At 37.8% G+C, this 144,179-nt stretch overlaps 1 protein-coding gene, 1 non-coding gene and 1 pseudogene across 2 annotated transcripts; 2 read left to right on the top strand and 1 right to left on the bottom strand.

The window, feature by feature from the left end:
• Window positions 1-23,898: 23,898 nt before the first annotated feature.
• On the bottom strand, window positions 23,899-27,262 carry LOC143640816 (coiled-coil domain-containing protein 34-like). Its single transcript, XM_077108390.1, has 3 exons — window positions 27,131-27,262; window positions 26,443-26,584; window positions 23,899-24,014 (listed from the first exon to the last, which is right to left on the bottom strand). Exons 1-3 carry the CDS (start codon window positions 27,260-27,262, stop codon window positions 23,899-23,901), a joined length of 390 nt encoding a protein of 129 aa, XP_076964505.1.
• A 9,591-nt stretch (window positions 27,263-36,853) lies between these two features.
• On the top strand, window positions 36,854-122,761 carry LOC143640820 (short transient receptor potential channel 7-like; annotated as a pseudogene).
• Window positions 122,762-127,338: 4,577 nt separating this feature from the next.
• Window positions 127,339-127,441, top strand: LOC143640828 (U6 spliceosomal RNA). Its single transcript, XR_013155156.1, has one exon. It is a non-coding gene; the product is annotated as a U6 spliceosomal RNA (small nuclear RNA).
• The last annotated feature ends 16,738 nt before the right edge of the window (window positions 127,442-144,179 follow it).

The following is a 144,179-nucleotide window of genomic DNA, read 5'->3' as shown; positions in this document are numbered from 1 at the left end:
GTTAACAAATCAATTACCCAAAGAAAGGGGTTGGGATTTGAAAGAAGTCACATTTGAGTGGCACCTGCTCATGGCCAATCATGTTCACTAACTTGCTACTCAGCTCCTGCATAACCCCACAACCCTCATGGTTTGCAATATTCGTGGCGGGGGGGGGGGAGGAGATTGCACCCCTGGTCCCAATTTGAAATAAGTTATCATCAGACCTCAGTCTACCAGGGAGATTTCTCTGCCGTATTCTACAGCATCCCAGGAGCATAGGGACCCTGGCCAAAGACATAACCCACATTCGCTTCATTCGATTATTTAGGATGAAAGATTCCACCTTTGCGATCAAGTTTACATTCAATGCAATAACTGCAATAACTCTCTCTGCTCTCTCCCCCAACCTCCCAAATCCAGATTTCTGTCTATGTGCATGCTCCTAAGTGAAAAGAAAATTTAACAGAAATTTTAGTCACTTTTTGTACTCTTGATCCTCAATTTTATTTGAGATCCAAGTGGTGGTGAATGGAGCATGCCTTATCCAAAATGCACGAGGCCAAAAGAGTTTTGGATGTTTTAGAGGGCAGATGGGGTGACAGGGATTGAACCCAGGGGCACTTGACCCCTGAGCCCTATCCCCACCCCTACTTTGCATTTTATTTAGAGACAGGGTCTCACTGAGTTGCTTAGGGCCTCCCTTTGGCTGAGGCTGACTTTGAACTCTTGATCCTCCTGCCTCAGCCTCCCAAGCTGCTAGGATGACAGGTATGTGTCACCATGTCTGGCTAATCATTTTGAATTTTGAATATTTTTCAGCTTTTAGAATTTTTTCATATGCATCATTAGATATCTAGGGATCGGGACCCAAGACTAAAAACAAAAGTTCCTTATGTTTTGTTTGCATCTTATTCACATAGCCTAAATGTAATTCTGCACACATATTTTATACACCTGTGACCTGTCTCATGAGGTCAAGTGTGAAATTTTTCCTTTGTAGCAGGAAGTTGAAGCTTAAAAACTTCCCAATTTTGGAGCATCACCAATTTAAGATTTGGGTATTAGAGATACTCAACCTATAATAAATTTTAATTCTGTCCTTCCAATGCAGGGAATTGTTTTTCAATCCAAATTAAGTGTATCTTAGGCACTAGCAGAAACAAATTAATGGTTTGAGATGTGTTTCTGGCTAGGTGCAGTGGCACATGCCGGTAATTCTAGCATCTTGAGAGGGTGAGGCAGGAGGATCAAGAGTTCAAAGCCAGCCTCAGCCAAAGTGAGGCCCTAAGCAACTCAGGGAGACCCTGTCTCTAAATAAGATAAAAAATAGGGCTGAGGATGGGGCTCAGTGGTTGAGTGCCCCGGAGTTCAATCCCTGGTAAATAATAATAATAATAATAATAATAATAATAATAATAACAACAACAATAATAATAACAGCAAATTATAGCTGTGGTCCAAAATGGACATCGGAAATGTTCTTCCAATACTACATTACAGAGAAGAATAGTTGGTTTTTATTTCTCTGGGAAATGGTCTGCAACCTCAATTTATCTTATCGGCAAAGGTGATCCATGCAAAATTCAGTCTGGCATTTGGTTGTGGGCTGTGTAGTCAAACTTCACATTTCTTTCATTCTCTTAGGAGCCATGAACCCTTAGATTTTTTTTTTGGGGGGGGAGGATTCATTGAATAGGAAGAATATCCACTGCGGAGCCCAAACTCAGAGAATGTCTGAATTCTTCACTTTCGTCTCATCAGCAAGACGCCACAGAGAGCCTCCTGTCTAATTTCCTTATTTAACATCACAGACACCGAGAGGAAGATGAAAGGCACAAATGCAGTGTTTCTAGGAAAAAAAAAGCATCACAAATTGGTCTTTTATTATATGAATACAACCAGTATGCTGCACTCCATGAGGCACTTGTGGATTCAAAATAGGAACTCCTTTATTATCTGAACTCCCACAAATGCCACCCATGCAGCCCTTCCAGGAACACCACACACAGGAAAATTCCTCCTCCAGCACTTCCCCAACCAATGTGAACTCTCCAGGAATCCCCACAGGAGAACTCTAAAGTAGCAGGCTGAGGCAGACAGCAGGGGTTCTGATATACAATTGAATACACAGCTTAACATAACCATCATCATCTCAATGGCTCGCTGGCCGCACCTCTCAACCAATCCCTTCTGGCACAAATGCCATGAGTCATTCCAACTCGGCTGTGGCTCTCAGCACCTGTGATTGACAGAAGCAGATCTCCATGTAATCTCTTGGGTGACCTGAGCCTTTGTTCTTCAGAGATGAGGGACCCCTTGATCCATGCCATATCGCCTGGTGCCAATGGAACTGGGGACCAGGGTTTGACCACAGGCATATTTTAAATCATTTCCTTTCCTGAGAGGGAGACAGACAAGCCATGTGTGTTTTTCCCCTAGTCCCCACGCTGGCTCAAAAGGTGAGTGTCCTTCCCCCTCCATTGGTTCAGCCTGCAGGTTGCTTAGCAAAGAGGCTTCAAAGATTGGAAGACTTCAATCTTCCTAGGACACAGACAGAGAAGCTCCTCTTGCAGTAGCTCTTCATGGGAGGGTCTCTGCTCCTGGATGTCTCTTCCAAATGTGTACCCCTGAGAGGTCCCCTGCACCCACTGTCCCCCAAACAGACAAGCAGGTAGGCTAGTTGGCAGCCTGTCACTCTCTGTGATTGCATGTCCTGTTTGGAGTGGCCAGGAGACTTCTTCCCACCAGAGGAATCCGGTGAAGATATTGGACTTGGGTGCTCTGAACAGAGGAGTGACCCACAGGACCATGCAGTTTGTGCTCTGAGCAATCTCCTCTTAGGGATTTTTATATATTTACATATGAATATGTGCAAAATTATATGAAAGTAATAAAATATAAATATGTTATACAATTAAATACATTAATTATACAATCATGTATTATTGTAATAGAATTTTATATAAATAACAAAATGAGATTAACACAATTGCATATATTAATAATGCAATTAGATATTGCATTTGATGTTTTTGGCACTGGGGAGTAAATCCAGGGGTGCTTAACCACCTAGACATACCCCAGGCCCTTTTCTGTATTTATTTCATTTGGAGATAAGCTCTCATTGAGTTGCTTAGCACCTGGCCAAGATGTTGAGGCTGGCTTTGAGTTCCCGATCCTCCTGCCTCAGGCTCCCAAGATGCTGGGATTACAGGCATGCTCCAACGCATCTGGCTATATATATATTATCTTAATGGTGTAATTGTATATATAAAGAATAAAATGATATATTAATGCAATTTCATATATTAATAATGTAATTAGGTGTTATCTTAATAGACTTTTGCATAAATAATAAAGTGTAATATTAGTACCATCACATACATTAAAAATATCATAGATCATCTTAACAATGCAATTATATATTGTATTAATATGATTAAATACAATATTAATAATACAATTGCATAATATTAAAACCCAATTATCTGCCATAAAACAATAAAATATCCAGTGTTCAGATATACAGTCATATATAATTGCATATGAGGTTATCATATTAATCATATGTGATAATCATGCAAAAATTCTTTATAATATTAACAACTTAATCAAGGAAGATATTTTCTTTGTGGTATTTATTTTTATGCACTTTCTTTCTGAGGTAGAAACCGAAGCACTTCATGGAAGCAAGCTCACTCCACCCAGAACCCACATCCCTGAACCATTTCCAAGGCACCCACAAGGTCACACTGGGGCAGATATGGATTCTCCTGAGAATCATGCAGTTACTCACTTGGGGTGTTCAGATGGAAGAATCGGATTCCTTCTTCCTTCTTTCTCCTTTCTATACTTCCCTCACCCCAATTTCCTCGTCTCCCCGCTAAATATCCTCTGAAGGTATCCCTGAGAGATGAAGGAAAGGAGGACATAGATACATATTAGGGCATTTTTGTAAGATTTTTTTTTTTTTTTGCAGGAGGGTACCAGGGATGGAGCTCAGGGGCACTTCACCACTAAGCCCCGTCCCCAGCCCTATCTTGCATTTTATTGAGAGACAGGGTCTCCCTGAGTTGCTTTTGGCCTCACTTTGGCTGAGGCTGGCTTTGAACTCGCCATCCTCCTGCCTCAGCCTCCTGAGCCACTGGGATTATAGGACTGCACCACCACGCCTGGCCAGAATGTCGTTTTAATGCTGAATAGAATTCCATTCTGTAGCTATAGTACATTTTCCTTATTGGGTTATTTGTTGTTATTCTTGATATCAACATTATTCAAAGCTATACTATCACAGAAAACAAAGCCACATAGAACATGTGCTGAGTCTCTCTGCATTAGCATCTTTGGGATCCATCTAGTGACATGGACATGGTATCATTCAACCCACAAAGAGATCAGTTGACACCCGTGTAGCAAATTCCTCATCTTCTCATTATTGCCCCAGTCACGTAAATCCCATTTTTTTTTTTTGCTAATATAAGAAGACCATAGTATAAAGGACCACTTGCATGTTCCAGCTCAACTGACATGTATGTCATCTCCTACAAGAAAACCAAAGGTGGTCTTCTCCTTCCTCTGGCAGAGGTGACTTTTAATGGCTCAGGGTGCCCATAAGCCATATCTACAGCTGACCACGTGCATGTGTGCAAACGATCTAGTACAAGAAAACAGCATGTATGCCACACGAGGATAAATTGCATGGATTTACAATCATGCATGATTTTATCTATAATTACATATGTGCACATATAATCATTGATAACCCCATTTGTTCCAATGATTCAAAGCGGAAGGTCAGTCTAAGACTAACTATAACAAAAAAGGATTTCCTGGTAAAAACATGTTCTTTCCGCCTTCCATAAGCCAAAGCCAATGTATAAACCAGAAGCCATTGGTGTATACATCAGGGAACAGAGTCTCACCTCTTGTGGGTCTGGAGGGTATTTTCTAAAGCCATTAAAGATACTTTGTATCACTTTATGTAGGTCCTATAAATAGCTGTCCCAATAAGAAGATGGGACAATGATTTGCTCATTCATTCTCATCTCCCCACATCTGGAGGCAATATTTTGGGAGGGAGGAGAGCGCGTGGTCTGGATTCTGCCTGAATTCCATGTTCTCAGCTGCTTAACTTTGGATAATTGACTGACCTTCTTCATTGATTCCTCATAAGATTTTAGGATAGGAATATCAATAAGATCCATTAGTGATATCAACATCCTATGCATATTTATCTGTTTCTATTTTTTTCATGCCTATACATCCATATTTCAATGAGAAACACCTTTTAGCAAAGAAATAAAACAAAACAAAACAAAACCCATCAATCAAACACCAATTCCATGCCACGGGTTCCATGAAGCAACCAGAGCCGACCAGTAGGTGGCGCCCTCTGCTCTGTGTCCAGAGAGCAACCTTCTGAGGCGGGAAATGAGGCAATTGCAGGATAGCAAGATGGTGTGCCTGGGAAGAGTGTCACCAAGGGCCACCCTAGCGGCCAGATGTCCGGTGCCCATCTTCCTGCACACTCACCCCTGGCCCTTGCAGCACAGGAGAGTGCGCTGTGGAGTTGCATGGCCCAGGAGCACCCTGTGCTTGTGAAGAATCCCTCCCAGTTCCCTAGGCATTGCCTCCATCCCATCTTGGATCTTTTCCACCATCAGTGAAGAAGTGGAGATTTGGAGAAAGACGTGCCTGGGTCCGCCCCCTTTAATTCACTACAAATCGTCCCGAGTATCACACTGGGAGCTGGCAACGAGTCAGCCTGGGGTAATGGCCACTCTGCAGAACTGAAGGTGGAGATTTTGTTTTTCTTTTCTTTCTTTTTTTTTCTTTTTTTTTTTTGTATTTGCAGGACTGGGCTTTGAACCGTGGACCTCGGGCCTGCAAGAAAGGGCTTTATCAGGAGCTAACCCCAACTGCCCTATTGAGTTAGTCATCCTTACTGAACCCACTTGTAGAAAAAGATGATGATGACTTTGAAATGATGGGACGTGGTGTATACAAAGGTATCTATACATATAGTTTTTATACATATAGTTTATAATATGTAAATATATAAATAGATAAATTGACAAATACATAAATAGATAAATATATAAATAGTATTTTATACATATAGTTTTTATACATATAGTTTATAATATATAAATATATAAATAGATAATACATAAAATACATTCTATATTAAATATATGAGTATATATGATTTATAGATATGTTTACCTATTACATATCTATATATTTAATATAGAATGTATTACATATTACATATCTATATATTTGATATATAATATTTTATATATTCAGTATCTCTATATAAATGTATTTCTATATTTTATGAATTTATATGACATATAAAAAATACAATATATGATATTTATATAATATATAAAATCCATCAATGATAAATTTATCTAATATTTAAAATATATTATATATTTAAATATATAAATATATTTGTATATTTATATTTTTATATAAATATATTAAATATATAATATATTTAATATACTAAATATATTTAAATATATACTTTTATTTATATATATATATATATATATATATATATATATATATATATATATTTAATATATTGTGTATCTACACATAAAATATGGGAACATTTATATTTTGATATATACACATTACATATGATTATATATGATGTATAAAAGTATTATGATTATAATTTATACATGTAGTATATAAATATGTATTACATATAATATGATAATATGATACATTACATAAAAATATATACAAAATTTAATGATATATTTTAATATATTATATAATAAGTGCTATTATATATGAATACATGTTCATATATAAATATTACATATTGCTCAACTATAGCAATATAATATATAATATTGCACATTGCATATAATATATATTATATTGCTGTAGTTGAGAAGTAAATATAATGCATATTATTATGTCATATGCATCCTATAAATACACATATATATCATATATGTATGATACATATTTTTTTTCTTAACTACAACAGTTACAAGCAATTGAGAACCAAAATAGGGTTTTAGTTGTTTTGCATCACAGTGAAAACTCTGATGTCAAAGTAATTTCTTTTCTCCTTTTATTAAAGATTCCACTTGAAAATTTATTATGTCTTATAATATATTGTTTTCCACTAAAGGAAAAAAAAAATTCGCCTTTCATTAGAATGTACTATAATCCTTTTTGATTCATTCTTTTAAAGCTAAGAGAGCAAATTCCACTACCAAATGATTTCTTAGAATTCTTTTAACTTCAGTGCAATCGAGGGACGTGGGTTCAAGTATTTTTGTTTTGTTTTGTGTTTTTGGGAGGGAGGTTTAGGTACCAGGGATTGAACTCAGGGACCCTTGACAACTGAGTCCCATCCCCAGCCCTGTTTTGCATTTTATTTAGAGACAGGGTCTCCCTGAGTTGCTTAGGGCCTCACTTTGGTTGAGGCTGGCTTTGAACTTGTGATCCTCCTGCATCAGCCTCCTGAGCCACTGGTATTGTCGGCATGTACCATTATTACTGGCTCTTTTTCTTTCTTTTCTTCTTTTTGTCATTCATATGAGTGCAGAAATGAAAGGGTGATTATTTCTGCCATATGCTGATTCTCAGAATGTGACCACCCTCGCCCCAATCAAGTTTTTAAAAGAATCAAGCTTTTAACTCATTTGTGCTTAAACGTGAGCCTGAGTTTCCTCAATTCACCTTTTGCAATAAGGGGAAAAGTCTGGCCTCTCCGGCCTTCTGAATACCTCCTCATGTAGCTAAATGCTCGGAATGACACTTGTGGTCACTACAGATGGAGCCACCTGAAGAATAAATTAGAACACTCTCCTTTGCTCTTTAACAGGTGGAACTGAAAAAAGCCACTTGCTGCCATTCAGTTCTTTATTGTGCCCAAGGCGTCGCAAGCTTGGAGCTTGTTATTGCAGAAACCAATGAGGAAGGGAAGTCAGGTGATTGATGTTTTATTGAGCACTACACCAATCGAGTCAGCTTTGATTAAAAGTGTGAAATTCAGAGTATTACTCCAGTGTGTATAAATGCCACTTTTTTTTTATCCATTCATCTATTGAAGGGCATCTACCTAGGTTCCACAGTCTAGCTATTGTGAATTGTGCTGCTATGAACATCGATGTAGCAGTATCCCTGTAGTATGCTCTTTTTAGGTCTTTAGGGAAATTAGGAACAATGTAAAGGGCGATATTTTGGTTTCGTGAGTCACTAATTCAAATATTTGCACATATTCCATTTTTCTGTACTAACACATTTTTAAAAAATTTAAGAAGTTGAATCTGTTCAGTAGGCCTTTACAATCTAAAAAGGGAGGTAAGACACAACCATACAGAAGTTAAGTCATGTTACTTAGAGTAAATGATTAAATGGTAAGTAATAAGAAATCAGAGGGGGTACTAGGAGTATGGGAGCAGAGATGGGGAGGTAAGGCAGACCTTTAGACCAAGTTACAAAAAAGCTGGAGGAGTCATTTTGTATTTGAGTGATTATACTTTTGGACTGCCACTGATTAGTATAAAGGGGACAAAGCTCTATCTCTAGTTTTAGATCTGAAACTGTACAACTTTTTAAATTCAAAAATTTAAACAAAGCTCATCTGTTCTCAGTATTTATCAGAAAATTACCACTTCTAGGGAGGAAAAAAACCAAATCTATTGTAGAGTTAAAATATAGTTATAGTAAATTTAAGAAAAAACTTAATTATTAAGTTTTATACTGAACAAAATTGCAGGAATTGTAGGGAAACAGTTATTCCCATTCCCATTATGTAGGTGTGTTGGTCAGCTTTTCATCCCCGAGATCAAAATACCTGACAAGAACAACTTGAAGGAGTAAATATTTGATTTTGGCTCATGGTTTCTGAGGTTCAGTCCATGGTCCACAGCTCCAAGGCAGAAACATCAGGTGGAAGAGTATATTGGAGAAAAACTGCTCAGCTCAAGAAGGTGGCAGAAGTGGAGAAGTGGGGGAGGAGGAAGGGGCCAGGGCCAGATACAGTTTTTTAATCTTTTTTATTTTTTGCTTATAAAACCCTTCCCTGAACCTTGCTGCATGGGGGGATCATGATTTCACCACAAAAGCTTTTGGGGTACATTCCACATCCAAACCATAATGGCATACCAGATAATGTAAATGCATAAGCTTACAGGGGCAGGATGATAAAGTAATTATCACTGCCTGGATGGGAGGCAATAGGCAGTGTTAAGAACTGTGTGTCTGTGTTTGTGTAGGGGGCTGGGGATGGAACCTCTGGCACTGTGCACATTAGGTCAGCACTCTACCAGTGAACTATATCACCAGCCCTGTGTTTTTAAAATAGAAGATCCAATGACATAAACAATAGGCTGTTTTTTCCCCCACTGACACCATGAAATTACAGTTTCTTTTCATGCATTTAGTGTGAAATCAAGCATTGTTCTCTGTGAATAATATTCTATTGGAAATATTTCAAACACTTGTTCTTTTTGGCAAAAGCATTATGCGGGATGAAACATAGTCACACATGTACATTCGTAACCTGTTTTAGTCTTGATAAATTATTCAGTTTGGTTTTAGTTTCTATTTAAGACCTAAAAATAAAGTTCTTTCTTTAGTTAAATTCCATTTATATCTATGTATAAATGGTCTTCTACCAAATGACAACCTATCATGTTAAAGTAGAAGAATACCAAAATATCCAGTATTTACTAGAATCAACAAAGCCTAACTTTTAAATTTATGGATTTTGAGGCAGCACTTTTTAACTTTTTATATGAAAATAAATTTGGTCTTACAACAGGTGAGCACATACTATTATTGAGAGTTTCCCTGCACCTTTCACCCATATTCCTCTTAGTTATTACCGTGGTGCATTAACACATAACCATGTATTAACATTTATATAACCAAGGCACATTTATCAAAACTAACAAACTAACATGGCACAACACTGTTAACTCAACTGCAGACTTCATTTGAATTTCTGCAGTCTTTCCATGGATGGCCGATACTATCCTGGGCTACTATACTGCTTTTATCTTCCTCCTAAGTCTCCTTTGATCTGCAATGGTTTCTTAGTCCTTACTTCTGGATCCTTTGTACTATCTAGATGAAACATTGTTTCCCAAAGTTATTTAGGTTAAGTCCTTTCTTCCATGTCCCTTCCAGAGAGGTTATTTTTGTAATATATTTTGATCCATTTGTTAGTCTGCTTTCCATACTGGTTAATTTTTAAAATTTGCATGCAAGAAAAATTACTTTTGGGGTATACAGTTCTATGTGTTTTGAAAAATGCAGAGTCATGTAATTCAGCAGCATGGCACCAGACTAGCCCATCACTCCCAAGACCCCTTATAAAATGGGGCATCATTTTTATGCAAACACTTTACTCTTTAAAAATCAAATATAAAATTGACTATAATAATTATTTCTAGACTAATATTCTTTCACATTCACTACATTTAGTTTTTTCACAAAATATCATATTCTACTTAAAGGAATCTCCATTTATCAAATTCTAAAATTCTCTCTTGAAGAGATATCAAGACTTAATCACTAATGACACATATAGATAAAATAAATACACTTAGAATCCCAAAACAATTTCCCAACACATCTGATTTCTCTCTTGAAACAGTTATTGCAAAAATATTTTTATGCTAATTCAGAGAAAATAAAATCATAAAATACTTACAAAAACAACTTCATAATATAAATCACAGTCAAAGATAATATTTTTTTATTGCCAGTTCTCTGAATCTCTCACATCACTGCTCTTTCCTTGAACTAAGATTGACAAAAGTTGATTGTCACTCTGTTCCCCTTTCCTTTAAAAATTTAATCAACTATTTCTGGAAGCCAGAATGTTTTCATTGCTTTCCTAAATTCTTATATTCAAAAAGGGAATAAATGAAGGTGAGTCATTTAAAAGGAGGGGTGCCAAAAGCCAGACATGGATGAAATAAATTATTTTCTGGTTAAAATTCTAAAGGAGACCTCTTAGGAAGCCAAGGCTTGTAGAACCACAGTAGCTAGAAGCCTAAGTTAGTGACTTGGTTAGTCAATAGGTAGAAATCCAGAAAATGCTCAATTGGCAGGCTGGAAAGACTAGCAGGCACCAAGGGATACTTCTTCTCAGTCCATTGCTCCTTAGAATGGTAAGGAAAAAAAGGATTTCTCCTAAAGCCTCCATGAGTTTAAACTTACTAAGGGTTGAACAGAGATAATAATTCTTAATCCTCAAGCATATCACCTGTCCTCAGAACCCAAGCATTGTTTGTGATCTGATGGTGGAACCATACTTGTAATGTGGAAGTCCATTTAAAAGCTTGAGTGGAGATGGTTTAGGGGTAGTGGTAGAGAGAACCATGAGAAATTATAAGTAAAATTGCACATGTATGTGTACTCAGGTGCATTTTCCTAAGGATAGATAGTCTTTAGATTTTATGAGATTTTTCAAAAAGTTATGTGTCTCAAAAAGGCCAAGAACTACTTGGGTTTAGATTATGGCTAAAGGGATTGGAGCCTTCATAAATTTATCCAGTTTGACTCCTGAGGATGTTGGTTCCTTTTTTGTGGATGCTGCTTCCCAGAGTAGGTGTCACCAGAGAGAAACTTCACAAGATCCCTTGCCACCTGGAATACTAGTTCCATCACATCTTTGCTTTCAAAACACTCTTTTTTCTGTTTTTTATACATTATGCTGGCTCTCCTTCTACAAATATTTTGTCTACTTAACTCCTGAATGTCTGCTTTTTGAAGGCAGATGTTGCCCTAATGATTGGTCTTCAGTCCTTTGTTCTTCCTATATATACTTTATTTTTGGAGTTTCACCTACCTTTTTTTTTAATTAAATTCTCCAGCATATAGTGTAATTTCATATTTTTAAAACATGTTGCAATGTTTCCATTTGGATAGATGGCAGCCTCCCCAAATTCAACAAGTATAAAACACACTTTTGTGATTAAACAAAATGAATTACTTTTGTTTTAGGTCTGTCCAACCTAAAACAGCTAATCTTATAGAAATTCATAGTAGGTTGGAGGTTACCAGAGGCCAGAGAGAGTAGGGGAGAAGAAAGGATGGGGATATTAAGTGCCATTTGATAAAAGAAAGATATTCTCATGAGCTACTGTATAGTAGTGTGACTATACAATAATGTACTATACATTTTAAAAAGCTAGAAGATTTAAATGTTTTCACCATAAAGGAATAGTAAATATTTGAAGAAATAGATATGCTTACCTCCATTTGAACATGACACAAAGAGTGTGTGTGTGTATGTGTGTGTGTGTGTGTGTGTGTGTACAAAAACATCACATGGTACGCCATAAATATATATGGTTTTATGTAGCAGTTAAAGTTTCTTTAAAAATATATATATTTTTTAATATTGACGTATTTTGATGTTAGCTTCTGTTAAGAATAATTCTCTGAATTTCTTGAAGTCAAAAAACTAAATTAAATCAAAGTATTATAAAATTTTAAAATCTAGAGGACATAGGTAACAATTATAGACCTATTAAAACAATTAATTATAGTATAACACAGCAAGATTAGTAAGAAAAATACATAGGAACCTTGATAATAAAAAAAGAGTCCCAACCCAGTAGAGTAAGGAGTCAGAGTAATCTCCAAGGAGATAATCCCCACATTGAGAGATTTGATGATTGCTTTCAAAACTTCAGTTTTTTTTAAGAGAGAGCACTAGAGTGGGGTGGGTTGTGGCTCAGTGGTAGAGCACTAGCCTAGCATGTGTGAGACCTTGGGTTCAGTTCTCAGCTCCACATATAAATTAAATAAAAGGACATTTACAACAGAGAGAGAGAGAGAGAGAGAGAGAGAGAGAGAGAGAGCGGGCGCACTGGAGAAGATAAAATGGTGAGGCATTCTAAAAAGACAGGAGAAAACTAAGCATAGGCACACAATTTAGAAATAATTGGTCTCTTCTGGAAATTTTCAGAAGTTTGGAGTATGAGAAGTTAAAGTAACAAAATAGAGCTTGGTGAAAGATGAGATTAGAGAAAGAGGGATACTTCATAAAGTGGTTTTGTATACCATATTAATGGTCAAGCCCTTTGGTAGAAGAATATGTCTCAGAATGGAGAAAAGGGGACAGGGGAAAAAAGAAATGGTGGAGAGAACAAAGACTTTCTTTCCCAAGATTCTAAACACTGTACCACGGAGTATACATCCAAGTAGGCTGAAAATCACCATGTATAATACTCATCGAAGGACCTGCCTGTGTTATACTGGTAAATGTTGTGGAGCCAGGAGGTAAAAAAAGATTGAAGATGTTGGAAAAGATAAAGGCAGAAGCATTTGACATGGTCATATTTGTATTGCTGGGAGATCACCAGGTTTGCCTTGCAGAGGATAACTGAAAAGGAAGTAATTCAAGTGACCTTTGACTAGTGTCATAGTAGTGGGTACGGAGAGAAGTCATATTTGAAAAATTTTAAGACAGTGGTTTCTAAACTTGTCTGCACATACTACTTAAACTGGCATTCAAACATCTTAACATTCTGATTCTAACTTACTTTTGTAGTCCTACTTTCTATTCATACCCAGTATGACACCAATTTTTTTGATGATTTCCCAAATATATTTTATACTTCCTTATCCTCTGAGCCCTGAATACTCTACCTATACCCTGCAAGCCTACCATGTGCCTTTTTCTGCCAAGCCAAAATCTACCATCTTTCAAAATCTAGGCCTTGCACCTGAGGGCTTCCTTGGCCACTCTTTAAGAAACTTTTGGGGTTGGGGTTGTGGCTCAGCAATGAAAGCCCTCATCTAGCTGGGTTTGATTCTCAGCACCACATAAAAATAAACAAACAAATACATAAATAAATAAATAAATAAATAAAGGTATTGTGTCTAACTACAACTATAAATAGATAAATAAATAAAATAAAGTAATTTCTTCACTTTTTGAAACCATATAGTACTGAAACATTAAAGCCCTTCAGTATCTAGCATTCCCAAAGATGCTCTTAAGTACATTCCTATGAGGAATCTGGAGAGAAAAACTGTACAACTTTTTTTGGCACACTTTCATGGCTGGAATTAAAAAGAAGAGAAAAAGGAAGCCTGGCAGTGACATTAAAGTTTGGGGGTGTGATGCCTGGAGTCGTCTGTCCTGATGGGTTGAAGTATTTATCAGTGACATCACTTAGAATTGCCAGCACATGGTGATAAAAAAAGACCAGAATATTTTAGTCAGCTTTATTATTTTCAAATTCTTTAGACAGAAATTGTTCCTTTATTTCCTGATCCCAGAGTGGACTCAGCCTCAGTTTGCAATCACAAGTGCTTTTGAAATACTGTCAAGTATCTCAATAATTTTGTGAACCAATAGCTGAGAAAATATTAATTACATAGAACATAAGACTGTAACATAGGCTATGGGAATCAATAAAAGTGTAGTGGCCATTAAAATGGAAGTCTCATATCTACTGCAGAAGCAGTATTTTATCTGAGGCCACCCTGCCAGTGGCCTACTTCTTGCTTGTGGTTCAGCACAGAAGGGATTCTAAAGCAGGCCCATAACTGCAAGTGGACACCTCTGCAATTTGGGTTGGAAAACTCATCAGACTGGTGGAACTTTTCTTAGAACTGCATTGTAATAAGACTTTTACTACCAAACTGTAATCCTTCTCTTCTCTCCTCCACAGGGACCAGACTTGCATCATGGTCTCTTGGCATTCATTGGCTTCATTCCCATTTACCCCCAGGCCATGACCCAAATAACCTCTTAAATGATTAATATTATTTTAGTGTCTGTTTCTTAGAGTATCGAATCAGACATAATAAAGTGATAACTTTTGAGAATTTTTTTCTAATTCATTCTTATGAAATGTGAGGAATAATTTCCCATCATTTCCACCAAAGACAACTTACATAAGTTTCCAAGAGACATATTAACCAAGCATCAAATTTAATGGGGTAAAACAACCTAGCCAGAGAAAACCAAAATGTTCCTGAATTACTTTATGAAATTCAAATGGAAGAGTACTACAAAATAAAAACAAGAAAACTGGTTATACTAAATGTTCTATCTACATCATTAAAAGATAGTCAATCCTTAAAGCATCACCTATTTTCAGATAGATAGCTGATCATGCAACTTCCAAAGACCCAATGTCTTACAAAACAACAGCAAAATGACACTAAAATTGAGTGAAGAAAATGTCAAATACTTGACAGTATTTCAAAAGCACTTGTGATTGCAAACTGAGGCTGGGTCCACTCTGGGATCAGGAAACAATGGCAAATTCTCTGTAACTGCACAAAATATTGGGAAAATTGTACATGGGTATGTCTGGTGAGCATTTTACTGAGAGATACTTTCTCTGATTCACCTTTTAGATTTAGCTGTGTGGGCACTTTGCATCTCATCCTATATCAAGGGAGGAAAGCCTTTGGCTGAAGGAGTGGGAGCTGTAGACACATAGGTGTTAGGTGGTTGTTTTGGTAAATTTATTCAAACTAAGAAGGGCGTATACTACTTCCGTTATTAATAAGTACAGTCAAATGACATAATAAGCAATTCCATGTGCCAAACATTGTATTAGGTACTTTACATGATTAATCTTTGCATCCACCTATGGACTAAGCTTTATTGGGCCCATTTTTTAGAAGAATTAACTGAGGCTTAAGGGGTTTAAGACTTGTCTAAGTCCCCACAAAACATGTACTCAAACTCTGGTGAGTCGCTACTGCTCTCCTGAGTCCTACTACCTCCCAGCAGGAGCTGGGCATGGCCCATAGGAAGACTCCCTGAAGGAAGCTGTTTTTATTTCACACATACCCTTCTACAAAGGAAATGATGCTGCTCTCACTGTCCTTAGTAGAGATTAGTAACCAACATCTGCACCCTAAAATTACAAAAATTAATCACTCAGAATAATAAAGTGTTAGCATACAAAAGAGGTTTTGAGATCATCCAGGTTAGGGTCTTTATTGAACAGATAAAACTGGTGAGCATTTTACTGAGAGACACTTTCTCTGATTCACCTTTTAGATTTATCTGTGTGGGCACTTTGCATCTCAGCATACACCAAGGGAGGAAAGCCTTTTGCTGAGGGAGTGGGAGATGTAGACAGGTAGGGGTTAGGTGGTTGTTTTGGTAAATTTAATCAAACTAAGAAAACATTCCACTCCTACACCACCCTTTGTTGCCACTAAAAAGGAACAATGAGAGATTCCATCTCCCTCTGGCCCTCAGGTGTTTCCCAGGGCCATAAAAGATAGGCTGGAGAGGCTTATCCTTTTTCTAAGTTCTGTGCTGATTCTATAAGCTAGAAGAACATGAAGGAGAAAAGGGAAACAGGGTGGGTGGAAGGGCTCTGCAGTTTCTAGGCAAAAAGGGTCATGTTCCTTGCCAACTTTTGCCCCTGTTCATATAGCACAGCTTTCTTATGGTTGACAGATAATTGAATGTATTTTTAGTTTTAAGAGAAAATCCATGACACTGCTGTCCTTTCTGAAAAAAAAAATATTTTCTATCAGGCATACTGCCATTATTAACAGTAGGTAGGTAAAGTAGCTTGGAGGGGCATGTTTTTCTCAAGCCAACATTTGATTTAATTTAGGATATTAATGGGCAATAGTAAGAACACAAATATTGTTTTCTGTTTGAATAAAGAAAATTTAGTTTTTACTTATAAGGTGTAATTGTTGTAAACTACTCCATACTTTTGTTATTCACCTGGGCCATGGGTATCATAGTAAGCAAGTCAATGAGAGTGTAAACACTGAATTGCCAATTAGTTCACTGAAAATTTGTTTTTCAAATAAATAACCCATTTTTGTCACCTCAGACTTTGAGGTCACAGAAATATACTATTTATATTTACAAAATATACTATTTTTAACCTCAAAAGCCTCAAAGTATAATTTCCCATGAAATGCTTAAGATTTTCTTTACAAATGACTAAGAATTTTCAAATTTCCTTTATAATTTTGTATTAATATGTCAATGTGTACAAACCCTCTGAAAATCCCTTTGTTCTTCAAAAGCTAACATATCATCTATGGAGTTCTGAGTCTATTACTAATTCTTCAAAGTTCTGTTTAGTTGGGTGGCTCATCCTGAGTCTGTTTAATCACTCTGAGTGCCACTTACTCATAGGGCGAGTATAAGATTAATTGTTGTTATCTCTGCTGGCATGTAATAAGCTCTTACAGTTTCCAGATTAGGACAGTCTTGTTCACCCAGAATCTAGCACCATGTTAGGGATTCAGTAAATAGTAGAAGTTCTCACTCACTCATTCTCCCTGAACCTTAGCTTTACTTGATGCTACAGAACACCTTTCTGAAAGTACCCACTCTCACTATAGGAGAACTCTCTTCATGTTCTCCTCCCATCACTTTTGGTACTCTTCAATGCTTCTTTCCCTCTGCCTTACTTCTATGCTCCTTCCTCACATTCCATCCTAGTCCGTCATCTTCTTGCCAGCACACTGTGGACGCTTGATAGTAACATGTTGAGTGAATAAATGAAATAATGTCATGCTTCAGACTTCTTGGGATATGCTTCAATAATGATATTAATCTGATTAGGTCTAAATATCCATCACTAAGTGAAGTTTCTCAACTCTGGCAACAAACCTCTATCTCCACAAGCATATCTATAGTAATATGTTCAAAATGAAACTTAAGAAGTCCAATTAAACATAGCAGATTAATCACACACAAGTATCTCCTTTCTGTCACATTCCTTAGGATAATAGCTAAGAAATTTTCTGAAGAAAAAATATACAAATTTACAAAGACAAAGATTACAGAAGAGAATACAGTAGTTAACTAAAAATTCCACCAAATGTTTGTAAGAAAGCAGATAAAGGTGAAATGTCTGAATTAGAAGTCAGTATGAACGCAGTATTTTTTTCTCATCTTTAAGGACATTATAATAATTTATGTTTTTTCTTCTTTTTAATTAGTTGTTTCCACTGAGTGCCTTTTTCCTATCTTTTCTCATTAACCATCTAAACTTTTCTAAGAATTGATTTCTAAAGGAAAGAAGAAAGGAAGAGTAGGAGGAGAAGGAGAAGGAGGAGAAGAACAACTAATTTGGCCTATTGAACCAAGGAGAGGACAGTTTATGTACTGGCAAGTCTGAAACCCAGATAAACTGACAGTATATAATTTATAATAAACTCTGAGAGACAGAACCACAGTTCATTATGTGTTATGGACTGTCAGTTTATCTCATTTCAGGCCCTGGAACCAGGCTTATGTCCCCTTAGAAAATTAGAAGCTGCTTCTCTAAGAAACTTTACATCCCCAGGGAGAATGACTTCTAACACGTTGGAGGTACCAGAAACAACAAAAATATCCACCACTGACAAGCCCTACCTATGCCCATATGGCTTCTATTCAGCTCTTTAAAGACCTGTTCCTAAATACCAACAGACAGGGATTCGTATTGTGAATATAAAGTCACACAGAGATTAATAAACAATTGAGGGAAACTTCTGAATATGATAAAATGAAAGGGAAAAAGGTATCCAGAGCAAAAAGAGCCAATTAAAATAGAAGAAAAATTGTAATTAATGTCTTTAGAAATGAGAAGATGTTATATCCATAAATAAGTATAGGATGCTATGAAAAAGAAATAAACAAAAAAATGCTTGGAATTTAAAAATAAGGTACCATAAAAATTTATCTAAGAATTTGAAGATAATATTAAAGAAATCTCTCAGAAAATAGTCCCCTCACTAGGTAGAGAGTCATGGTGGTAGGAGTAAGATAAAAGAAAAGCAACATTTAAAATACAGAATTAAATCAGAAATACCGACAACTGCCAAACAGGATTCTAAGGGGGAAATGAACAAAAAATATTATAGGAGAAAATTACCAAAGAAAAAAAATAATATCCTCCTGAGAGAAGCACTAAGAGATAGTGAGAAGTGAAACAAAATACTATTTTCCTAACAAAAAAAATTTAGTACTATTTGACTTAAAAAAAAAAAAAAAAAAAAAAAAAAAAAAAAAAAAAAGCTGGGCACGGTGGTGCACACCTGTAATCCCTACAACTGAGGAGGCCCAGACAGGAGAATCAAGAGTTCAAAGCCAGCTTCAACAACACCAAGGCTCTAAGCAACTCAGTGAGACCCTGTCTCTAAATAAAATATAAAATAGGGCTGGGGATGTGGCTCATTGGACGAGCTCTCCCGAGAGTTCAGTCCCTAGTACCCTCCCCCCAAAAGACCTTCAGTTTCCTCCCCCCAAATCTGTCCTTCATTTTGGTGTTCTCTTTCTCTGCCAATATTATTACCAATTATTTTACCAATTTGTTCTAAAACAGCCCTCCAAGTTCTGCTACTGATGGATCTTTCAAACATATCTCTCCAACCCTATTGACCTTGTCTGATCCTCACTCACCTCTCCCTGAAATAGTTCCACAGTCTTACTACTGGTGGCTCTGCCTTTGGTCTCTACCCATCCGAAACATCCTACTACAGGCATGCTTTTGAAAGTTGTTCATGCCTGTAGTAACCTCCTGAAAATACTGTTTTCCCTCTGAAACTTTGAGGCTTGATACTGGTAGAAAGGTGTCTTCCACCCCTATCTTGTTTCCAATATTATTTCCAAACAACTTCATCCCCCCTTCTTCCTTCAAAACTGCCAGATATTCTGAAGATTATTTCATCTGACCATACAAGCCCATACTGTTCCTCTTGACTGTCATTTGGGTAAGACATGACCTCACTTCACTGAAATTCTAGTACCTGGCTTACTGTCTTCCTCTTTCCACTACTTGTGCCACATTCTCAGCAATTTTAGTACCCATCTTTAAAAATAATAATTCTCTTCCTCATACTGGGGCCTCCCAAATACTTAATTTCCTCAACACTCTCTCTCTCTCTCTCTCTCTCTCTCTCTATATATATATATATATATATATATATATATATATATATATATTCTACCTGGACCACCCACTGCCATGGTTATACTCTGGATACAGTCACTGCTACTCTCTACCACAAGCTCCTGCCTCTCCAGTCTCCTTCCAGTTCATCCAACCTTTGTGACATCTTAACAAACACTTTTCTATTAAAGATCTCCTCCTCTATTTCACCCCTCTTTACCCATCCTTTGTGAAACATCATGTTCCAGAACTATAATCACTCCCTGAAAACTCTTTAACTCCTTTGTTCCTCTTTCTCTCCATCCTACTGTATACTTGTCTAATCATGAATAAACCTTACTCTGGGCCTAAATCCACATAGCTAAACTCCTCTTCATAAATGGAGAAAAGCATGATAGAACAATACTAATTGGTTTTACCCTATAACCAAAAATATCAAATGGAAAGCACCATTGCCAATTGGCTCTTCTGATTTCTCTGAAAATTCTGTTTTTCTCTCTCCAAAATGCTTATTACTCTATTGCCTTTTCCTCCAACTTATAATATAACCTATTCAATTTTTCTGCAGATGATCTTGCCTTTACTTCATACCTACATCAACTTCCTATAATACTCTCAATCCAGCTACTTTTCAATCTATGAAAAATGTGCTCTCTATTAAAATAGAAGAAATTTCCTTACTTCTATATAGGCCACCATTTTTGCTATTTAAGAACTGCATTTCTCAAATCATCCTCTAATTCTCAAATCATTTCTCTAATCTCTCCTAAATCTTCAAGTCACCTTTCAACTATAGCATTACCATCAGCAGAAACACATTTAATATTACTTATCTAATACAAAACAATATGACCTTGACCTTACATTTCCTTCCAGCTCACATCCCATTTAGCTTCTCCTTTCACTATAAAACTTTTGCAAAAAGTGGCTTTAACTTGTGGGCTCTGCTTTCTTACCTCCAATTCTCTATGAAGTCTACTTCATTATAGTTTCATTCCAGTTTTTCTTCATATATATTATATAGGAAAGGAAATAAATTTGATTGTTAAGCTTGAAACTTAACCTCTTGCTCTCTGATGCATGTTCCATGATTTACTATCAATAAATGCAATATAATTTCTCTGTATCTCAGTTTCCTCAAGTATAAAATGAAAATAATGAAAGTAACTATCTCATAAGATTGTTTTGAGGATTAAATAGCACATATGAAAGCATAAGAATACCAGGACTGTTGAAATAATTCAATACATGTTCACTATTGTGTTAACAAAAAACTTCTTTCATCTTACCAAATCCAATAATGAAGGCTCTTCCTTGTCTTAGTTCTCAAGAGGCAGTCGACAGACTTCATAACTCACTTCTATTCATGGCTCCTGTGACATCACACTCTATTGGGTTTCTTCTACTCTACTGGCTGCTGATTCAGGATTTGGTGACTGTTTAACATCTAAAAATTAGAATATTCAGCCCACCCTTCTTACTATCTAAACTCTTCGTAGGTATTCTGATCAAGTTTCATGTTTTTAAATACCATCTATGTGCTGATGTTGCTCAAATTCATATCTCCAATCCTGGCTTTCTTCTGTGCATCAGATACATATATTTAACTACCATCTCCACTAGGGTATTAAGTTGGTACTGAAAACCTAACAAATCAAGAACTGAATTCTTAAAGACCTCCCTCATTCTTCATCTTAGCCCATAAATCTGCTCTATTAATCTTTCTATTTCTGTCATAATTATCATTATTTACATAGTTATCAGGCCAAATAACTAGAAGTCATATCTGATTCTTCCTCCTTCTCAATCTGATATCCAAATAATAGCAGGCCTGTTTGCTTCATCTCAAAAATATAACTCAAATACATCTCTACTTCTTATTACTGCTGCCATATTAATCCAAGTTATCATGATCTCTTTGCTAGATGATAAAAAAATCTTCTAAACATTTCCCTCCTCCATTCTCCCCTCCTCCCAATTAAGTAATTTTCTTCAGAGCATCCAATGTAATCTCAAAGAATAAACCACACGTTATCAATTCCCTGTTTAAAATCTTCAGAAGCAATTACAATTAAATCCAGGCAGAGTGGTAGTCAGCTATAATTCCAGCAACAAGGGAGGCTGAGGCAGGAGATCACAAGTTTGAGGCTAGCCTCTGCAATTTAATGACGCCCTAAGCAACTTAGTGAAACAATGTCTCAAAATAAAAAAAAAAAATAAAAAGGGCTGTGGATGTGACTTAGTAGTAAAGCACCTGAAGGTTCAATCCTACTGAAAAAAGAGAAAGAATAAAATTCAAACTACTGATATCTATTGAACTCAGGATATACACTAAAATGATTAATGACTGAATGAAAATTCTTGCTAGAATAGTTATATTTAACAGTTAATCTCAGCTGTGAAATAGAATGTTTATTATAACAACTACATGTGAAACCCTCAGAAATTCAGATGCTTCAGATACACATCTCTCTCTCTCTCTCTCTCTCTCTCTCACACACACACACACACACACACACACGCACACACACACACACACACACGCACACACACACACACACACACACACAGAGTTATATAAATCTAAAATTGCTTTTATAGAGAAAATGCACATATATTTTTTAACAGAAAAATATTGCTACCCTGAAAAATTCTACGTTTTCTCTATAAAGGCAAATTTACTCAAATAGAATGATTATCTGGAAGTATCACTATTTCAGGAGTTCTAAGAAATATGTTCAAGGTCACAAGGGCCAGAAACATAGCTCAGCATAGCTCAGTGAGTGTGAAGCTCTAGGTTCAATCCTTAGTACTGCATAAAAACAAACAAACAAACTAAACCTAAATCTCACCAACATTTTGACTAAACAAACCGTACTGATTGCTAACAAATTGTTCTATGCTTAGAAGTGCATTTTTCTAAAGGTGTGATTACATGAATACGCTTAAAAAATTCTGCTGTCCTTGCATTGTTCAACATACTACCTGATCACTAGAAACTTGGCTGGTGACTAATCTGGCAAAAATATGGAATATATTCTAAATATAAATCACTTTCAAATAAATAAATTTTCATTTCTTTCTCAGGCCCTAAAAAAGATAACAGGCTTTTCCTAAAAAGCATATTTAATAAAATTTAATACAAATTGTGTGCTATTTTAGTAATCATTTCAACTTTTATCCTTAAAATGTGTTTATTAATAAGATCTGTGATTTCAACCTCAGCAACATAAAACTTAACAATTAACATTTCAATATTAAAAAATAATGCAATGACAATCCTAATTTCAAAGCTAACAAAAAAGTACAATTAATGCATAAGTATTTTTACAAAATAAAGCGCAATATTACTAAGGTCTCAAGACACATCAAACTAAGATGCAGAGCATGAAACAATGTATTTAGATTTTCATTTGAAAGTCCAAACTCTTATTTCTGTAACAAAATAAACTTTTACTCAGTTATTTTTAAAATATCTAAATGGGAAAAGTATACTAAAAGCCATAAACAAAGACTGTTTTTGATTATTCTTGGTTTCTAACCCATTTAGAAAAGCATGCAGTTTAGAAATGCATATTTGGACAAATTAATCTTAATTTTATGTTCTTAAACATAAACATCAGCAAACAATATAGAGTATGAAATAATACAAGAAAAAATTTTGGTTTTATGAGGATTACAGTGTGGTTTTAATACAAGCTAAACAAAATTGTTAGATTTATCATGCAAAACAATATGCCAAGATAAATCTTAAAAGAAAAACCAAAACGTAAAAAATACCTTTCTCAGTTAATCCTTCAGACTCCATATAAAATACAAAAATTAGTATGTCAATAATCACATCAAGTACTAACTTGCTGATTGGAAGGTAAAAAATCTTTTTGGTTTCAAAATTAAGTAGCTTTAGGTAAAAGCATAGTATTTTCCACATATACTATCTTTCCATTTTGCACAGAGTTCCAAGGCAAAGATTGCTTCTGGCTTTATGAATTACCAGAGATGACTTGTGTGGCTCTCTTATCACAGGTGTTTAATTCTTCTTTCCTGATAGATGGTTAGCTTCTTTGGGAGGTGGCATATGAATTGATTTCCATGGAATTGGATTACAAAAGGCTGGTTCTGGATAGGAAGTTCCACTGTAAAAACCTACAATCATTGAAAAATCAGAACAAAACAAAACAACTAAACTTCTTGAGAAAAATTACTTATTTGAAAATTCCTAGAAAATGTTAAACTGTCAAAAAAGCGAACTATCACTGACACACCAAGCTAATCTGAATACTTTTAAAAAACTAGCACTTCAAATATAGCAATGTAGTAAAAGATAATTATGAGAAGCCAAACAATATTGTTAAAACATATACAAAAAATAATGCTGAGAACACAAATAGTATTGTTAAAATCTATGCAAATAATAATACCTGCAAAGTTTTTACTATGGAATTAATTTCAGAACCATAAAATTGAATAAAACCTTTATTTTCTTAACCCTATCTAGGAAATGAGTTATTTGTGAACTAGATTCCCCTTGTCAGAGACTAAAATTTACAGAAATAATTATTTTGCTCATACAGCTAAAGTGAATCAAGATTTTTGTTTAGAACCAGGGAATTTTGATTTACTGTTATTCAAGTTAATATGATTTCACAGAATCAGTGCAATTTTATTACTAATTAGAGAGCATCTTTTGATGAACATACTATTTAAAACTTGTAATTCCTGACAATAATAACTATGTGAAGGAAGAACATTCTGTGAATTATCTTTAAATCCTTTGGTCATTATAGGCACACAAATTCCTTTATTTCATAATTCATAAAAATGATAGGATAAAAAATAAAGACTTAAGGGATGTACAGCATGCAGACAAATATGTTGCCTATTAGAATGAAGGGAAGGGATGGGGATAGGAAAAGAAAAGAGTGAAATGAATTCAAAATAATTTTTATATAAAGTATATAAATACACCATCATGTACATCCATAAGAATGGTATGTCCCATATTTGTATAGTTATATCAAAATGAATTCTTCAGTCATGTATAACTAAAGAGAACCAATAAAATAAAAAAGAATTAAACTCATTTAGAAAGCAAAGTAATTTAATAAAATAGTTCATCGATTTAGCAATTAATATCTAGTCAAAATGTATATTCCCATCTAAAATCTTAGCTTTACTATCTAATCATTAGGTTAAAATCACTGCTTATTGACCATTTTTTAAGCAAGGAAGAAAGAGATGGAGGCAGGGTGGCAGGGAGGAAGGTGGGGATAGGAGGAGGAGGATAAGGAGGAGGAAAAGCCATCCTCAGTAGCTAAAATGGATTAATGGATATAATGAATGACCCCTATGACATATAAGAGAGGCCTAATCCTGACAGCAGGAATGTGTCTTTCAGACCCTGGCAGCCCACTTTGACTGCATAATATGTCAACTCACACTTCACCAAGATGGTCAAAACAAAGTCTGGAATATGTTCCATTGTGTGAACAAAACAGAATGGGAGTATTTTTAATAATAAATCATTTATTATTGCGAAGACAGCCGTCATCAAGGTATGAGCTTTCAACATAAAGCACAAAGAAAAACATGCAATGCCATTTATCATCAGATCAAGCCTAAAGGCCAATCGGTTCTGTTTGATCATGTGCTATCTATATCCCACCCTGTAAAAAGAATGTGCCAAAGACACTGGAAGCTCTGCCTTAGAGAAGGTTAGAAAAAGGGTAGGCAAGATGAACCATTAAAAACATCCTGAGTAAGGCTTTTTGATCCAAGAATGTAAGAGCACTACCAGGGATGCTAGCAATTGAACCCAGGGCAATATGCATGCTAAAGACATGCTCCGTGACTGAACTACAACTTCATCCCTGAGAATTTCATTTATTTCCTAATGTTAGAAATCATTGCTTAAGCTATGGTTTACAGAAACAAAAGCCAGCAGACAAGACAGATATAAACTGAGCCAGGTTATAAACATGCCAGAGAGCTGGCCACAATTCCTGTTTGCTAGATCACAGGATAGCTTCTCAGTTTCCATTCTCAGGATGAGAAGGTTCAGAGAGGAAACGATAACTTTTATCAGGAAGTTGAGGGGAAAGTAACAATTTGAGGCTTCAAATTTTAATTGGACCCTTTTACGATAATGCTCCTACAAAAAACTTGATAAGGTCCACAAAAGAAAAAAATGATGCTAATAAAAAGTCTGAATGCTATGTAACACAAATGACATTAATAAAAATCAATGTGGCACATTGAATTTATATTTTTCCCCTCTAAGTAGATAATACTTTTCAGAGATTGACCATCCTCTTCAAAAAAAAAAAAAAAAAAAAAAGAAAGAAAAGAAATCATTGCTTAAAAGTGTAAGTTTGAAGTTTTACAACTATTACTTTTATATACCATTTATGGAGAATGAATAAATTCCTACCAACATAGTATAATTTTCTAAAAGATAGTAATTTGAAAGAAAAATAAATTTTATGAGTTTCTATTTCTGTGAAAAAGAAACAAAATGTATAAAATTTGCTTCTGCAAACCATACTTATGTAAGACACATAACATAAAAACTAACTTGTAAGTTTTCCATTTGCATAACCATAGCTCTTTACAGCTGGACGAGGTTTACTTTTTGCATTTTCCAACCATTCCTTAAACTTTTTATAGGCTATTTCCTTTTTCTCTTGTAATTCAGCTTGCTGTTGTTTTTCTTTTTCCTTAAAATGACAAGACCAAAGCATTTCCAAGGATATTCTATAAGTAAACATTCCATTCAAATTCTACTGAGTCTTTTCTCCCAGTTGCTTCCTCTCTCAATGGTTTACTGGCCACAATATTGAATAATATTTCTATAATTTGAGAGTAAAATTGAACATGATCAGGGATGTGATATTAATGTGTCTTCCTCTAAACAATAAGATAAAAAAACAAGAAAAAGAAAGCAATCTGCCTTCCTTTTAAAGTAATTTATTATACAGTAATATGACTAGATAAAAGTATATTGAAAAATATTTAAAACAACTAACAACAATTTTGAATATGACTAAAAAATATATAGGCTTATTGAAATTACTCAATGTAAGGAAACCAAAAATACATATTCATTTAGAAGCTTAAAGACAGCATAATCTAAGTAAGGATATTTTCATATCTTTATGCTATGATACAGTCAATTTTCTAATCATATACTTTTTTCTAAAATACAGTTGCCACCTATGAACACCAAAAACACATATTCTAACTGGCTACTTTAATAAAAATACCTTTTCTTTCTTCTTCTTCTCACATTCTTCAGCAATTTTTTTTAACCATTCTTGATATTTTTCTTTTGCTTTTTCTTGCAAATGTTCTTTCCCTAGTTCTTTCGTTGCTTTCTCCTCCATTTCTTTATTCATTTTTTGTTCTCTTTCTTTCCTTTTCTTAAATAAAAATAGAAATTTTAATTGAAATACCTGTAATCATTCTCACATAAGGAAGGATTTTTATGTGCAATAATTTTTTAAACTTCTATTATTCTTAAAATAAGTGGTGTAACAGTGGTTGGCACAATGTTGTTTATGAGAATATATAACATACTGCAATTACCTGTTCAATGTCAATAACAGGTAGTTACTGCTTGGCTGTAAGTTTCATTAGGACACTGACAAAGATCTTGCTCACCAATGTATACCTGATACTGGGATAGTGCTGAGTAAATAATAGGTGCTCCATAAATATTCTTTAAATAAATTAGTGAATAAATATTACTATCTGTTAGACTGCTGAATTCTAGTATTTTTAATGGATATTTACCCTCATGTATGTAAACATTTCCTAGATAGACAACTTGTCAATACAAATACTTCGATAAGTATTCACCAAAAGTGAGTTATAGAGTTCAAATGAATAATGCCTGCTGAAGATTGCATATAAGGACATAATTGGGCAAATCTTTAGGTATACTGTTTTATATAGATCAGAGGCTTGCAAACAAGGCTAAATGTCAAATTCAGCCCACAGGCCATCTGTATTTGTAAACAACATTTTATATAAGTATGGCCAACTCATTTCTCTTATATATTTGCATATGGTTTCTTTTATTCTACAATAGCAAAGTTGAATAGTTCAAACAGAGATTGCATGGGCAGAAAACCTGAGATGTTTAAGATCTGGCCCTTTTCAGAAAAAAAAAATTGACATAGACTATAACTCAATGCTTTTCTTCTCCTTACTCAAATGATAACTTACCAACTGTAGTTAAATTCTAAATAAATAATGGCATAGATAGTTCTCTTTATCAAAGTTTTAGAAATTAATCTGAAAGGTATAAAAGAAATATGCAATACAAATATACAAATATATATATATATATATATATATATATATATATATATATATATATATATATATATATATGTCAGTTTTCATGGAGCAAAGAAAGATGATCAAAAAAGAGAATTTCCTTCCCTGAAAGTATCTTGTAAAATACTGTAATATAAATTAACACCCAATTAACAAACATCAGTTACATACAATATATGTCCTGTTCAGTGCTGAGCAGCAAAAGCAAGTCTTGAAAATCAGGGCTTGCACCATTCATCAAGTTGGTATATTTCTTTCTTGCTGTGCAGCCATTAGCTGTGAAAAGGAATCTTTTCATAACAAAACCTCAATAGCCAATGGAACAATAATGGGTTTTAATTACTCCTCACTGGCAGAAAACCTACAAACTGAAAATGGTCTTCGAATATATCTCCCTTAATCTGTGTGATTTATGACTCTCCTGCCTAACCTCACCAACAAGAAATCATCCAGTCCCTACAATGATTTCAATGACAGAAACTAACACTTTATTTGTATCTATACCTCACACTATTCTATGTACTTTATTATACTTATGGACCATCAGTTAATTCTTACAATCGCAGTATGAGGTAGGTACTATTATTATCCTATTTACAAAGGAGGAAAGGAAGGCACAAGAGGGTGAGTAATTTGTCTAAGATCACACAGTAAGTAGTAGATCACTATAGACCACAAAGACTTTAAAATGGAAGAATGCTAAAAAGAATGTTATGCCAAAAAATTTAAACCAAAGTGATATGTCAAAACTCCTTAAAACATACTACTTCTCAAAATTAATTCAAGAAGAAATAGTATCTGGATAACCATTTATTATAAAATAATTCAAAATTTACCACAAAGTACTCTAGCTTCTGATAGCTTCATTGGTAGTTTGCAATGCACATTTAAGGAAGAAATAATACCAAATGACTACACAAATTAATTTTATGTTACAAGATAATATCAGAAACAAGGCAAAATCACTGCTCTATAGTCCCAAATATGAAATAATTAGAAATACATGTAACAAATGATGCATAATACCATCATTAAAACTACATAAAACTGATAAAAAATAAGACAAATAAATGGAAAGAAAAAGCATATTCAAAGAATTTAAATTTGATATTACTAAGAGTCATTTTCTCCAAAACGATCTACACATTTAACAAAATCCCAATAGTGCCAGGCACTATTCAAGCAGGCGTAATTAGCAAATCTCATAATCAGATGCTGAATTACATATAGAAAGGTGCAAAGAAACTAAAATAAGTTTGGAAAAGAAGACAAAAGTTGATTTATATTATCTATTTTTTAAAAAGTATAAGTTCAAGGATTATAGAGATGTAGTAACAAGTTATTACTGCTGACACAGGATATAAATCAATAGAAGAGAATAGAATTCAGAAATAGATCTGTGTGTGTGTGTGTGTGTGTGTGTGTGTGTGTGTATGGTCAATTGATTTTAAACAAAGTGCCAAGGTAATTTGATAGGGAAAGGATTATCTATTCAGTTAACAGTGGAACAATTAAATATATGTATGCAAATGAATGAATCCCAACATTTAACTCAACCAGATATTAAAATGAACTCAAAATAAACATACAGGTAAAGCTAAAGTTATAACTTCTAGAAGAAAACAATAAATAATTTATACTCTTGAACTACACAATGTTTCTTAAATAAAGACATACAAACCATAACCATAAAAGAAAAAACTGAAATATGGAATATTGTCAAAATTTAAAACTTGTGCTCTTTAAGTTGGGCACAGAGGTGCGTGTCTATAATCCCAGTGAATAGGGAGGCTGAAGCAGGAGGATCAAAAGTTCAAGGCCAGCCTCAGCAACTTAGGGAGGCCCTACATAATTTAGCAAGATTGTGTCTCAAAAAAAAAAAAAAAAAGGATGGGGATATATCTAAGTGGTAAAGTCTACATGGGTTAAATCCCCAGGGAAGGAAGAATGAAAGGATGCTCTTTAAGATATATTATTGAAAAAAATAAAATGGGCCATGAGTAATGGCACACACCTGTAATCCCAATGACTCAGCAGACTGAGGCAGGAGGATCTCAATTTCAAAGTCAGCCTCAGCAACTTAGCAAGGCCCTCCTAAGCCACTTCGTAAGATCCTTTCTCAAAACAAACAAATAAAAAGTGGCTGGAGATGTGACTCAGTAGGTAAATATCCCTGGATTTTGTCCTTGGCAAAAAAGAAAATTAAATGGGAGGAAATATTTTCAATGCATTTATCTGACATTGGACTTGCGGTCTGAATATATAAAGAATTCTAGGGCTGGGGATTAGCTAATTGGTAGGTGCTAGACTAGCCTGATTGAAGCCCTGAGTTCAATCCCCAGCACCACATTAAAAAAAGAAAAGAAAAAGTGAAGAGAAATGTACAAATTCACCCAGTGTCACATATACCTATATTCCCAGCTACTTGGAAGGCTCAGACAAGAGGATCACCTGACAAGCCCAGGAATTTGAGGCCAACCAGTGTAACAAAGTGATATCACCAAGATCCCCATCTCAAAAAAAAAAAAAAGAAAGAAAAGAAAGAATAATTTCTACATGTCTTTTGATGTAGGAGAGGAGGCTTGTTGAGGACTGGACACAGAGCCTGCTAAGCATGCTCTCTGCCACTAAGTTTTACTCAACCGTGAATTCTTACAAATTCTTAGATCTTGATAAGAAGTCATATAACCCCTTCAAAAAATGGACAAAACACTTAAACCGATACAAAACAAATCCAAAAGAAGCTAACAACATATGTAGTTCAGTTGTAGAGTGCTTGCCTACCATGGTCAATAAGTATAATAAACTGAATTGTGTCCCTTTAACTCCTATGTTGAAGGCCTATCTCCCAGTGTGAGGAAATAAAACCTTCCAAGAGTTAATCAAACTTAAATGAGGTCTTCATCCAATAAGACTGATGTCCTTTAAAGAGGAAAATACACTAAAGATATGTGTGCACAGAGAAAAACCAGAAGACAAGCCATCTGCAGGCAAGAGGCCTAAAGAGAATCCAAACCTGCAGACACCTTCATCTTGATTTCCAGTCTCTGGGACATGAGAAAATTTTCGGTTGTTTATACCACCCAAGTCTGTGGTATTTGGTTGTAGCAACCCTGAAAAACTAATACAATGAGCTTATAAAAAGATGCGAAACAGCATTAGATCTCAGGGTAATGAAAATTAAAACAATGGTATATACTATACACACACTGGAAGAACTAAAATGAAAGACTGACAATATAAGGTTTGCCAAAGATGTAAAATATTTGGAACTTTCCTAAATAGTCATGGGAACATAAATTGGTATAAGCACCTTAGAAAATACTTTGGCAATTTCTTGTAAACACATTCTTACCACATAGCCCAGCAATTCAGCTCCTAAACATTTACCCAAAACAAATGAAAACAAATGTCCACAAAAGCCTTGTATATAAATGGTCACAGAATTTTATTCATAATATCTCCTAATGGAAAACAATCCACTGACCATCAACAATTCAATGGATTAACAATTTGTGCTATTCCATTGGAGACTACTAATCAATAAAAATGAATCAACAATATATGAAATATCAGGATATATTTAAAAACAAAAGAAGTCCAATACAAAGAAGTCCAACACATTCTTTCATTCTGCTTTTAAGAAACTATAGAAAGCACAATCTTATTTACAGAATAGAAAGATAACCAGGATATTTGAAGCTGGGACTGGCTATGTGAAGGGAATGGGGGTTGGATGCAAAGGGAACTTTCCAGAGTGATGAAAATGTTCTATTATCTTGACTCTGGTGCTTATTAATTATACAGGTACATATATCTGTCAAACTCATAAACTTAAAACAGGTGTATTTTATTGCACAGCAGGCAGTCAGAATAGTCACTGTTAAAATTAGCTGAATGAATATAGAAGATAAGAGAAGCTTCTAGAGGAGAGAGCACACCATACATGGAGCACTGTTTTCATATAAACTTCAAAAAGGTGTCAACCAAAATTTTGTAATGGTCATATAGACTTATTTTGATTGTGACATTTATTCAAAGTACTCTTTTGGGGATGAAGTAAACAAACACAATCCATAGTAATTGATTTCTAAACAAACACAATCCAAGTAAGAATCAAATACTTTTATGGTTATAACACACACACACACACACACACAAAGACACCTCTCTAACCTATTTCCTTTTTCTAATGCCTGGATGATGAAGGTTATGTTATCTTCAACTTACTGAAATTATTTGATACTTATAATAATATCACTTGGCATCAGATTCAACGATAGGTAAGGACAAAAACTATAATTAAAAATTTAAAACTTTGTCCTATAATTTGAGCATTTATCTATATTCATAGTTATATTTTAATAATAAAATCAATATCATTCTAAACTTACAAAATCACAATATAAAACAAAGTGATAGCAGAATAATTTTTAAATGGGGGTTGGGGGGCAGTATTAGGGATTCCACTCAAGCCCTCATGCATGGTAGATAAGCAGTCGCTCACAGAGCTACACCCTCCCGTAGACCTTTTTAAATTTCATTTTGAGTCAAGGTCTCAGAAAATTGCCCAGATTGCCCTCAACTTTGTGATTCTCCCATCTCAGCTTCTAAAGTAGTTGGAGTCAATAGGCATGTGCCACCATGCCCAGGTATTTTAAAATTTCTAATGTATCAAGCTGGGGTTTTGGCTCAGTGGCAGAGCACTTGCCTTGTACATGTGAGGCACTTGGTTCGATTCTCAGCACCATATAAAAATAAATAAACAAAATAAAGACCTTTTTAAAAAAATTTCTAATGTGTGATCCAACATAAGAATGTATTAAAATTGAAAGTAGGGATATGAAGGATAGCTCAATGGTTGCATGCTAGCCTAACATGCTTAAGGCCATGGATTCAATTAGCACCATAAATTAAAAAGTAATAATAATAATAATAATAATAACAACAACAATAAAATTGAAAGGAAGAATAGGAATATAGCTCAGTGGTAAAACCCAGCATGAGAGAAATCCTAGGTTTGATCCCCAGCACTCCAAAAAAGAAAAAGAAAAAAGAAAATTCATTCACTCATTCAATTTACAAATGCTTACTATATACAAAGAATTATAAACCTTGTAATGGATAAAACATAATATAAGAAAGAATTCTTGTTCTTAAGGATCTTAAAATTACAAGGAAAGCAAAGGGATGTACATACTATAAAAAAAGCCATTTTTTTTTCTTTTTTATAAAACATACACAAAATACAAAGGACCATATGATAAAGTGCTATAAAAGTTAATATTAATTGAACAAAGATTCACAGGAAAGAATCTCTAACATGTGAACAGCCAATCTGCATGTAGGAAGTAATCTGAGTTAGATGAAAAATGGAAAATTAGAAAAGAGGATATGATGAGATTCCACCCTGATAAAATACCATATGTAAAAATTAGGAAATGAAAAATAGTAAGAAGATAAGTATTCTCAAATTTTCTCAAGAATACATACTCTTGAGGCCGGGGCAGTATAGCCAAAAGCTCAAGATTTCTAGAATATTTATTTGTACCTTAAAAATAATTTAAAAATATTCAGTGCTCTCTTAGTATATGCAAGGCCTTGGGTTTGATCATCAACACTTTGAAAAATAAAATAAAAATAAAACTTACAGTCTACTTCTTTATATACCTATGTTTGCTTTAACATAAAAATATAACATTTTCCTCTCAAAAAGTTTCCCGTAAAACTAATACTCCAAGAAGATGGGGGGCAGCTGTAATTATCTTGTGTGAGCTCCCTAAATAATTCCAGTAAAAAGAATCAGCATAGAATAAAGAGAAAACAGATGGTATACGTGACTGAAATGCTACTTTGGCTCAGGGAATAGAGTGGAGACTCTTCAAGCAGTCAGTCTAGAGTTTTCAAAATCTCAGTCAGAAGACAGTACAGGTGTGGAACATGAAAAAAATTAGACATAAGGAATGACAGTCAGATCTATTCAGCAAAGTTTAATCTGGCCAGAGACATACAGGAAGGCTTTATTCATTTAACAAATATTCCTGGGTACCTCTAATGTGTTGTAATGGATAAGCTGTTGGAGAACTGAAAAAAAGAAGCAAAATTCCTGATCTTATAAGAACTTATATCCTAGTGTGGAGAAGTAAACAATAAAGTTGAAGGAAGTAATGAGACTATTCAGAAAATAAAAGAGAAGCAGCAATTATATATAGTAAAGGAAGGGATGTTTGGAGCAACAGAATTATTATTATTATTAAGTGACTGAAGACACAGTAGAAGTAATAGAAATAAAGGAATAATAGGAAAAAGTCTATGAAGAGGAATGGGGCAAAGGTATTTTTTTTAGGTGTACACATTTGGAGTTGCCTGTTGATCTAATGGATAGAAATCCAAGACTCAAAAAATTCAAGTCTAAAGATTCAGACTCGGTGGGACTGGCATTGTAGCTCAGTGGTAGAGCATTTGCCTAGCACATGTGAGGTGCTGGGTTCCATCTTCAGCACCACATAAAAATAAATAAATACAATAAAGGTTTTGTGTCCATATACAACTAAAAAAATATTTAAAAAACTATTTAGAATTGCTGAATGCAGGCAGACACTAGTAGAGGTCAGAGGGATAGAAAAGAACAAAATTAGAGGGCATCCAGGCTCTGTAGTGCATGCATTTAATCCCAGTGACTCAAGGGGACTAAGGCAGGAGGATGGCAAGTTAGAGGCAGTCTCAGGAACTTAGTAAGACCCTGTTTCAAAACAAAATAAAAAGGGCAGAGATGTAGTTCAGTAGTAAAGCATGCCTGGGATCAATCCTTAGTACCAAAAACAAAAGAAGAGTAAAGGGCAAAGGGCAGAAGACAAGAGACTTGATAAATATTCATGAGGGTAGGGGTAAAAAACAAAAGCAAAACTCCAAAGAAGAAAGAACCTAAGAGAAATATAAGAAAAACTTAGCTAAGGACTAATTGGAAGAAAGACTTTGAAAAGAGATGTTAGAATATGTGTATGCATTTTTTTCCTTTTTATCTGTCCATTCTTTTTCTGAACCCATTCCTTGTGCTTTTCTTCAGCAATTACCTTTCTTTTTTCACGTTCTTCCATTTTTTTTCTTTTTTCTAGCTGTTGATTTAATTCCTGTGGATTTCATTTAAACAAAAGGCAATGTTTAATGGAAGTACCCAAATCACATATTTTAAAAAAGACTAAGCTTAACCAAATTAAACAAGAATATAGTTTCCATTATAGAATATATACCACTACTGATAATAAATTAAATAATTAGTCTACAATGAAAGAAAGCATTGGTTGAAAGTATAAGTCATTTTATAGAAATGCAAATAATTGCTTGGCAGCAAAACACTAGTTTCTTAGCTAAACTTCAGCTAAAATCCCCTCATTGAAATCAACTTTCCCACACATAAATTTTGGCACCACTGTAAGCTATTGGCAATAGCTCAAGAGAATTGCAACTTTTTTTACAGTTATAAAAAGCTTCAAAATTCTTGCTGAAGATAAACAATAGGAATTAAGTAATCCCTAAATAAAAATTTTAATTCAGAGTTACACCAAAGAAGAAATATAAAGAAGGTATTCAGTTTTCCATAGAGAAAAAAAGAATCAGAGTTTTCTTCACAGATTTTATAGCTGCTGGGATATAAAATAAAACCAAATTCATACCCCAGATTATTTAACTGCCTTGCTGTCACCAGAATCTACATGTCTGGGCATTTCCTCAGGAGAAAGAATGTGGAAGGTATGACCAAATAAAACTACAAGTTGAATGCCACCACTCTGTCACTCATCAGCTAAATTATGGCATTAGTTGAGAAAGCTGTTCAAACTAGACTTCTCTAGGACTCTACAATCATAATTACTGGTTAGTTTTCTTCCTTCCTTAGATACTAATAATCAGATACATTTATGAATCTTCCATTGGTCCCCCTTTCTCTTTCCCAGCTTTCCTTTCTTCCCAAATACTTACCTCCATGAGAAATTTTCCAACTCTCAGGTTAATTCCAGGATCTTAAATGAAGATAAAACTTTACACCATGAACATATGTTTTTGCACTTTAGAATAACTAATCAAAAGTTACTTGTTTACCATGACTTCTGATCTTAAAATTCCACTGCAAAGAAAATAGTTGCCCTATCTTGCTTAGAAAATCTTCAAACTTTGAAATACCATATCCCACAAAACAATTATCCACCTTGATAGGATTCTTCACTAACTCATAGCTGTTATTCCTTCATTACTCACTCAATACACTTTAATTGAGTGCCTGCTATTGATCTAACAAGAACTGAGTGTGTACACACACACACACACACACACACACACACACACACACAGAAAGATGAAATCCTAGAAGTCTCTCATCTAATCTTTTCTCTATATACCAAAGAATAAAGAGCTACACTGTGAGTTACTGCGTATAAAAACAGGAGTTTGGAGAAAAGAACGAAAAGGGAAGACAAAGAGAAATGGTTTGAACCAGGATAGTCAGAAGTGAGCAGTTTCTTAAAATAGTGAGAGAAGATGACTTTAAAAGAAGTGAAAGATGTGGGTGGGGATAATGTTTAATTTAAAGTGTGATACTAATTTCCTTTTTAGATAGAAAGAGGTTTATTGAAGACAGTAAATTGAACACTATGATGAAGAATACAAGTCAAAAGGGATGATTTAGAGCTCTTATTAAGACTGAAGGCTGAGTTTGAAATGATCAGTACAATTCTGAGGGAGATTGATTAGAAGGTTACGACAATATACCTTATAAGGGGAAGACAAACTGGACTTGTGCCAGAAAACAAGTAAAAGGAGAAACACACAGAGTGTGTGTGGGTGTGCAGATACGCATGTGTGTATGTATGTGTATATACATGTGTATAAATATACATATAGTAAAAGGCTAGATATAAATCTGTCAACTATACATTTGAGATTCTCCAAACCAGTTCTAAATTTTCTTTTAAAGGAAAGTTTAAATGTATGATTAAGCATAATTGATTACATTTATATACTTTTTAAGAGTCTTCAGGTAACTCAAAAGGGGGAAAATTAAGATGTTGCATTACTATTTTATGAATGCCAAGTTTTAGTTAATGTTGATATAGGGGATAATAAAGAAAAGATCCAAAAGTACCTAGAAAATGCTACCACTGACCTGAATAGTACTGTATTCTTATAATGTCTATTTAAGTATTTGCCTACCCAGAATATACATCACATTTTCAGACACTACCCTCTCTTCCAAGGCTAGCTCCGCTTAGAATTTCCCATGCTGAATGGCTCCATCTGTTCACCACTGAGGCAGGCCTCCTAAAAGATACAGCAGGAGTCTTCTTTCCAAAAGCCCCTGCGTGGTCTTCTGGTACACCACTGAATTTTAACAGAATAATAGCTATTTTCCCATAGAGTAAACATTTGGTTATGGAAAACCAAACTCCAAAGAGGGTCCTAAACATGTATCATTATTTCAATACATTTTGCCTATTTTCAAATTTTTTTTTTTACTATTGAAGGTAACAAAAACAAAAACAAAAAACAAACTGACAATTTTGAGTTTCACCAGCTCTATATCCTACCCTATTCCTTCCTTAAGGGCTGATAAATTAAATAGCTGAAGATTAAATGGTGAGGTTAAAAAAAAAGGAAAAAAAGTACCTGGACTAGTCACAAAATAAATAATTTTTTATAATTTTGAACAGATTACATTAAAATGTTAAGTCAAATGTTAAAAATTAGAATTAGCCAAAGACCACAGAGAACTTAGAAGAATTAAAGAATTATTTTAAATAATAAAAATGTAAATATATTTAATAACCTACAAAACCAATGTGCTAGCTTGCATAGTGTTAATGTTAATTTTCAGTGTTTACCATGTTTATCATTTCAACAATATTACAAATGTATAACATTTTTTAATAGGGTAACTATAAAGGGTTAAAACAATTTTTAACTCAATCTCACAGAGCTGTCTAAAACAAATCTAAATGTCTGTTACTGAAATCAAATTTATGAATGAAATGAGCTTTTTAATGATTCAACAATACTTTAAGTTTTCCTTTCAGTGGGGCATGGTGGCACTCGCCAGTAATCCCAGCAGCTCGAGGGGCTGAGGCAGGAGGATTACTAGTTCAAAGCAATAGCAACTTAGTGAGGCCCCCAGTAATTTAATGAGACCCTGTTTCTAAATAAACAACAAAAAAGGACTGGAGATGTGACTCAGTGGTTAAGTGCCTCTGCATGATACTGAAAAAAATTCCTTTAAATGTTAAAGGAAGAAAATAAAAAAGCAAGAATGAGTTCAAAAGCAAATACTAAGTCTGATCTAGCTATTTCTAAAATATTTCTTGATACCATGGAAAAAGCACATAAATTGGAAATCTAAAGAACTTAATACCAGTTCCAGCTCTGCCACTAACCGAAACCTTGTCAAAGTTACTTCTCTGGTCTTCATGCTTCTTAGCTTTTATAAGGATCTGAAATGAACCATTCCTTATGGTCAAAAATCTGTGCTTTTAATGACATGGTTTGTAAGCAAATTAGGGAATAGAGTAAATAAAGACAGAAAAATAAGGGAAAGCCTGACTTAGGAAATAAAGAGAAAGCCATGAAAATCCAAATAGATTGAATTGCCCATAATTATTTCTTTTATTTTTTGCAGATAAAGAATATTTTCTACCACATTAGCAGCTTTTTCCCTTGGACTCTGCTATACACAGAATTAGAGTTCTAAGCTCTGGCCTCCAATCTTTGGTTTATAGCAAAAATCATGCTGGCATAGGTCAAAAGGTAAAATGAGAAGTAAACTACATGGAGCCCAAAATTAAAAAAAATTCATAAGATTAATTAATAGTTTTTTAAAACCTCAAAACCCTAGGTTTAATTTAAAAGTCTTACTCTGTGATTACTTTTAAAAATGGCTTGTTAAGCTGGATTTGTGGCTGAGTGGTACAGTGCTTACCTAGCATATGTGAGGCACTGGATTCAATCCTCAGCACCACATAAAAATAAATAAATTAAATAAAGGTATTGTGTCCACCTACAACTAGAAAAATATTAAAAATGGCTTAAGTGAAACACTAAGTATTCTTTATGCATTAAGACATAACTGATAACAAAAAGATAATTTTCTTGGATCATGAAAAAAAATTTAGAAACAGATTCCTAAGAAATTAGAATAGATATGTCTTGTTAAAATGGATGCCGTTCAATATTATTTGAATAGTGTCCATGGAAGCAGAGTGAAGAAAAGGAATAGAAAATTCAGGAAGGGTCAACTGGAGAATCAGAAAAGTTTAAGACGTCTAAGTCAGTGGAAGCTGAGGGATCATCTGGCCCAGCCCCCTTCTTCTGTACTCAAGGCTAGCTGGAAATGGAACATACTGACTTGAGCTCAAATTACATGATAGCTGTTAGTTTATCTCATTTGCCATTTAAAACCTTATTAATTTCTTAGGTAACTTGTTTAAAGTCACAGACTGGCAAATGGCAGACCTGGAATTCCTACTTTAAACCTTCTGACTTCAAATACTGTCTTTGAGCCTAGCTTCACTCACCTTCTTTATTTGAGATGAGGATAATAATGGTGCCTTCCTCATAGGTTTGATACAAGAATTAACACATTAATATATGTGAAGTTAGCACCTATATATGTTAGCATAGCACCTGCCACATAATAGGTACTTAATAAATATTAACTGCTATGATTAATGGTATTAATATTAACCTCTATATTACACAACAGTGAGAAAGAATATTTAAAAGTGAACCCAACATTTTAGTTGATCTATTCCCCCCACCCCATATAAAACTCCAGGTTCAGTCTTAAGAAGTTACAACTGAACTCCTTCAGGAGGGCTGATTACAGCCATCAGCAAGTGGCAATGACTCTAGTCCTGCTCCCTGTCACATTTTTTTTTCTCTTAGATGCTTCATTTTCATGGAGAAATATATAAACAGGCCTATGTGATCATACTTGCAGTATGGCAATGTACTGGGGCAAGACATTTGAGGCAAATGTGGCAGTAACTGTGGTGGACACAACCCTTGTAGAATGGGGGTAGATGCAAAGGAACAGAATAAAAGTAATACTGCCTACTTTCTCCATTCAAATTACTTCATTTAATCCCCCCATGGACCCTATGGTGCAGAAAGTTTTCTATGTTGTACATAAGAAAACAAAAGTACAGGGGAAACAAGTGACTTGCTTGACTACACAAATGGATGAAACAGGCCTTTGCCACACCCCTCCCCCTCCCCCTCCCCACACTCTATCTCCATCTCCCATCACATTCCACATCAACCCACATACAGCTCTGCTGGACTCCTGTACCCAAGGGTAGAAAAACTGGATAACTGAAGATTCTCCATTTGAAAAAAAAAAAAAAAAAAAAAAAAAAAAAGTTCAGGCAACTATTTGTCTTGATCTGGGTGTTTAAGACAATGATTTCTAATTAGATTTCATAGTTTGTAATAACGTTCCAATCATGATTTTTCTTTTAATCTCAACAATTTTTGTTTGTTCTGCCTCTGAGGAATCTGCAGGCCTCTGGGAATGTAACTGAACTTCTTTGCCTCATTGTCCCACAGGTTGGGGAGCAGCACTCAAAAACATGCAGGGCAGGCACACGACCTTGAGGGAGAAGGGCCCCCGGTAGGCTATTCGGGGTCCCTCCTACATGTTCAATGAGAAGGGCACGTGCCTGACGCCTGAGGAAGAGCGCTTCCTAGACTCAGGCGAGTATGGCAACATTACAGTGGTCAGGAAACTGCTGGAGGAGTCCAAGACCCTCAATTTCAACTGCATGGACTACATGGGACAGAATGCGCTGTAGCTGGCCGTGGGCAACGAGCACCTGGAGATCACGGAGTTGCTGCTCATGAAAGAGAACTTGGCGCGGGTGCGGGCTGCGTTGTGCTGGCCATCAGCAAGAACTATGTGCACATTGTGGAGGCCATTCTCAACCACCCGGCCTTCGCACAGTGCCAGCGCCTGACACTTAGTCCGCTGGAGCAGGAGCTGCAGGAAGACGACTTCTACGCCTATGATGAGGATGGCACACGCTTTTCTCACGACATCACGCCCATCATCCTGGCGGCCCACTGCCAGGAGTACGAAATCCTGCACATCCTGCTGTTCAAGGGCACCCGCATCAAGCGGCCCCACGACTACTTCTGCAAGTGCATCTAGTGCACCGAGAAGCAGCGGAAAGATTCCTTCAGTCACTCGCGCTCCTGCATGAATGCCTACAAAGGACTGGCAAGCGCTGCCTATTTGTCACTGTCTAGAGAAGACCCCGTCCTCACCGCACTGGAGCTAAGCAACGAATTAGCCAGACTAGCCAACAATGAGACTGAATTCAAGGTAACTCTCCCACTCTTGAGGGCAGATGACCCAGTGGGCTCTTCTACATGTGCCCAGTATCAAAATGGGTTGTCTTCTGGTCTGAGAAAGGGTGAAAGCCTCAGGCTTTTGTCATTCAGGCTCACAGAGGGAAAGGAGGGAAAAGCAGCCCACTAGGTGAAATATTAAAAAACAAACAAACACATAAATGTAAATAAAAGGTGACTTTGCACAAATCAATATGGTAAAAAACAAGGAATTTGTGGTGCTGGGGCAGATACCTCAGCCCTATCCATGGTCACTTAGGAATGTCTAGGATATCAAGGTTATTTCCTGGTCTGGTCTTAGACTTCATGATTGTTTCATCTGCATGGTTTTGATTTGTCTCATTCACATCTCTATCCCATGCTGAACTGTGCTAATCTTAGGTTCAGTCTCAGCCCAATGTTAAAAGACACAGGATCGCCTTTCTTAAACCTCACCAGCTATTGCTATTTTCTTGTCAATGGGCTGAGATGGCATCTCATGAAAAAGCAAATAAAATTGTACAGTTGCTTGTCATTCCAGTAAATGGTCTAGGGCAAAGCCCTACAATTTAGCCACCCTGAGAGCACCTTACCTATCTGGCCAAAGGATGGATACTCATTTCCAAAGTCCATTATTTAAGAGTGGTCCTGTGCTTTTACTGTCAACTGACACTCCCCTGAAAGAGAAGACTAGGACATAATGTAAGAAACTCTTTTGACATGATGTTTAATAAAAGTAACAACACTTAGTGGGCATTTACTATATGCCATGCACTAACTGCCTTACTTATTTATCTTGGTTAACAATAACCAGTATGCTGTGGGTACTACTACTATCCCCATTTTGTATGAGAGCACAGAAGTAGACAGAAAGCACCCAGTAAATAAGTAATGAAACCATTGTTCTAGTCTAGGCATCCAGAGCTGATTCAGTCACTCCAGCAAACCTGTGCCAGAGGTCTTGTTCATACATTGAGCTTCTCAAAATTTTATTGGCCTTTACGTGAATGATGAAGGGATTCCTCACTCCAGGTGTGGCTGGAAGAGTAGTAACTACAATTGGGCTCATTATTTCCCCTTTTGGCTATGGAACACACAAAAAGGCATCACATGGGGGCTGGTCATCAAACTGAGAAAAGATGTCATTTGCAAGTAAAAATTTCATTATCCAAAAGTGATGCAATGCAAGAGCTATACCTTCATAGAATACAATTAGGTGACCAAGGATGTGTACCATTTCATAGCAAGGAAGGCTCTCCTGGGACATGTTGTTCATGGAGATCTCAAAGGATGGAATGAGATCAGGTCTTACTGAGCAGTAGGAGGTGGACACAGGGGGAAAGAAGTATCTGGTGGCATTTGGATGAACAAATGAAGATGAGGCCCAACAAAGCCCAGAGCAGGGAGGAGATAGATGAGGAACTCCATGTGACCAAAATACCGACTTCTTGCTGGGGCACCCAAGAGGAATGCTGAAGAGATGAAGTGGGGGGCAGATCTCAGAGGGCTCTTCATGTAAGGCTGAGCACTCTGAATGTTATTCTGTAGGAGGAAATGGAAAGCCACTAAAAGTTGATGATTCAGGTACTAAGTAGTGAAAACCAGAGTTTTGGAAATTTATTAACCTAAGATGAAATGGAGGATTTGGACTGGGACTGGGTGGGGCACTAAGACTAAAGAGAGGAGCAATTCAGGAATGCATACATAAAGCCAGAAAGAAAAGGCTTGTCCCACCAGCTAGGGATAGATAAACTAGGCCAAGAGAAGGTAGCATGGCACCACAGATTGTGAATAGATAAAACACCCTATAATTAAGCTCATTTTATTTCATCTAATTCCTTAACATTATTCATGGCCTCATCTAGAAAACATGGTGGCTATTGATGCCGAGATTACCCAAAGAAACTCCAAAGAAATATAGCTATTGTCTCTTCTTTTCTCACACCAAGGGCAATGATTTCCCAAGCAAGGCTACTGGAACTTTTCTTATTCCCCAGCCTTCAGACCAATCCTAAACAGGCTCTATAAAAGAAACAGCTAAGCCAATTACTTCAGATATTTCTGGCCAAGAAGGAAAAAAAAAACAAGCAAAAAATGTGCTTTGGATTAGATTATCTGGATAATTGCACAATTCTCTACTTATCTCACATCTGGGAGCATGCCACCCTAAATAAAACAATGCTACACTAACATTTGTAAACACATCTGAGCCATTTGTTTCATTTACTAAAACCCAAAGTCTGACATATTTTAGTGTACATAATATCTAAAACTGGAAGTTTGTTGAAATAATTTTCTATAATTTCAAAAGTAAATTATGGAAATTGTGAACAATTAAGAACACTACTAACATTATGGCAAATACTTTCTATAATGCAGTCATTTACTCAGAATAAGAGCTAGCATAAATACATTTGCTGGCTGTTAACATCCACCTAGTAACGTTTGTTTGAAATAATGTCTTTCAGATTGTTGACAAATGGTGCATTATAAATTAACATAACAGTTCCTTTAGAATTTTATTACTTATTCAACTATCCTTGTTTGTTCATTCCTGACATTATAAATCTTCTTAGAGAGCAGTTTAGCAGGAAAGAAGTCAAACTGTCATGAAAGAATAAAGAACCAGTGAATGTATTATAATTGCACTCTTGATGAGTCTGTTCTGCTTTCTAGGGACTACATGTGGCTGCTTGTTCTCACATGTTATGGAGATGATCTAGTGTCATCAATTATGTAAAATACTATCAGTGTTTCATTGGAAATATGTTACACGTCATCCTCCATATCTTCTAAAATGCTCACTCTGGAGTGACATGTCCTGACTAGTACATATCATCCAGGATAAGCTTGAATTTGGGGAGTCATTTTAATTTACTACCAGAATAGAGGCTAGTCATTCACAACAAGTGCAGCCAATGTCAAGGTCTCCAGTAAATTGTGTCTGGAATCAGATGCCTACTAGAAAGCCATATTTTTTGGTGGGGAAATTGTGTAGTTGTTCAAGGATTGCATATGTCTCTCTTATATTCTTGGGTCTAGAAAGATATTAAAATTCAACTGGTCAGTGGAGTATCCCAGTGCCTTAAATATACCCAGTAAATTAGTAAGCATTCCAGAAATACGTGATGAAAGGAATGAAATAAATCCTAAAAGAATAATCATTCCAGCTGCTGAAGCAAATTATTACTTTTATCTATGGCTCAAACTTAATACATTTATGGATTTCATAGTAGTATTTGATGAACATGGTGAAATGGGAAAGTTCTAAAGAAGACTACAGCTGGTAGCCAGGGATAAAACCTTCACATTCAATGACTGAAGACTAATCATATGTTGCGTGTCTTCTTTGTCTTACCTAAAATAGGGTTTGAGAGCACTGCCCAAAACTGACATTTTGATTGATTGGTTTATCTATACACTAGGAGCCAGAGAAAGGGAAGATTGGTGTGATCTGGACTATTCAGGTTGCTTTACCCTGGTGGAATGGGCTCTCTCTGTGTAGAAGCATCTGGGTTAGCAAGAAAAAATAAAGAATATGTCTATCTCGGTTGGGTTGTAACTCCTGCCACCAAGAATATAGAGGCCTCTGTATCTTTCCTGAATTAGTCTGCTTGGTTTTCTTTGCTGATCATTCTCTTATAAAATTGCTCAAGGTACCCCTTTATTTTGTTGATATCTTCCTAAATGCATTCCTAGGCGATTTGTCTATATGTGTTGCTCATCTGTGGAAATGATGTTTCAAAATGATTAGAAGTCAGTATTTTTTCCATTTTAGAGTAGGTGACAGCAGTGCCCTAGGGGCAGGGTAGGGGATGAGGAAGAAAAGGATGGCAAGGGAATACTGCAGGGCTTAGGAAAGAAAGGAGGATGGGATGGAGGGATCCCTCTTGCTCCCTTAAATTTTGCTTCAATTTGAAAGCATCTACTGTCACCAAGTCAGAGAACTGTGGAAGCCCAACAAACAGTGCAGCTCAGTTATTTAACGTTTGCCCATTCTGAAGGCTAGAAAAGCTGCTGCTGAGGAAGATCTTCCTGTTGACACAAGAGCAGCATGGAGACTTGTGCTTCAGTCACAGCAATTTATTCTGACAGACCTCAGAGAGGAATCAAGAAAGCTAATGTTGTGACTGATTCTCCTTAAGTGTTAATGACCTTTGTGTTTTTCAATGGATAGTTAACCACGGATATTATGAAAAATAGATAATAAATTATATATTGATGTTGTGCTGTCATTTTAAGACCCATAAAAACCCTCCAGGCCTGAAATACCACAAATTAAAAATGCAAATAATGATAAATCAGGCCAATTTGCCACCTGCTATGATTTTAGTGAGATCCCATTGTGGAAGGTGAAGATGTTGAGATGGCAGTTTGTAATCTGCTTGCAAACTTATCAAGACAGAAAAGGGAAGAGCTGGAGAGAAAGAGGATTTACTTTGAATTTTGGTGCTGAGTGCTCAGAGTACACTTGAACTCTGGCCATCTGGGGCTAGGAAGACAAAAAGCTGAGTGAAGTCCCAGCCTAGGCTGGAAGCAGTCCCCAAAATTGAGTAAGTCTTATGCCCCACCCTCCAGTGTTTGTAATAGTTTCTCATATGGTTCGAATACTTTCAGGATTTTTAAATATTATAGACTAACACCCTAGGAAAATATATTTCCTTGAAGTTTGAAAGTTTGGCTGGTAGTATAAAAAATGCCTGCTTAGCATGCAGGAAATGATTTGAAAATCATTTCTTTTTCCACTGGGGAAATATTTTTCAAGCTGTGAAGGTGCAAGTGTGTGGTGTATGTGTGTATAAGAGAATCTGGCAGAAAAGCCCTCAAAGCACTCACTTATGTATCATCCCTGATACACTAAGGAATCTGACTAGGCCACTCTAGGCCTGTGCTTGAACATCTAATGATGCACAATGAGCAGAGGAGAGAATGCCCACAGAAGGCAGGTGATGAGTGGAAGGGCCTGGCCCTCACTAAGCACATGCAATGAGGTATGCTCTATTGTTGGTCTACCTGGGGCTACGGTCACAGGCCCTGTACTTGAGAAGACTGGCTTATTTCATGAAAAGGGATAAAGGTGACTCTGCCCAAGGTAGCTTTGTGTTTCTATTTCATTGCCTAAGTATCTGGAGAAGCACTTTTGATAGAGCATTCATTAATGAGTCATAACAGGAAAATTAGCTAATTAATGTGTCCTTTAGTGACAGTTTTTTGAGATCACAAATAATGCCTAAAATTTGAATGCTCTTCTAGCTTTCTGCCAAGAGTATCAGCCTCTGAAATACAGGGAGATAGTGAAAATTGTGTTAGAGGTATTCAGGTGAGATGAAGGAAGCTATTAAACTAAAACATAGGTAGAGTCAGGCTCCAGTGATCACACAGTGTAGTCATGCTTCATTTCCTGGACACAGAAGAGTGGAGAGCAAAAAGCTTGGCCCTGGAGCCAGTCAGACCTGGGTTTCATCTCCTACAAGTCATGTAATTTTGAACAACTACTTGAAGTTAATTGTCGTATTTCAAAAATGAAGGATGGGAGGGAAGGGCTATATACTTCAATCATAACTTCTTCAAAATGGATTGCTTCTTCCCCCACCCAAACATTTTCTCTTACCCTAATCTGCTCATCCCAGGGACACCATGATTTACTAAAACTTTGTGTACTTCATCCCATTTAACTTCAAGAAAGTGCTGGCACAAATGTCGTGCTCAGTAAATAAATAAGTTGGTAAATTTATGAATAATAGCCTCTGTGTGTTGGTAAGGATTAAATGAGATCAAGAATATATCTGTGAAGAGAACTAGACACATAATAAGCATTATTAATTTTTCACTAGAGAGCTCAGTGGCAATTCCTTTCCCAAAGCCCACTGAATTGTAAGCACTGCACTTTTTTTTACCATTAATACAGCTTACATTTCAGCACCTCCTCTATTCATAGGGTCTTTTTGATTTTGGCTAAGCTTCCTATCCCCTCAGCAGAGCTTTTCAGAAAAAGAAAAGACCTAGGTTGTACGTGTGAGCTCTGTGGTTAAAAATAGGCCAAAGGAGATGTTCTCCAATTGGAAAAATGCAGACCACTAAAACCAAATAAACTAAGAATGCTACTCAAATATTACTGTGAAAAGAAGTGATGTGGGCTAGAAAGATAGAAAATCAAAAGAGAGGGGGAGGAAATGGGCAGGCAGAGCTCCCGACAAATGCAAACAGAGATTTTAAAAAATATCTGTGGAAAAGATTCATCACCACACACTAAAAAAAGGGGAAAATCATTTCCTACACAAGTGAAACTATCTGTCTGAATTATCAGAGATACAGAGAAAAATGGAGATGGTTCTTCAAGAAAATTAGCCAATAAATAGTAGCACAAATTAAATAAAAAAAACACAAGGATTATTTCTCTGAAAGAGAAAAGTCACAATGCTATATAAATTAATCATAATGGGGGTAGCATTAATCAAGTATGCTGCACATATCATTGGCATGGAGGCATGCATTTTAATTAGCAATAAATTCACACTCAGATTAAATGGGGAGATACATGTCAGGATGTTGGGAGAGGGGAAGAGTCTATAGACTCACAGAGTATCAGAACCAGATGAACCCTATTTATAGAGCTGTCTGAAACCCAAGCGCTCATGCCATAAATTCTTTTTTTTTTTTTTGGTACCCAGTATTGAACCCAGGGTGCTTAACCATCAAACAATTTATTTTTTATTTAAAGACAGGGTCTCATTAAGTTTATTAAGACCTTGCTAAGTTGCAGAGGCTGGTTTTGAATTTACAATCTTCCTGCCTCAGCCTCCCCAGCCACTGGGATTACAGGCAAGAGCTATCGTGCCCAGCCATGACAGATTCATTTTAAGTCTCTAGCCTAAGCAAGTCTCTGGGTTAAGTGCTCAAATAAATAATGAAGGTAAAGTTCCCACCATCAAGGAGCTCATTGTCTAATGGAAGAAACAGACATTCTTCATACAACCACAAAAATAAACACAGCATTACGAATTATACACTATAAACCATAAAACTATAAACTCTATAGTTTTCAGAGAGTTGAGTCAATGATGCAGATGTGTGTGTGTGTGTGTATGTGTGCATGTGCATGCACGTGTGTGTGTGTGTGTGTGTGTGTGTGTGTGTGTGTGTTTACATGCACATATTTGAAGATTTTCAAAGAAGGCAATGTTTTACTGAAACCCAAGGGCATAAAAGAATAAAACAGACGTCAAGGAATGGAAAAGAGGGTTCTGGGCATAGAAAAGTTACATGAAATAACACACTGCTGAGAGGAAAAAGGAGGCTCATTCAGAAAATTGCAGGTTACATGGTATGGATTCATTGCAGGGAATAAAAGGAAAATTAAGCAGGTGATAGGGATGCTGACCAGGACCTCAGACAGGGCTTTACCTTTAGTGACCATGTAAAAAGCTGGACTTCATTGTAAGGTGAATCTGGAGAGCCATTGGAAGCTTTCAGCAGGTGAAAAAGTGACTCACATCTACAGTTTGAAAGATCCAATCTGCCTACTGTAGAAAATGGATTAGAGAGGAAAAGAAAGGAAGAAGTTAAAGATTGCTGAGGAAGATGAGATCATCCCTGAACGATGGTGAATGGCATGAGTTTCCAGAAGGACTAGCACATCTCAATCAGTGGGTGAATCATCACAGATGGACCCACAGCACAGTTAGAGGATGTGATTGCCTCCTAGACATCTTTGTTGTTATGAGCTTCCCAAGGCCCTGCTTCTCTCATCTCTGGTATCTATTGGGGCTACACAGGGGTGCACCAGGCAGTGGAGAAACACAGGAAAAGGAAACAGAATATACCAGGGCTTTAACTTCTCCTCTAATTCAGAAGCCCAATGGAATAGGAAGAGGGCAAGAGAGTAAGGTAGATCCCAATCTGCCACCCTGACCTTTGAAGGAAAAAGATGTTGACTTCCAGACTTGGCCAAATTATTCTCTGCAAAGCATTGGCAGCACAGAGATATTGGAAGGTGGAATCAAAAGTGATAATCCCAGTATTGAAAGGATCCCACTGATTTTTAATCTTTGCACTGCATGTTCCAGACTCTGAATACATCTTTGTCCCATTTTAATTTTTCATTCAAGTGAGAGAAATTGTTGAGTCATATCTATAATTTGTGTTAAACTGGAGTTCATTTTAGAATAAATATAAGCATGGAGTAGACCTTTTCTTCCACCTCCTTTCCCCTTGAGGTTTTTGGTGTTGTGACAGACTAAAAGGAGACAGAATATGGGCAAGGCTTTCTGAGCACCCAAAATCCCAGTTTAGTCAGGGTGGGTGTATTGTTTTTCTAGTGCTACCATAACAAACTATTAAAAATTTGGTGATGTAACACAAGAGAACTTTATTGTATTACAGTATTTAAGGTGAGACATTAGCAGGGCCATGCTGTCGCCAAAGGTTCTCAGGGAGAAGCCTTCCTTTCCTCTTCCTAGTTTCTGGCAGTTGCCACTAATATTATCTCATCAACACATCCCTCCAGTCTGTGCCTCTGTCAGCATGTGGTGGTTTTCCTGGATATTTCTATGTCTCTTCTCATAAGGGTGGCAGTCATTTTGGACTAAGGGGCCACCCTACTCTAGTAGGAATCCATCATAACTAATTATACCTGTAACTACCCCATTATCAAATAAGATCACCTTCAGAATTTCTACTAAGGATAGGCCTTAGAGTATGGGACACTATTGAGCAATACACTGGGAGAAGTACCAGGTTCACATGAATTAGAGAAGGCTGAGACCAGGAAACAAGGCAAATCTTCAAAGGAAAGGAAGAGAAAAAGTCATAAATCAGTTATTCTGGATAACCAAAGTCAGTCCTACACTAGGAGGTCAGTCTGAAAGAAAAGGGTAAGGCTGCTGGTACCACTCATTGACAGAGACACAAGCACAGCCAAGGATGCTATACTACAACTCCATACAAGTGAGTGGGGGTGGGAGTGCTGGGGGAAAGAGGCAGGGTGGATAAAAGGTGGGAAGGTAGGGACAGAAGCAATGGAAGGAAACTTGGTATTGAGGGCATTGGTCCTTTCAAGTATGAGGAAGGCATTTTCTTTTTTTCTAAATATTTTTTTATTTGTTGATAGACCATTGTTTTATTTATTTATATGTGGTGCTGAGAATTGAACCCAGTGCTTCACATGTGCTAGGCAAGCGCTCTACCACTGAGCTAGCCCCAGCCTGAGGAAGGCATTTTCAAGTGTTGGATTTTGGGGTAATAAAAATAAAATACTACTAATTCTAGAATTTTTAGAAAATATAAAATGTCAGAGGGGACAAAGAAGTGAGCACTAATTCCAGCACCTAAGAATATTACATGTTTCAGATTGTTCTGCCTAGAGTTTCTCATATCCCAGGTGCAAAATTTGAATCATTACTATGAATCAGATGATGGAATATTACCACAATATTTTTGTTACCCTTCATAATTTCTCTCCATTCCCATTCTCTCATACTAAAAGAGTCAAACATTGCAATGTATTTATATGTTTAAGAATGTTGATATGTATCATTCATTCAAGGAACATATCTGATGCCTCTACAGTACTCTCAAATTCTAGATACTGTGAATACCTCAAGATCATTAAAAACCACATCATCTCTGCCCTCTTGAAGTTTATATTTTATTGCAGATTACAGAAAAATAACTGTTGATTGGGTATGTATGTGTGTTTATAAATTAGATACAAGGGTATTATGGCATAAAAAGTTGTTCTTTTTATTCTCTGTCACCCAGTGCCTTTTCCCCTGTTGTCTCTATGTTGCTGTGGGTAAAAATGGTTCATTTCTTCTATCTACCATCTAGTCTTTCATCCTCTGTACAGTCTTAAACTTATTCCTTCCCACAGGGATAGCATATATTGCTTCTAACTTCTTCTTGTCCCTACATTGCTTCTAACTTCTTATTACCACAAATGACGCTGCAAAGCCATCACTGTACCCTCTTACAATCTCATTAAGGTACTCCAGATTCAGGAAGGAACATCCATGTTTAACTTCACCAAATACACTGCTGCCAAGAAGGCCTGCCCTGGTTACACTCTCTTGGGGCTGCAGTTTACCACATGATGCCAGCACTGAGTATTATTCTGCTTTCCATTGTCTGCCAGTTTGAGCAATGTGAAGTCACTTGATTTACATTTCTCTAATCATTAATGAAGCAGAGTACTTCCTAGACTCTTTAGTCATGTGAATTTCTCCTTACCATGAATTGCCTCTTCCCATCTTTCCTTCACTCACTTTAAAAAAATTCTTTATTTGTTCTTTTTAGTTATACATGATTGTAGAATGTATTTTGACACATCATACATGCATGGAGTATAATTTTCTATTTTTGTGGTTGTACATGATGTGGAGTTACGTTGGTCATGTATTCGTATATGAACATATGAAAGATATGTTCTATTCATTTTACCATCTTTCCCATTCCTACCCCCACTCTCCCTGTCTAATCTGGTGAACCTCCCCCCTCTCACCCCCTCACCCCCACCTATTGTGAGACAATATTAACATATGAGAGAAAACATATGGACTTTGGCTTTTTGGAATTGGCTTATTTCATTTAGCATGATAGTTTCCAGTTCCATCCATTTACTGGTAAAAATCATAATTTCATTCTTCTTTATGAGTGAGTAATATGTGTATATCTACCACATTTTCTTTAACCATTTATCTGTTGAAAAGCACCTAAGTTGGTTCCATAGCTTGCTTATTGTGAATTGAGCTGCTATAAACATTGGTATAGCTACATCATTATACTTTGCTGATTTTACGTTCTTCGATATAAACCTAAGAGTGGGTCATCCATCAACAAGTGAATTCACTTTCTTCTCAGCAGCACATGGATCCTTCTCTAAAATAGATCATATATTATGCCACAAAGCAACTCTTAGCAAATACAAAAAAAGTAGAGATACTACCCTACATTCTATCATATCATAATGAAATGAAATTAGAAATCAAAGATAAATAAAAAAATAAAAGCTACCCCAACACCTGGAGACTAAATAATATGTTATTAAAAGAACAATGTGGTGCAGTGGACATTAAGGAGGATATTAAAAAAAATTCTTAGAGGTAAATCAGAACATTGATACAACATACCAAAATCTCTGGGACACTATGAAGGCAGTACTAAGAGGAAAGTTCATTGCATGGAGTTCATTTCTTAAGAGAAGAAAAAGAAAAAGTCAACAAATAAATGATCTAACATTACATCTCAAAGTCCTAGAAAAATGGAACAAATCAAAACCAAAAGCAGTATAAGACAGGAAATAATTAAAATCAAAGCTGAAATCAATGAAATAGAAACAATTTAAAAAATCGACAAAACAAATTTTGGTTCTTTGAAAAAATAAATAAAATTGATAAATGCTTAGCCATGTTAATGAAGAGAAGAAGAGAGAAAACTCAGTTTACTGACATCCATGGTGAAAAAGGAAATATCATAACGGACACTACAGAAATACTGAAGGTAATTATAAATTATTTTGAAAATTTGCACTCCAATAAAATAGAAAATATCAAAGGCATCAACAAATTTCTAGAGTCATATTACTTGCCTAAACTAAATCAGGAGGAGATATACAAGTTACAAAATTCAGTTTCAAGGATTGAAATACAAGATGCCATCAGAAGCCTATCAACCAAGAAAAGCCCAAGACCTGATGGATACACAGCTGAATTCTATAAGACTTTCAAATACTCCTCAAATTATTTCATAAAATAAAAAAGAGGGAACACTTTCAAACTCATTCTATGAGGCCAATATCATCCGGATTCCAAAGTCACACAAAGACACATCAAAGAAAGAAAACTTCAGAACAATATTTCTAATGATCATAGATGCAAATCTTCTCAATAAAATTCTGGCAAATAGAATACAAAAACATATCAAAGAGATCGTGCTCCACAATCAAGTAGGATTCATCCCAGGGATGCAAGGTTGGTTCTACATATGGAAATCAATAAATGTAATTCATCACATCAATAGACTTAAAGATAAGAATCATATGATCATCTCAATAGATGCAGAAAAAGCATTCAACAAAATACAGAACAGCTTTATGTTCAAAACCCTAGAAAAACTAGGGATAAGAGGAACATATCTCAACATTGTAAAGCCCCAGGCCAACATCATTCTAAATGGAAAAAAATTGAAGGCATTCCATCTAAAAACTGTAACAAGACAGGGATGCCCACTTTCACCACTTCTATTCAACATAGTTCTTGAAACTCTGGCCAGAGTAATTAGACAAAAGAAATTAAAGGGTTATGTATAGCGAAAGAAGAATTTAAATTAGCACTATTTGCTGACCATACGATTCTATACATAGATGACCCAAAAAGCTCCACCAGAAAACTTCTAGTACTAGTAAATGAATTCAGCAAAGTAGCAGGATATAAAATCAACACCCATAAATCAAAGACATTTCTGTAATCAGTGACAGATCCTCTAGAAGAGAACTAGGAAAACTACCCCATTTACAATAGCCTCAAAAAAATTAAATACTTGGGAATCAATGAAGGAGGTGAAAAACCTCTACAATGAAAAATACAGAAAGCTAAAGAAAGAAATTAAAGACCTTAAAAGATGGAAAGGTCTACCTTATTCTTGGATAGGCAGAATAAATAAATTGTCAGAATTAATATTGTCAAAATGACCATACTACCAAAAGTACTATACAGATTTAATGCAATTCGAATCAAAATCTTAATGATATTCCTCATAGGAATAGAAAAAGCTGCTACACCAATGGTACAGAGTAGAGGACACAGAGATGAACCCACATAAACACTGTTATCTCATATTAGACAAACATATATTGGAGAAAAGATAGCCTATTCAACAAATGGTGCTGGGAAAACTGGATATCCATATGTAGCAAAATGAAGTTAAACTCCTATTTCACCAACTCAACTCAAAGTGGATCGAGGACCTAGGAATTAGACCAGGGACCCTATGCCTAATAGAAGAAAAAAAAGGCCCAAATCTTTATCATGTCAAATTAGGCCCTGACTTTTTTAACAAGACTCCTATAGTGCAAGAAATAAAATCAAGAATCAATAAATGGGATAAATCCAAACTAAAAAGCTGCTTCTCAGCAAAAGAAACAATCAGTGAGTTTAATAGAGAGCCTACAGAATGGGAGCAAATTTTTTCCAACACACATCAGAAAGAACACTAGTATCTAGGATATATAAAGAACTCAAAAATCTTAACATCAAAAAAACCCCCAAATAATCCAATTAATAAATGGCCAATGAACTGAACAGACAATTCTCAGAAGATGATATATAATCAATTAACAAATATATGAAAAAATGTTCAACATCTCTAGTAGTTAGAGAAATGCAAATCAAAAATACTCTAAGATGTTAACTCCCTCCAGTCAGAATGACAGCTATTAAGAGTATAAACAACAATAAGTGTTGGCAAGGATGTGGGAAAAAAAGGCACACTCATATATTACTGGTAGGACTATAAATCGGTGCCATCAATATTGAAAGCAAAATGGATATTCCTTGGAAAACTGGGAATGGAACCACCATTTGACCCTGCTATCCCACTCCTCAGTTTATATCTAAAGGACATAAAAATAGCCTACTACAGAGACACAGCCACATCAATGTTTATTGCAGCACAATTTACAATAGATTAATTGTGGAACCAATCTAGATGCCCTTCAGTAGATGAATGGATAAAGAAAATATGGCATATATACACAATAGAATATTATTCAACATTAAAAGACAATAAAATCATGGCATTTGCAGGTTAATGGATGGAGTTGGAGAATATCATGCTAAGTGAAGTAAGCCAATCCCCCAAAAAATAAAGGCTGAATGTTCTCTCTGATTAGTGGATGCAGATTTATGATGGGGGTGGGGCATGAGAATAATGCAGGAACATTGGACTGAGCAAAGGGGAGGGTGAGAAGGGATTATGGAGGTAGGAAAATGATGGAGTGAGATGGACATCATTACCCTAGGTACACATATGATTGCATGAATTGTGTGTCCCTACATCATGTACAGAATTGAAATGTTGTGCTCCATTTGTGTACAATGAATTGAAATGCATTCTGCTGTCATGCTCAACTAAGTATAACAAATGAAAAAAATATTAAAAAATAAATAACATTTAAAATAAATAAATAAATAAACAAACCTAGGTGTGGGATAACTGAATCAAATGGTGTTTCCAAGTTTTCTGAGGAATCTCTATACTGCTTTCCAGAGTGGTTGCACCAATTTGCAGTCCCACCAGCAATATACAAGTGTAGTTTTTTTTCCTCATATTCTCACCAACATTTATTATTACTTAAATTCTTGATAATTTCCATTCTGACAGTAATGAGATGAAACCTCAGTGTAATTTTAATTTGCATTTCTAATTGATAATTAAATCTAATTGCTAGTGGTGTTGAACAGTTTTTCAAATATTTGTTAACCAATCATTTATCTTCTTCTAAGAAGTGTCTGTCCAGTTCCTTTGCCCATTTATTAATTGGGTTATTTGGGTTTTATTGTTAAGTTTTTGAGTTTTTTATATATGCTGGAGATTAATGCTGTATCTGAGCTGCATGTGGCAAAGATTTTCTACCATTCTATAAGCTCTCTTTTCACATTCTTTATTGTTTCCTTTGCTATAAAGGAGATTTTTAGTTTGATACCATCCCATTTATTGATTCCTGATTTGACTTCTTATGACTTTTTATGCTTAGGTTCAATGGAGAATGGGAAGTATGACTGAACAAGAATATGATCTAATAGTAATAGTAAGGCCTGTCTAAATTCTTTGTGGCCTCTTCTGTGTACCATTCCTTCCCTTGAATATAAGGGATGACTCCTCTAGCATGAGGGTCTGTGATTTAATTTTAAGGGGTGGGTTAGAAGTCTTGTTAAAAAATTTGGTTCCTAAGCCAACATGATGGAGATTTGAGCCTACTGTTTCTTCTAGGAGGAGCAGGATCTCTGGTCTAATGCCGAGGTCCTTGATCCACTTTGAGTTTAGTTTTGTGCAGGGCCCTTTATCACTCTTCAACGTTATTTCTGTCTTGCAGTATTTTTTTTTCTTGGAAATATAGGGGATTGAACTGAGGGGTGCTCCACTGAGCTACCTCACCAGTTCTTTTTATTTTGACACAGGGTTTCACTAAGTGGCCTAGGCTGACCTTGAACTTGAGATCCTCCTACTCAGCCCATGGGGTAACTGGGATTACAGATATACACCATCACACCCAGCTTGTCTTGGGGTATTCAAATTTTTCTTGCAAGAGTTCCTTACATATTCTACATAATATTTCCTGGCCTATTTCAGACATTGTAAATATCTTCTTATAGTCTGTCACTTATCTGTTTTGGAGTAAAAAGAGTGTCATGTCTTCTTAACCTATCACAAGGGTCACAGCTGACATTCCTGTAACATAAGACAGGTAAATAAAAGAAAAGCATGACAAATTTATTTAACAGAGTTTCACAAGTCATAGGAATCTTACTAAATGTAGACTCAAAGACCTGGGAGAACCATTCTATTTTTATGCTTAGGTTCATTGGAGAATGGAAAGTATGACTGAACAAGAATAATATCTAATAGTAATAGTAAGGTCTTTCTAGATTCTCTGTGACCTCTTTTGTGTACCATTCCTTCCCCTTAATATAAGGTAGGACCCCTCTGACATGAGGGTCTATGACATAATTTTAGGGGGTGGGTTAGGGCAGGAAATTACTTGATGGCCAGCTCTCACACAGAGAGAGGGGAAGGTATGATGTCGTTCTTGCCTCTGAGGTCCTCCCAATCTCTTTTACTTCAAAGTCTTTTGGGATAGTGTCTTTTTAGCCCTAACTTCTGATAAACATCTTGCATCATTTCTTGAACAGAAACCCTTATCTTTTTGTAATGTTTGTTTTTTTAAAAAAAAGTTTTAGTTGTATATGAACAGAATGCCTTTATTTTATTTATTTATTTTTATGTGGTGCTGAGGATCAAACCCAGTGCCTCACAGGTGCTAGGCAAGCTCAGCTCCGGAAGCCCTTAGTTTTGAAATTTTTTATGTGTTTAGTTTTGCTGAAACATTCTTCCCCACCCAAAGTCATAAAGACATATATTTTTTCCTTTCTTTTCTTTTCATAGATTTACCAGTCATTTAAGTCTTTAGTCAAATTGGAATTTCCTTTTGTTTACAGAGCAAGTTTTTACAAGGTTTTCTGTTCCACATAGTTTCCCAGCATCATCTATTAAATAATCCAAATTTTCTCCACTCATCTGCAAAGTCGCCTTCATTAAAGACCAATTCCCAAATGCACAAGTTTCTGTTTCTGGGATTTCTATTCCATTCCAGTATTCAGTATAAGTATTACTCCTACAGTTTCATTTCTAGATTCTTTTATAACCTTAACCAAGTAGGAAGAATCAGGGCTTTTTTTTCCTTCTGTGAATAGATTTGTTTGTCTTTTACAATTATGGCAAGACAATATAGACAATTTGGAATCCTACTTTTCTCACTGAATATTTGAACTTTGGCATTTCCCCTGTGTTATGTAAACACTTGATAAATACCAGTTCTTGTCAAATTTTTACATTGTAATCAATAAAACTTTGTGGTAACTTCCTACCCTAGGACATTTCTGTCTCAGGCTAGGGTGAGGGTGGGCCCTAGGTGCTAAAGCAGAGACAAATCTATTCGGGGAAGGATATTCTTTAAGAGGATCAGGGAAGGGAACTTAGTTAAGAAGAATGAAGGGGGATACCAATAAAAGGGACTACTAATTTGCCAATCAAAGCACAGATATCTTTAATTCACAAATAATTTTTAATATTTTTATTTGTGATTTATATTTATATGTAATAGTAGGTTTCATTGTGATATATTTGTTATGGTTTAGATATTATGTGTCCCCAAAAGCTCATGTGTGAGACAATGCAAAAAAGTTTAGAGGTGAAATGATTGGGTTATGAGAGCCTTAACATAATCAGTACACTAATCCCCTGATAGGGATTTACTTGGTGCTAACTTTTGGCAGGTAGGGTGTGGCTGCAAGAGGTGAGTCATTAGGGATATGCTTTTGTGGTATATATTTTGTCTCTGGTGAGCAAGAGCTGTTTCCTGATTTCCATGTCCTGAGCTGCTTTCCTCCACAATACTCTTCTTCTATGATGTTCTGCCTCACCTTGAGCCCCTAGAAGTGGAGCCAACTTTCTTTGGAATGAGACTTCTGAAATCATGAGCTCCAAAATAAACTGTTCCTCCTCTAACGTTGTTCTTGTCAGGTCTTTTGATCACAGCAGTGACAAAGCTAAATAAAACAATATTCCTACCTGTACATGGCAAAATTTGGTCTATTTTATTTCCCAGTACCTCCCCTTCACTTTCACAACTCTCTTCCCCTAGTCCCCATGTTCTACTCTGTTGGTCTCCATTCTATTTTTATGCAATCATTTTTTCCCCTTTTCCCTCTAACTTTCATATATGGGAAAAAATATGACCCTTGACTTTCTGAGTCAGGCTTATTTCACTTATCACATTCTCAGTTCCATCCATTTTTCTGCAAATTATATGATTGTATTCTTCATAATTGAGCAAAACTCCATTGTGTATTTTTCTTTATCCATATTTTTTATCCACTTATTTCTTGATGGATACTGTTTTAGCTAGTTTCTTTGTGGCTGTGATCAAAATACCTGACAAGAATAATTTTAATGTGGAAAAGTTTAGTTTGGAGCTCACAGTTTCAGAGATCTCAGTCCATAGACAGATGGTTCCATTTCTTTGGGCATGAGGTAAGACAGAACATCATGGCACAAGTGTGTGGCAAAGGAAAGCAATTGGAAATATGTCACCCAAGAAGGAGAGAGAGAGAAAGGGAGAAAGATCATGTGAGCTCTGTTCAACAAGGACAACATACAACACCCAAAGGCATGCACCCAAGGAGCCACCTCCCCTAGTCACACCCTACCATTCTACAGTTACCAACAAGTGTCTCCCTATTAGGGGATTAATACACCGATGAAGTTAAACCTTTTGTAATCCAATCATTTCATCTCTAAACTTTCTTGTACTGTCTCATACACAAGCATTTGGGGGACACCTAATATCTAAACCATCTTGATTTGTTCCATAAATTGGCTATTGTGAACTGTGCTGCTATAAACATGAATATGCATATATCACTATAGGATGTTGGCTTACTTCTTCTAGATAAATACTAAGGAGTGGTATAACTGGGATACGGAACCTCCATTCTAATGTCTATGGTGGTTGTACAATCTCAACAGTGTATAATAATTTCTTTTTTCCACTTCCTTGGCAGCATTTATTAATATTTGTATTCTTAATGATTACCATTCTAATTGGAGAGGATAAAATTTCAGTGCAGTTTTGATTTACGTTTCCTTGATTGCTAAAGATGTTGAACATGTTTTCATATATTTGTTGGCCATTTACATTTCCTCCTTCCAGAGATGTCTCTTTAGTTCATTTGCCCATTTATTGATAAGGTTGTCTTAATTTATTTTTTTGGTGGTAAGTTTTTCAAGCTCTTTATTTATTCAGGATATTAATCCTCTGTCAGAAGAGTAGCTGGCAAATATTTTCTCCCTTTCTGTAGGTTCTTCCTTCACCCTGTTTTCTTTGCTGTGGAGAAGCTTTTTAATTTGATGCCATTACATTTGTTAACTCTTCATTTTATTTCTTGAGTTGGAGGAGTCTTATTGAGAAATACAATGCCTAAAACTGTTGAAATGTTGACCTGATAATTTTCTTCTAATACACTCAGTGTTTCTGGTCTAATTCCGATGTCTTTGAGTTGATTTTTGTTATGTGTGAGATATGGGAATCTAGTTTCATTCTTCATATGGATGTCCAGTTTTTCCCAGCAAAACTTGTTAAAAAGAAAAAGCTGTCTTTTCTCCAGCATATTTTTTTTGGCACAATGTCAAGAATCAGAAGACTTTATATATGTGGGTTCGTATACATCCTCTATCCTAATTAATCATGGTCTACATTTTGTTTTTATGCCAAGATCACGTTGTTTTTTTCACTGTAGCTCTGTAGTATAATTACGGAATCACATATATGAGGTTATGAGGGGAAAGCGGGGGGGGGGGAGGGAGAGAACTGAACAACAACAGATGAGGTAGAGAGGGAAGATGGGAGGGGAGGGGAGGGGGGATAGTAGGGGATAGGAAAGGCAGCAGAATACAACAGTCACTAATATGGCATTATGTAAACATTGTGAATGTGTAACTGATGTGATTCGGCAATTTGTATTTGGGGTAAAAATGGAAGTTCATAACTCACTTGAATCAAATGTATGAAAAATGAAAAAAATAAAATAAAACAAAATAAAATAAAATAAAAAAGAAAATTCTGTATTGTGATGCCTCCAGCTATTTTTGCTCAGGATTGCTTTGACTATTTGATCATTTAATCTTCTATATAAATTTTAGGATTAGTTTATCCAATTCTGTGAATGTCACTGGTGCTTTGATAGGTATTAAGTTGAATCTGTTTATCAGCTTTGATAATATGGCCATTTTAATAATATTAATTCTGCCTATCTAAGAACATGGGAGGTCTTTCAATCTAATATTTTCTCAATTTCTTTCTTTAGTGTTCTATAATTTTCATTGTTATTATTTTTAAATCTTAAATTTTAAAAATATTTTTTAAAATTTAAAAATTTTTTTTAGTTGTAGATGAACACAATACCTTTTTTATTTATTTTTATGTAGTGTTGAGGATTGAACCCAGCACCTAACACATGCTAGGTAATCATTCTACCACTGAACTACAACCACAGCCCAATTATATAAAAAAAAATCAAAAAACATCTTTATTAGATTTATTTTCAGGTATTTTTTAGGGGGGGACTATTATGAATAAAATTATTTTCATTATTTTTAGGAAATTTCTTTTCATCCACAAATATTAAACAGGAAGTCAAAATCATTATTCAGTTCATTTTTAACATTTTTTTCAGGCTTTAGATTATTTTAGTGTTTGATATTTGTGCAGTACCAGTAATAAGTCATAGTTCTTTTCTTTGCCGATCAGCCCATGAGTTATAAGAAGCTCTTGAATGCCACTGCAGCCTCTAGATCCAAGGTATAGTACTATTTAATGCCAATCAAGAAAAGTGAGATAACTGCAAGTAACTTAAAAGTGAAAAAAATCTCCATCACTCAGATGTAACAAGCCAGAAATCTCTCCTGAGATTGATGAACTAAGTGTATCTCTCTTTACCATTTACAAACTATGTGATTGATATATACCATAGATGTCACAGATTAAAACACAGTGTAGCAATAAATAACTCTGAAATAAAGTCTTCTAATATTCTGGCACAGACTTTCTTTCAAAATATGCACTGCCTGAGCAACAGAAGGTCATAGACTTTTCTATCAGCACCAAACAAAATGTATCAGGTGGTGTGGTACCATATACACTCTTTTCTTGACCCCTAAAGGCCAAGAATTGTAGATGAGTAGGGGTACATGTTCAGGTAACAGTTGAGGCCATGTTGTATAAGATATAGAAAATCAAGAAAATTTAGATTGTAAATATTACTAAAATTACTGGAATATAATAATTATTAAAGCTAAATTTTTCTAAGTACTATCAGTTCTCAAATAGAAATGGGCTACCCAAATTCTTGGTAGCATGATCATTTTTCATATTATTGTGATTTCTCCATCTCTCATACCTATATCATGGAATTAATAATAATAGCCTGCTTTTCTTGACTTCACATAAAGATTGCTAGTTATTGATTGACATAAGCTTTAAAAATTCAGAAGGGACACATTGAAATGCTAAGCACTTCATCTATTTTCTCTTCCCCCTGCCCCTCCTCATATATTCATAATTCATATTCTCTCTCTCTCTCTCTCTCTCTCTCTCTCTCTCTCTCTCTCTCTCCCCTCCTCCTTTCTCTCTCCCTCTCTATTTCCAGTATCATTACTCAGAATGCAATTGCTTGGAGGTCAGTGTTCATGTTTTAATTCTTAGGAGCAGTAGCCTGCAGCTGCCAACATTCTGCATGATGTGAATTAATGTTCTTTACTGTTGAGTTAACAGCTTCTCCTACACACACATTCTTTGAAAACAGTACTTTGAGCCCTTTTCCATCTCACTTAGGACTGCTGGACAAAAAGTCTTTCTGATGACAATTTCTCTTCTCTGGTAATTATTTTGTTTATACTCTAAAGAATCTACCCAGTATTTTCCCAAAGGACATCAGAAACTTCATATTTTATGCACTTAAACATATTTTAACATAAACATGGAAATTGAGCTTTAAAAAGTTGGCAAGAAGAGGAAAAAATATTTAAATTAGGCTGAGAAAAAATCTGGAGTCAGAATTTATTCCTCTAAATAGATTCTCCTCTAAGATTGCAAATTTAGAAATCAGAGATTAAGCATAGTGTTTGGATCTGTTTTTAACCCAAATATTTTATTCAAATATTTGAGGAGCAATTGCATGTTGGTCCTATTAAGGAGATTACTTGAGGAAAGCAAATAGCTTGCAGCCTTATGATCAGACTCTCCTCAGGGCATGGCATATGTCTCAAGTTATTTAGCATCAGAAAGGAAGATCCTTTGGGACAATACTAGGATATGTCCTTGAAGTTTCCAAAAGCAGAGAAATGGAATAAAAAGACCTTGAGTCAGGAGATCCAGGCTCTGCCATGAACTTCTGTGTGAGGTTGGCTGAATCATTTCACTGCTCTGCAGCACATCTTCCTCATTCATAAAGCCAAGTGCATGGATTAAATAATCCCTTAACTCCTTACTTCTTTCGCCCTTTCTTCAACTCCAGCAGAACATTTCCATAACAACATCTAAATTGAAATTTAGAAACAGATTCTCATTCCTGTTTTACAGATGAGGAAACAGAATAAGAATGGTTAGAATAGTATTAGCAAGGTAGTCTTACCTCTGCATGCCTAACCTTGTGCTAGGTCCTAGGAATACCAAGTACGAATGAACTCCAGACCCCAACCCCAAAGAAAGGGACAGACTGGACTGTAACAAGACCATCACTATAGGGTAACATGAGCAAACTGCTAGGAGAAAAGAAAAGAGTGCAACAAGCTACGTGGCAATATGAGAGAAGCCTTCTCAGAAGAGATAATAGTTTGAAGTGATTCTTGAAGGATGAAAAGTGGCATCCTTCTGTTTGATGAATGAGAGAGAGAGAAAGAAAGGCATAAAGGTAGAAGAATGAGTATGTACAAAGGCATGAATAGGCTTAGTAATTATGGAGGATAGGTGCTGCTGAAGGGAAGTTGTGTTACAGGAAGGAGCTTGATGTTAATAATGTGTGATAATAAAAGGCCCAAATTTGCTCTTGTAGCTTTTGAATCAAGGGAGTGGTGTTTTAGCATCTGGATAGCAAAAGGAACTCTTGTTAGTAAGTGGCCCAATTAGTAGGCTAGTACAAATGTCTGGACAATAAATGGTGAGAATTTGACATAATAGTGTGAGTATGATGTTTAGATGTCAAACAAAAAAAAGATAATTTGGATAAGAATACATACATCTTGGCAAGTAACTGTCAGAGATACCATAAACCCAGAATTTCTAGCTCCAGAGGCTGAGTATATAGGGACTCTTTCCTTAAACAGGAAACAGAAGATCTGGTTTTGGTGTTAGATGGAATATCCATTTGTTTTGCTTGGAGCATGCAGGACTTACAAGTGTAGATGAGCATTTTCCAGTTGAATACACAAGTTTGATCTTTAAAATACAGTCTGGAGGGGATGGTTTTGTGGCTCAGTGGTAGAGTGCTCGCCTAGCATGCAGGAGGCACTGGGTTCAATCCTCAACATCACATAAATGTAAAATAAAGATATTTGTCCACGTAAAGCTTAAGAATAAATATTTTAAAAATAGTTTTAAAATATACAGTCTGGATTTGGAGGTAAAAGCCTAGGAATAAGCACATAAGTGACCACTAACACTGTGGAAATAAATTAAATCATGTCAAAGCCTCAGTCTCTGAGTTTACACAATAGTTATAAGAACTACTTCCAAGTGTTATTCAGTCTTTCATTAAATAAATCAGTTCAAAGCAAAAATATGAAATCTAATTTTCCTAATTAGATTAAAACTTATTTAAAAGCAATCCTTACTCATTTTTCACCTCTGCCTTCTCTAGGACTTTTAGAAAGTCACTGCAAACATCTAAGCATAACATAATGGCTGTTAGCAGCCAGCTTTGGTTTCAAGATCATAGTTTTGAGCCAAGTTATATTGCTTTATTGCACCCATGTCAATTTCCTTCTAGCCACATACCAACATTTACTTGCTCCTCAGCTTGTGATATGCCCTCAGTTTGGCTATCTCCACCTCTCACACTGGGTAAGTGAATCTTTAGGATTCAGCAATGGCTTTATTTCTTCCAGGGCAACTTCCCGGACACAGACATGGCTGAGAACCTGTCTTTGATACTGACGTCTGAAAGAACGGAGCCAAGCTGTGTCCCTTTTATCAGTCAGTAATTGCCACACTAATACTATGTAACAAACCACCTCAAAACTCAGTTGTCTACGAAATTAACATTTATTTTTATAATTGAAATTCTAGTGTTAGTAAAGGAGGCTGTATTAAGTCTTATTGTGGAGCCCAGTAGATAGTGGATATCTAACTAGGACACATTCTCCTGGCAGCAGTCAGCTCTCAAGGGGACAACAGAAAATCCATGATGTTTCTTAGGCCAAGAACCCACACACCGTCATTTCCACCCACATTTCATTTGCCTAAGCAAGTCTTATGACCAAAGCCAACATCAATGTAGATCCTTCTCATGCAGACAGAGAGGAAGGAGGGAAAAATTTGCCAAACAATTATCTAGCCTATACTACTGCTCATTTCAATGGTAACTCTATCTTACTAGTTGTTCAAGCACAAAACCTCTGATTCATCCTTGTTTCTTTCTTTCTTTTTTTTTATACTTCATATACTTCATATATTTTTTTTATACTTCATCAACAAATCCTCTTTACTCTTTAAAAGACATTTAGAATGGTACACTCCTCATCTCCTTGATTATTTACTTTTCACTTCTCAGATACAAGCCACCATCTTCTCTCCTCTGGATAATTGCAACAGCCCTAGAATTGGTCCTTCTGGTCTAGTCTTGCCTCTATAATTTACTCCATCCCAGCAGCGAGAGTGATCCTCTCTCAGAACATAAATCGGATCATGTAAGCTTCACTTCCTGAAACTTCTAATGACACTCCCATCTAACCAGAGGAAAAACTACAGTCCTGACAAGTACCTATTAGGGTGTGCGCCATCTGCTCCCTGCTGTTCTCCTGGCTTCATCTCTTCCTTTTCCCTCTGGCCCTCTTTGCCCCAGTCACCAGCCCCCCAGCTATTTCTAACGAACTCCTAAAGTTCTCCCTCTTCTCCCTTTACATTCTTCTCCCTTTGTGACTGTGACACTGCCTAGAACATCTCATAAATCTGTTTACTACCTTCCTTACCTCCTTCAACTCTTTATTCAAAATCCCCTAGAGGACCAGGTGCCAGTGGTGCAGGCCTGTAATTCCAGTGGTTCCAGAGGCTGAGGCAGGAGGATTGAGAGTTCAGAAATTTAATGAAGCCATAATGAACTCAGTAAGACCCTGGCTCTAAATAAAATATAAAATGGGCTAGGAATGTGGCTTAGTGGTTAATAATCTCTGGGTTCAATCCCTGGTACAAAAAAAGTCCCCCCAGGGAGTTCTTGTTTCACCATCTATATAAAATAGTGATCCCCTCTCTACAATCCCTACTCCCCTATAAAATAAAAAGTACCAAAGAGTAGAGGCTATATGTTTTGCTTATCACTGTACCTCTAAAATGGAACAGCTCCTGGCACAAAATGGTTACTTAATGACCACATGCTGCCTGAATGACTAGCACTCACCACATGATATTAAAGAGATCCGCTTGTGCAATAACTTCATGGGCGAGCAGTAATGCCATCTTACTCCTCCTTTTGTTTCCAATGCAAGGCACAATTTCTGGCACACAGGAGACTCAGTAAGCCCATGTTGAATAGAGCAGAACGTCTCCATATGGGTGACTCCTAGAAGTCACTCAAACCATTGAGCTAACAGACTCGTTCCTAGTTTCTGCAATTTAGCAATTGGGTTTATTTGGAAGGAAATGTCTTCCTAATAAATAAATGTGAGGCTGGATATAGAGGGACTCAAGTCTAAATTGCAAAGAGGAGAGCTCACCATGCCACTTCATAACTGGACTCTCATTGTCTACCTTGCCCTCAAGTCTGCCACATCCATGAGAGCAAAACTATGCCTGCCTCACTATCCATTGCACTGTCAGGACTCCAGCATAGTATTTATCCCATAAATGATTAAATGAATGAATTTATACATGAGGTCTACCATGAGCCAATCCATGCACTGATGTGGCTGAGCTGTGTGCTTTGTGGATGAAAAATTTGGAAGGATCCAGGATGAAGAAATCTTCTACTTTAGCACCACTATGAAACTAGATTGTATGCTTTAGCCCAGTAGAGCAAACTGACCCCCCAAATGTGCCAGTTAAAAGCCAGTGCATCACGAACAACAGTCACCATGCTGCCCCCTGACAGACTGAAGTAACATAAGTAATGCTGTCTCATCCTACCATGCTGTTTCTCTGTGTGCCTGAGAATTGCGCTCCATGATTCCCCAAGTCACATCAGGAGGGACCTCAGCAATCCCTCTACTTACCCCCATCTATTTCCATAATTTTTCACCACCACTGATGGAACTGGAAGACTCATTGCAGAATAGAAGTAACTAACACTCTGATAAGAGTCATGAGACCAAAGAGGGTACAGGGGAGTGGACAGATGGACATTTTTCTCAGAGGTTTAAAGCCTTGGGAACAATAGAATGGGCCTATTTATTAGGGACAGCTTCTATCCCATGTCTTTCTGATCATAAACATACCTACTGGTAACCTAAGAGTATGAAGGTTAATCTCAGATCCCTGGATTCAGCTGGCCTCCCCTCGCTAACCATCTCTTAGGTATATCAAAAAAAGGGATTGCCTTACTTAAATTCAGTACCTTTGTCTCATAACAATAGTCCCTCATCTTTCTCTTTCTTTTCATGAGGAAGGACCTTTAACACCCCTATCACACCCTGGCCTGCAGAGTCATATTCAGGTCATGAGGTAGGGCAGTTGATATTTTTATCAAATAAGTACTTACCAATGTTAAAATTATGGGTTTGGAGTCAGTCATACCTGAGTTCAGATCTCAGCTGCTACTGAAGTCTCCAGGCTTTAGTTCCCCTGTCTACACAGAAGAAACATGATAAAAATTAGTTCCTAGGTTTCCTGTGAGAATTTAATGAGCTAAATATGTAAAACAATCAGCTCAAGGCTTTGTACATAGTAAACAATAAATAATAACTAATAGTAGCAACAATAGCACTATTCATATCTTTTAATGTTGTCTCTTAGCCTGTTTTATGTTCCTATAATAGAATATCACAGATTGGATAACTTATAAAGAAATTTATTTCTCATGGTTCTCTTCAGAACCATGAAGATTGGGAAGTCCAGTGTCAAAGTGTCAGCATCTGGTGAGGGCCTTCTGATTGCGTTATCCCATGGTGGTAGGTAGAAGGGCAAGAGAGTGCCAGAGAGTAAGGAAAGACTGAATTTGGTTTTATAACAAGCCCACCCATGCCATAACTAACCCACTCCCCCAATAATGACATTAATCCATTCATGAGTGCAGAGATCTCATAACCTCATCACCTCCTATTAGACCCCATCTCCCAACGCTAGGGATTGGGGATTAAATGTCCAAGACATAAACTTTGGAGGAAACATTCAAACCATAGTTTCTCACTGTGAGAAGTGCAGAGACCAATCAATCATACTTAGGCCAACCCAGGTGGAGGCAGGCCTGAAAAAAGGTGGAGTTGCTTCTATTTAAGTGAACCACAGGACTGCTGGAGGTTCCTCTTTCAACTTACATGTCCTGGCATATTTCCTAAGTCACAGTTTAGAGGAGTCACTCTGCCATTGGTCACATACCTATGTTGGATAGAGTGAGATATGTGTGGTAACAGCATGGGGCAAAGCTTCCATAGGTAGACCTGCTTCCCAGTTTGGGTTCACTGTGGTTCTAGCAGGAAGAGCAGAAAGCTTAGAGGTTCTTCTGGAAGTTCCATAAGAGACACAAGCAGCATCTTTAATCCGGATAAGTATGTACAGAGTGTACACAAATTACTCTTCAGATACATAGCATATTGATGTTCACTTAATTCTGAGAAATTATGTAAAATATTGAATACTGTGCATATGACCATGCTCTGGTTAAAGTCAGCTAAGCCATACATGCATGAATATTCTCTCTTCATGGAACCTTTGCACTGGGAGCTCCCTTTTTCTGGAATATCTATTCTCTGCTACCTCTTCTTTCACTTGCCTCAGCCCCACTAACATCTACTCATTTCAGGTGTCAGTTCACACTCTGCCTTCTCTTTGAAGCCTCTGATATCTGTACCTAAGCTAGTGTGTCCCCACCCTGTCTTTCTCCCCAAGGCACTTATATCAACCTGTGGCTCTCATCTGGTTACTTCTATCCTCTTCAGGAAGACCCTGAGGTCATCAAGGGTGAGGACTGTCTTTTATCTAGATCTGTATCCCCAGAGCCCAGCACTGTGGGTGCTAAATCAGTAGACATTATACCTGAGTTGCTAATGAAATACCTGAGATGCTTCCTTAAAAGACAGCCTATGTTCTTAGGCAAGCTTCTGAATCCAACAGAAGGGACTTGTTAAAAAATCAACAAGGAGAACAATCCATTACTTCTGGGAATTCACAAATATCATTTTGAAGTGCTAAGAGCTGCTCACAATGTCAGTAGCTGCCAATTAAGTAAACCAAAAACCAGGTGGGAAACTGAAGTGTCTACAGAGGCACTGTCAACTCTGCTTGGTAGAAGAAGGTGGTACACAGTGCCCTGCATATTCAGTGCTCAGTATCTGGGTGCTGCTCCTGCATTGTGAGTTAGCAGAACTCTGCCCCAATCTCCATACTCTAATCTTCTGTCCAACTGTTTCTACCTTTTACCTAAGGACTCACACAGAGTAAACTTTGGGAGTGAATCCAATAAGAGGATTTGTCAGCTGTATTAGAAAAGGCACTCAAATTGACAACTAGCCATCTTGCTAACCTGAAAGTCCAGATCGCTGTAATATTGGCCAGTTGTCACTTATTGTGTTAAGAAATTTATTTAGATTATCTTTTTTCAGTTTTCTCTTTGCAACAAATTACAAAGTAGACATTCTTATCATCCCTGTTATGTAGACTTAACTAGAAAATACTGAGATGAAATTTTGTACTCAAAAATATACATGCCGCATGCAGCAGAGCTGAGATTAGAACCCGAACACTAACTATCCAGCAATCCTTCTCATGAAAAAAACTAATCAGTAAAAATTCCAAAATCACCAATCTCTCTCTCTCTCTCTCTCTCTCTCTCTCTCTCTCTCTCACACACACACACACACACACACAGAGAGAGAGAGAGAGAGAGAGACACACACACACACACACACACACACACTACTCTTTCCCAGATCTTGAAACCCTGATGCACAGAGATGCATTTGGAAAATGCAGGGACTACATTTAGGGTGAACAAAAGAAGACTTCCCGCAGAGAGCATATCAACTCAGGATGACAGTGAGTAAGCAATGGCAGAGCCTCTATGGGGGCAATGATTCCAGTTATAATTAATAAGAATTCAGTCATATTTGTTAAATATTAGCATTCAGAGTTTTCTCATCAACAAAACAAGTGAGGGGATGTGCAGAAGGGAGTGTGCTAGGGTAGGATGCAGCACTGAAGTCCTGTGAGCTAAAAGTTACTGTGTGTGACCTGTGTGTCCAGCACTGTGCTTCCTGCTTTATTTGCCTCACTCCACAAATCCTTAAAACATCACATAACTAAGCTTCTCCATGTAATTGCCATAGGAAGCCACTGTGTCCCAGATCACTCTTGGAACCTGTATTGGATTCTCCAGAAGATTCCTCCTTTCTCATACTCCACCCTAATACCTGCCTTTTTCTTCATTCCCAGATACCCTCTCACCTCATCCACTAGAAGTCATAGTCCCTCCTCACAAAGGACCCTTGTCATTGACTCCTTCCCTGAGAGATACTCCACCTTGTTACTCTTTCTAAAGATTGGCTACCCCTAATGACATAGTCTCCCCTGAAGTCCTCATAACTGGGGCTGGTTTTGTTCCCACAGTCTTCATAGCACTGGGCCTGGCAATGGGATGGGCATCCCCTTGCTATTCCTTGACTCTCCATACCTTTCTCCATCTTTCCTCCCTAAGAGCATCCATCTTTGAGCCATATTTCATTAGAGTACATCTGCCACTTCCCTTTTTGGTACAGTCTGCAATAATGGGTCACTCCCAATCATTCCCCATAATTTCAGTTCCATCTGTTTAAATTCTTGGCATTTTAACATACACATAGATTGTTCTTCCAACACCCTGACACAGTTGGATTCATCTCTTCATATTCCACACTTCTGTTGGTCATCAGCAGCTTACTTGAGCCTACACGTGTTCTGATCAATGAATGTAAATCCTCCATCATCTAAGCATCACCAATCACACTCTCAGAATAGCAGCTCCAATGTTTCCATCTTCCTTGACTACACCAATTCTGTCAGTCTCTTATCTCCTCCAGTACCCCAAACTCACATAATGCTTCTTTCATTTTTTAACTTCCCCTCAAAGTTCTTCATGCCAGTTTCAGTTCCATGACTGTAATCATAAGCACTCCTTCATATACTGTTCAACTTCTCAGCCCCTCTCTTGATTTGTATACAAAAAACAACCCTGGTAAAATCTTTTTCTATTCCATGCTGGCACCCAAGAAAATGAATGTGGTAGGAAAATAAATCACCACATTGACTGACTTCATTTAAATTGAGGACCATCATTCTCAAATGGGCTCTTATTTTTCTCCATATTCATATCCTAACTGACCAATCTTTGCATTTTTATGTTCTCCTAAACCTATATCAGACCTCCTCTCCTTGAACTTCTACTACAACCTTCTTTATTTCCAATCTCAACTAATCCTTTTTAGTCCTATTTCACTGAAAGAAATTAAGGCAATAGGAAGATAATATCTGTAATCTTCCTCATTCATGAATTAACCCTACTAGCTTCCTCACCTACAAATTGACTTTCCCTCCTGTTACTACAAATAAACCATATGTGATTCTATATAAATTTATTCTTCTATTTATACACTACATTCAATGCTCTAAATTGCTAAGCCTACTGGATTAATATAATGATCTACTAATATCATAGGCAATGATTAGCATAATTATCTACTGAAAAATTTCCATCAGCATAAAAAATATTCTCTCATCAGGAGGAGGAAGGAAAAAAGGAAGGGGAAATGGAGGATGAAAGAAGAAGTGAGAAAAGAAAGGAAAGAAAAGCTTCTCTTGACCCTACTTCTCACATCAGCTACTAATTCATTTCTCTTTGCAATAAAATTTCTCACCAGGGCTGTCTAAACTATTGGCTCTAATACTTCTTTAATTTTCTGGTGATGCCCCTTATTCTCCCAGTAGTACCCCAGTCAAGGTAACCAGTGACCTCCAATTTTAGTCAATTCTCACTTTTCTCATTTAGGGTTAATGGCCTTATCTGCTCTATAAGACACTTGTGACTGTTTAGTAACACACTAAAATGTTTAGAACATATTTATTATTAATTATTGTCATAACAACCATTTATTAAACTTAACCTTAATGTCAAAAGCAGAAACATCTCCAAGGTTTTACAGCATACACACATCTACTGACTTACCTCCTTTTATATTTCACTTGAAGCTTTCCATACACATTCCTTTCAAATAACTATATTCCTTAAGGGAGTGGTGGGGGAATGTATTTGAAGCCCACACTCTTTTAAAATCTAATTTCTAAGGTCTCCATTGAGAAATGAGTGTTAATTATTCTGTATTGTGTGGGTGTCTCTACAGCATCCTTCTGAGAAAATCATTTCACTTTTGACTTGACTCATCAGTGTAATGAGCTTCTCTCCCTCTTTTGTTTTAAGTTTGTCAATAGCTATTACAAAATTGTAGAGTTGGAATTTTTTAACCAAAATCAAGCAAACTAATCATTTCCTTAAATTGATGCTGTCAAAACCATAGCCTCAGCACCAAAAGTTCAAGATATCAATTTACCTTGTTGGATGGTTTCAGCTTGTCCTTTGTATTAGGACTAGAAATGCATCTCAGTAATAAATAAGCTTGTGAAATTTAAGAACACAAAAAAAGGAAAAGAAATTCTAGGCTACTAAGAACCAAAGAATTTCAGCTAATATCTGTTGAACAGAAAACCAGAAATAAAGGGTGAGTAGTTTTAAAACCGTTTAATGTGTTGACTACATAAAAAGTATGAAACTAATAAGTTTGAGTTGAAAGATAACAAAAAACAGGGATGAGGGGTGACTCAGTGGTAGAGCACTTGCCTAGCGTGTGCAAGGCCCTGAGTTCAATCCTCAGCACCACATATAAATAAATAAAATAAAAAGATCCATTGACAACTAAAAAATATTAAAAATTGAAAGAAAACAAAAAACATTCTTTGACAACATTTTCTTCTTTAAAACAATACTTCATAAGTCAAAAAAATGTGAAATAATCATTCTGAGCATTTTATCAGTCATATTAATAAATGTGTCTAAACTATGTGTTCATAGAAGGTCAACAATCGATATTTTCAGAAAATATGTTTGTTCATATGGAAAAATCTCAAGAAACCAACAAAGCACCAATAAGTGAATTTAGCAAAGTCATAGGACATAAGGAAAACAAACAAAAGTTAATCATATTACTATTTAATGAACAATATAAAAGAAAAAAGTAAATTTTAGTAGTTGAAAAATTAAATACTCAAATACAAATCTTACAAACATATGTAAAACCCATATGTTTGAGACCACAAAACATCAGTGAAAGAAATCAAAGAACACCTAAGTAAATGGAGATAAATATCATGTTAATGGTTTGAAAGACTCAACAAAGAAGTCAATTTTCCCACAAATGATTTATATATTCAATAAAATTCCATTAAAAATCTCAGAGTGGGCTGCGGATGTGGCGCAAGCGGTAGCACGCTCGCCTGGCATGTGTGTGGCCTGGGTTCGATCCTCAGCACCACATACAAACAAAGATGTTGTGTCCGCTGAGAACTAAAAAATAAATATTAAAAAGATTCTCTCTCACTCTCACTCTCACTCTCTCTTTAAAAAAAATCTCAGGGTAAGTTATTTTACATATGAATAATCTTATTTTAAAAAATTTATATAAAAATGGAAGGAATGAAAAAAAGTCAGAGCAATTTTAAAACATAGAGCATAGTTGGAGGACTAAAAGTATTTACTTTTGATAATTGACAGAAAGCAACAAAAATAAAGACACTGGGTATTAGTGAAGGTAGGAAAAGATAGGGTATAGGAACAGAATAGAGAGACTGAAATAAACACATATTAATATAGTCAGTAATTTTGGACAATTGTGTCAAAGCAATTCAATGGAAAGAGGATAATTTTTCAACAAATGAGACTAGAACAAGTGAAAATCTATGTGCACATATTATATAAAAATTAACACAAATGGGTCATGGCTAAATATGTAAACGAACCTATGAAAGTTCTAGAGAAAAATTTTCTTTGTTAAGGAAATATTTCTTAGTTGTGACATCAAAAGCATAATCATAGAAAAAAAACATGATAAAATAGACTTCATCAAAATTAAAAACATCTGCTTTTTGAAAGTTACTGTTAAGAGAATAAGTCACAAAGAGAAAAGAGTTGAAAACTTACATAATTCTTATATAAATATATAATTATATCCATAATATAAAAAGAACTCTCAAAACTCAACAATCAGAAAATTAACAATTCAAGTTTTTTAAAAGGACAAAGAATTTGAACAGATCTTTCCTCAAAGAAGATACAGAGGTGGTAACGATGCACAGAAAAAGATGCCCAACATCACTACCCATTAGTGAATGCAAATTAAAACCACAATGAAATACCATGACACAGAAAATAATTTGGCAATAGCTAATGCTGGCAAGACTATGGAATAGGGCTGGGGATGTGGCTCAAGCAGTAGCACGCTCGCCTTGCATATGTGTGGCCCAGGTTCCATCCTCAGCACCACATACAAAACAAAGATGTTGTGTCTGCCAATAACTAAAAAATAAATATTAAAAATTCTCTCTCTCTTTCTCCCCCTCACTGTCTCTTTAAAAAAAAAAAACAAACAAACTATGCAGTAGCGGGAGTTCTCATAATTTGATGGTGGTAATGTAAAATAGTATATCTATTCCAGAAACAAACTTGTAGTTTCTTACAAAGTTAAACATGCACTTACCATATACTCAACAATCCCACTCCTATATAGCTTTTCTAAAAATAAGAATTTATTTTCACACAAAAACTTATATGTGAATATTTATAGCAGCCTTCTTCTTAATTGCCAAGAACTGGAAACAACCAATCAATCAGTGAATGAATATATAAATTGTGATAGAAACAAATAGTGGATGTTAAACAGAGAAAAAAATAAGTTTTTTTTCTTTATACATGTACTTTGGATATTAATGATCATCATATTTCACCATCATTTATAACCCCATGCACACTCCCTTTCCCTCCAACCCCTCTGCCCTATCTAGAGTTTGCCTATTTCTCTCATGCTCCCTCTCCCTATCCCTCTATGAATCAGCCTCCTTATATCAAAGAAAACATTCAGCACTTGGTTTTGGGGGATTAGCCAACTTCACTTAGCATTATCTTCTCTAACTCCATCCACACCTTCAAAAGCCATGATTTTATTGTCTTTTATTGCTGAGTAATATCCATTGTGTATATATGCTACATTATTTTAATCCATTCATCTATTTAAGGGTATCTAGGTTGGATCCATAATCTAGCTATTGTGAATTGTGCCACTATAAACATTGATGTGGCTGTGTTCCTAGAGTATGCTGTTTTTAAGTCTTTTGGTTATAGACCGAGGAGAGGGATAACTGGGTCAAACGGTGGTTCCTTTCCCAATTTTCCAAAAAATCTCCATATTGGCTGCACTAATTTGCAGTCCCAGAAGCAACGTATGAGTGTGCCCTTTTCCCCACATCTTTGACAACACTCATTATCATTTGTATGCATAATAGCTGCCATTCTGACTGGAGTGAAATGAAATCTTAGAGTGGTTTTGATTTGCATTTCTCTAGTTGCTAGTGATGATGAACATTTCTTTCATATATTTGTTGATTAATTGTATATCCTCTTCTGAGAAATGTCTGTTCATGTCCTTGGCCCATTTATTCATTGGATTATTTGGGTGTTTTTTTTTGGGGGGGGGGGTGTTTACCTTTTTGAGTTCTTTATGTACCCTAGAATTTAGTGCTTTATCTGATGTATGAGGGGTAAAGATTTTATTAGAAACTTGGTCCCTAGGGTGGTAATAACTTTAAAAAGTGAGGCCTAGTAGAAGGTCCTTAGGTAATTTGGGGGCATACCCTTACTACCACGCTTGGAACTGAGTCTAACACATGATCCAAACCATAGCATTCCTCAACTCCCCATTATCTTTCCTTGATTTTGTTTTCTGGAAATTGGATCCAGGAATATGCTACCACTGAGCTATATCTCCATCCCTGTTTTATTTTTCATTTTCATACAAAGTTTCACTAAGTTTCCAGGTTATAAGAGAAAGATTGACATCAAGGCTAGATTTAAGAATTGTTTGTCTAGAATAACTGAAACTGTGGGGGAAAGAAAATAAGATGAAGACTCAATTCAAAATTTTTGTTAAATTTGAAATATGCCTATTAGACATTTGAGTGAAGATATAAAGTCAACAGTCAGATATATGAATCTTTAGTTCAGGGGAGAAGGTTGCATTAAAGATATAAATTTCAGATTTATCAGTATATGTACATTACTGAAAGCCATGACACTAGATAAGATCACTAAAGCAATGAGTGTCAATAGATAAAAGGAGACTTTAGAGAACTGGACACATCTTTGGGGTATTCCCAAATTAAGACATAAGGAGAATGAGTATAAATCAACAAAGAGTGAAAATAAAAGTAGTAATTCAGGAAAAATAAACACAAAAATATATGTTATACTTGAAGCCAAGTAACTGTATTTCAAGTAAGAGGAAGTGATCAGCTATTTCAAAGCACTTGATATGTAAAATGAGGACTGAGAACCAACTGTTGAATTTAGGAACATGAAAATCCTTTATGACATTACCGAGAAGAGTCAAAGTAAATTCTGTGGGTAGGAAAGCCTTATTAAATGGAACAATAAAGAGTACAAAAAGGGCAATTGAAGACAATAAATGTAGAAAACTCTATTGAAGAATTTTGGTGTAGAATGGAACAGAAAATTGGAGTAGCAATTGGAGGAGGAAGTGGGGTCAGGATAAATTTCTATTTAAGAAAAGAAAAATAACCACATGTTTGTGTGCTGAGCAAGTAGGGAGAGGAGAAGTTAACAGCACAGGAGAGAACAAGGAAGATTGTAGGAGCATCATCCTTGAGTAGGCATAAGAGGATGATTTCCAGAATGCAAGTGGAGGAGTTGATCTTAGAAAGGGGCAGAGGCAGTTCATCCAAAGTAAAAAGAGGGAAAACAGAATACATGGACACAGATGTGTGTGGGTACATATATGTGATGGTGTGAGCATGGGGAGCTTCCCTGCTGATAACTTCTATTTTCTTAATAAATAGAAAACAAGGTCCTCATCCACGAGTTAGGAAGAAGTAGAGATTGTTGAAGGTGTAGGGGGGAAAGGTATGAAATGCTTGCTTAAGAGTAAAAGAGTAAATTGCCAGGAGCTCTAAGGACTACTTGAGGTTAGAGACAGTTAACAGGAAGATGCATCAGGGCAGTTGTCTCTTCTCAGACACATTTACTGTACAGAGGCAGGACCAGAGTGGTAGACAATTAGACTCAACTAAGACCAGGCTTTTATCCAGTGAAGGCTAAAATAAAGTGAAGCCCAGAAAAGTTGATGATGTGTGCAGAGGTTATCATATAATTAACATTGAAATATAACCTTTTTAAGGAGGAGAACAGTAACCTAAAGAGGGGAGTATAAATCAGGGTAAAAGATAATGGTCAATTGCTTGTAGGTCTGGTGAAATTAAAAGATTACTAATTGGGGTCCCAGAAACAGTGAGCTGGATATATAGGGAGGCGGTGATTGGAAAGAAAGATATTTGTAGTTGCAGTCATGGATGATACACAACTACTGAAATAACTAACACACTGAGTGGCTGAGTTTGGATTAAGATGAGCTCACTGGAAAAGGATCTGTCAAGAAAGTGAGAGGACAGGGTATTAGGAAAATCATCTTTCAATATACTGAAACTGCCAAGAATAACAAAGGCAGTAATGAAGGGACAGTGGGAGTGAGATAGGAGTTCAAATCACCAAAGGTGAGAGAGTGACCCATAGATCAGTAACTAATACAAGAAAGAGAAGTGTATTCAGCCTGTTTATCTCTCTGTCTTAGTTTCCTCATCTTTAAGTTGAAAATGGTGATAGCCTTTCCATCATGACTTTTTATAAGAATTGAGCTAGATGATACTCCTGTCACCCGTTGGGACTGGGGAACCCCAGAATATAGGAATATATTTTTTAAAAATTTAAAGAGCATGTCTGATGTCTTGAACATGTATCTCATCTACCTCAACTACAGTGAGTGGTATGTCTTGTAAGGCTCAAGAGCTCAGGGTTGGCCCAATTAAGCATACTCATCATAATTCTTTAGAGGTTTCACCTATAACCCTCTGCCACCATACATGACCATAGATTCTCCTCTCTGGCAGGCCTGAGTTCTCTCTTTTTCCTCCAGCTACCTGCAGATACCAGCATTATTGACATACAGCCTGTGTCTAAGAAGACAAAAATGTATTTATACACTTTGGCTGCTCTGGTTCCTCCTTTTTGATGGGCAGGCTAGGTAAAAGAGCCCAGGAATTGGACAGCTTCTAATGAAGGAGCACTTCCTGCTTCAAACTCTGCAGAAACCAAACATGTATAGTGCCATATAGCCTGACTTGTTCCCAGTGTGGGAGCTTAGATCAGGGCTAAGGCAAGCCTTTTCTACTTAATCTACCCATTCATGCATTCAGTTACAGGTAGGAGTTTCCACCAAGATTTGATGTATAGTCTATCCAACAGGTTCCATTTTACCAGGAAAACTAACATTCAAAGACAATTCTGGTTCTCATTGAAGAGGCAATAGGTTGATGCTTCAGGGCAAGGAGATTCAGGAAAAGTCAGTTGTAACAGAGGGACTGCCAGAGTTGAATGGGTCAGGGTCAATGTGGTGAGGTGAACCATCTTCTCCATTTTGCTGAGCCCAGTGTATTATACGTTGAGATTCCCAACTTTGGCTCATTGGCACTCTGCAAAATGTTTTAACCAGGACAAACTTTGTGCAAGTTTTACTTGGCATTACCCTTTATGGGACCCTAAGGATGGATCCCCAGCCACCTTCAGCCCTCACTATTTAGAAATCACATTGACCTCGTTCTCTGCTAACTTAGTGTCTGGTATACAGTAGCTCCTCAATGATGAATGAATGTGAATGGATGGAGAAGCACAGAATTACAGCTCTTCATGTCACCACCCAACCACCACCCAATAGATGGCCAAACCTAGGACACTCTAAGTATCTTACCCCAATTTTTCTCCATCACAATCTGCCTAAGCTGAGCAGTCCTTTTTCTACTCGTAATTTTCAAATTTCCTTCTCGTACCTAAATTATACATAAAAATGAAAGGTATCCATTCTCATCTGAAAATATTTTCATGATCATTTTCCCTTTCCAGAAAGCAAGCATTTACTTACCTCTTTCTCTAATGTGAAGTGACATTTTAATGCAGCAGCCCTGGAAGGAGACAAAAAACATTAACTCAGAAAAATAGTTGAGCTCCTGCAGTTTGCCAGGCTCCCACCTATTTGCTGAAGAATCTGGGCTCCGAATAAGCAAAACTGCTCTCCTATTGCCAACTACTATTTATGAGTCTGAGGGTTGTTGACATTGATTAACATTGAAAGTGACATCTGGTCCTTATGTAGTTTCTAAATAGACTGGTTTCAACCAAGAAAGCAATAAGGAAGCCTCAGGAGGATATGTTTGGAGGAAAGTAATGGTATGAGAGTGACATGAAACACTCTTTTGTCCAAAATTTTGGATCATTATCTAGAAATTAAGCTGTGTGTTTGGGAGGGAGAGAAGTTGGTGTGTTGCTAAGAAAGGAAGGGAGGAAATTTCTCAAAGATAGTTGGAAAGATATACCTAGGGGAAGGAAAAGAGTATACCAGGGAAAACTCATTAAAAAAGTGAAACAACAAAAAGTTCAAGACGAAAAGTGTCTACTCATCAGTCAAGTAATTTAAGGAGCCATGATTTGCCATACAAATGGATTTGTAATAAAAAAGAATCCTGTAAAGTGTAAAATGCATTGGAGTTTTAAATGTGTAAGTTACAAGCAATTTTCTAGCACATATAGAAATCATACCTGTGTATAAATTTCTTCCAACTTCAGTGTGTCAGCCTTATCTTTCTAGTAAATTCCTATGCAGAGCAGTCACTATTTTAGGTTGGTGCTAAATGAGTAAGGTATTATTTCTAGCATCTTAAAAGTTCATTTCTTTATTATTCCTCCCTTACAATTGGCTAGTAATTAGGCCCAAATATTTGCTGCTTTGAAAAAGCCTGGATGGGCTATGGCGGGTACTCAAATCATTTAAAGAGCAAACTTAAAAAAATACATTCCTGTGTCTCATTCCCATGGATTCTACAATTTTAGCATGATCTAAAGTAACTCTAATGCAAGTGATCTGTGGACTACACTCTGACAAGTGCTGACTTAGAGAAGATGTCCTCTAGGTTGTGTGTCAAGAGAAACATCCCTGTCTTCTGAATCCAGCAATTGCCCTTGGTTCCAATGTGTTCCATTAAGTTCACACTTGGTGGACAATTGCTGATTGACACTGCTGTGCTGGACAAGCTTATCTGTGGGGCTCAGTGTGACACACCCCTGATTTTTCTTTATTTTGTTAGAATGATTACAGGAAGTTATCTATGCAATGCAAGGATTTTGTGGTGGGCGTGCTGGACCTGTGCTGAGACACAGAAGAGGTAGAGGCGATTTTAAATGGTGATGTGAACCTCCAAGTCTGGTCCAACTACCACCATTCAAGTTTGAGCCGGATCAAACTGGCCATTAAATATGAAGTCAAGAAGGTAAGATTTCCCATCTTTCTTGGCCTTCCTGCCTCACTTCACAGGGCAGCTGGCCTAGCTTTGTGCTCATATTTTATGTTCCTGTAAAGTGACTGTGATTACACCCAAATTCTCTCCAGACAGGGATCTGACAGTCTCACAGGGCTGCTAAGATCCCACCACCTTTTCCCACCTCAATTCCCAGCCTCCAAATAGAGAGAGAGGAATCATGAGTCAGCCCATGACTAGACCTTTAACCTGGAGAACAGAAGAGATTTTCAGACTCCAGACTTCTGGCAGTAGTGTCACAGTGAGGAATCCCATTACTAGAAAGCCAGTTCCAAATCTTGAGAAACAAATAACTCAGGTATTTCAATAGCATTTATTGTGTTGAAAATGGTTTGGAGTAAAGGATTTATGGCATCCATGGTCCTCAAAGGATTAGAGAAATTTACTTCAAAGTCATATGAAATCCCTTAGTGGGAAGCTTAAGTAGACTTTCCCAAAAGTAAGCTTGTTCCACCTACTCAATAGATATCAACATGTCTGTAATGATTCTTGTCACCCAATAACCCTTGCATTGTAGTGTCTGATCAGATTAGGTCCTAAGGAGAAAAAAATCACTTGTATTTCCATTTTTTATATATTTTAAGTCTGTAGAATCTGCTCTGTTGTCTGACATTATTCGTCCTGATGAAAACTGGAAAGCTCCAAAAACTTGTATGGTTAAATGTCAGTGGACTTTCTATATGAGCAAGGCAGAGTGGATCTGTCTTTGAGGATTTGTTTTTATTTGGGGGGGGGTGGCTATTTCACATGTAAAACATAAAAAGTATTTTTAATACCTCCCAAATTGGCCACTTGAAGTGTCTCCTCTCCCCTGATTATCTTACTTTGTGTGAGGTCAACCAGTCTTCAAGAAATGACATGGATCTTTGGGATTCATCTAGAAAGAGCTTCCAAGTTTGATAAAATCTTTCTGCCATTTTATTTCAATAATAGTCACAAATCCGAAGAAAAAAATTGATTTTTTCCAAGACTCTGAGTCCCGAAGATCATATTGATAAACCATGGAAAAGGTAGCCTTGAGATTCATATTAGAAAGCAGAGAGTTTATTGCGGTGCTTGGAAAGGTCAGATTGTGGTTTCAAGTATAATAATATTTTCTTAGCTCAGGGAAATACATTTTTTTTAAACTAAGCTAAGAACTCCCTGATGTTTTTTACTAAAGCATGGCAATCACTTCCTGAAACTGCTGAGATATCCATGCCCTTGAGTTCACATAAACCTGCGGTAGAGGCTGCACAGCACTAGTAAAGGTGAGCTTGAATTTCCAAAACTGCAAATATTTTCTTCCCTCCCCAAGCCAGAGTGTCTTTTTGCCACTTAGCACATGGGAAAAGTGAAGATGTCTTTGAAAAGCCAGAGAACAGGAGATGATGCTTGATGTTTGAAAATTTACAGTCACAGTTTCAGCTATTCATGAACAATTTCAAGAGTCCATGGCATGCAGATATTAGCCATTTTTCTGAAACATAAAATAAGTCTAGCAAAACTGTCACCAATGGTAGAGTGCACAGCAAAGCCAGAAGTCTTGCCACTTCCTCACAGCTATATGTTCCCTCTCATTGTCAATTACCAAGTACAAATGGCCCTGATAATTAATGACAAGAAAAAGTGAAGCCCTCCATAAGCATGATGGTTTAGTTCAGAATAAAAATGTTTCATGAGGGAAATTATTTGCTCTAGGGGTATTTTCCAATTAGGAGAGTCAGAAAGGTCTCAGGAAATATCCATCATGAATGTCAAATGTCTGTTGTCATCCATAGGCAGAAAGATGATCAATGACCAGCATAAAATGCCAGCCTTGCTCATTTCCAGGGGATAAATTCTTTCAAACCATGTATACCATTATGCAATAGTAGGCAGACTCGAAGCTTTCCTTGACATTTATTCTATCATGAATTACTGGTGAAAATATATAATACCAAAAGGCATACTAATATTATAATGCACTTCCATTTTTAATTTATTAACTTTACCATGCTTGCGTAGGCACAATCTAACCTGGATATTTGAGTTATAAACTAACTAGCACCAAGGCCTAATTACAAATATACTGCCTTTTATACCTGATAAAGCTAGAGTATTAAACCATAAAAAATTCCTATGGCTCTGTCTACATGATGTAAAAATCAACCCATTAATCCAGTATCAAAAAAAAAAAATAACCTAGTTTATCTTGGCAGTTCCTTGTGTTGCTAATAAGGTGGTACCTTAAAAAGAAAAAGATAGTGAAAGAAAATGTGTTGTGTTCAAATAGATTTGGAGACCTTAAATTAACATAGTCAAACAGATTTCTATGCTTAAAGACATTATTGAGTCCTTAATGTACATCACTACTCTAGACCTCCTCATCCAGGGCTATTTTGGATAACAGTATTCTCCATCTCTCTATCTTAGCCCCGGGGAATCATACCTAAATCTCCTTCTCAAAGGCCTTCTTCTCATAACATAAACTGTCTCTAAATAAATGCATAGGGGATTTCCAGCCCCACCAATTATGAAGACCCAGTCTGGATCCCAATTTGGCTCATTTGGACCCAGGCTGTACCCCTAAAGTGAACCCAGTGTGTGTTGTGCTCAGTGACATGTCACAGACATCAAGACCCAGGTCTTGGTGTCCTGTTCAACTTGTTCAATGTACCAGTTGTCTATTGGACAACATGTCTCAGTCTTCTTTGTTGCTTCTCCATCTCTGGACTTACCATAATGATGTTTTCCCTTCCTTTCCCTATATCATCTCTTCTCATTCCTTCCTCCAGTCTGCCTTAATTAGGATCAGGTGAATATCCTAGTCACTACAAGAGAACTATGTGGTCATTAGTCCTGTAGGCTCAATTGTTCAAGGAGGATGGAGCAAAGAAACTCAGAATGTCCTGTTTGCATGACAGAAGGTATAACTTTATCTTAAAAGGAGATAGACATAATTAAGTAAAAGCCTGCTACTGAAAAAAATTACAAGAAGACATGAAAATATTTTTGGTAAAATAGATTATTATCAGAACAGAAAGCATATCTGTTACCATGCAGCATTTCCAACAAGGGTAATTAGTTCCATCTAATCAATCATTTTAGCCACCACCCATAGGATCTACAGACACTGACCTCAGCCTCCTAGAAAACCCAAGGAGAATAAGACAGTGTGTAAGCTATCAGTCTAGTGAGTTGGGACAAATATCCCATGACTTTAACAGCAGCAACCTGTGCACAGGAGGGAGTCCCTTAACTACTTAACTATCTGAGCAAAGTTAAATTCACTGTCTAATCTCTGTTTCAGACTTCCAGCTGGTTCCCAGTTCTATCATTGTGGGGTGCAGCTTGGCTTGGACTCTGATCATGGTATGAGCCATCTTTTCATTCAGCTGAGAGGCTCCCACTCTCCTCAAGAAACAGTTTCACTGCTCCAAAGTCTTCAAGACCCAAGAACTTAGGGGTTATTCCTGACTTCAGAAGCTATTCTCACACAAAATAAGGGTCTGATACATGTCCATGGGGAGGAAGATAAGCGCACAGGGTCCTGGGAAGGCCCTACTGTCTCTACCTCAATAACACACTTCCCTTTTTCCTCATGCTACTGAATTAAGGAAATAGTATTTTCTATGATTTTCATTCACTTACATATTCCTCATTTAACAAACACTCAATGATGTCTACATATCACCAGTTCTGTGCTCATCACACTGGAAGACCAAGGCCCAGGCTTTGCTCTTGAGGGGCTCATGTAGTGATAGCAGAAATAGTGAACAAATGATACAATCCTGTCTGAGCAGGGCACAAAGGAATGGGAAAGGTGCAATATAGAGGCCAAAGAAAATACTGGCTATCACTGTTTGGGACCTTAGTAAAATTTTCCCAATGATATAGTTTCACAGAAATATCTGTGGTGGGGGGCAGTGGGGGAGGCTTCATGAATGGGAAGTGCTAAATAGAATGGCAATTTAGGCAGAGAGGTAAAAGTAAAAAGCCACAGATCCCTGAGAAAGAGAAGCATATTCAGGTAATGTGTTTAGAGGAGTGATCCTTCCCTGTGGCTTTATCGTTACAGGGAAAGAAATAGGCTGAAAGTTTGCCAAGAACCAGACACTTGAAGGCATTCATGCCAGGTACTGTCTCCTGAACTTGATAGTGCCAGGACTTTCTATGATGTTGGAAATGTTCTATTTTCTATTTTCCAATATGGGAGTTATAAGCCGCATGTGGCTAATTAGCATTGGAATTGAGGTTGGTGTGATTATGGAATAATTATTTATATCTTTATAAATTAATTAATTTAAAGTTCAACATGTGGCCTGTGGTTACCAAGTTGTACAGCATGGCTGTGTATCCTCATTTGTACCTTCAACAGGCTTTTACTGAATGATTACAAAGTGTGATTTACCAAACACTGGGGACATAGTAATGAATGAAAGTAGCATGATCTTGGCCATCAAGAGGGAAGACAGACCTTAATCGAAGCATCACACAAATAACCTGTAATACTCCAATTGTAAGTATTATGAAGAACATGAAATTATGAGAGCTTCTAAAAGCAGATATGACATAAGTAGAAAAGTCAATTAAATTTCTCTAAGGAACTCATACTTCAAGAGCAAAAGAATATAAACAGTCAACCAGTGGTGGGGATGGCATTTCTGGCAGAAAGATCATACTTAAAGTATATCCAAAGGTCCTGAGGTGAAAAGAAACCAAGTAAGAGGAACCAAAAGAAAGAGAATGTGACCAAGTTAGAGGGCATGGGAAGTGAGGTGTGGGATGAGGCTAAAGACAGGCCAGACAATGCAGCCTTCCAGACAATGCAAAGTTCTAAATAATTTGGTTTTTATTTTTGTTTTGGTTTTTGTTGTTGTTGGGTGTTTGCTTTTTGTTTTCTGGTTTATTTTATTTTATTTTATTTTTTGAGGGTTAATCAAGAGTGATTTTTAAAGATTGGGATATCCAGGGAGACAGCTTATCATCTGAGAAAGTCTTAAAACAAAAAAGGATGGATGTGGATACAGCATTTTGTTGGATGAAAGGGACAGGATATTAGTCAAGATAGGCTAACTTGTGCTGTGTTGACAAAGAAAACCAACATTGCAGTGACTTTTCAACAAATTAAGATTTATTCATTGTTTATCCTATTTCCATCTTAGAACAGGATCCACTCCAGGAATTCAAGCCGATAGAAGAGCCAACATGTCAAATGTTTCCACTATGCCAAGAGGTAGAAACCTAGAGCCTAGACCTAGAGACTCACCCCAACAATCACATGCTTTTACCTGGATGTGGCACTCTTTGTTCCTGTGCACTTTATGAAGAATTAGTCAGACCTCCTACACTACCTCCAGAAGGATCAGGGAGTAGAATCATGCCATGGTTTTAATGGAGAGAAAAACAGAGCAATTTGGGAAATAGCAGTAATGATCACCACAGGAGAAAAGCTGAGGGAATTCATACTGAGAGCTTCAACCTCTCTAAGTAAGAAGCAGAATCACCACCTGAGGTAGAAGGCAGACTGAGAAAGTAAAAAGAAAATAATGTTCATGAAAAGTTCTGTGGGATACTGCAGAGAGAGCTGAATACGACTGCAGACTGTAATCCTTTGTCAGTCACCTGCATTCTTAATAGAAATGGAAGGAATCCACAAAGGATGGTAACATGTCAAGCCAGTGTTCTCCATAAACTTCTATTTCCTGATGCCAACTTCAAGATTCTTTTTATACATTTGGAGCCAGAAGAACAGAAAATGTGTCCCATGGAAGGTTTCCCTCAGCGAAGAATGTCAAGGAGGGAGGGCAGTGGTGGAAGGACCATTTCCATCTATATTGCCTGTCTAACATTGAGCCAAATGATCATCTTCTGCACACTTTACAGTCATGCCATAAATGGCCCCATTTTCTACTTGGAAAAACTCCTAGTAGAAAGCAGAATTTGTTGAGTAGAAGTATAGTGTTATGGCTGGAAGCCTGGCTGCTTGAGTTCCCACTTAGTAGATACGTGGCTTCAGACAAGGCATTTCATTTGCTAGCCTGAATGCCTCACAGACAGAGCGGACACTGCTGTAACCCTCAAGAGCCTCTCAGAGACAGAATGATGCCCAGGAGCAAATACACAACTGGCATACATCCTCTCCCTAGTGTGGTGACCATGGGTAGGACACTGGAGAGAGGGTAAATGACCTCTGCTGGGTCCTGTTTCATTTTCTCTGTCTGCACAAAGCACAAGGCAGAGCCAGTGAGCACAAGAGACCTGGGGACATCAGGCCTTTCTAGAGGACATCTGAGGGGCCAGTCAGACACTCACATGCTCTGAGCAGACATTCCCCACTGTGTTGTCCTGCTGAGGTATCATTCTAACAGATGCTCAGAGTTAAGGAGATCAGAGCTGTCACAGACAGTTTGGCTGGTCAGGCACTACCCCAACTGCGCTGCATGATGCCAGTAGCTGCCAAACACTGTTAGTGTCAAAAGCATCAATCATCATCCTCTTTGGGGATTCCTCTGAGCACTTTCATGGCTCTAGCCTGGTCATGTGGCATAAAAATGATCAGTCTATTAATCACCTGGCTCAGAAGGGCTATCTTTTACATGAGGAAATTTTGTTTTCATCCAACAAAAAATCTTGAAAAACAAAAGAAAAAATATATTATGTAATTGTGATACCCTTTTGCCTGGAAAAATTCCCCAAAGAAAAATAGAACCTATTGGGCAGTGGTAAACTGTTGTGGCCAGAGCCTGACTGCCCATGTTTGAGTTACAAGTCTTTTACTTACTAGCTATGTGCCTTTGAATAAATTATTTAATTTCTGCACCTTGATTTTCTCATCCATATAACAGGAACAAATTATAGTACCTAATAAACAATGGTCAATGTTTCTTACCACACATAATGTCCCTAAGACATGGTAAGTACATAATAAATTAGATAAAGGAAGCTGTTTGGCATCTTGGTTTTATAAGAGAACTACCTTTAAGACTAAATCAGCAATTCCCAACCTCAGCACTACTGATATTTAGGCCATATAATTCTTTGCCATGGGGATTCTTCTGTGCATTACAAGAGTTTTAGATGAATCCCTGGCCTCTACCCAATAGCACCCTCCCCTCAATTTTGTCAACCAAAAAAGTATCCATCCAGACTATCTCTAATGTCTTTGGGGAAATTGGGAAGCCAGAATCATTCCCTGCTGAGAACCTCTGGGCTAGTTTTCAGGATCTAGGCCATGACCCCTTAACTTTAAGGCCCTGGGGGCAGGGATTGTAGTTATATGGAATATATTGTATCTCTCAAGACCAGTGGCTCTCAAATGATGGGCCCAAATTCCAAGTAAGAAAACTACTTGGGAGCTTTGTTAAAAATACCACTGCCACAGACTGCCTAATCCAGTTTGTCTGGGTGGGCACACAGCAGCTGGTATTTTCTAAAGATGTGCTAATTATTTCAAATTTTATAAAGATGGAGCTCCTACAAGGTGGGGGCCTCTCTTCATTTATCTTGATCTCTGATAGCTGATAACAATACACATTCTATATATAATGTAAAGCCTCCAATTTGACTAAATAAATAGTTGGTTTATTCAGTGGGACATCAAAGGCTTTACTGCTTCTCCAATTGTAATTCCCACTTGTGATTAAAACCCATTAGAATCCAGGTGATGTTTGAGACTGGCCCCAGAGTTTGGGTCTGTCATATACAGTCCTTCCATTGCCAACTGCATGCACATCACTGAGTGAGTGCTTCACTGAGTGCTATGCAGAGGATCTTGAGAGTGCTCCCTCCTCTTATTAGCCTTCATTGCTGCCCCATTCCCACATCCCACCACACTTAGAGTGAAGAGGAAGGGAAGAAAGAGTCTGATGCTTTCTCTCTGCCCTTCTTCAGGCATGCTGCAAATCACCTGACAAGACTTTCTCTAATACACTGATAGAACTGTGAATTTGCAAAAGAGATTTCAGATCTTTAAAGTAAGGGTTGTCACAGCAGGGCAGAACATGATTACCTTTGGATATTTTGCTGCCTTTCATTCAGTTCTTGTCATACATAAATATTTGTATGAAAGGATAATTCTTCAAAGCATTGTTTTTCTCCTTGGATATTAGGTTTCCTAAACCATGTGGACTTAGCTTGTTTAATCAAACTATATTCATTGTGTGCTGTGTTTGTTAAGAAAGTCAGAGTCTGATTACTATTACCTCCTTATTTGTGGATTATCAGAAAGAGAAATTTTTATTTAGCATTCAAGACAGGAACATATACCCACTTACTGCCCTCCAGAAAAGATGCAGTCAGAAATATTTACTAGCCCAAAGTGGGAAAGATAACAAAAGCCATTTTAAAATTGTCACATTAATCCCAGAATTAAACAGATCTTAGAAACTACAATCTCCCCCAAGGACCCGTGACTAACTCTAGTAATTAAGCTAAAGATCAACTGCACATTTCTATCACATTATTTTTGTACTAAATGCTCATAAATAGATTTAGACTTTTAATGAGCACTTTAACTTTCACATATTCATCTCATTATATGCCAAAGTGCATTATTCTTTTTAACATTCATCTTGCACATTTTCTTGATAGAAGGCAAGTTTTGTAAATATAATTGTAGATGAAAATTTCTGTTTAATAAGGATACTTTATGTAATCTAAGCCATAGTTATATTATGCCTAGAAGATGACAATAGCGTATAATTAACAGGTCTGCCTTCCTCTTCTCTTTTCCCTACAAATAGACAGACAGACACATACCTACACACACAAACACACACGCACACACACACACACACACACACACACACACATACATACACACACACACACACCAAGAAAAAAATTAAATAATTGAATTATTTCATGGCCCAGCTTATATCTTTCATCTATAAGCCAGGTATAGTCTGATACTAATCACTACTGGAAGCAGAGCCTAAGATAAGGGCTCTTGAAAGTACTGTTTTACTAAATCATGATCTCATGAGAAACCTACATTGATGGGGCAGAGTAGGATGGGGAAGGAGAAGAAGCTAAATTAAGAGGTGGTTTCAAAGAAGTCAACCCTCAGTTTGATCTGGAGAGGTGCCTCAGAGTGGAGTGTGTGGTAGGTCCACAAATTTGCATGTTATTAAGGCTAAGGGTTGGCCTTTACCTATTTGTATACCTATATCAGTCAGTCACCAGTTGCAGGTCTCCCAGGGCGGGGGATGGGGGGTTACATAAATATTTCTGGACAAAGTGGTTCCCATTGGCTGGAGGGAATTTCTGAAAAAGAGTGTATCTATGAGCCCTCAGCATCCAGCACCCCAGCATGTAGGGCTGGGTGCTCTTTACTAGTAAGAGGGATCTTGGCAAGAAACCAATATCCTCATGCTCTAAAGTACTCAGGTTTCAACCACTAACTATGGCCTATAAGCTGCTGCATGATTTGGCTCCTGCCTTCCTCTTTAACTCATGTTAGAATAAACTACTCACGTTCCTAAATTACACTAACAGAGGTATACTTTTGGTAAGAGGGCAGGGGGAATTAGAGGCCCCTTTGGAACTTGGAGGACTTTGTGGTAAAATGCACAGCACAGAGCTCTGAAGAACCCAAAGAAGGCCTAGGCCCATAGTGCATGGGAAAAATATTGGAGCAAAGAACAAAGACAGAGGAAATGGAACTTGGGAGGGTTGCTTACAAAGAAGGGAGGTTGAGTGGTTCTCTCTGATTAAGTGCCAGCAGGAGCTGTGTCTCTGCCCTTCTTGTACATGCTGCATCCTCACATCAGCCATTGTCATGCTTTCTCTGTTTTACTAGTGAAGCAACTGAGACCCAGAGAGGAGGAGCAAGTCACTTAAAGTCCAAGAAGCCAAGCAGAGACTCCAACTCATATCCAGCTTGTTCCAAAGCCTGTACTGAGTTTTGTTCTTAACCTGGTGGACCAGTCATGTAGGCGGCCAGAGGAATTCCCATGGTGGGGAGAGACATGTGAACCTGCAGAGCAGGACACTCTTTCTCCAGTCCACCGAGATCCTCAGAATATTACACTCACCAGATCCTCAACTATCCTTCCTTATCCAGATTCCCCCAGATACTTGAAATTAAATAAACATAGTACTTGCTTTTCTAATAAGGTCCTTCATTCCCTTGGTAAAAAGGAGATGTTAAAGTATTGGCTAATTTGGAAGATACTTCCAATGGCTATCAGGCTGAATTTAGTGAAATTAAAACCCATTAGGGAGGGTTTTCAAGAACAAATTTTCAACAAATTCATTAGCACCAGTTACAGATTCTTAGCTGATAATAAACCACTACCCAGACAAAACTGACCTTGTACTATGGGGAGGGAAAAGAATATATATATATATATAATATTACATATAATATTATATTATATATAATATTCTATCATAATTTTATGGGTTTTTAAATTTACAAACAGTATACAAATATCCTGACATTTCTTTACATGGTAGTTAGAGATGCCTTCCTGAAATAACTGACTCCTTCCAAGACAAAGAATTCATGGTCTCCCTTAGCATAGCCATATTGAGCTTCCTCATAGCATGGTGGTCTCAGGGGATTTGGACTTCTCAGAGGCTTTCTTAGGAATAATGGCAACTGCTGGAAGATCTCTAATGCTTTTACCTAGTGAGTTTTGCAGCATTACTTCCGCAGCATTCTATTGATCAAAATAGGTCACTGAATGTTAAGCCAACTCCAAGAGCATGAAGATAGAATTCCAGAGCAATTGGAATGGGAGATATTGCTGCCATGTTTAGAAATGCCATCCCTTCCCGGAGGAGAGAAAAGTTAGCATTCCTACTTGTGGGAATGCACTGTGGAATCAGTTACATTAGCCACAGGATTCATTCATGAATTTATTCTTTCAACAAATATTTGTTGAATTTGCTACCATGTACTGGACACTAGATAAAATACAGTAAGCAAAAAGAAAAAGGTCCTTGGTCTTCTATTTTAGTACATTTAATAATCACAGACTTTAAATGTATAATAAACTGCGGTAGTTGCTAAGTGATGAAAGATAAAGCCAGGTGAAAGAACAGAAAGAAAATTAATAAGAAAGGAGGAACTTATATTTTAGACAGGATGGTCAAGAAAGGCCTTGGTGTACTGGGTAAGGTGGAGCACGACTGTAATCCCAGTGGCTCAGGAGGCTGAGGCAGGAGGATCATGATCAAAGCCAGCCTCAGCAAAAGTAAAGTACTAAGAAACTCAGTGAGGCCCTGTCTATACATAAAATACAGGGTAGGGCTGGGGATGTAGCTCAGTGATCAAGTGACCCTGAGTTCAATCCCTGGTAAGAAAGAAAGGAAGGAAGGAAGGAAGGAAGGAAGGAAGGAAGGAAGGAAGGAAGGAAGGAAGGGATGGGGGAGAAAGGGCCTTGGTGCATTTTAGGAATAGTAAGGAGGCCAGTAGGGCTGGATCATAGAGAGCAAAAGGGAAAATGACTGGATGTAAAGAACAAAATTACCAAAGTCTTTATAGACATAGGAACAAATATGAACTTTTTTCCTAAGCATAGTAAATAGCCATTTTTCGGGCCTCTTGGACAGATGAATGAGACTTAGTTCTTAACAGAAACCCATCCTTACTAACCAAATAATTCTCCTTCCCAGGACTTGGAGAGGCAGGGGGAGGGGGAAATTATAAAATCCACCACAATCCTTGTGTAAACTCATCCACAAGCCACCATGCTTCCTTCTGGATCTCAGAGACTGAGGGTAATGCCTTTGCTATAGGCTTGATATCATAATGACTACAAGCCATACAAATTTGGTCTGGAAAAATGTAAAAAAGAATTTTGCATAGCTCCAAATGGCTTTGTAAATTAAATTAAACCCACAACTGGCCCAGGAACTTTCCCCATCATAATTATATTATTGGTCATTAACATTTAAAGAGTCTGCAAACAGAATACTGGATGCTGCAATAAATTATCATTGTCCACTGGGCAGGTTCCATGAAACAGGTGTCCCTGGAGCCTTTTAAGACTGTCTCATGCTATAATTTAAATGGAGGATGTTGTTCTGCTCTTTAGTACCTGAGGGTGCAGCAGGGGCAAGTGTGGGTGCACAAAACCCTACACTATGGCCATCTAACCCATATATCAAAACGTAAAAGTCTACTACAAGTTTTAACTCCCAGGCACCTGGCTTTTTCATGTCACATTCAGTTTTTGTCTCAGCATGACTCACAAGTCCTTCAGGGTTTCCCAACTTCTTTCATTCCTGCATTGACCCTGAGTTACCTATAACTTTTCTGACACTCTGTGCTCTAAGGCTTCAGTAGCAACAATGACAATTTATTAAGTGTTCAATCTACGTTCTTTAGTATGCCTAGTGCTTCTCATTCAATGAGCCTGATAAAACAGATGCAGCTCAGAGGTAACATAACTTGTTAAATATCAGTCAGTCACAGTCAGAGGCAAGATTTAAACCAAAATCTGTCTCCCTTTAGAGCCCAAATGCTTTGCTGCTCCTTCTTTTCAGCATGCTCTTCCCAACTCTCTTGGTGGCTTGAGTATAGCCTTCATTACTCAACACAAAAATTCCTCCCCTAGCAATCCTTTACTAACTGACCCTCTTCATCCCAGCTTGGGCTGGGTTCTTCTTCTCCGTGAATTCACGATATCCTGCCATGGCACTGAATGAACTACATTAAATTTGCCTGTTGGACTGTTTCCCTAACTATATTTAGAGGACCATGAGTGCCGCAGTCTCTGGCTGGGCACAAATCACGAGTCTCCACACAGCTTGTAGATTCAAACAGCAATTCTTTATTCCCGAACTCACACCGGCCGTCTACAAACACGTTCTGGGGGAATCCACGTTCTCTGCCCAAATCCACTCTCTCCCAAATTCACTCTCTGCCCAAATCCACTCCGCATGGGCTTCTGTCTCCCAAAATATACTGTCTGACCCTAAGAACTCAAGAGGAACTCAGCAGCAGGATACGCCCTATTCTAAAGGGGGAACACCCTAATCTCCTATTATGCTAAACCGCCTTATTCTAAAGGGGGAACACCCTAAACACGGATCCTGCCCTGGTCCTTGAGCAAGGTCACCTTTCAGAAGTCCTTCCACTAGACAGCATGGGAGTAAGCTGGCAAGGAATTTGTCATACCTACTTGGCTGATGGCTCCCAGCACATGAGAGCCATGACATTATTATTGACCTTAGTGTTCCTAGTGCCTAGTTCAGTAGATATCTGCTGAGGAAATGAAACACAAATGATTAGATAAATCTGAGTGTAGGCAGATGTGACTTCAAATATATTGCAACATTTTGTGAGACTCAATCTCAGTTTCCTATTAAGAAGAATATGAATATGATTATGAAGAGAGAAATTGTATTTATAATAGCTTAATAAAAAAACATTAAAATATCAGCACAATTAATCCAACTCATAAATTTTATGTACTGTTTATATCATGGCACCGGACTGGCTCCTAGATGAAAAATGGAACTACTTAGTCTTCAACTAGCAATCCCAAGTGGCTAGGGGACCTTTGCATTGGATGCTGAATATTCATGTGCTCATTTGACATCTAAAAGCTAGAGGTCATCTGCATGACTAAGATGTACCTTCACCAGAAATGTTCCCCAGTGTTTGGGATGTGATAAATTTCCACATTTCTTGAGAAAGTGAAGACAGCAATTAAAATTGTCCAATCTAGAAACCCCAGGTGGCACAGTAGCCACAAACACTACAAAAAGAAGGAGGAGGAGGAGGAGGAGGAGGAGGAGGAGGAGGAGGAGGAGGAGAATGAGGGAGGAGGAGGAGGAGGAGGAGGAGGAGGAGCCACCAACATTTACTAAGTGTCACGCTTAAATATGTGTCAGGTTCTTTGTCTAAGTAACAATGTCTCTTAAAGTATTAGAATAGGAACAGGGAGCATGACGTAGAAAATTAGGAGACATCCCTTAAAAGTGTTCTGCGAGCAATGTATGTGAGGAATTATGGTGGTTGTTGGAGGAGAAGGGATGTTCATTCCTCTAATATTTGCATAGAATCCAGACCACATGAAAAAGAACTTGAGCTGGGTCAAATTTATTGATCAGGTTGGTGTTAGGAAGTAGAAGAGCAGGACATAAAGTTAATTTTTAGGGAAAATTTGAGAGAAAAATTCCCAAAGTAATCGATCTGGACAAGACTTAAGTGGGATAGGTGAACAGTGGTTCTGAACTCAGAACTCTCCTCAACCTCCCTTCCTATAAGCCAAGATGAACTCAGTGTGCATCAGGATTTTATACCTCTCTCCATCCAGTCTTAGTGGAAGGTGACCACACATAGTAAGATAGAGGTAAAATGAAATTAATCAAGTAAAACCCCACTTGGCATCATTGAAAGCAAAAACATGCAGGCCTGAAGCCTGGGAAGAAGAAATTATGGAACAACAGATCATACTTTACTCTGGGCATCACTACCAGCAATTCCGTTGGAGGATTGCCCTTTAGAAAAAAAAAGCATGAGAAGAGACTGTCATTCTGTACAAGTAGTGGAGATCTGGAGGTAGGAACAAAGGAGAGCAAATCTAGCCAGCTTTGCAGAGAAAGAAGATATCACAGGCCAATGAGACATCAAGGTCCAAAGGAATTCAGCACCTAGCACTACAGGGGTTCCTGCTGGCCCATCAGTAGAACTGCAGGAGAAAACCTAAGGGCAGAGCAAAGAGTTAAGGGCTGGTCTACTTGGCCAGCAATATGGGCCCAGCCTGTGAAAGAGACTTCAATGCAAACAGAAGCACCAAGAGGAGAGGGGATGCTGGGGCAATAGAGCAAAGTTATAGACAGAGCTGCAGCTATTTCTAGTGCAGCGCTGGCCTACTTAGAATGAGAAGGGAGTTGCTGATGTCTGCACTTAGTATATTTAAGGATAGGTAAAGTGACTTCAGTGAGAACTTTAAGTCAAATGTGAAAACATAGGAGAAAGCTGTAATTTAAAAAACTTCCCTGCCATCTAGTTTGGAAGGACTCAAGCTTGGGGGATTAAAAACCTTCCCAGACACAGCATTGACCATCTTGTTTACAGTATCTTTCATTCCCAAAGGCACACACCTGTTATCAACAAGCATGTACTGTGTGTCTGAGGAATAGAAAAATGACTATCAACCACTGAAACTAGGTTTTTTTCTCACCTGCTTCCAAGACCTACAACAATGGGGTTATACGTGTTCTTCCTTATCCTTAAACCAGTAACTTTGCCATTATTTCAGCCTTTAAGTCTCATAAGATCAAAATACTGGTAGAAGTAACATTTTATAAATTTGAAAATTCAAAATTTAAATTTAAATTAGTAGCACTAAATCTTGAGTATATTTCCATCATAAAACTGCATATGCACATAAAACATCAAGTAAAAATAAAATATGTGTAAAATATGTTATATATACATCAGCATTATAATATAAATTCAAAAAGATGAAATTAATTATAAAGCATTACTTTAAAATGTAAATTTAATAATAAAACATAATGTGGTTTTTAAAAGGAAAATTAACAAATATATTATTCTCTGCAAAAATAATTTGTTAAACTTGGAATCACAGAGAGATAAGAAAGCTCCAACTATTGCCCTCTGATTTCTTCATCTGCTTGCAACTCACTTAATATTTAATTTGATAATATAATTAAGTCTTTTTCCCCAATATTGGAATTAAATTCAGGGGTGCTCTTACCATTAAGCGACATTCCCTGTCCTTTTAATTTTTTATTTTGAGACAGAGTCTCACTAAGTTGTCCAGGCTGGGCTTGAACTTGTCGTCCTCCTGCCTCAGCCTCCCAAGAAGCTGGAGTTACAGGTATAAACCACCAAATGTGGCTGAGGAAGTCATTTTTAAAACCATATTATTCTCAGTTATATCAGCCTTGAACTACAGTTTTTGTATTGCTTGGAAGCTCTGGTTTATATTTGAAGAAAGCATGTGCAGTCTATTTCTGTCTTCTTTCATTTAATTAAATATGGACACAAATTCCTATGTAGATTTCTTGTTTGGATATCAGTAACTTTGGATTTATGTTATCCTTGTTGATAAAGTGTTTGAACTACAATAATAATTATTCCTTTTATTGATGACCAAGTTTCTTTCTCTACTTAAGAACCATGAAAAATAAACAGGTTCTTGGTTAGTGACCATATTTTTATTGATCAAAACTTTTAATGCATGATATAAGTGATTTATACTTATGATTTTTATTTCATAAATAAAATAGCCCACCAACAAAAAATTACCATATTGCTACTTAAGAACTGCACCATAATTTGTACCAAAAAAAAGGAATATGCATTTCCTAAGCCCTTGAAAACTCCCTTGAGTTAGTCATGTTTATGGTCACTTTATAGAAAAGTTAACTGAGAATTTAAGCTAGTTGGTCCCTCACAAGACAGGGATGGAGCTAAGACTGAGCAGGCTGACCACAGAGCCCACATGTCCTCAACTCCATGAATCTTGTTACCCAAAGGACAGAACAGCCAGGAAGGTCTGCAGAGTTATGCAAACAACAAGTAATTACCCAATCAAAACTGAGACTTGGGGAACCACCTGGAACTGCAGCTCTTCCTAGTCAGACATCAGAGTCAGGTGTGATTTGGAAAAGGGCCTGAGACTCTAATTTGCTCCCTCAACAGAGAAGTTTTTTGAGCATCATTTGCACTATTCAAGGCTATAAATCTGGGCTTAGGTGCCTCTACATTAACTTGGTTCCTGACAAAGTGGTAACCAGAAACTTGAGCCATCACAGAATCAGTCACTGTTACTCCTCTCCACATGTGGAAGAAAAAAACCCAGGATTTCATCTTTAGCATGACCTCTCACTCCTTTTAAGAGGATAGAGTTGTTAAGAGCAATAACTTTGAGTCTTTCTTCTGTGTATTCCTGATCTTTATCTCCACTGAGACTAATAGGTAGAAATGAAGAGACATAGGAGTTCTAACACATCTTGGATGGTGAGATCATCTGCCTTTGCAGACTTGAAGAAATCATGGTCCTTTGTGCTTTGGTATGTCTGACTGAGTTTTTTCTCCCTTGTGGAAATACAGATAATAGTTCAAAACATTATTTTTGAAGTCAAATTGGCTTTTAATAAACAATCAATTTTGTGCCTGATTGCAGGGTAGGTACTTAGTCTGTGTCTTAAGCCCCAAATTTAAAATAAATATTTAATAATATGAACATCAAGGAAGTGATGCAAGGGTTTTCTATGAATTGGATATAGTTTGAGTGTGTACCTGTAGATTTCATGTGCTAAAAACTTGGTTGTCAGTGTGCCAATATTGAGAGGTAGTAGAACCTTTAAGAGATGAAGCCTAGTACAAGTTAATTAGGCATTGGGGACATAACCCTCAGAAGGGATTGAAGTTGGTTTTGCAGAATAAATTATTTCTCAAAAGATTGGGTTGTGATAAAAGAGCAAGTCTGGCCCACTCCCTGGTCTCTGGCTTCCTGTCTCACCAGGTGATCTCTCCTGCTTTACATGCTCCCATGATGATGTCATCTGCCATACTGTGATATAAACAAAAACTCCTCATCAGAGGCAGAACTGATGGGGCCACCCAAGCTTTGACTTACAACCTTTAAAATTATGAACTAAATAAGCCTCTTTGTACCAAGTAGTTTGTTATAGTAACTGAAAGCAGACTAATACAGGATTAGGTAATACAATGACTGTTAAGCACAAAGTCTGGCAGAGAAGAGTGCTCAAAAAAATTAGTTATTCCTTATCATTGTAATTATTATTGTTATTATTATTATTATTATTATATAAATATTTGAATTGATGTTAAAGTATTGAATTTATATAAGCTTTCAGTAGTACATAATGTACAGTGAAATTAAATAATCCTCATTTGATCAAGAAATGATCCTCAACACCTATTTTAGAATTATATTTCAATCTTTTGCACAAGACAAGAGCCCCATTTAGTTTTCATCATCTTTCCTATCTACTTTTTAGTAAAGACGTGAAGACAGTTAAGTGTTCATCAGACCTTGAGTAATAGAGGATTTGTCATATTTTGAAACTATTCTGGGATGATGACTCACAGGGAAAATCGTGGAACAAATCTTAAATGGATTCAGAAGAACATTCAATTTATTGATCATTCAACAGAAGTTTACTGAGCACTCCTTACATGCAAAACATAAGACTGCACACTCTTGGACATACACAGACAGTTGGTTCTCTCAAGGAGAGTAAAACAATAGAAAAGACCAGATATAAACACAGGAGTATAGCTATCCACACTCAAGAAATGATGACAAGTGAAGGGGCCACAGAATTAGATCCATGGGAGTCCAAGACATCTTAGGAGATCAAGGTACTTAGTGGATCTGGGAGGTAAAGAAGAAGTTGGATTTTAAAGGCTGATTAGAACCGAATGTTAGAGGAGCTAAATGGAAGTTCTTTGAACACAGTTGGCTAGATACATTTGCCATGTTTGGAAATGGTATTCACAGAAACTTGGCTAGAGGCAAAGTCTCAAAAAGGGAAGTAATTGGAAATAATCCAGGAAAGTTTTCTAGAAGCAACTTCTACTACTTCTGTAGTTTCAGGATAAGTCACAGCACTACATGGGGTAAAAAAAATGCTAGGTAGGTATGCAGAGTAGCTTCTTTATGACACTGTGAAAGAACAGAGGCAATCATCTAGAGCAGTAGGACTCTGGTCATGTCATCTGTACTCTCAGGATTCACTGCTGTCGGAGAACCTGATGAGCACTTGCAAATCACATCATTTCATCCATCTCCAGGAAGTTCATCCATGGCCTGCTGCCTAGGCACCTGTGCTCAGAAAATGGCTCACCCACAGCTCTGGAAGAAGTCCAATGACATTTGTCTTGGTTCCTGCATCTCTGAGATGGAGGAATAGGCTGGTTCATGATTTTCAGAAAATCATTCTTTCTTTGGTGAGAGAGATGCTGCTGAGTCACTAGTCCTCAGAGCAGCCCACCAATTTGGGGCATATGTATAAGTATTTCCTTTTGATTTAGAAAACTGGAGATTTGTTTAAGGACAGCTGAGAGAGATTGTTTTACATTCTGCTAGGGAAACTGGAATAGAGATACATCTTTGAGAATAATGGAGGGAGCTACATAACTAAAATTCAGGTGAAATGAAGTATCCGCAGGAGTTGAAGACCCTTCAGCAGTCCCCATATCCTCTGGCTGCCTGGAAGACTTCCAGAATGCTCAGTGAGCAGCTGCCTGGCCCGACTCTCAGCTGTGGAAATAACCAAGAAGCATGCCACAACTGGGTGAGATTGGGGTCCACACATGAGAGAGGAGTCAGGGAAGGCTGGAAACAAGTGAGAGACATTGACACATGTATCAAAATGGAACCTCCCAACAGTGAGGAGGATGTTTCTGATAGTGGTCCAAAATCAAGAAATTCTAGGGTGGGAATATAGCTCAGTGGTAGAATGCTTACCTAGGATACGTGAAGCCCTGGATTCTATTCCTAGTACCAAAAAATAAAGACCAAAACAAAAAGCAAGAAATTCTAAAGCAATACTGTGAAAAGGGTACAGGCAGAGTGTTTAAGCAGATTATATGAAATAAAGAATCCCAAAGTGTAGCCAAAAGTTAACATGGGCTGAGTTCCAACTCAATCCTCCTCCTTGGCTCATTATTCTTAAAGTTCCTCCCCAGATGGTTCTATATTTTTTTTTCCTGGCAGGCTCTTTAAACTCCTAACTCAACTGCCTTTAGGAATTAAGGAAGTTGTTGTTATTATTTCCAATCTGCTGGCACTTCTACTGAATTCAACAGAGACCTGAATTCAATCATTATCTATTCAGCATGTCCCCTGGAAAGCAAGCAAACCTTCAGCCTTTTGTACCCATGTGGCTCTTCCAGATGTGATGCCATAGCCAGTAGTGCTGAGAATCTGCCACATCACAGGGACAGTGAGTAAGAAGGCTACTTTGATCCTATGGATGATACCAGGTTTGCAGTCTAAAAGTTGAGAACTTCTGACTCTGCCATTTACTCAAATGGAACCCACTCATTGTGCACAACAGGAGTCCTCCAGGAGGAATCTGCTGTCCCGCAGAGGGTCATACAGGCATATGTTTAATGTAAGAGAGACAAACTAAGAATTACATAAAAGAAAAGAAAGATTCTCACCGGACTGGTAAGAATCTTGGTAAGCTTTCATGGAAAAGATAATTGCAGGGCTGGATAAAACTTGAACAAGGACAGATATTAGGAAAAGCATTTAAAGTAGCAGATCCCTTGAGCAGAGACTCAGAGATAGGATGCTTATGGCAAGCTCAGGGACAAGCTTGGCACAGTTTGACTAGACACTAGGAATGAGAAGAAAAAGAGTAGAAACCAAGTTGGAATAACAGTTGGAGGTTAAGTTTTGAACTTTATCTCCCACTTCCATTCTCCCTTCCCTTGCTTTGTTCTTCTTTCTTTTTCTTCTTTCCATTTTCTTTGAGTTACTTCCTTTATCCCAAGCTAAAATTCCATTTATTTATATCTCTATCCTTCCATATATCACAACAGTATAAATGAAGTGGATATGGGATTAGCATAGCAACTTCTACTACTCTGGAGATGAAAGTCATAAATCAACTGTTCAACCCAAAAGGACATAGTTCACTATCACAGGGCAAGAGAAGCATCCAGAACTCTGGCTGAAAAACATACAAGCCTCTCTGTGGCACATCTGAAATCCACAGGCTCACAGAAATGCTCTCCTGCCTAATGGACAGAATGGGACAGTGGCCTGACCCAGAGGAGATGTTGGAAGCCTCAGTTGGGAGAAGCAACATAAGGAGGTGGTAATGAACATAGTGTCTCTACAACATAGTGTCTGTCACAGTGTTTTCAGCTTTTAAATGGGCATGATTGTTCTCACCACATTGTATGACAAGGAATGAGTGAAAAAAAATGTTTATAAAGTGCTCAACCTGAACAATGATAAGTTCTCAGTAATATCTAATTTTTATTGTTTTATTTATGACAGGGAACTAAGACCAGCAGAGGGTAAAATCTAAGTCAATCAGATCAAAAATATTCAAGGGGAGGGTGGCATTTAGTGAAGTGAAAAGAGCTCAGGCTTAGAGGCAGATGAGAATTAGAACCTCAACTTTCTAGCCATGACACTGTGGCTAATTTGATATAGTCTAGTCTCAATTTCCTCAACTGAAACATGGAAATGATAATACAACCCCATTTGTGTATGTGGACATATAAAAACATCCATTTTAGGGGAGACTTATTGAAAAAATTATAGATAAAAATATATCTACTCCATACTAGATCCTCAGTAAATAACAGTACAAACTTAAAGATATATCTTTCAAACTTTCCATTTTGCCTGGTGCTCATATTTAGAGGCACCTACAAAGAGCTATGACTATATGGGTTCCTCACCCAAAACTCACCACCACCATCTCCCAGGACTATCATGGATTATTTTCCTATAATGGCTATTCCAGAACTTCATGGAAAAATAAATAGGCTTGATGAGAATAACAATGTTGGCTCATACCAAAGTGCCCCATAAATTTAAAACTTAATAAAATAATAGTAGTTTTTATTTTTTTAATGAAACACACTATATACTCCAGGAATGTTTAACTCTAAAAGAACATAGCTATTCAACACTCCATGCTAATGGTATAAACTCAGCAAGAGTGAAAGCACTATATAAACAGCCTCTGGAGGAACTGGAAAAGTGGTAATGGGAATAACATTCATACAAGTGACCACCTTCAATACTTACTGAGCACTGTGATACTTCTTGCAGATATAACAAAACTAAGAGCAGTGAGAAGGCTGACTCAGGATCACTCAGATGGGAAACAGAAGATCTATCTTTTGAACCTGGGTGGTTTAACCCCTGAATGTGTTAGATTCTAGCAACTAGATTCTCTGAAGATGTGGGGAACAAATAAAGAGAAACCCATAAGAAATTGCACTAATGCCACCATCTAATGATCCATGCTCCAATGAGCACTTGCTATTCATTCATTCACCCACCATGAAGGGCCTGCTCAGGAATTAATGGGGAGTTGCTATTAAGTCCTGCTCCACTTCCAATAATAAAACTAAGAGTTCCCTGTAGACAAAGACTGCAACCTTTCCCCAGTGCCGAGGACAGTGCCTACTAGAGGATTCCCTTGGGAAGGTTTGTTGAGTGGATGAGGGAATGAACAAGTGAATAAACCAACAAAATAAACCAGTAAATGACTGACCTTTCCAACTCTCTTCTTTCCTCCCAACCAACATGACTTGAGAGCATTGCCAAGAAAAAAAAGAAGGGAAGAATATTAGCACCATGGAACCTAATCCTATATAATGCTCTAAATATGAAATGACACCACACAAATGCTATAATTCATATGGACTTCCTGCCCTGCACTGAGAACAACCACTTGATGGCTGATGCAGTGTCTGTCTTCTTTTCCCTCTGAAGACAGTTTCCAGAAGACAGGATTTCTATAACTAATGTTAGTGAAAAGCAAAGGGGAAAATCTTGACCAAAGTTACATGAGACATAGTCGGGGGAGGGGTGCTTTGATAGCATATCTATATTAAAGAAAGTTATCTTCCCTATAAGCATTGAATCTCATGATTTTTTTTCCAGCTAAGTTATTCTTCAGCTTATCATAACATGCATTGCCACATCTCATCACTATATAAATAAGTCCTAGTATCAGAGAGGAAAATCTATGCTTAAGAGATATGAAAATCATATAGTCTCAAGGCAGCCCTATTCCTTTCCCCCCCAAAAGGGCTACATGCAGGACTTAGCAGCTTTTAAGGTGATGAAGAGGAGAGGATCTAAGGGAGGGAGAAGGAGAGAAGAGCTTTCTGCAGGTTCTGTCTGTAATCTGCGTTGCTCCTCATTGAGAGAGGGCTCCATAATCATTAGAGGAGCTAGTACCAGTGTGTCTGATGAATAGACTTGATGGTAACCCTGACAGCCCCATCAAAGAAAAATAACCCATTCTGACTTAATAGCCTGGATAAGTCAAGCTCCACCTTCAGTGGGGGATGAGGAAAGAGGAATTGGATAGAGAAGGACTGGCCTAACCTGCATGCTTAGGTTACATGGATACTTCAAGAAAATGTCTGCCAACAAAACAGCAGTCAGGAATACAGGCAGGAAGGTTAGGTAGGGAGTGGGAGGGAGGAAAGGAGAAACAAGAGGAAGAGGCGAAGAAAAATGGAAAGGAAAGAACAGCCATTGGCTTGTTTTTATTTATCTAAAAGTAATATACAACTTATTATTGCCAGGTACTGTTCTCAGCATTTTATAAATACTGACTCACTAAATATTTTAGTCAGCTTTTTTACTGCTGCAACCAAAAGACATGACAAGAACAATTTTAGAGGACAGAGTTTTATTTGCACTCACAATTTCAAAGGTCTTAGTCTATAGAGAGATGACTCCATTGCTCTGGGTCCTAGGCAAGAGAGAATGTCAGAAAAGTGTGGTAGAGGAAAACGGCTCAGGACATAGCACCAGGAAGCCAGAGAGAGAGAATTTTTCTCTCACCATTGACAAAATATATACCCCAAAGTTATACCCCCAATGGCCCAACTTCTTCAGCCTAACTATAATTACCACACATTAATTTCTGTTAGAGGATTAATGCACTGATTAGATTAAGGACCTCATAACCCAATACCTCTAAACTTTCTTGCATTGTCTCACAAATGAGCTTTGGAGGACATCTAATATCTAAACTATAACATTAAATCCTCATTATCAGCTTCATTTTACAGAAGAGGGAAAGCTAAGCATGTGAAGAACTAAGAATAACCTAATAGCATCTGGCCAGCCTAAGGAAGAAACAGAACTTAAACCCAGGTAGCACTACAGCAACCCATGTGTTTAACCACCCACCATCATAGAAGTATTATGTCCTGTTTATAATGTATGGGCTATGGGTCTGAATGTCGCATAAAACAGCCCTTAAAAACTCAATAGTGAGTTAAGGAATTTTTGTACCTTCTCCAAAACCGACTAATTTAAAACAGTAGCTACTTCCTTGTGGATGAATATAAGTAGAGAAAAGAGCAAACGGTGGTTTTCCTTTGGGTTATGAAAGTAAAATAATAGCCTATGAGCCAATTAAAAATAAATAAGAGCCAAGATCCAGCCAATATGCCTCCAAAATCCAGAAAAACTAGCATTATATTCTCAGAATGCACCTGTGGCTAGGAGGAACAAGAAGTTTAGATGAGATATTATCAGAAACCAGTACAAATGTTTCATTATCCATGAAGGGTGGTGAAAATGGGCCACCAGGACAATTGAATTGGGATGGTTTCAAGAACCAGCAGCCCACAATATCCAGTCCCTCAGGTCCTATTTCCCAGTCTGGCTAATCCTACATTTTCCCTTCCATTATAAAGAATTTTGTCTCACAGTACTCTTCTATCTTGCCTAGCAGTTGAACTTCCTAAACTCCCTCCATCACCCAGTTTACTGAACAACAGTTCATCCCAGTTATGAATATAGTTTTTTTCTCTCCTATAAAAGCATGCAGAAATTTTAAAATGTTTCATGGGTTTAAGATTGCTTTCAAAAGTTCCAAAGTGACATTTATCTAGTGATAGATTTTTAAAGAAATTAAGGTAATCAACACTCAAGAGAAAATATGACTACAGAGATATTAGTTCCACAAGAAATTTGATCAGCTAATGTGCTTAATAAAAGTGTCATTAGTGAGCTGACCCTCTTGTCAAGTCCATTTATAGAGAACTCAGTTCAGAATAATAGGCCTGAGGCTCCAGGGGTGCAGAAGAGGCCACCTAACCAGGCAGGCAATCATTTGACTGTCTCAGAGTCAGTTAGGAATCATAGAGGGAGGCCAGGCCTCAAACACCATCTCCTATGGACAATATTGAAAATAAAAGCCAAATACTGAATGTTCACAGAATTTGACCTTATATTTATTGAAAATTCTGTTTCTATGCTAGTCTCATGCTATGTACTTCTAAATAATAATACATATGTAGATAAAACCACTTTTGTTCTGAATTTCATTATGGACAAAAAAAGCTCAGAAAACAAAAAGAAACTAACCAGATTTAGAGCTGGACAAGAGCTGGTCATTGGTTGCAGGCACGTGTTTTGATGCTGGAATCATCTAGTATGTAGTGGAAATTGGATCCTGGCCTTTAACCAGAGACTGCATGGATAGAGACACTTGCCTATGCTCTCTCTGAGCCTCAAAACTGATTCTAGGCTTTTCAATAATTAAAATAACAACATTGTGGAGAAAATGCTGCCAATCCTCACTTTGCTACAAAGCTAAATATGACAGCTTCCAAGAACCTGGAACTAGTCAACAATAGCAAATTGATTTGCCTCTTCCTGCCTGGTAGCATGGAAAACAATTCAGAAAAAAAACCGATATTCCAGCTGCTGATGAATTTTTTTTTAGCTTTTTGGTAGGTTTGAGAAGAATCTTTGCAAATATGCATATAAGACCCACCAAAAATGTATATAGTACAGAAAGGGTATTCTGGAATTTCTCAGGCCCAGTAAATCCAGAAAACTGATACCACCCAAAGGGGATAAGGGTCAGATCTGTAGCAGTCTACTGGAATATTCTGGAGGAAATGATTACAGGAAAGTTTGGCCCATGACTGGGGCTTTCTCTCCTTTGTTCAAATATTGTTTTATTGATATTTGATGCTCCCAAAACTTCCATTTAGAGTAAATTTAAAGCATTCAAGATAAACATGGGCTGATCATTAAGTACTTGTCATTTCTGTGTACTTTGTAAATTCAGGTCTGAGCTCAATTCAGGGTTTGGGGCTTGTTGGTGGCTGAGTGACAAGTCTTCATCTGTGGTATTAAGATGACTCTTGGTGGCATTGTTCATAACAAGGAAAGATTGCCTCATTAAAGAGCTTTCGAACATGCTGAGCTTTTCAAGAGTTAGTCAGGTCTCTTTTAAATTTCCCTTGAGGGGATTCCCTGAGCTGCTCAGGGCCACCTGTTGAGATACACGATACACACATTATACATTACATAATTCATTGCTTGCATCAATCCTGTGCAGGAGGTACTACTTTTGTCTCCATTTTACTGAATAAACTAAGACACTAACAGTTTAAGCAACTTGCCAAAAACCTATGGAGCTGTGATTGAAACCTGGGATCTCTGACCCCAGAAATATTCCCATAGCCACTACGTATACACACACATGCACACACACACATGCACGCACATAATTTTCTGGTTACATCAACAGTATTATGACCTTCAATGCCTACTGTGCACATCTTAACCTTAGACTTGATTTGGAATGTTAGAGCTGGAAGGAGTTTTGTAGAAAGGAGAAAAGAAAACCTCTATAGGATAAACTCTATCCTTTCCTTTCTTTCATTAAAAGTCTCACCGTGTAAATTCCATTATCACTCAGCACCTCTTCAGCCCACAGAACAAACTGTGACTTCACATTAAAATGTGTGCATATTCTGATTAGAGACACCTAAATGAATACTCCCCTCAAAAGGAGAGATTCCTAATCCATAGGTTAGATATTTTGAATAAGAATTTAGAAGAAGCATATTGAGGAATCTACCAGTAATTTAACCAGGATCTTTCTAACATTTAGAACAACTAAACTTTAAAGAAGTACATATTTCTCTTTGGAATGATTCCAAAGTTTGCATCTGTTCAACTTTCCAACTTATAAACTGAGCCTTTTTAAACTGAGCTTGAGACCATTGGCATCTGGCTGAAAGTGAGGATGACATTTGGTGAGGGAGACTCTGGTGGTAAAAGACTAGAAAGAGGTACAGGAAACATTCTCCTTGTGATCCACTAAAACCATGGTCACAGGTTACTTTCTTGGCATAGTAGACCCCCAGACCACCAAGTGCTTACACTAGTGGTTAAGGTCAATAGTCCAGTGGCATGGAACAAAGTTATGCCAACCAGTAAATGCAAGTGTCAATCCCTGAGGATCTGTGAATGTAACTTGTTTGGAACCAGTTCGAGGGCATACTCAGTTGCTCTCAAATTCATATATTTCTTAGAGTAAAAGAATAGTGCCCAGGAAGTCTGAGGCAAGCCAGAGACTAGATTCTACAGACATGTATCTTCTGTGATGTTCTCAGCTCATAAGGTCCTAAGCTGCTTTCAGCATGTTGTCAGATTCACAGGTTCTGCACTGCAAGTGGAATGGACAACTACATTTTCCAAAGCTCTAACATCCATTTTAAAAGTTGTGACCTGACCCAGTTTTAATGATTCCATAACTAAAAGTTGTTGGCACATATTGGTTGAATTTATTTTTCTTTTGGCCCATCTGATGGTCTTGTGAAGGGGAACATTTTCTCCAAGGGTAATTTGCTTCAAAAATTGTCTTAATGTGTAAATTAAGAAATTTTACACAGAAAGAAAAAGAAAGCCACTATAATAACTGGATTTCATCTGACCTTTGTCAAAATTTTACCAGGTAAAAAGATGCATTTGTCCCAGAAAACCAAAAAGAAAAAGAAATCAATTCCTAGTCTCACTTTTCTTCACTATGACCTAGATCAAGTGGGAACTGAGCCCAGGGTAAACTTCCAAATCACCACAGGGTGTTATCAGGGTTTTTTAATTACATTTTGCACTAATGATTTATACACACTCATCTTCTGCCATAGGATACCAACTTGAAAGAGGTATCAAAAGGAACATAAATCTCTAGTACCAAGGTCTTCTAGGGAATCCCAAGGTCAGGTTGGATTTAGTCACAAATGTATTCAATCAGATGCCTCACCTGGATGAGAAGATGGAAAGGTGTACCCCAGATCAACAGAAGACACTATGTAGAGTACATAGACAAAGGGTCAGGAAAATTGGCTGACAATCCCTTAAGAGCTGTGTCTTTGTCCAAGTGTCCCATCTTTTTTTCTGATATTCCTGTGGTTCTGTTGTGATATACAAGATATGGGGATACCTTGCCCTCTCTTTCCCTTTCCCACTCTCCTCCTAAGGTCTTTTTATATCTTCCATTATTACTGTGTCCTGAATGAAGTCTTGACACAATAATAAGAAACAATATGAAGACTATTTAAGGATATCTCTTGGGTATACCAAAATATTCCATGGTCCTGATTGGGAAATAGGGCTCCAAGATGCCAACATCATTAGCTAAAATGCTGAGATTTTCAAAATGGATATCTAATATCATAAAAATAAAATTAGACTTGAATTGATTCATATATTTACAGAATTTATGTGAGATATTTTTATTAGTCCTTTCATTTAGTTTCTGCCTTCTGAAATTAGTACATCTGCCTATTGCCAAAACTATACTACTATTTTTGTAAATAAAAAAGATAAGCATTATAGTTTATACAAATTTCATTTGTAAGATGTTTGTGGGTCTTTGAGTATCAGCTAAGCCACTCTTTACATTTCTGAAGTTATTTCAAATATCATACAACAATATGCACGTGAACTCAAGTAACTTCTAACATAATCAGGGATTCCCTTTGTCTGGATCTGAGATATAGGGTTGTTTTTAAATGATAAAAGCAGCTTCTTAAAAATATTGCTTTGCTGGGCATGGTGGTTCATGCTTGTAAACCCAGCAGCTTGAAAGGCTGAGGCAGGAGGATCACAAGTTCAAAGCCAGCCTCAAAAAAAAAAAAAAAAGCAAGGCAGTAAGCAACTCAATGAGACCCTGTCTCTAAATAAAATATAAAATAGGGTTAGTATGCCCCAGTTGCTAAGTGCTCCTGAGTTCAATGAAAGACCAGAATTAAAAGAAGATGATTATCATACTGAAGCACATTTAAAGAACATTATCAGGGAATCTGATTTACAAATGCTATGTTGAACATAGTCATAATTAGAAACATTTTACCTAGATAAGCCCCCGTAGTTGATTTTCTGTTGTACCAATACTCTAGCTCCTGTGTGACATTTCACTCTAGGACTCCTGAATGAGGCAGAGTGTGAACATCAATTAATCAGTCACAGATTATAACTGAATATCTTCTCTGGAGAAGGAGCTGAGCTTCAGAAAATATTTCCCTTTTAACTCTTGTCTTATTATTATACCTGGATGGGGGCTAAGGTTTGGTGCTTAAATGAGGGTGACAACAGTGACCAGAAAGAGAAGCAAATAAGTTTATTAATAGGGATTCAGCAAGGACTCAATGTATATCCCTTAATTTAGCCCTCAAAGATCTAAGTGATCTTCGGATGGGATGCCCTGAGAACTGAGAAAATGTGACCAAAACTTGCTCCCAAATAGGGCAAATTTTGGACCATTTCAGACTCATGTGGAATGAAGAATTAACACTAGGCCATAAGAAAAACTTCAATAAATTTAGAATAGTAGCATAGTCTATGTTCTGTAAATATGCAATAGTAAATTTAGAATTTTTGAAAGCAGGAAAAAATAAAGTCCTACTTGTATGGAAAGAAAATAATACCTAAGTTGGAAATTAAATCAAAAGAGAATTTTAAAATATGCATAATTACCAATGAAAGTGTTCAGTGTCAAATTTTGTGGGAACACAGTTAAAGCAGTACCTAGCAGGAAATATATAGATTTTTAAAAAGTTAATCAAGATAGAAGAAAGGTTGAAAACTTAAACAGCAAAAGAGCATACCTCAAATATATCTTTTGAAATTGTATGTTCTATTCAGACATAATTTTTTTCCAGATCTGAAGGACATAAAAACCATATCCATGCAATCAAGAGTATCTATGCAATCAGATGTAACATGATGACACATCACTGTGTTCCATTTCTTTCTATTAGCCCCTCTAAGACTGTTAAATAGAAAAAAAAATGAGGTCAGTATTAAATAGATTTGGTCAAGCAGCATCTCAAATTTATATATAAGAGAAAACACTGTCTGGGCTCAGTTAGTAGTCTAAGATGAAAGATTCTCTGGTTAAACTATGGTTTGATAAAATCAATGTTTTAAAGAAAGACCTACACCCACCTAGAGCTGCCAGTTTAACACATCTTGTGCACATTTTGTTTTCAGCTAGGACAAACCCTGAGGAGCCCTTTCATCAAGTTTGTAGCCCATGCAGTTTTTTTTTACCATCTTCTTGGGACTGTTAGTGGTAAATGCATCTGACTGAGATGAAGGTGTTAAAACCCTGCCCAATGAAACCTTTACAGACTACCCAAAACAGATCTTCAGAGTGAAAACTACACAATTCTCCTGGGCAGAAATGCTCATCATGAAGTGGGTCTTATGTAAGCAAGTTGCTCTTTCTTTTTGTTCTCCCCCCCAAATTATAATAGGCCATTATTAAACTCTGATTTCTGAACTCAACCTCCCCTCATGAATATACTCTTGGCAGACAAAATAGCAAGTGGATGACCAACAAGAAAGTCAAAGTCAGCTTTTATGTGAGCTCATGTTTAAAATGCATAGGCTTGTAAAATAACTCCCAATTTTAAAAGAAAATGTTTGGGGAAATTTTTGTAAAGTATTTGTCATTAAAAATGTATTAAAAATGATTGAAAAGTGGTTTGCATGGGAAACCTTATTTTGATCATTTAAAAATAGTCTCCTGAAAGCCTTAAGAAATAAAGTTCTGCTTCTAAAAAAGGATAGAAAATTGTATAGTTTTAAAGATATTTTTGTTATGGCAGATACATAAAATCTTGATAATAAATATAAGTATACAATTTAGAGGGTAAAATTTTCTCATTATTTGTGTAAGAGGTTTATTTTGGTTCACACTTTTGGAGGCTAGGAAGTCCAAGATAAGGCAGCTGCATCTGCTTGACAGCCTTGTGCTATGTCAACTTGTGGTGGAACGTGTAAGGGCAAGTGGGCATGCACAAAGGAGAGAAAACACTAGGAGCAATGTCACTTTTATGAAACTTCACTTTCACAGTACCTAATCCAGTCCCACAGAGCAAGAACCCACTTGTGTGAGAAAGCATCAGTTCACTCATGAGGACCCCATAACCCAAATACCTAACTTGGGGCCCCATCTCCCAATACACTGGGGATCATGTGAGTTTTGAACCATACTCAATCATAGCTGTTGTCTTCCATTAAAGAGTGGGGCTGCAGTGTAGCTCAGTGGAGGAGCACTACCAGGCATGTGTGAGGCCCTGTGTTCAATCCTTAGTACACTACAAGGGGAAAAGATTAAAGAGGGTTTTACTTTATTCAGAAAGGATATTTGCACATCATTTTCATTCCTTTCCACTTGTTCTTAGAGTGGATCTGGAGAAGCTAAGGATTATTTACCTTTGTATTATGGAGATTCACTTCTGAGGTCTCTACTGAAAGTCCTGTTGGTCAGTAAAGACTCTCAGCTCTTATGGTCAGAGCTCTAGAAACTGTCCAACTTATAGCTCCCTGACCATTGTCTTTGAAATCCACTTTTTGTTTTTATGACTTATTATTCAAGAACATTCAAATTCTTTAAATTTCTGGAATTTTTTGTTTGTTTCCTTCAGGGAGTTTTGTTGATTGGCTTGCTTGCTTGCTTGTGTTTGCACAGTACCCTTCTCTCTGGAGCTCTGTCTGAGCTCTAATCTCAGCCTCTTCACTCAGTGAGACTGCCTGCTCTGTTTCTGGGCCCCCTCCTATGCCTGGCAGACTGGAATGTGCTTCCAGAAAGACAGCCAGTGTCCTCATATGACTTATTTCATGGTTCCCATTGCTTAGGAATCACAGACTTATGCTATCTCCAATGTCTAAAAATAATTTTCTTTTCTTCTGTTATTGCAGAGTGGCTGTTAACAGAAATCAGCATGGTTTTTTTAAAAGCATAATCAGAAAAACACTATCAGACTTAAAAGAAAATTAAAAACTTCTTAATGTCTTCATACATCCAATTAGTAACAAATGCCTCTGATTGAGAGAGGTATGTTGAATAAGTAACAGCATGACTTGCTTCCTCTTTTCCTTCAGATCTCTGTTCACATTTTACCTTTCAGAGTAATTGAGCAGATAGGAGCAGGTACACTTATCCCCCTTCTCTGATAAGGTAAAAAGCATTCTAGGCAGAAGGAACAGTATAGGTTAAAGCCTAGAATCCAAAACAAGCTGGATATGTTCAAAGAACATCAAGCAGACTAATGTGGCTTGAATACATAAATACAGAGGAGAAAAGTAGAGATGAAGGCAGGAGAAGAGCTTTGCAGAATTCTGGGCACAGAAATAATATCATGTGAATTCAGTAAAGAGTCAGTGACTGCTGTGTTAAGAACAGATGATTGTGGGACAAACAGCAGAAGCAACAGACCAGTTAGGAAGCCATGGCAATTATCCAAGTGGTAAATGATTAATTTAAGGGGGCAGGAGATGGTGATTATATTTTGAAGGTAAAATCCAATAATATTTACTATTATATTATATGTGGGATATGAAATAAAGAGAGCAAAGACAATTCCAAGTATTTTAGCTCAAGCAATGGGATAGCACAAAGCCATTTACTAAGATAGGAAAAGACAAAAATCAGTTTGGACAGGGAAGAGAAATGGAAATCAAGACTTCAGCTTGAGATATATGTATTAGACATTTAAGAGTAAACATCAAGTAACAAATGGATATATATATGTCTGAAGTTCAGAGGAGAAATGAGTATGGAAACAAAAAAATTGGATATACCGATATATTTAGGTAAATTATATGAGATCACCTTCACTTTAAATATAGACAGATGAATTGAGGATCAAGCCAATGGTTTAGATATGGAAAGATGTGAAGTATACAGAAAAAGAGATGAGGTAAAAGGATAACCAAGAGACCTTCTTCACAGACTTCTGGTGACCCAGAAGTAACTATATCAAGAACCAGGGAGTGATCCTTTATGTCAGACACTGCTGATGGATCAAATAACATGAGATCTACGGACCATCAGCTTTGGAAGCAAAGTTCCTGAACAGGTGGAGCAATGAGATCCAGGGTCCAATTAGAGTATTTGGCCTTAACAGGAACATGGAAACTTCATTTATTGTAACAGGAGGGAGGGTGAAGGTATAGTGCAGATGGTGTGTTGGGATGCAGTGATGGGAACATGTAGATGTTCTTTTCTGATATTTTATCCATTTTTCTCAGTAAATATGTTTTAGTTATCAAGCATTTGCATTAAGCATTTAGTTATTAAGGACTACTAAAGAAGCAACTATAAATAAGAGTAGTATTATCTTGTTCTAAATATCTTCTAGAGCTCTTTAATTATGAAAAAAATAATCATGATGAACTTTAAGAGATAACCTTTGTGTTCATACAAAAGGCTCTTTTTCTGGTCCATTATGAGATCTAACATGTATCTAATTCACTCTCTGCTCAGAAGTAGCAGAGCATAAAGTTGTACCAGACCCCTGCTGATGGCATCTTAGAATTCTGTTCCCAGACACTGCCAAGAAGGCCTTGAATCAGTTACAAAGACAACTGCACAAACCTCTCTCCCCATGACATATCACACTCATAACTGTAGTACTTCATACAGAATGGTTATGAAAAGACCCAAGTCATTGTTCCCTCTTTGCCAGAATTAGCTCTAGAATTGAAGAGAAGCTTAGGACCCAACAAGTCCAAACTGCTCAATGCAGGGGTGGAAATTTTAGCCATAGGAAGGTGAATCACCTTATCCAAGTATTCCAGTTTCTGCCATTCCCACTCACATGTCTCAATCTGTTCTCTGCACAAGATAAAGTGATCCATTTAAAAGGTACACAAGTCTTGTCACTTGACCTCAGAAACTCTTCAGTAGTTTCCCATCTCCCTCCGTGTGACAACTAATGTTATCACACAGCCCATGGTGCCCTCAACTCTCTGCCCCATCTCTATGGTTCCTCCTGCCACATTTCCTCTCACTCACCCTGTCTTAGGCCCACTGGTCTCCTTGCCTCACTGCTTCTGCCTCAGAAGTCCTGACTAGGCTTGGCCCCTGTGCCTGGAGAGTTCCTCCTGCAGGGAGCTGGGTGAGTCACTCCTTACTTCCTCAGGTCTTTGCTCAGAAGTCCCCCTTCTGAAAATAAGGCCTTTTTTGAGTCAACCTGTATAAAATTGCAAGTATCCCTACCCTACTTCCTCCTCTTCTGGTTTTCCTCCCTTCTCTGATTTTCTTCATAATAGTTACCACCTCTGACAAGACTATATGTATGCTCACTGTTTCTTGTCTAAATTAACATTATTATTTCTGCAGTCACACAGATTTGCAGCTGCTCTTTTCATATTCTATTTAATTGCAGTCCTCTCTCCATATGGACATTTAATTTTCTCAATGACCTATTTCAGTGGCCACATATAATGCAATACTCTACAATATTTCCCAGCCTCCTCCAATTGAGCATATTGATTATTCCTCTTCTGCTGTATCATTTCACAGGATGGTTAAACCCAATTAGAAATATGTTCTTCCTTCACTCCAAATGCTTTTCATGGTTATCAGCAGAATTTTAGAAACTTCTGTCAACCCAAGATATGTAAAGCATTGGATGGAGAGGTTAAGGCCATGCAGACACTAAGAATATATAGCCAGCAGGGTAGGAGAAAATCCAGGAGGACATAACATCAAGGATGTCAAGTAAGAAGCATGACTGAGTACGGAAGGACAAATTTACTGGTAGGCACATATATTCTGTAGAACTATATATTTGCAGAGTATGAAGTGAACCAGAGACTATAACTCCTTACAGCCTGAAGAATTCCCAATATCAGTGTCCTATTTTATTACCTGATTACACGCAGTAACTCTAGAGTAGTTGAAGAACTTATAATAAGCTTCTCAACTGGAGCATGTATCTGCTCATCAGGGGAGTATATAAAATGTTAGTAGTTCCCAGAAAGCCATTACAGTCTTGGAGGTCAGGAAACCTCGCCTAACGTGATACCTCCATATAGGAATAGAATCATTTCACTCTGCCCCAATCTCCTAGAAAAGCTGGCAGTGTATTCTTAAACAGATGCTACAGTACTGAACACTCAATTGGAATGAGATGTAAATGTCCAGTTCAGTAGCAAAACAAAAAAAGTGTTAGGGGAATGAGCTTGGTACCAGGTGTCAGGAATCCCATCCTGACTGTGTCCCCCTCTATTTAGTGGCCTTGCCTCTCTGGATTTCAGTTTCCACATCTGTAAAATATGAAAGTCTAGCTATTGCCTCACCCAAACCCACCTAGGATTATAAACTCTGAGGGCAGTGCTACATCTTAGCTCCAAAATCACACTCTTAGGCTTGACCAAGAGTAAAACTGTAAAATCATGTGCACTGAGTTATTTTAACGGACTCTGCTTACATCTAGGTAAGTTTTCCTATCAAAATATCCCAAACAATTTTCCAAAGTGTATTCCAGAAAGCCAGGCCATGTGGTTGCCCTGCGTATCACATTTATGGGCTTCCTAGGCACTCAGAATGAACCCCAGTTTCCTTAGCACTGCCTAAAAGAGAGCTTTTCAGTAACTTCACCTGAAGCTACTGCCTAACCCTTGAATCTTATGGAGCACCTCAGTTCCCTGGAAAGACCCACTCCCACTTATGTCTATGGCTACCATCTGGAACATTTTGCCAGCCCTTGCCCCTTCACCTAGTCAACCACTTGTCCCTTGCCCTAAGTTCCCCTTCATGAACTCACACCTTCACTGAGTCAATGGATATGTGGTATGCCAAGGTCATTTGACTGTAATGCTGACTTTCCTGAATATTCTTCATTACAACATCTGTCACCCTATAGCTCTGTGACCTGTGGACACATCTGTCTCCTGCACTAGACTTAAATTACTATGAAAATGTTACCAAAAGCTCAGTCCTTGTCCCCAATGCCAATCTAATAACAAGGACACAGATTTGAGGAAAAAGAAGTTTTATTTCTTACCTAGCAAATGAGAAACACAGTGGACTCTTGTCCTAGAGACAGCAATTCTGCTAATCAGCAGGAATAGGGCCTTTCAAAAAGGTGATGAAAAGGCTACATTACAAGTGTCCTCTGTTAAGTCACTTGTTAATTTGGGAGGCAGTCATTTCTGAGATTTCTGGTGCAATCCCCAAAGTCTAGATTACGTTGCTCCTATGGTGGATGTGTACTCAAGGACAGATAAATCTGCCTAAAATGGGGAAGAAAGGTAAATCAGTTTCCCAGAAACTAAGATTAGGCATGGGGAGAGATTAAAGAGGAGCAGGGAGAGAGGAAAAGAACAAAACATGTCCAGTCTAAAAATCAGTTGCCATGGCAGAATGGCAAGGGCTATATTCAAAAAATTAAAGTCAACCACTGTTACAAAAGACTACCATTATGTTGATTGTTGCATCCCCAGAATGGCGCCTGGCACAGAAGTGAAAGTCAACATCTGGTCCATGGATAAGTAAGTTGCTGACCCATCAGAGTAAGCTTGTACTTAGTGAAAGGCATAGTGGAGTCAGCACAGTGGATAACAAGAAGCCTGGACTGCCTGTGTGACTTTGCACACCTCACTTGCCACCTTTATATATGAGTTTCCTCACCTGTAGAGTGGAGATAATCATAGTACTATCTACTCAACTAGTATGAAGATGCAGTGTTTATAAAGTGCTTAGCACAGGACCTGGTATCTAGAAGGAACTCAATAATTGTTGGCTACTATAATTAGAAAAGAAGACAAAGAAGAGAAGGAATTTCTTGGGATACTTTTAAACCATGAAAGTGTCTAAGATCCAGAGATTTTCAAATGACTGGCTATTGAGATAGTGTTTGGATATTAGGGCCTGTAGATACAGAACTCTCAGGCATATTTGCCCTCCTGTGAGTTCACAGAACCTCGGTATCCTGGACCAATGATAAGAAATTGGCCTGAGGGAACAGAAAAGCAAATGTGGGGCCCTGAGATGGAGAAGAGGAACCCCTGGGAGCAATGACCATTTAAAGACTGGGCATATTTAAGCCACACAGAACTTCGAAGTGGAGCCCTTCTGAATGCCATCTGAGCCTGGATGGAAGTGAATGCTATTTTAGCTCTCAAACTCCATCTCCACAGCCTGCAGGTCATTATTCAGAAGCAATGTACATCAAGCTACTCATTTCCCCTGAGGCTTCCTGGCAAGTCCCAGCCTGTTCCTTGGCCTGGCCCCCTTCTTAATAATCTCAGACCTTGTTCTCTAAGCTCTAGGCATCCCTAAGTGATGAGAATTTGGCCTGAAGGAAGTTCACGTGCCCAGTATCCACAGCCCTTGAACTCTTGGGCTCTGGATACTTTGATTGGCATGCTGGAGGCAAAAGGCCCTGAGGCTCAGCTCCTGTATCAAATCCTAAACTACCCTTGGTAACTTGGAAGTAGGGGGCCTCATTTCACTCACTAAAGTAGTTAATTTTACACATTTCTTTTTCTATTAAGCATTTCTGCTGCTCAAACACTTGGGCCTGTTACTTTTACTTATGGCTTTGGAATAATTTAAATTAGTCTGGGAAAGTTAATATATAAATCTAGGAAAACTGATGCAGACATTTGACCACAGAGAAAGTGATTTGCAATGCCCAATGAGGTGTTACACTACCCATTAGGAAAATCAGTTTTCTGTACATAATTTGCATTTCAGATTCAAATAGCTTTTAAGTATTTGAAGTTACTCCAAAATCTCAATTCATTTATTTTACAAATATAAAATTTGAGGTCCCACAGCAAATCAAGGAACTTATCAAAAGTCACACTGTCATTAAATGTTGAAGCTATAACCTGACTCCAGGATTTCCTAAATTAAAGCCAATCACTCTAAGTGATAGTCTGTGATTCTCCTAAGGCTCAGCTAAAAGCAATTTAACTAAAACATTAGGAATTTTAATTTGGAGGTAGAGGAAATCAATAAACGTTTTCCAGCCTGTAATGGTTTTTCTAATAACATTTTAAAAATACCTATTTGGAAAGGCAAAATGAAAGTATATTTCAGTGTTTTAAGAAAATTATTATTTCATTGAATTATCATGCAAATTTTGAGAGGGTATGCTTTAGAAGTAGCTTTTTTAAAGCAGGGTGGAGGGATGGAGAGTGAGGGAGGCAGCGGTTGGGGGAAGTCTTGTAAACAGATCTGTAGTGTTTTGGGATATTTCCTATTGTGGGAACTCCAATTTGATCTTCAGCACACAATGCCATGACTCTTCTCTAAACAGCTGCTCTCAAATTATTTTTTGCTTAGAAAAACATTTCAATTCTTTTTATTTTATGGGCCATTTCCACCAGAAAAAAGAAAAATTCTGGCAAAACAGTTCCTGTTCAGAGTCCCAGAAGAGTATAGGCAATCAGCTCATCACTCACACAAGAGCAGAGTTGGGCCTATGACCAAGTCAGTCGAACTCTGGCTAGGGTAGTGCCACCATCATCCTCTCTCTGCTCAAGCATCATCTTTGACTCCAGGCTTTTCAGCAGCTGAACTCTCAAAGACCACTGTATTATGATGTGGGTATCTGTCAATGTGTGTGCATTTGAAGTGTAGTGAAAAGAAAAAAAAGTAAATAAGCAAATGACTGGGGGTTGAACTGTTGGGGACTGTTGGGTAGACCTGATCTGCTGGAGTGCAGAATGTATGGAGATAGAGGAAGATCGAAAAGATCAACAGTCTAGCTTTGGAATTTGGATGTTAAATAAGGGCTACATCGCAGGTGTTTGAAAATGAAAGGTAACCATAATGTTATCTGTACTTCATGAGGTAAGAGAATGGAGCTGAAAACCAAAAGGGCAGGAAGGATCTGAGAGTCTACCAGAGAAGGATGTGCAGAACTACTTTGATCACTGATGACAGCCAGAGGAGTCAGAGATGCAGTAGAGAATACTGGGCAATGGAGAGACAAAGTGAGGATGGGAAGGATAGGGAGGCCAGCTTGGAGTAGTTGGTATTTCTGCCACTGGCAAGACAGTCACTAACAGCAGTCTCCACAGGGTGGGAATTCAGCTTTGAAGCTCTTAAGAAGAACTAGGAAGATAGTCACCTGACACATATTTGCAAAGTATCTACAGTATTAGTGCAGATCTAAAAGAATACCCACCAAAGTATTAGCCCAGGCCACCTTACAGGGCTGAACTGGAAAAGGGATGGGGGAACTATTAACATAGTTTATGCCTTTAAAATCCAATAAATTATTTTTCAAAAACCAATAACTGAAAACTAAAAATTAATTGTTTTTTTAATAACTAATAACTGCTAAGTGGGGTGGCTCATGTCTGAAATCCCAGCAGCTTGAGAGGCTGGGGCAGGAGGATGGCAAGTTCAAAGCTATCCTCAGCAATTCATCATGGCCCTAACCAACTTAGCAAGACCCTGGCTCAAAATAAAAAAATAAAGGGCTGAGGATGTGGCTCAGTGGTTAAGCATCCCTTGGTTCAATTCCTGGTTCCAAAAAACACCTAATAACCACATACTAAAGCTCATTGAAACAGTTACAGAAATATAGAGGAAAGAATTCTAATCTGTAAATTAGAAAAACTGGGTTTTAGGTCATATGTGGTACCTTAAGAAATTCCTAGATTCAGTTTCCCTATATTTAATCAATGACTGAATGATCCCTTAAGACGTCTACCATGTGTAAATGTCAGCAATCATATTTCCCCTATTATGCCTCCAATAAACTATCAATGGTTAAGAACTCTTTCCTCTCTTCCAAAAAAGAAGATTGTCTGTAAGGACAGGGACCAGTGAGGTGTCTTCTCCCAATCTGAGGATCTCCTGATTCTAAGCCTTTCTTTGAAGGCACATTTCCCTTTGCTTCTGGTCATCAACATTCCTAGCGCCAAAGAGTTGACCTTTTCTATCATATCTCGGTTCCCTCCGTGCCCTCTTGTGGTTACAAACGCCAAAGAAACTGAAAACCGGGCCTGGTCCTCTCTGCCTCACGCAGGAATGATCTGGTCCTAATGTAAGGAGATCTGGGAGGAGGGGCCGCGGGAGTACGTGTTGCACCTGTGGAACCTCCTGGATTTCAGGATGCTGTCTATCTTCGTAGCCTCCTTCACCGCACGGTTCATGGCTTCCTGAAGGCCAGTGAGGCCCAGCTGTACGTGGACCAGTACGTGCAGGACATGCTGCACAATGTCTCACTTCCGCCGGAAGTGGCCTACTTCACCTACGGTGAGTCTGGTTCAGCCTGGGTGCATCTGAGCCCCTGCCCTGGCCCTTGACTAGGACGGTGTCACAGCCTGCAATTTGCAATTTGGCCAATTTGGGTCTTGTGGACTGACAGCCAGGTCAGAGGCCCCCAGAGTCCCCCAAAATACCTTCTTCCTTCAGTGCAACCAGCTGAACAGAACGTGGAGTTAATTAGTGAGTTAGAAATGCATCTTTCTGTATTAAGAAGAATGAGTTTGTTTTGGAAAGGTTGTTGGGGGTATTCCTGTAGGCTTTTGGCTTTGGTTTTTTAAAAACATTTTTTCTGATGTGAATCCAGTTCTAAAAGGAATGTATATACCAAAAAAATTTTCCTTCCATATTGGATCACTGCTTTGTACAAAGATAAGGCCTTCTTTGCTAGTTCAAAAGTTCTTTCCTCATGGATATAGGTCCTCTAAGTACCCTTTGAACCACAAAGCCATGTGGTTTGAAGCAGTAAATTGTTATTTTAAGAATAATAATGATAATAGTTATTGCATCCATTTATTGAGGACTTACTATGGCCAGGAATTGTGTAGATATCTGACTCACATAAAATCCAGTCCTTGTAATAGTACTACAAAATTAATCTGTTTTCTTTGTTCCTATTTTACAGCTGAAAAAGAAAGTTGTTTTCATGGCAGGGATAATACTATAATCAGAAATAAAGGATTGCTTTGTATAGCAGGGAATCCTGGCCTGAGATGAATTGAAAGTCAAGGTGAAGAGCCTCATACTTATGTCCCAGACTTTAGTATTAACCAGAATTCAAATTCTAGTTCTGTAGCTTCCTATAACATGTGTTTACTTAACTATTCTGAGCTTCCATTTTTCTCATATGTAAAACAGAAATAATAAAACCTATGTCAAAATGATTGTTTTGAAGATTAAATAGTACCTGTGAAGAATTTAGCACTATGCCCTGAAAAATACTAAATTTTCACTAAATGGTAATAGTTTTATCAGTACATTCCCTTGGGTCATTTTTTTTTTTCAAACACAATACTTTCTATGGTGAAAAAGAAAGATGAGAGAGTGAAGGAACAACAGCTATTTATTTTCACCAGTAAAATATAGCTGAATGCTTAATAAGTCTTCCTTAATGGCAGCCACTACACCTTGAAGGGTTTAAGTGTCGAATGTCTCTGTTACACGAAGCCATATGGCTGTTGTCTCTCCAAAATCTTCATGATCAGTACAACAATGATCTATAGAGGATTGTCACTTAAAAAGTCAATTTGCTCTTTACTATCAACATAAATTGTATTATGTGCAAATTTGGTAGGAAAACCCCCCCATTGAGAAATGAAGAGTCTTGTAGTATTACAAATCATCTACTCTTTCCTCGACTACCCACCCGGCTGACACACACATACCACTATTTGTTAATTTGGAAAATTCTGACTTTCTTAAAACACAATAAGCTTGTATATTTTCCCCTCCGTGTGGCTCAAGGTTCACCAAGGAAAGATGAGAGATGTTTCTTAATGCCACGATTCAGGCTGCAGTATTGTTCATTTGTGATTTTTATTTCTTTATGAATTGTATTAAGTCTCACCCAACCCAAAGCATAGCACATTATTGTCCTTGCTTTTTTGGTTCACCCCATGCCCTTGAAAATCATCTGCATCTCTCAGCGTTCACTTGTGCTCCAGTTATGGGAGAACAGAGCCCCCTTGTGGCCAGAAAACCAATGGTTCTCTCCAAGCTCTACAGCTGCAAATTTTCAGGTTGTGATAAAGCCATTTTCCTCATGAAAATGGCTCCTAGATGAAAACACCTAGGTCTAAATCATCATAGTGCTGCTGTTTTACACCCATTATAACTTTTACAGGTCATTCCAGACAGGATATTTTTCACTAAAAGTTCTGACCTGGTCACTAGGATCTGACAACAGCTAAATCTATCTTAATAGATTATTGGTGTAGCTTTTATAGTTATAGCTGAGGTTGAAAATGCTAAATAGGTGGGCAGGAAAAAATCCTTTTTAGTGTCTGTTTAATAGAAGAAGTCACATCCTATTTCATGTTATTCAAATGTGTTACTTATCCATGGAGAGTGACAGATATATTGGAAAACACATAATTTGTTCTCCTTCGTTGTCTTTCATGAACTTTTGAGTTATGGCCTTGATTAGAATATAAAATCTATAATGTTGTTATATTTCCAAATGTAATTTAGAATGTGCTACATGAAACTTTGTGGCCCTGCTTCCCTTACTTAAGGTTTCTTGCTTGCTCTCTATTATTATAATTATTTAACAGAATCTAGCTTTGAAAATGAAGAATAAAATTCTTCCTCTTCCATCTCCCTTGGGGTGCCAAGAATTGCTATGCAATATCCTTGCTAACTGCACTTACTAGGCTCTGAAAAGTACCCCATACCCCAAATCCAACCTTAAAAATGGCAATAATAATATCTACTCTACAGGGCTGTAGTAAAAATTACAGCTAATGTAAGTGTAAGAGCTAATTTAGTTTTCTCAATATTTCTCAATTTAAGTTTCACTTAGCATTTCTCAACAGTAACACTATTGGCTTCTTCAGCAGGGCAATTTCCATGGTGTGGAATTGTCTGGGGCATTGCAGTATATTAAGCATCCCAGAAATACTCCTACCTAGTTATTGTGATGACCACAGACAGCCCCACACACTTCTCTTGGGAGAGAGGTACTGCCCTCACTTGAGGATGACTATCCTGACACATAGTAGGCAGCTGATTTGTGATAGACACTGCTCCTTGTGGCATTAGAACTGCAGTAGAAGCACTTTGCCGGTCTGCTCTGCTGCAAGAATGCCCAGAAAGCAGTTGAAGTCCTGGTGGTCACCAGTGACTGCAAGCAGAGTCTCTGCAGCTCAGGATTGGTCCCAGCCTCTTACCCAGCCAGAATAGATAGCTGTTATGGCTAACATGCCTGACTGGTCACCACATTGTGCGGGGGCTTAGCTAAATAAGGAAGCAACATTCTTGGCACATACCACCTGGGGAACAAAACCCAAGAGTAATTTCTCAGGCATGATCTGATCATTCCTAGTTCTAACCCTGATCCTTATGTGAGCTCATTTGTTCCAACTTGTGGTTATTGTAAACTTGTGTTCATTTAGTCATTTAACAAGCATTCATCAACATCCACTATGTGCCAGGTGCCATGCTGAGCACTGAATATCAGATTTTATTTCATCTTCCTCATAGTACTGAGTTGATAGGATCCTTAATGTACAGATGAGGGGAACGAGGCTCCAGAAAATTAGTTGACCTACTCCAAACCCTTGCTCATAGGTGCTCCTGTGTTACCTCCTCATGCTGCTTCCCCAATGAGTGGTAGAGCACCTGGGTGTCAAGTGTAAACACTGGTAAGGGGGAAGGAATGCCTTCTAGTTATCCTCCAAAATCCTCCCTAAGGTGACCCCTTCCATGAAGCCATTCCTGGCGCTGCCAGGTGGAGTTCAGCAACTCCTCTGGCATGTTGCAGTGGTCACAGGGTGGTATGTGCCATCCTAACAAGCAAGCAAGTCTGCTTCAGTCCTAATAACTGAGGCATGGGAATTCCCATGATTGGCTGAGAGATGCCCCTCAACTTAGCGCAGTAATGGGCCAGCTCACAGCTATGCTGTCTTTTCCCTTGCATGAATGGTGCCTGAGATGGAGAGAACACACTGCAGCACCACATGTCTCCTGGGAGCTCTGAACTTCTCCTCCGCCAGGGGAGAGCACACGTAACCACCTACCTCACTGAACTATGACAAATGCCAGGGATTCTTGGCCACATTTATCTCTGATAAAATGAATAGCTGCAAATCCTTCCAGGTGAAACTCTTATGCACCTGCACCTGACACCCGACCCTCACATCCGAGCAGGAAGGGCCTTCTCCACCATGAGTGGCCCTGCCTGGCTGGGGCTCCCTCCCTCCTGCCTCCTTCACTCTTATTCCTCCTCTGCATGATATATCTGCCAAGCCTGGCCTGTGTCTTCACCCTCTTTCTTTCTACCTAATCCTTCCTGTCAGCATTTAAACATGTCCCTTGATCTTTTTTTAAAAAAAAGAACAACAACAACTAAAAAAATTCTCCCTGGATTTTTATTTTGAGCTCTCGGCTTTTATTTCCCCTGTTCTTTATTGCCAACCTTCTCCAGAGTTGTTTATGCTTCTCTCTGCCTCTCCCACTTGTTAACTCATACTCATTATCTATCCCAAGCATCCCTATTTAATCTGGCTGAGAACTGCTCAGCTCTAACATCAGCCATGGGGCAGCCTTCCCAGGCTCAGGCCAGGTCAGGGCCAGTATGAAATCCTTCCACTGATCTAGCACATCTCTCCATCAAAGGTATTTTAACAAATGTGTCATTGGCCATACCAGATGTTCCACCAGGGTGTGTTCTTCCCTAGCACTTGTCAGGCCCAGGGTAGGTGCTCAATAAATGTTTGCTAAATAACTGAAGGTTGAAAACTAGGCCTGTGATGGGTTATGGAAATTAAAATAATATTACCTGAGAGCTTACTCAGTGGCTGGCACTGTTAAATGTCTTTTTTTTGTATTAATTTCCTTCATCTCACAACTACCTATGAGTTAAGTGTTGAGAGCCTCCGCTGGTCAGAATGATCCCTGGCATTTGCCAGAGGGAATGTTTGAAAGGTGATACCAGCAAACCATTGAGATGATGATTTGAGTTAAGCTATATATAATTGCTGTGATGCTGGATTGATTGTATTGTATATTTGACCTTTTCTGTCTGACAATGTAGTGGCTCATGCTGCCTTGGGCGCCTGCTACTTTGGAGTTCTCATAGGAATTCCTGGAGAGTTCCCATTGGTTGGAGAAGTGCCAGAGGAGGGATTTCCGGTGTGGGGGGTTGCTGGAAGGGCTGCATGGGTGGCGTTGGCGAAAAAGCGTGTGTTCAGTGCCAGTGAGAGTTGAAATAAAGTAGTTGCTGTTTGAACCTACAAAACTTTGTGGTGGGTCAGTTATTAGTGTCCAGCAAGACTGTGGCATTTGGTGGCCCATAAGGGGAATGCCTGAGGGTAAGTGATAAGGTAAATTGCTCATCCCTGAGGGAAGGCAAGAGAATGGGTGACCATTTCAAAAAACAATGTGTTCTTCTTTTGATTTGTTTTGTTTTTGTTTCAAGCTGCCTATCCCTAGAACTTTCTCAGGCAAACTAGGAAAAATGGTTGGCTCAAGGTTTGAATTTGCTCAGCCCTGAGGAAGAGATAGAGATAGATCACGAATACACATTTCAGAAAAACAGAAAAATTGGTACGATTTTTTGTTCTGTTTTTGTTTCATTTTGCTTTGGTTTGGTTTTGAGTTATCTGTTTGAGTTGTGTTATCCTTGTAGCAGAAATATGGGGTCAGAAATTAGCAAAAAACAAACCAAAAGAATGTTAAGTAAATTGTTAGAGGAAGGAGGCACCCCAGTAAAACCAAAAAAAGTCAGGGCATATGTTGATACAATACAAAAAAGTAGCCCATGGCTTTTTAAAGAGGAGTTGTTGAATATATCACAATGGGATTATCATGGTGAAGATTTAAGGGACAGGGAAAAGAAAAACCCAGGAACTCTGCCAGTTGGCACATTGCCATTGTGGATGATGATACGATTTTGTTTGCCTAGTCCAAATCTTTCAGTTCACATTATGGTAGAAGACATATTAGATCAGGAAAAAGAGGAGGCCTCTCGAGATAGTCAGAAAGTAGAAGAAAGTTTAGAGCAGAAAAAGTGATCAGGGGAAAAGTTACAACAGGAGGCTGCTACTAACACCTTTCTATCACCAGATGGCATAAGTGTCCAACCAAAAGCTCCGCCAATGGAGACAAAATATGCTGAGTGGCCCTCAACCCCATAGTTGATAGATGGGAACATGAGACAGGACCTCAAAGATTAGCATGCCCTGTATTTGAGGCGGCAGGAGGGCAGCGAAATCACTATGTTTTAGATTTAAAAACAGTGAAGCAGCTAAAAGGGGATGTAACAACCTATGGTCCTCAAGCACCCTTCACCATAAGCTTGGTCGAATCCATTACCAACTTGAACATGACACCAGCAGATTGGACTAGTATGTGTAAAGCTGTGCTAAATGGAGGACAATACCTATTATGAAAGGTTGCCAATGAGGATTTTTTTTTCTTTTTCTTTTTTATTGGTTGTTCAAAACATTACAAAGCTCATGATATATCATCTTTCATACATTTGACTCAATTGGGTTTTGAACTCCCATTTTTACCCCAAATACAAATTGCAGAATCACATTGGTTACACACTCACCTTTTTACATAATGCCATATTAGTGACTGTTGTATTCTGCTACCTTTCCTATCCCCTACTATCCCCCTCCCCTCCCATCTTTCCTCTTGCTTCGGCGGCACATATACTAAAATTTGAACGATACAGAGAAGATTAGCATGGCCCCTGCGCCAATGAGGAATTTTGCACAGAGACAACTAGGTGAAATGCAGTAGCTGGTTATCCTCAGATAAATCTAGATATGTTGTTAGGAAAAGGACCTTATGATGGTCAGCTGCAACAAATTGCATATAATCCTGCTATATATTCACAAATTGCTGCAGATGCAGTTAGGGCATGGAAGACTTTACAAGGATATGGTCATAATTACAAGGTCAATTATCTAAGCTAATACAAGGAGCTAATGAACCTTACGCTGAATTTGTAGATATGCTTATTCAAAGAGCTACCAGAGTATTTGGGAATACAGAACAAGCAATGCCATTAATTAAACAGCTAGCCTTTGAGCAAGCAAACATATGGTGCAAGGAGGCCATTAGACCATGGAAACATGGAGATTTAAACACATAAATATCAAATTATGTAGAGACATTAATGAACAAGGGAAAGTCCTGGCAGCTGCAGTAAAACAGGCTTTAGATGCCAAGCCAAAAACATGCTACAATTGTGAAGAAACAGGACATTTTAAAAGGAGTTGCCCCGTAGGAGGAGGGTTTTAAAAAGCTAGGTATCAAAGGAGTAGAATACTGGGTATTTGCCCATGATTCCATGAAAGGAGACATTGGGCTAATGAATGCCATTCTCAAACCACCATAGAGGGTACTCCGTTATCAAAAAATGGAAAAGGACCAGGTATTTAACCATGATATCATGGAGAAAAGCATTGGGCTCCATTGCCAAAAAATGGACAGGGGGGGGGGCTAATGCTCTGGGGCCCACAACCACAAATATATGGGGCAATGGAGGAACCCAGCAATACCATCAGGGTAGTTCACAGGACACATTATCCATTAGATCCCTCATCAAAGAAATCAGAGGGAGTGCAGGATTGGACATCTACGCCTCCACCAGAGCAGTACTAACTCCAGAGATGAAAGTTCAAATCATTCCCACAGGAGTAAAAGGACCTCTTCCCCAAGGAACAGTAGGCTTATTATTGGGACACAGTTTTTCTACACTAAAAGGACTTATGATAAGTCCTGGGGAAATTGATCCCGATTATGAAGGTGAAATAAAAATTATAGCTAGTTCTCCAAGAGGTATATCAGTAATTTCACCAGGAGATAGAATAGCACAGTTATTAACAATACCCAACCTGCATGATAAATATTCCAGTCTTACTGTACAAAGAGGACCCAGGGGATTAGGCTCCACAGGTGTAGATTGGGCTACACTGTCTTTAAATTTAGATTCTCACCCCATGTAAAACTAAATATTCAAGGACATGAATTTAATGGGCTATTTGATACAGGTACAGACTTTAGCATCATATCTCATCAAGAATGGCCAAAACATTGGCCATTACAACGAGCCACTCAAATGCTTCGAGGCCTAATTCCCATAGAAGTTCAATGGTATTAGATTGGAAGGATCATGAGAGATGTTAAGGAACTCTACAGCCATATGTATTGGATTATCTTCCTATAAATTTATGGGAACGAGATTTACCAAATCAATTAGGTTTGACATTAACAAATAACATCAATCAAAATTCACCCACTATTAGGGCTAGACAAGGTTCTAGGAAAGAAAAAAGATTAGGAGAACAAGAACAAGGTAGAGCAGCACCAATTCAATTAGATCAAGGAATAAATAGACATGGATTATGTTTTCAGACGGGTCACTGAGACAATAAAAATTACTTGGAAATCAGAAAGACCAGTATGGGTTCCTCAGTGGCCCCTGATTAAAGAAAAGATACAAGCAGCCCATGACCCGGTCAAACAACAATTAGTGAAGGGACATATACAACCTTCTGTATCTCCCCATAATACTCCCATTTTTGTCATCAAAAAGAAATCTGGTAAATGGAGATTATTGCAAGATTTAAGAGCCATTAATAATGAGATGGTTATTATGGGACCAGCTCAATCGGGGATTCCCCAATTGTCTGTTTTGCCAAAAACCTGGTATGTTTTAGCTATAGATATTAAAGATTGTTTTTTTTTTCAATTCCAATTCATATTGAGGATAGTCTACATTTTGCATTTACTATCCCTGCAGTAAATCATGAAGGTCCTGATCAGAGATATGAATGGAAAGTACTCCCTCAAGGGATGGCTAAGAACCCAACTATGTGTCAAATTTATGTTAACAAAGTAATCCAGCCACTTAGAAATCAAAATCCTGAACTACAAGTATATCAATATATGGATGATGTATTGTTAGCGCCTAAAGGTAAAAACACATTGCTAGAATGTTGTACCACACTTACAAACTTTTAAAAAAATTATAATCTAGAGATAGCAATAGATAAAGTACAATTAAATCTTCCAATTAATTATGTAGGAGTTCTATTATTCACAACCATAGTCCATCCACCAAAAATTCAAATACAAGTAGATCAACTCAAATCACTTAATGACTTTCAAAAGTTATTAGGAGACATAAATTGGATAAGGCCTTATCTAGGCATACCAACAGGAGAGTTGGGACCTTTATTTGATATCCTAAAAGGTCCATCAGATCCAAATTCACCTTGCATGTTAGCGCCTGAAGCAAAAATGTCATTAAAAATTATTGAAGCATATATGGAAAATATGCATTTAAATAGAATTGATATAAGTTTGCCTTTATTATTTCTTGTAATACCAACAAAAAATATTCCTACAGGAGTATTTTGGCAAGAAGGTCCATTATTGTGGACACATTTATTTTATTCTCCTAACACTAGTCTTACTAGTTATCCTGAGACTGTAGGACAATTAATACTCAAAGGAATAAAAGCAGCAAATTACTCCCAAAAAAATTATTACTCCTTATACTATGGATCAAATTGATGAGTTAGCTAATGAGTTAAATACTTGGGCAATAATCAGTGTAAATCTAATGTCTCATTTGATAATCACTTACCATCTAATCCTTTGTTGTCTTTTTGGTCTTCATATCCTGTAGTTTTTCCAAAAATGACAAGAAAACCATCTATCATGAATGCTCCAAATATATTCACTGATGGGTCAAGTAATGGTACAGCAGCAGTAGTTGCCCCTGATCAAAGTTTTACATTTTTAGTAACAATCAGCTCAAAATGTAGAGCCTAATGCAGTATTACAAGCTTTTGTGATGTTTAACGATTCTGTATTTAATTTATTTTTTGATATTCAGTATATTGTTAATGCTATAGTATCTCTTGAAGATGCTGGTAGGATTTCCCCTTCCTCTACTATTTTCTCTTTTTTTTCCACTATATAAAGCCTAATCTGGGACAGAAAAGATCCATTTTTTATAGGGCATATCAGGGCACATACAGGATTGCCTGGAGCCCTTAGTTTGGGCAATGATTTAGCAGATAAAACTACGCATGACATACATATTTTCTCTACAATAGAAGAAGTTATAAATTTTCATAAAAGGTTCCATGTCAATGCTAATACTTTACAAATGCATTTTAAAATAACTAAGGAACAAGGTAGACAAATAATTAAACTATGTCAAAATTGTGTGACCTTTTTATCACAAGTTAATCTTGGAGTCAATCCTATAGGACTGAGCTCATCAAACTATTAAAATGTGCTTACTAAAGCAAAAAGAGGTAATTGGAAATGGGGTATATATTCCCCAAAGATAAACTTAAAATAACCCTTTTTACTCTAAACTTTTAAAATTTGGATTCATCAGGGCTTAGTGCTGCAGAAAGACATATGTATCCCAAAAATGTACATAAGCCTAAGGTACTTTGGAAGGATATTTTAACAGGACAATGGAAAGGTCCTGACCCAGTGATTGTCTGGAGTCGGGGTTCTGTTTGTGTGTTTCCACAGGGAGAACAGCAGCCAATTTGGGTTCCAGAGAGACTAACTAAAGTGATTTCTATAGACCAAAAAGCAGATGATTTGACTCAAATACATAACAGTTGGTATTCAGAGCTCCAGCTTTGCTACTCTTACATCTGAAACAGTGTTTCTCCAACACCTGGAGGCTAATGAATAATGAACACCATTAAAGTCTATTCCAAACGTAAAAACCCTTGGGGTTTGCTTGTGGGAATACCTTCAGATCCAAAATGCAAGTTACAGAAAAAAGGATGGGATATTCAAAAAAGACTCAAACCCAGTTGGTAACCAGGATGTCTTTTTCAATATCTATTTTATTATTGCCCTTTCCCACATCATAAAGTTCTATTTTATTTTTTGAACTCATACAGACCTATATTAATATTTTTCTGATCAGTTCTATTTTTTGAGTGTGGAGTTTTTAAACATTGCAGTGGAAATTTCACCTGTGTAAAGCTACAAGACCTTTACTATTGCTTTATGTGTTGTATGTTATGTGTACACACTTGTGTTTTGTGTTGTATGTCTGTATGTGCATATGTCCATATATCATATATGAGGAACGCTCATGAATAAATGGATCCAAATATTTTTATTATTCACGTGATTTAAATGGTTTAATTTAAATTGGGTAAACAGCTGTTGAGGATTGTTTTAATATGTGAACAAATAAGGAGGTTAACAGATCTGTTTGTTTACTTTCACCTTTCCATTTCATTATATCTAAATCTATTCAGGATACTAAATTGTTTAGAAAATTGCTTTCTTTTAGTGCCTGCTGGAATGTTACATACTTTTTAGCCATCATTGCCAGTATTCCTATATTCATTCCAGTGCCACTGAAGACAAAGATAAAACCAAACTACAGCTTCTGCGATAGCTATCACAACAAACTGTATAAACTGATGGATCAATGAATAATGTAACTGAACAAGTGATGCTCAATCAAGGAGTTAATTTACTTTGGGAGGAAATGAACATATTAATAGATTCCTCTGCTTTGAACTGCTTGCAGAACTTTCCTGTACTATGTATCACTTGTACACATTGTGAACTATCTGTTGGTGCAGCAAATTGTGGTAGTGCTGTAGTATCTTTGATGATGGTGTCACCGGTGGTACAATTCTTCCAAAAAGAGCTGTCATTTGGCTTGGTGTCATGGCATTTTGCATCCTCCTCCCTTCTGCTGCCACCAAGGCCAAATTTGGGGGCCAACAGAGGTGAGGCAAAGAACCTCACCCCCCCACTGGTGCAAAGGCCTATCCACAAGTACGGCTGTATGCTGGACCAGTAGTCAGTGACAGATAAGATCCAATTGCAGTGGTACAAACCTAAGACAGGAGGCTGACACCTTGAGGTCAGCTCATCTGATGACAGGTAATGACCATATATAGTATTGGACAACCTAACAGACACAGTCCCTAAGCCACATTGCTTGTTGTTTAATTAAACAGAAGAGGGGAGATGTTGAGAGCCATGGCTGGTCAGAATGACGCTTGGCATTTGCCAGAGGGAATGTTTGAAAGGTGAAGCCAGAGAACAATTGAGATGATGATTTGAGTTAAGCTATATATAATTGCTGTGATGCTGGATTGATTGTATTGTATATTTGACCTTTACTTTCGGGCAATGGGGCGGCTCTTGCTGCCTCGGGCGCCCGCTACTTTGGAGTTCTCGTGGAGATTCCCGGAGATTTTCCATGGGTTGGGAAGTGCTGGGGGAGGGATTTCCGGTTTGGGGGGGTTGCTGGAAGGGCCACATGGGTGGCGTTGGTGGAAAAGCACATGTGCAGTGCCGGTGAGAGTTGAAATAAAGTAGTTGCTGTTTGAACCTACAAGACTTTATGGCGGCTCAGTTATTCGTGCCCAGCCACACTGCACAGTAAAGTACTATTATTCTCATTTTACAAATGAGGTAACTGAGGCCTAGAATCAGCTGCCATTTTTCACAGCTAGAGAGGTGCAGAAGCAGGATTTGAACCCAAGCAGATTCGACAGCCCATGCTCTTACCACTATACCACCCATCCTCTCAGTAAAGGTGTTCCAGTATACTGTTAGACAAGGAGTGACCCAGCCCTCACAAAGCTTCCAGTCTAAAGATCCATATAGGATGATGCTGAGTAGACTAGGCCAGGTGTTGACCCTCAATAAAAGCAAAGAGGTTGAGCCTACTGGTTATAACCTCATACCTCCATGGTACATCCCAGAAGTCTTCTGTGGACACTTGCTGGCCTCACAGCCCTTTGGAGAGTACCTATTGCCTATGGAACCAAGTATGCCCACCCAAAGACCCTGTGAGGAAACTGTGATGTCTTCATTTTCTGTATAAGCAAGCTTAAGACTCACCCAAATTCACACAGCTAATAAAGGATTTTGAAACAAGATCTATGGTTTCTGATTCTAAACCCTATCCTCAAATGAGTGAGATCATGAATAATTATAAATAAAAAATGTATATTTAAAAAAAAAAACACCTCAAATCCTATCCTTTTTTCCCTGTACTTTAACTTCTCTCTTAGGAGAGAGGTTTCAGGAGCCTATCTATAGGAAAAAATACACCACTACCCTTCAGGGAGCCACTGAGCATTCTCGGATTGACACCAAGTCAGAAAAAAATACTCATTTTTAATCTAACCCACCCTCTCCCCCAGAAAAAGAATGCAGCTGGATCACCTCCTACAAACCATGGTCTGGTTTTGTTCTCCTTGAGTGACATATGCTAGATCTCTTAACATGCCGCCCCCAGAACTGCTCTGACCAATAAGAAATATGCTTTTTTAATATACACTTTGTTGTCCAGTGTGGTAACTCACTAATCACATTTATCTAAAGAGCACTTGAAATGAAGCTAGTCCAGACTGAGATGTGCTCTAAGTATAAAATCCATGCCAGATTTCAAAACTTAGTATGCAAAGAAAATGGAAAGCTCTCTCATGAATTTTTTTTTCTAGTGTTGCCAGAGATTACACCCAGCTGTTGGGCATGATAAGCATACATTCTACCACCCAGCAATATTTCTATAATGATTAATTGTTGAAATGACAATATTTTAAATCTATTAGATTAAATAAAGTATATCAGTGAAAATAATTTTACCTGTTTAATTTTGTTTTTATAATAAGGCCTGTAGAAAATTTAAACTTTAAATGGCTCACTTTCATGGATCATGATACATTTTTTTCAAATTCTTTTTTTAAAATTTATTCTAATTTGTTATATATGACAGCAGAATGAATTACAATTCATAATACACATAGAGCACAATTTTAATATTTCTGGTTGTACACTAAGTAGAGTCACACCATTCATGTCTTCATACATGTACTTAGGATAATGATATCCATCTCATTCCACCATGTTTTCTACCCCCATGTCCCCTCCTTTCCCCTCCCACCTCTTTGCCTTATCTAGAGTTTGTCTAATCCTCCCATGCTCCCCTCTCCAAGCCCATTGTGAATCAGCATGCTTATGTTAGACAAAACATTCAGTATTTGGCTTTTTGGAATTGGCTAACTTCACTTAGCATTATATTCTCTACCTCCATCTATTTGCCTGCAAATGCCATGATTTTATTCTCTTTTAATGCTGAATAATATTCCACTGTGTATATACACCACATTTTCTTTATCCAATCATCTACTGAAGGGCATCTAGGTTGGTTCCACAGTTTACCTATTGTGAATTCACAATACATTTCTATTGGGCAGCACTTCTGTAAACAATCAATAAATACCTTGATGCTGCACTAGTTGGTGAATCTGCTAACAGAACTATAAAAATTAATCGATAGCAAGACGACGTGGCAGGGAGAAAAGTTTTTTGGTAAGCTGCAAGGGGAGAATGTTGGTGAAAACACTCCATAGGAAATAGGGGAGGGTAGCATACACTGGCCAAGGCTCTTCCACCATGAAGAATTTCAGGGAGGTAGGTGGAGAGCTTTAAGACTGATGAATGCAGGTGGTCTTAGAGAGAACAAGCCCCATCTTTATGCTATCTGTAGAGACAGTGAACATCCACAAGAGCTCACAAGTCCTGTTTAGAAGTCTGTACTCAGAATGCATAGACTGTATCTCTGTTTGTCACACTGAGCTCCGTTGTTAGGTCCTGGCCTTTGATGGCATATCATTGATTCTTTTGTTCCACAGGAGGATGCAGACGTGGAATGGAAATTTGCCCGAGCAAAACTCTGAAAGAACTCTACCTGCTCCTTTTAATCTAGTGCCAAGTACTAAATCATTTTATTATCTCATGATGAAAATCAAGATGTGCCTCATAAAACTCTGCAAATCTAAGGCCAAAAGCTGTGAAAATGACCTTGAAATGGGCATGCTAAATTCCAAATTCAGGGTAGGTAGTATCTGGTTTATGGGGCTAGAAAAAGCATCAGGTGGGGGAGGGAATTGTGTATCTTCAATTTGGATAGTGGCCCCTTACACAAGGGAAGCCTGGAGCTGTGAGGGGCTAGTGTCTTTTAGAATCTACTGGACACATCCACAAAGGCCCAACTCATCAGAGGCTACCTGCAGTACTGTCCCTCCTCCCTTGGAGAGTGCTCTGCTGGGGACCTAGCACACTGCCTGCTGCCTGCAGCCTGGCTGAGGCATGACCCCAGTGACCAGGGACTCTTCAGTGGATTGGAAATGGAATAGCTTTCCCCAGAAAGTATCTAAAGAATGGTCTCTGGGCAAGTTTCCCTACCCACTCTCCCCTCCTGTAGATTCTCAATGACCATTATCAGAAGCTCTGAGGAATCCTCGAGAAAAGATATCCACATAACTTTAACTTAGAGCTTCCCAAATCTGGTTGACCAGACAACATTCTTTAACCCTTGTGAACATCCCACAGAACTAAATTTCCCATGGATCTATAAAGCAAAGCAGCAGGGGCAAAACGGCTTCCAGAAAGTTCCTATAGAGTCACCCCATATGTGGATATTGTTCATTCAAATCCTGCCATAAGTGTATATATGTTTGTTTGTTTTTTCCCCAGAAGACTCGGGACCAGGCTGGCATGAGGAATTCTGAAAACCTGACAGCAAATAGGACTTTCAGCAAGCCCACCAGATACCAGGTAACCACCCTTTTCCTAAGCATGGGCAGGAGCAGACACCACAAAGACACAGATTTAGTCACATGGCTATGTCATGCCCTCAGAGCACAGCTCCCTATCTTCCTTCCTTTACTGATCAAATATTTATTGAGTGCCTGCTACATGCCAGGCACTGTGCTGCTTACTGAGAGTACAGATGTGGTTCATAACTTACAGCACCTCCAGGCTGGCTAGTGACAGGAGAGACAATTAATGAATAAACACACAGATAAGGATATGCCATCAAATTGGCTAAAGAGCCTAGAGGAAAACAATAGGGTTTAAAATAGAGAAAACTAGGGAAACCCTAATTGAAAGGGCATCTTCAAGTAGAGGACTCTTGGCCAAGACCTCACGGATAAGAAAAGGGCAGCCATGGAGGACTTCCAGGCAGAGGCAGAGCATTTGTAGAGATCCATTGGAGAAGCTTGATAGGTCCTTAGTGGCTGGAAGAGAGAGCAGAGGGAGATGAGGGCAGTGGAAAGGCAGCATCTGGCCACTATGGATGCAGAGTGTATTATAGTAATCTAAGAAGGTCTGAGGGGCAGGACGGGAATTTTGCTGGGAGAAGCGATGATAAAATCATATTTATGCTTTAATGAGAAGACACAGGAGATCAGTGAAGAGAATTTGACAGTCGTTTGGGCATAAGGGATGTGAGCAGGACAGTGGAGAAAAGCAGACAGGATAAGTGTACATTCTGGACAACCAACCAAGAACTGATGCTGGGGTGGACATGCTGGAGCACCCAGCATGACTCCCAGGTATGGTTCTTAAGCAACAAGATAGATGTTGTTGTCTTCATTGGGCACCTGCCAGCTAGCCCAGTCTGTTAGAAAAATTGGAGAAAAAAAACCCTCTGAGCTTGTAATTCTTGCATTACTTCTAGAAAAGAATGCTAAATCTCTGTATTCATTTGAACCAGCTCATGAGCTAGTGATGAATGCTAATTACAGGTACTAGATTATAAAAGTTCAGGCCATTCTTTTCCTACCTCCCACTTCTCCTCCATCAGGAGTTTCATCCACACTGATCATTTCTTGTCAGATGTGAATTTAAAGGTGTCCTGAGCATTCCTTTAGGCTGAGGTGACATGTCCCTGGTGCCACCTTCCCACAGGGAGCAATTACAGACTTAGCATCTTCCAGACACAGGTATCTAATTAAATCTTTCCATTCATATTTCAGAAGCCAGCTGTGCAGTGAGGAGGATTTAATTGTACAATTAAGAAACAGTTTATCCCTCAAAGCACTTATAGTTTTATCAAATGACATGGACTGTGGCCACAAAATTGCAGAACAAGAGAGTGTACATCTGGTTCACAGTAGACCTCCTGCCATCCAGAGAGTGACTGTCCATAAATGACATCAAATAGCAAGGAAAAATAGAAGGGAGAAGAGGAGATAGGAGGAGGAGGGAGAAGAAAAGAGAGGTAAGGAAAGGGTATAGCATAATGTTGACCCTGGGTCAAGCTCACCCCTGATGCTGTGCTTCCTACTGGATCTTTCTTAAACCCTGTGATCTGTTCCAGACGACCTTTCAGTTCACCACCAAATAAACTCCATTTTTTCTTAAGCTAATTTGAATTGGTTTTCTGTTACTTACCTCCTCAGACTCCTGATGAACACAGATGTGATTCTGGGGCTTCTTTTCCTCACCCTTTCCTTGGGTCTGGTCTTCAGCTTCTGTGATTAGAAGTGTCAAGGCCAAAATCTGCCAGGACTGTTAGTCTTGAGATGCAGTGAGATTCTGGACAATGAGGAGGTCCAGGTTAAACTGCTTAAGAGAGAATTACCAAGGCATGGTGCCTGACAGGACTGCTATAGGACCCAGGGACACCAGTCCCTCCATACCTGGGAGAAGAGTCTTCCTACTCTGCCCAGGCTACAGCTTTGGAAAGATCCAGAACTAGCACGTTGGTCATTCCTGTGAGGTATCTCTCCACCGCTATGGAGGCAGCAGATAAGAATGTGGCCAACAAGAATACAAAGGAAAGGTGGGACAAGGATGCTGGCATGGTGACCACAGTTATTGTGCTTATTGGTGAGCGTGAACCCTCAGAGACTTCAGAAATAGCCAGTAAACACTTTGAGTATAACCAATTTCTAGCCGGTGAGGTTGCTGCTATAAATAGGAAATACATAGCTTTATTTCTTAGGTTCAGTTTGGCGATGTGGAACTATTTCAGTTACATAAATGCAACCTAATATTGGATTTCTGGGGACTTCTCCTGCTTTCCATGAGCATGGATCATTGGGAGCAGCATGAATCCCAACAGCTATACCACTGACTTAGATGCTAGGGGGAGAGCAGAGACCACCCCAGACCTGAGAAAGAAAGGAAATGGCTTTTTGGATCATTTTAATGATAGACAAAATACAACTCCAGGATTTTATGCTCTGCTCAAATCAACCACACAAAGGACACTGCAGCAAGGAAGAGCCCCTGGTGCCTTCCCAATCCACAGAACTAACCTCAATGCCCCTGAATCCTGGCCAGCCATGTGGAAGGGGAGCATGCTGTCTCTCTGACACCAGGCTGTTTTTTTTCAGATGCAGCTTCACATAAAGCTGTTCACAGAATTCTCATTGTTGGTGACATGAGCATGAGGAGAATGCATATTCTGTGCTTCAGCAAAGATTATAGAGTGTCATCTCATGACCCTGCTCCTTCTGAAATCCACAGGATTTTCTGTGCCCTAGGCCCCCTGAACCTCTTAGTCTCCAAGCCTGAGTTCAGAGGCAAGTGACTTCCCTTGTGCTAAGAATGCAGTGTGAGGATGCTACAGATAAGTATTCTAGTCACTCTGTAGATTCTCAGTGTTTTTCCCAAAGGGTAGAAATACCATTTTCCTGATTCTTAAAGACCTTTGATCTGCCCTCCCCTGCAAACATATGATATGGAAAATTCAGCTTGAGGCAAAACATAGGGATACTTTCTGAAAAAGGGAGCTAACAGCTTAACCCAGACATGTGAAGAAACCAAGGGAATTATTGTTCTGCACCCAGCCTGAAAGCCATAGGTCAACTCTCAGAGACTGAAAATGTTCCCCAAGCCCATGGAATGTAGCTGATTACCTCTGGTCTCTGCTGCATGGGCAGAAATAAGGAGGTGGAGTTGGAGGTGAGAATAGGACTGGGCCCAAGCCTCCAACACAGAGGCACAAAAAAAGAGGAGGAGGGGAAAAGTGGGCCCATAAGTGTTCCCACATAAGCCCACTTGGATGCCACCTGAGGACATATATAGCAGATGTCAACGGCTTCACCTTCTTGATGGGCAGAGACTCCTGTAGGACTCACTATAATGCACACCAGAAAACCATGAGCAAAAGGCAGAATCATGTGAGGATGCTCTATGGAAAAGAGAAAATCACACAGAATCTGAACATGGCCCAGACCTTGATGTCTCCTCCTTATGAGCTATGGTTACCCACAGGAACAAAGCACTACTAGTGCAGAGTAGGGAAGTCTGGATTTGGGTGGCCTCTCTGTGTCACACCATAGGCCTCTAAGTTCAGGATTGGTGGGGCCAGTACACTGGTCCCAGTTAAAAGAGATTTGCTCTCTGGGAGCAGATGCTCTATGTGCCCAGCATGACCACCATTCTGTTCTGTGAAGAGCTGGCATGATTTTACAAGAAAGAAAAATACAGTTGTGCTGAACTATTGTATCTGTGGCCCCAGTGAGAGATGATACATGCACTGTGCACTTCCTCCTGCATGGCCACTAAGCATGGTCATGGGACTTGCTTTAATTTATTGGGCATTAGCAAATATAGCACAAGCATTGGCTTCATAAATACATGCCCACTGGATCATGTTCTACAGCATGCCACCTGCCATGTTGTAATGGAGTTCAACTACACTACTGAATGTGCAGAGGCATATGGAGAGAAACCTCAGAGGACCAGAGGCCTCACATACTTTCCAGCCTCATTGAGCCTCCAGTTTAGAGCAGCCACAAGAGTGATTCAGCTATGTGGAACAGAAGAGCTGCCCAGCTGGGCCTTTCCAACTACAGAACCATGAGAAATAGTAGTGCTGTCACTTCAGACCCCTTAGTTTTGTGGTAATAGGCTACCCCATAATAGATAACTAAAACACAGGGGCTTAGGATGGTTCAGGAACTTTTCACATCATACTCAGTCCATTTATAGGAGAGAATTTCTTACCCATGCATTCCCCCAAAATGATCTACTCCTGAATCCTCAGGCCTGATGCCTCAACCAATAATATCTAACAAATGCAAGTGAGCAGGTGTTAATGAAACTGCATTCAGGGTTTCCACCTACCCAGGCCAGCTGTGCTCCACTTAGAAACCCTGTTTCTAGACACTAGTAGAACCTCTGCCCTGCCCTGAAAACTAGCTTCAGCCATCTTATGGGAGGATGAACAAGCTGAATGCGACCAGTTAACCCTGGCTTCAGCTCAGTCACAGGTCACAGCACATGAAGGACAGGATGGGTTCCGGAATTCCCACTCTGAGAACCTTGCAGCCCCACTGTAGAGAACAGAGTGATCCTGGGACAGAGAAGTGGATTTCTAAGAGATTTTTTTCTCCTCTGAAATATATTGAACCACATTACATTAAAATATAATGCACCACATTTTTATTGGTGCACTATAGTTATGTATAGTGGTGGGATTCGTTGTTGTATATGCATATACACACAATATAATACCATAATTGGGTCAATATTATTCTTCAGTATTTCTCCTTTCTCTCCCTTCTTCCATCTCCCTCATCCCTTTCCTTTACTCTACTGATCTCCCTTCTATTTTCATGAGATAACCCCCACATTTCTTCTCCTCTTTTCTCTCTACAGAGAAAAAAGAAAAAAAAGCTTTTTTCTTGTTGAGAGGAAAAAGAGCTTTCATATATAAGAGAAAACATATGACCATTAACATGATCCTGGGTTTGACTTGTATTGCTTAACATCATTTTCTCAAGTTCCATCCATTTTCCTGCAAATGACAAAATTTCATTTTTATGGCTGAATAAAATTCCATTATGTGTGCATACCACATTTTCTTTTTTCTTTCATCCATTGATAGACACCTATACTGGTTCCATAGTTTTACTATTGTGAATTATGCTGCTACAAATATGGCTATGCATTTATCATCATTGTATGATGACTTTAATTCTTTAGGATAAACACCAGGAAAAGTATAGCCTAGTCATATAGTGGTTCCATACCTAGTTTTCTAAGGAACTTCCATACTGATTTACCTGGTGGTTGTACTAATTTACAACCCCTCCAGTAATGTAAGTGTTCCTTTTTCTCCACATTCTCTCCAACTTTTATTATATTTGTATTCTTGAAGGTCGCCATTCTAACTCAAGTAAGATGAAATCTCAGTGTAGTTTTGATTTTCATTTCCCTAATTGTTAATGATGTGAAACGGTTTTTCATATATTTGTTGGCCATTTGTATTTCTTATTTTCAGAAGTGTTCATTAGGTTATTTGGAGGAGTTTTGGTGCTAAGTTTTTGGAGTTCTTTATATATTGTAGATATTAATCCTCTACAGAACAGTATCTAGCAAAGATTTTCTCCTATTCTGTAGGTTCCCTCTTCACATTCTTGTTTCCTTTTCTGTGCAGAAGCTTTTTAATAAGAGTGGGGTGGGCAATAGAAAGGAGATGTCACAAGGAAATCAGTGGGTTACTCTCTGCTATAGTTTGTTGAATGCCTCTCAATGGCCCATGTGTTAAAGACTTGGTCTCCAGGATGGCACTATTGAGAGGTGGTAGAATCTTTAGGACAGGAGTTCTAGTGGGAGTCCTTAGGTCACTGGGGATGTGACCTCAAAGGGGATTGTGGGATCCCAGACCCTGCCTCTTTCCCTTTTCTCCATGGCTCATAAAGTAAGTTGTTCTGCACTGCCTTCCTCCTGCCATGCTGTGCAGACTTGACACAGGCCCAAAAAACTGAGTCCAATCATTCATGAACTGGAACTTCCAAAACTGTGAGCCAAAATAAACCTTTTCTTGTATAAGTTAATCATCTCAGGTATTTTATAATAGTGACAGAAAGCTGATTAAGATATTACTCACTGGTAATTGGTAACTTCCCCTTAGAAATTCCAGTCTTATAGGTATCTGAGCACTTTCACATACTTTATCTCATTTAACTGGAACAACAATTAAGGCATAATTCATTACCTTCTTCTAATAGACACAGCTTAAGTAGAGGGGCTGGGAATATAGCTCAGTTGGTTGAGTGCTTGCCTCACATGCACAAGGCCCTGGGTTCAATCCCCAGCACCACCAAAAAAAAAAAAAAAGTTTAAGTAGAACAGGGGTATCTTCCAATGGGATCCCCTAAGAACTGAAGGCTCAACTAGCCTGGGTGAAGAGTAGCAGCAAATGAACAGACTGAATGGTAGAAATGCCCTTAGGCTGAGCAAGGAGTACATAGCAGTGTCCCTAGAAGGCAGCCTGGAGAGAAGAAGCACTGGTTGATGAGTATTTCTCAAAATGGCCCTGGGACTTCCAGCTGAGGATCCCCTAGGACATACATTACTAAGATAGATCCACAGAGTGAGGTTGGGTTAAAATGCTCTCATCCGATGGCCAACTATATTTGACAATATTGCCATAGAGGTCTCCTGTAGGATGGCATGGTTATCAGGTCATCTGACTGGTAGGTGGTAGAGATAGGACTGGACCCAAAGCCGGGTGAGAGCTCTATCTAGCTCAAGGCAGAACTATTTAGGATTTGGGCATGCAGGAAAGATAGGGAATAAAATATGAAGGCAACAGAAAAGTAAAGGAAAAGAAAAGAAATCGAGGTGGAGAGCTCACACACCCCCATCCACCTTATCCTATGCAGCATCTCCATCATCAGACAGCCTTGCTATGAAGTGAAAACTCACAGTGAAAGAGACAGTAAACATCAGAGTCCAAGGATGACTTAACTCGGATTATGTCTCCAGTTTCTTGGAGCTGAGGAAGTGTCATCCATGTACAGAGACATGGGCAGCGTCCTCTCCCACTTCTGTCCTGGATCTTAGCACTCACCTGGAGTCTGAGCAGAGTCCTGAGACAGACTACCAAGGCATCCTGGGACTAGACCAGCTGGGGTACGTGAAGAGGGGCTTCATCTCTATCATGCCTTTTGGTTCCTGGGATAAAGATGGTGGAATGAGAAGGTCCAACAGGCTGAGCAAGTGAGGTGGGGGTGAGAGACAGGGGTGGGATGGGGTCCATTCCTCTTCTTACCCCAATTTGTAGGAGACACAGGAGCTGGCTATTCATACCAGAGATTTACTTTTTTTTCTCTCTTTCTCACCCTTTCCTACTCTTTGTGACTGAAACTGAGCCACTTCCATTCTGCATCAGGAGAAAATGTGCTGTTTAAATGCATTCATAATTAGAGCCAGGTAATTCGCTCTTTAATAATCAGCAGGCTGCTCCCTCTAGCCTACTAAACCTCCTCTTATCTCTTTGCTTCTATTTTCATCTCCATCCCCCCCAGGTGTGGATTCCTTAAAGGGGCCCTGCTGGCCTGTCATCTATTCCCTCCATTTCTAAATGGTCCTGGTGGGGCCCTCAGGGTGGCCCTTTTCCTCTGTCGTGATTCAGAATGAAGCTCTGAGCTAGGCTCTGTGGGGCCAGAGAAGCAGATTTTGAGAAAGGGCTCTATTTTGGGAGTGTAAATATGAAAGAGCCCAGCCCACTCATCTTTGGGCTCAGCAGAGCCAGCCCTGGACCATCCCAAGCAAAATGATAAGTTTCTCTTTTACCCTGGTTGTCCTCTCAAGTGGGCACAAGGAGGGTGGAAAAGTATCCTCAGTGATGTGACTGTCATCATCATCATGAGTTGGGGCCCACAGTCTTCCTCCCGGAAGCCCTTGCCATGCAG

This window comes from Callospermophilus lateralis, unplaced genomic scaffold (genome assembly GCF_048772815.1).
Source record: "Callospermophilus lateralis isolate mCalLat2 unplaced genomic scaffold, mCalLat2.hap1 Scaffold_65, whole genome shotgun sequence".
In the NCBI taxonomy this organism is placed as follows: Eukaryota; Metazoa; Chordata; class Mammalia; order Rodentia; family Sciuridae; genus Callospermophilus; species Callospermophilus lateralis.
Note: the sequence above shows the minus strand (reverse complement) of the source record. Positions and strands in the feature narration are given on the sequence as shown.

Excerpts from the sequence above, each read along its gene's own strand:
- LOC143640816 (XM_077108390.1), bottom strand. The coding sequence starts at position 27,262 with ATGAATAAAGAAATGGAGGAGAAAGCAACGAAAGAACTAGGGAAAGAA. Across the intron at positions 26,585-27,130 it reads AGAAGAAGAAGAAAGAAAAG|GAAAAAGAAAAACAACAGCA; the intron begins GTATTTTTATTA and ends TGTCATTTTAAG. Across the intron at positions 24,015-26,442 it reads TGCAAATGGAAAACTTACAA|GTTTTTACAGTGGAACTTCC; the intron begins GTTAGTTTTTAT and ends CAATGATTGTAG.